Source organism: Hemicordylus capensis, chromosome 1 (assembly GCF_027244095.1).
Source record: "Hemicordylus capensis ecotype Gifberg chromosome 1, rHemCap1.1.pri, whole genome shotgun sequence".
NCBI classification, from domain to species: domain Eukaryota; kingdom Metazoa; phylum Chordata; class Lepidosauria; order Squamata; family Cordylidae; genus Hemicordylus; species Hemicordylus capensis.
The window spans coordinates 293,857,974-294,002,152 of NC_069657.1; the positions used below are offsets into that span (position 1 = coordinate 293,857,974).

Genomic DNA, 144,179 nt, shown 5'->3' on the forward strand with positions numbered 1-144,179 from the left:
GATTAAGCACCATTCATGACTAAGCACCATTCATGACCATTGAAATAAGACATGACTAACAAGTCCCATTAATGTCAATGGGACCTAGTCATGAATAACTTAATCTGGATCCTTCTTTCCCTTGGCCTCGACATCGCAGCTGTTGTACTGTGTGATGAGCCATTTTGTACAAATCTTGCAGATCCACACCTATTTTGTGGGTTGTCCCCATGCCTCTACCACTTCCAACAATGTTTAGTGACAGTGTGGACACAAACTTACATGTTGGAAGTCAAATAATATTGATCTTTAAAAGAATCTTAACAAGATTCAGGTGCCTTTGAAATGTCAGATGGGCTAGGACAGAGCAGTTAGCCTTCTGTGACATCGCAGATCTCACCAAGAACACAGCTGGGGCAGCAGGGGAAATCGCATGCTGAATAAGCCTCTATCTTTTCTCTCCTAAAAGGATTAGGGACCCAGACATCCTGAAGGAAAAGCCAGTCAATATGTAGCCAGCTCACAGCAGAATGCCAAAGGTGAAGGAAGGAAGAGAGGTTCTTGAGTGGGACTGGGCCACAAGGGGGAAAGAAAATTCAGACACACCATCTAGTTGAGCCCTAAAGAAGAGTACCTATGCAGTAATTAATCCTTAGAAGGGAGAATCCCTGCTAACTGAGCAAAGAGACACCTTTTAAACGGGTGATTCTCTGATATTTAGCAGCGGGAGAGCAACTGGCCCTATCCAGCCCCAGCACAGCATCGCTCTCGTGGCTGTTGCTGGTATCTGCCTTCTGTTTCTTCTTAGATTGTGAGCCCTTTGGGGACAAGGGGCCATCTTATTTATGTATTTATTTTTCTGTGTAAACCGCTTTGAGAACTTTGGTTGAAGAGTTCAACCAAATATTCATAGTAGTAATATTCATAGTAGTAGTAGAATCAAATTGCTGCCAGAATGAACCCACAAAGGGGTTAAGAGAAGGAATCCACCAAGGTCCAAGAGCAATGAGGATTAGGGATCATTTGCCAAGGATGAGCCAAGACAGGAGGATTAAACCTGGGGCTTTTTAGTTTAGAAAAAAGATGACTGTGGGGAGGCAGAGGTCTGTAAAAGCATGCATGATGTGGAGAAAGTGGATAGAGAGAAATTCTTCTCCCTCTCACATAACACTAGAACCAGGGGTCTTCCCATGAAATTGATTGCCAGGAAATCTAGGACCAAAAAATGGAAGTACTTTTTCACACAACACATAGTCCACTTGTGGAATTCTCTGCCACAAGATGTGGTGACAGCCAACAACCTGGATGGCTTTAAGAGGGGTTTGGATAACTTCATGGAGGAGAGGTCTATCAATGGCTACTAGTTGGAGGGCTATAGGCCACCTCAGAGGCAGGATGCCTCTGAATACCAATTGCAAGGGAGTAACAGCAGGAGAGAGGGCATGCCCTCAACTCCTGCCTGTAGGCTCCCAGTGGCATATGGTGGACCACTGTGTGAAACAGGATGCTGGACTAGATGGGCCATGGCCTGATCCAGCAGGGCTGTTCTTCAGGAGACCATTCCCTGCCCCATATGGAACAGGTGCCAATCAGAGGCAGTTTCAAGCAGCATTCAAAGACATATCTGTACTACAATCAGTTAGTATGACACGTAAGGCACGTAATCAATGTTGCCCCAGTTTAACTCATGGCTTCCCTCCAAAGAATCCTTGGAACTGTAGATTGGTGAGGGTGTAGGAGCTCTGTGATTATCCCTGCTGCTACATAACAACAGTTCCCAGTATCCCTACTATGAAATCAGTTTTACAGTGTAATCCTATGTATGCTTACCAGGAGTAAGTCCCACCAGTTCCAAGGACACTTCCTCCCTAGAAAGTGTATATAGTCTTGCAGCCTCAGTCTATGATGCAGATATACTGTATGAGAAGTAGCCCTAAGATGTGGTCACATGCATTTTGATGGTTCCTCATTCTGTTGTGCTGTGTTATTGGCTAGATAAGGTTGGCACTTGTGAGCTACATGTTAGAAGGCCACAGATGGATTTTTCCAGGATTTCACAGCTGTGTTCACTTGTAATCTCTCTGCAGTGTGGCAATTCCTGTACACTGTTCAGTGCTGTATAACCTGTGAGAGTTTCCAGCTGTGTTCAGCCAGCAATGAGCAAATTTGATAAAATACCATTTGTTAAGAATTGCTTCCATTCACTCTTGCTGTTCCCTGTGCCAGCTATCTGGACAAGATCTGGACTAAGCTCTCTGAAATCCAAGGAAAGATCTGTTGAATAAAAGGGACATCAGCTGCATGGGATGATGGAGATGCCTATTAGTTTTAATGTAAGTGTTTTGCACTTATACATAACATTTATCAAATATTTAAATTGAGTTTTATCTTCCTTCAAATAATCTCACCAGTGAGTGGATACATTGGCATGCGGAAAGATGGGCTTTCTTTGTCTAGGAAAACCAAGGATCTCTTTTAAAGGCAAAGATCCTCAAAAATTCTAAAAAAGAAGAGAAAGCAACTAACCAAGCACCCCATACCCCTCCAGGCCCACCTGTAACTTGAGATGGGGCAAGGAGAAGCTTCTGCTCCAATGTGGCAAGGTAGGATGGCATGCTGAAAAGACAGGGGCATTCAGCCTTCTCCAGAGGCAGGAAGTCTGCTGAAAATGTGCGGAATACAAATTTAAAAGGACTAAGATTTTAAAATGATCCTTCTTTTGAGACAGGAAATCATAAGCCGGCAAGCATATCAAAGCCTTCATTTGAAGCCTAATCGTCAACATGCTTTAAATGTATGCAGGGAGCAGACTCCCTTTATAATTCTTTCTCTTTTTAATTTTTCTTTCTGGATATGTCTTGTATACCATTGGCTGAGAGCACGTTGTCTACACTGCATGAATCACTATTCTGGTAATACAATACCTGAAAATCCCCGAAGCGATAAATTCACCTGCTTTACAACTGCTTTCCCTTAGTGTGAGGTTGAGAATCTGACCTGTGGCTTTCGGTGAAAAGCAACGTTAATAAAAGTATAGCGTACATTTTATGAAAACATCTACCATCACAGGTTGTAAAGCCATTATCTGCTCCACAATTCAAATGGCAATTTATCCGCAGGGACTATGTTCTTTTGTGAAGCATTGCATAGGTGTCATAGTCTTTATACACCCATTCTTCAAGAGACAGTGGCCTGCAGGGCTATGACAAGGTCCTTCCAAGAATAAATAATCAATAGAGAGTCACCCTACTGAGTGAGAACATTACGCAGGATCAGCACGTTACTGAAAGTGCATCACTATTTCAAACCAAAGTGACAAAAAGACTGCATCTCAGAACAAATTGGTAGGTGGGGGAAATGGCTGTGCTTTCTTGCATACGATGCTTGGTCTAAATGTTCCTTGAGAAAACAGCAATGCATATCACTGTAGATGGAGTGTCATGCATGGAGGAGCCCTAAATGTGGGTCAAAGTAGACATGTCGTGGGGATTCTGTGCAGTGGTGCACCTAGGCAATTTGCGTGCCTGGATGGCCCCCCTATGAGGACCCACCACTACTGCGAGCCCCCACCCCCACTACCGCAAGCCGACCTCCACCACTGCAAGCCCTCCCACCACCACGAGGCCGAACCGCCAGTCTTTCAAAGTATTCTAGCCGCCATGCATGCAGCCGGGGAGTGGGGAGGGGTTTGAGGGCTGAGCTGAGCAGGCCTCCCCCCATGGTGGCAGTGGCGGGCAGAACGGGAGCGGCCACTGAGACTGACTGTCCGGCCCAGCGGCCCTTGAGAACTGTGAGGCTCTCCAGCGGCTATAATACTTTGAAAGATCAGCGGTTTGGCCTCATGGCGGCAAGGGGGGAGGGCTTATGGCAGCTGCAGCAGGAGGCCACTCCAGACCTTTGGAGGCCCCCTGGACCTTGGAGGCCACAATTAAAGCACCTTTGATTCTGTGATTGGAACTTTCAACTTTTGCCTTTTATTTTGCTTTCTTGAAGAGCAGCTTTCTGGTGTGTGTGTGTGTGTGTGTGTGTGTGTGTGTGATTTTAATTGGGAACATGGTGTGTGAAGGGGGGTAGACTAGCACTTCCCCCTGGGTTGTTGTCCTAATGCAAATCCTTCTTGAAGCTTCTAATATTATCATTGTTACATTTATATCCCACTCTTCCTCCAAGGAGCCCAGAGTGGTATTGATGGTTATGTTTATCCTCACAAGAACCCTGTGAGGTAAGTTAGGCTGAGAAATCCATGACTGGCCCAGAATCACCCAGTGAGTTTCATGGCAGAATGTGGATTTGAACTCAAGTCTTTCTGATCCTAATCCAGCACTCTAACCACTACACCACACCACAATAGCCAGGGAGGGAAACACTTAAAAGCACAAAAAATAGGGCATGTTCTACAAGACACACTCGGTTCACTCAAGATTCTGAGCAGACTGTTAGGCTTCACTGTCACCACTGTGAATTGAAATTGAATCCTCAACAATAAGCCTTATCTGCATTTGTGAATTGCAGGGGTCTTTGGAGGAAGTTTCTCTGCCATTGCCAATTTTTCAATAAGTGGTGTAGCATATTGGCTAAGAGAGTGAGCTACAGATCAGGAAGTCCTCTGTTGGAATCTCACCTCTGCCATGGGATCTTAAGCAACTGTGAGATCATGTATAGTATTCTCACAGAACAATTCAAGGCAGACACAGAGCTCATAAAAAAGCATTTTTATTGAGCAACAAACACACTAAGTAAAGATAGAAGATATAACAGCTTAGTAGATTAAACGTATTCCAGTAGAGTGAAATCTAAGTGCAGATTCATTAAACAAACATATCTAACAACTATTCTTCCCCTCAAGAGTGCCTATAGTTATGAACCATCAGGCAGTAGTGGCCGGTGAGGGGGCTGGTGGAGGGGCGGCGAGAGGCACCTTTAAGACTAAAAAAACCAGGTGCTTACCTCTGCTCTCGCCACACCTGAATGCTGCTTGGAGAAGTAGCGTGCCAACCAGCAACCCCAGCGGTGCGGGATCGCCTCCGCCACTCACCTGGCTGTGGGCGAGGGCTTGGCTCTGTGGAAGCCAGGTGAGTGGCAGAGGCGATCCTCAGCCACAGGGGGTGCTGGGCAGCATGCTGCTTCTCCGAGCAGTGTTCAGGTGCAGCGAGAGCGGAGGTAAGCACCCATTCTTTTACTCTTAAAGGTGCCACTAGCTGCCCCTCCACTGGCGTCCTCGCTGGCTGCTACTACCATCAGGAGGGTGTCCAGTCAAAAGTCAAGTCTCTCAGGTGGCTTGTGTCTCTAGTCTGGATAGAGCCGACCCCCTTCAGCACACAAACCTAGAGCCAGCAAGTTCAGTGTAGCTATCTGGCTGCAAGGCTTCAGAAGCAACCATGTGTTCTCCATGTTGATCGATATGGTGGCACCAAGTCATACCTGGAGAGACCTGAACAGTATATGACAAGGGACCTGTTTGGCTATGGATAACCATTGGACACCATTTGTTGGAGCCCTTGTAGCCACACATTCCATCACAGCCTGGCCCATTTGCAACTGATGAGACACACCACACCCTTTTGCAGCTGCTAGACTCAGTTGTTGATTCCTGACATGTGTACAAATCAGGTTTCAACAAGCCCAAATGTGAGTGCAAGTTTCTGCTCATGAACAGCTTTGCCAGGTGACTAGTGGTGGCATGGACAGCACTGTGATATGCCAATTAAAAATGTGTGAGGTTTTGTTGTAAGGTTCCACATTCACTATCTATTGCTTCCAGGACCCGTTTCAAGGTTTGCACAAGCCTTTCCACCAGTCCGTTGGTGGCTGGATGGTATGGTGCTGAGGTGATGTGCCATATGCCATTGTGGTGCATGAAACATGTAAACTCTTCTGAAACAAACTCTGGCCCATTGTCACTAACTACTAGTTCTGGCAGTTCTGCCCATAAAAACAAGCCCCAAAGAACTTCAATTGCCTGAGATGTGGTAGTAGATTTCTTGCAAAAGACCTCTGGCCATTTTGAATTGGCATCCACAACAACCAAGATCATCCTCAAGAATGGTCCTGCAAAGTCAATGTGCACACATTGCCTGGCTAACTGTTCTATTTCCTGAACATGTGCAGGCCATACAGTGTGTTTTGCCAAGGCTTTCCTTTTTACTACTCCAAGATGTCCTATGTGGAACTATTCCAGAACTTCAGATCGCACCTTGGGTGGAATACCAATGCGGATACCCCACATCATATAGCCTTGATGTACAGTAAGCTCTGTCCAGCAGTTGTAAAATGGTGCCAGGAGAGGATCATATGTAAACTTCCAACCATTGAGTGTGGCTTCATTCATGTGGGCCAGAACTGGATGCCCCTTAGTTTCTTGTTCATTCAGATTACTGGTCAGTGGAACACAGTTAATCTGGAAGAGGTTAACATAATGAACAGAGGTCCTCATTATTATTGTTGTTGTTGTTTACACAGTCAGACAAGTGTTATTGACTGGTTTGTTTTATCCAGACATCGAGTCCTTCCCAAGGACCTGGGATGGCTGAATTTTATTATCAGTGTCGTTGCTGTTATTATTATAGATATCGTTGCAGAATATAGGCTGTTCCCAGTAAAGTTGCTTTTTGTAATTGGCTGATGGTGATTTCTGTGGCCCCTATGGTGTTGAGGTGCTCTTCAAGGTCTTTTGGGATTGCACCTAGGGTGCCAATTACCACTGGAATTATTTTGGTCTTCTTCCGCCACAGCCTTTCAATTTCAATTTGTAGATCTTTGTATTTTGTGATTTTTTCTATTTCTTTTTCTTCTATTCTGCTATCCCCTGGTATTGCTATGTCGATTATTTTAACTTGTTTTTCTTTCTTCTCCACTACAGTTATATCTGGTGTATTGTGTGGCAGCTGTTTGTTTATAGTTGGAAGTCCCATAATATTTTTGGATCATCATTTTCTACAACTTTTTCAATTTTATGGTCCCACCAGTTTTTGGCTACAGGTTGCTTATATTTTTTGCAGATGTTCCAGTATATCATCCCTGCTACCATGTCATGCCTTTGTTTGTAGTCAGTCTGTGCGATCTTTTTACAAGAGCTGATTAGGTGGTCCACTGTTTGATTAGAATGGTATTCTAAGCCCTTCTCATAATCCCTGGAGGCTTATGGATCCGCTTGGTTTCCAGACAGCCCTCGGCGAGTTTCCAATGTCCAGAGCTGGTGACTCTGTCGAGGCCCTGGTGAATCTCTGGGATGGAGAGAGAACTCGGGCTGTTGCTCCTAAATGCCCTCTCTGGCTTGGTGGAGCCTGTTCTGCTCCTTGGTTTTTCTTGGAGCTTAGGGCAATGAAACTCGGACGACAGCTGGAACGATGCTGGAGGAAGACGAATGACGAATCCAACTGAACACGGGCTAGAGTCCATTTTAGGGACTACTCTGTGGTGGGGTGGTGGGGTGGCAAAAGAAATGCCTTTTCTCCACCTCCATTGCATCTACTCAGTGCAGACCAGAGGAGCTGTTTCATGTAGCAAAGACATTGCTGCACACATCCCCCCAGGTAATGGGGGAGGAATTATCTACAGCCTGTTGTGATCAATTTGTATGTCACTTTGCAGATAAAGTCACTCACATCCATGCTGATTTGGACTCCAGAGTTTTGGCAGTTCCGGCAGATGTGTCTCAGCTAACATCTGGTCTTATTGTGTTGGATTATTCTCAGTTGGTGAAGCCTGAGGATGTGGACAAGATCTTGGGCAGTGTGTGGGTGACATTGTGTGCTCTTGACCCTTGCCCTTTATGGCTAATAAAAGCTGCCAGGGAGGGTACAGGCAGATGGTTGGAGGTGATGATTAATGCTTCATTAAGGGAGAGCAGGATGCCATCGTACCTCAAGGAGGCGATGGTAAGACCATTATTTTAAAAAAGCCCTCCCTTGATCCCTCCAACCCGGACAACTATAGACCGGTCTCTAAACTTCCCTTTTTGGGCAAGGTGACAGAGCGTGTGGTGGCATCCCAGCTGCAGAGGGATTATACAGATTATCTGGACCCTTTTCGATCTGGCTTCCACCCCAGATATGGGAATGAAACTGCCTTGGTCACTCTAATGGATGACCTATGCCAGGAACTAGACAGGGAGAGTGTGTCTCTGTTGGTTCTGCTGGATCTCTCAGCGGCATTCAATACCATCAACCATGGTATCTTTATGGACCATCTCTCAAATATGAGAATCAGAGGTACTGCTTTGGCGTGGCTCCGGTCCTTTCTTGGGGGAAGGGTCCAGAAGGTGGTAGTGGGAGACTACTGCTCAGCTCCATTGCCATTGGCCTATGGGGTCCCTCAGAGTCTGGGTTTTTCCCCATGCTGTTGAACATCCTCATGAAACCGCTGGGAGAAGTCATCCAGGGACTTGGACTGAGCTGTCAGCAATATGCGGATGACACTCAGCTCTATCTCTCCTTGTCACCTGATCCTCGGGGGGCAGTAGATGTCCTGAATCGGGGGCTGGAGACCGTGATGGGTTGGATGTGGGCTAACAAACTGAGACTAAATCCGGACAAGACAGAGGTAATGTTGGTCAGTAGGAGAGCCAATCGGGATGAGGAGATTCTACTGGTTCTGGATGGGGTTGCACTCCCCTTGAAGGAGCAAGTATGCAGCTTGGGGGTATTGCTGGACCCGGCTCTGCTTTTGGAAGCTCAGGTGGAGGCGGTGGCCAGGGATGCCTTTGCGCGGCTTCAGCTATTGCGCAAGCTGCATCCCTTTTCAAGTAGGCAGATCTGGCCAGTTACCCATGCCTTAGTCACGTCATGGCTAGCTTACTGTAACACACTCTATGTGGGAGCTGCCCTTGAAGAATATTCAGAAACTGCAACTAGTGCAAAATGCGGCAGCTTTTATCTGGAGCTGCCCACTGGGATCACATGACACCCATTTTGAAAGAGCTGCACTGGCTACCAGTTTGTTTCTGGGTCCAATTCAAGGTGCTGGTTTTGACCTTTAAAGCCCTTAACGGTTTGGGCCCTGGATACCTAAGGAACCATCTGCTCCCAAGGGTTGCTTCCCGCATGACAAGGTCTTCTGAGGGGGCTCTGCTCCGGGTGCCAACAATGAGGGAGGCTCGGCTGTCATGCATACATGACAAGGACTTCTCTGTTGCTGCTCCCAGACTTTGGAATGCTCTCCCAGTAGCTATTCACTCCTCTGTCTCCATCACAGTTTTTAATAAGTATTTAAATCTTGGCTTTTTACCCAAGCTTTTATATTATTCATTTATTTAACATATTTTTATACCACCCAAAACTTATGTCTCTGGGCAGTTTACAACAAGATAAAAACATTAAAACATTAGTTAAAAACAAAAACAAGAAATTTAAAACACAACAATTTAAAAAAATTTTAAACAATATTCTAAAACAACATTAAAAACAATCAAAACAGTATCAGTTAAAAGCCTGGGTGAACAGATGTGTTTTAAAGACTTTTTAAAAATTTCAGAGATGGGGAGGCTTTTGTTTCACTATGGAGCACATTCCAAATCCTCGGGGCAGCAACGGAGAAAGCCTATCCCTGAGTAGCCACCAGACAAGCCGGTGGCAAATGCAGACAGACCTCTCCTGACGATCTCAATGGGTGGTTGGGTTCATAATGCCACCACAATTAAATGATTGTCTCTACTGCTGCGTCTTTGTATTTTGTATGGTTATTTTATTCTTGTATTTTAAATCTTTTTAGTCATAGCTATGCTTTTATATTTTAGCTTGATATTTGAATTGTGTATTTTTATAGTCTTGTTTTAATTTTTCTGTGTGAACCACCTTGGGGTTGTTTTAATGAAAGGCAGATAAATAATAGATTTATCAATTATTATTATCTATAATAGTAGATAAATAAATAAAGGAGGGACCAGAACCTGGCCAAACCATCCAATGCTTCTGTTCCTCCATTTACTTTGACCGAGGCAGAGCCACTGGAGTTCAGCAGTTCATGAACAAGTAAAGATCCTGTAGATGCCATGGTTGAGAATTGGAGCAACTTGCTCACTAGGGCAGTGGACACGATTGCTCCCAAGCATCCCCTCTGACCTGCTTCAAAATTGGCCCCTTGGTATACAAAAGATCTATGGGGGCTGAAGCAGCAAGGTAGGCGACTGGAGCACAAGTGGAGAAAGACTTGACTCAACTCTGACAGATTGCGACATAGAGCACATCTCAGGAGCACATCTCAAGATCTATGCTCAAGCAATATGGACAAGCTGCTTGGAGCAGTAAGGCCTACCACTTGTCCTCTTGACCCTTGACTACTTGTCCTCTTGACCCTTGGCTTGTTCGATCCAGCAAAGCGGTTGTGGAAATTTATGATTTCCACCAGCAGCCTGGTGGAAATCATAAATGCTTCTCTGAGGGAGGGCAGGATGCCTCCTTGTCTTAAGGAGGCAATAATCAGACCTCTTCTAAAGAAGCCTGCATTAGATCTCTCATAGTTGAGCAATTATAGGCCTGTTTCCAACCACCCATGGCTGGACAAGGTAATTGAGAGCGTGATGGCCTCTCAGCTCCAGGCAGTCTTGGAGGAAACTGATTATCTAGACCCATTTCAAACTGGTTTTTGGGCGGGCTATGGGGTGGAGACTGCTTTGGTCGGCTTGATGGATGATCAAAAGGAGAGAGTTTGGATTTTTGACAGAAAAATTAAGAGAAGCAAAAATTAGATACTCTGGGGTCACATTTCTATTAAATGTCTTTGTGAAGTCTTAATGGATCAAAGTGAAAACAGTACAGGAAGCTAAACAACTTTACTCACCACTGGTAAATCAAGTAGGCAGCCAGTAATCAAGAGGGGAATACTAGGATAGATAGTACAAAGAGAGATCATTTGATCATAGTAAAAGAAGAAAGGGATTTAAACAGAAAGCTATTTTTTCTTTAATAAATTGACAAAATGCTTTTTAGCGTCTATCTCTTAATGTTAAAGGTTTAAACTTGGTGATAAAGAGAAAGAAAACTGCAAGAGTGTTACAAAGGGGGAAAGTAGATTTCTTAATGCTTCAGGAAAAACATATTAAAAGAGGTGAGGAGAATTACTTGAGTGTGTTAAAGTTGGTCGATACTTATACATCACACAATATGTTTAAAAAGTGGGGAGTAGGCACGATAATACATAATGAAAGGTTTCTTCTCAAAAAAATAAGATGGAAGTTATTTGATTCTAACAGGAACAATAGAAACATAGGAAATAACACTGATAAATATTTATGCTCCAGATGGTGCCCAATCAACATTTTACAAGGAGGTGATGGTTATGAATGAAGAAATGGCAATAGGGCATATCATTTTTGGAGGGGATTTTAGTGATATACAAAGTAAGGATCTAGATAGGTGAAATGGAAATGTTACAACCGGAATTCTACCGAAGACATATTTTAAAGGGATGGAGAAAAAATAGTTTAGTAGATGTTTGGGGATACTTTCATAGTAATGAAAGGGATTAAACATTCGACTCCAACCCAAACAAATCTTATTCTCAAATTGATTTTTTCCTAGTAAGACCAGGTATATTAAAGAATATAGAAGAAGTAAAAATAGGAACAATGGCATATGCAGACAATGCTCCAATATCCTGTATTTGGAAATTATATGATGAAGGTAAGGGATGGCAATGGAGATTAGATACTAAACTATTACAAGATTAGGAGACTGTGGAATAAATCAATATACTAATAGCAGAATTCTTAAGGCTAAACTGCCAAGTGGAGTAAAGTCTGGAAATATAAGGGATGCTTTTAAAGCTTAAGAGGAATTTTATTGAAAAAAATAAAAGATTTAAATAGAAAGATCAAAGGAAGAAGAAATGAATTGAACAAATAAACAAATGTGAAATGAAACATTTAAAAAGCAAAGATCAAAGGAATGGGTTAAATTAAGGGGCTATTCTCACGATCTGCAAAAATTGGGCTAGGGGAGCCAACCCGATTTTTGCAGATCGCAAGAACCACCGGGCTCGGCTGCGAGCCTGGTGGTTCTAGAGCGGGTAACTCGCTCAGGAACCCCTGCCCTAAAACCAGGTGTGCGGAGCGAGTGCTCCGCAAACCTGGTTTTCTAGATCGTAAGTAGCTGCGGTGTGGCTTTGCGCCATGCCTACTCATGAGGGGACCCATGGAGGGGAGGCGAAATGCTGCCTCCCAGGGTCTTGCCAGCATACCCTGCGCGCTCACCCCCCCCCATCCCCCCAGCCCCTGCTGGCTCCGTCATGGAGCTGGCAATCGTGTGGGCGGCCGATCTGGCCGCCCAGGGCTCCCTCCCCACTCACCACCCCAAACCGGGTCTCACCAATCTTGAGACCTGGCTCTAAATGTGTTAAGGGCAGAGTTGGAAGTGCTGCTAACATAAGCATTAAAGAATGCTTATAATTTTGCTCGACATACCTTGTTTTAGCAGGGCAATAAGCTCGGTAAAGTTTTGGCTAGAATGACTGCTACAGAACAACAACAAGAACAAAAACTAATACCTGTAATAAAATATGAAGGCAAATGCATATTGTTTTGTATAATAATGGAGGGGAAATGGCTTCAAACTCTAAAGAGATATTTCATCCAACTAAGGTTTTGGTTAAATCCTTTATTGAGATATTAGGGATATATAAGATCTCACAAGAGGAAGTGAAGAATATAGAAAGCACCATTACAATTCAGAAATGGAAAGAAACACTTTTTAAAAAACCCTGAAAAATAACAAGGCTCCAGGCCCAGAAGGCCCATCGGTAGAATTTTATAAAACATTTGATGAATATTCGCACAACCATAAAGGTAAAGTGTGCCGTCAAGTCGATTTCAACTCCTGGCGGCCACAAAGTCCTGTAGTTTTCTTTTGGTAGGAGGGGGTTGCCATTTCCTCCTCCCATGCAGTATGGGATGATGCCTTTCAGCATGTTCCTATATTGCTGCTGCCCAATATAGTACCAGTGGGGATTCGAATTGGCAACCTTCTGCTTTTAGTCAAGGATCAGAAAAATTTACCAAAAATCTGGAAAATATCAAGATTATATCCAAACCAGGAAAATATTCTAAATTACCTGAGTTATATAGACGTATTACACTTTAAAATCAATATGATAAAATATGTACAGCAATACTAGCAACCAGATTAGTCACAATACTAGTAAAGTATATAGATTGTGCTGAAATGGGGTTTTTTCCAAAGAGAAAAATGTAATTGAATATCAAAAGAATGATGAATATAAGAGATAAAATGCAGAAGAAGAAATTAGAAGGAGCAGTTATCTTCCTAGATGCAGAAAATTCATTTGACAGAATTGAACCAACTTATCTAGAGGAAGTATTAACTATAATAGGACTGGGAGGGCTTTCTTAAGATGGATTCAGGTAATATATCAAAACACCTCTGCACAACTTCTTATTAATGGAATGGTCTCAGATCTGATTATGTTTTACAGAGGCACAAGACAAGAATGCCCATTATCACCTTTACTTTTGGCATTGGCAATAGAACCATTGGCAAGTTAGAAAGGAAAAATGAATTCAAGGCATTCTGATGGAGAAAGAAGATTTTAAGATTGCCATTTATGTAGATGATATCATGTTAACACTTTAAGACCTTAAAATACCTCCACTCCAGCTGTGTTTGAAATCTTAGAGAAAGCTGGTCAAGTCTCTGGGTATAAGGTAAACTGGGAGATGTCAGAATGGTTAAGTATAAACTTAATTCCCCAAACAATAAAGCATACCATTGGCCTTGTTTCCTGCCTCCGCCCTGGAATATAGCAAAGGCCACAGGTGCTTTGGGGTCTTCCGGTCATATCCGGAAGACGAGGGCAATGGGGTGGCAGGGAGATATGCTGCCGCCCTGATGGGCTTTTTAAAAAACTGACACCGGCGGGGGGAAAGCAGCAAGAGGGGTAAATGCACCCTCCCTCCGTTCTTAAAGCGACACCCCCCACCTTTGAACTGCCCCACCACGGTTCCGTGCACATCGCTAGTACTCACCCATCTCCTTAAAGCTTTCTAATGAGAGCATCTTCTTTTAAAAAAGTTAATAGTGTATTTATATTTCAGAATGTAATATCTGAAGATGATCTACATAGATTGGGCATAGATTGGGCAAGTTTGTTGTTGCTATTGTTTTGCCTCACATCTGGTTTATTTTAAATGTTTCATTGTTAGCAGATAAATGGAATAGTTTGAAATAAGAAGCGGACATGCCTGATGTCAGGAATAGGAGGGATATATATGTTTTAATCACGAAAAAGTGGAGGTGCTTGGCTCCTCAGTAAAAGATTTAATTTGATGAGGTCTTCAGTGTGAGTCTGAGGATTTCTTCTTCCAGTGCTTGCTTGCTTGCTTGCTTGCTTGATCTATCTATCTATCTATCTATCTATCTATCTATCTATCTATCTATCTATCTATCTATCTATCGTATTTTTATACTGCCTGATATGTGCATCTCTAGGTGGTGTCCAGAGTTAAAGCACAACAAATTTAAAACAGTAAAAATAGTTACAATTTCAGAAGATAAATAAAAAACAATCTCATAATATATAAAACATTAAATAGTATACAATTAATTTCAGTTAAAAGCCTGAAGTACATTTAGTACACCTGTTTACAAAATGCACTTATTTAACTCATTACTACTTCATCATAACATATCATAAACTTGTTCATAAACTTGATTATAAAATTAAATAGATTCTATAAGCTTATTGTGCAGTGATTTTCTTGCCTTTAGAAAAGGCAAACCACAATCCTAGAAGCCACAGTTGTTTCTATCCTTCTCAATGTTGGCTGGCTATTGTTTTCTTTATTTTCTTCTGAATGAATGAAGATCATGCTGGGGAAAACAATGTCATTTCTGAAAAGCCAGATGCTATATTTAAGGAAAAGACTCTCATGAAAATTTTGGAGAAAATTCAGTAGTTCCATATGTCATCAGAATTCCATCCCACCCACCTCCGCCACCGTTATCCCCCCCTGAGAAAACTATTCTGAAAACTATTTCAGAAAATAGTTGGGGGGACGTATTCTCCCCATGTCTAGTTTGTAATCAGGTGCTAAAAGGCAGTCGCCAGGAGTGTTTTTTATCAGCTTCGGCTGACATGTCAGCCTATTTCTGAAGATGAATGACCTTAAAGCAGTGGTGCATATGCTGGTAACCTTCAGGCTTGACTACTGGAATGCACTCTGTGGGGCTGCCTTACATAGTCTGAAAATTACGATTGGTACAGAATGCAGCAGCCAGACTAGTCTCTGGGACCACCAACAAGGGTCCATATAACACCAATTTTTAGCCTACTTTCCAGCAGATTATGAGATCACCTAGCATTTTGTGTGTCCATCTGTCCGTGTGTACCGTATGTGTTCCGCCACATTAACTTCGCAACTCCTGGACCAATATCAACCAAATCAGGTACCGTTGTAGGGACACATAGTGACACTTCAATGGCATAGTTTGTGATGATGTAATCCACTACAATTCAAGATGGTGAATGCATGAACATTTGAGGCGCAAGTGGGCTAACTTGTCAAACATCTAACTGATTAGAACCAAATTAGATACAGTTGTAGTGAGTCACACACAGGGACACTTCAATGGTGTAGTAGTTTGTGATGATGTCATCCACCCCGATTCAAGATACAAGATACAACAAACAAACAAGATGGCAGACACATGAATGTTTGAGGCACAAGTGAGCTAACTTGTGGAGCGTCTAACCGATTTGAACCAAAATAGGTACAGTTGTAGTGAGTGGCACACAGGGACACCTCAATGACATTGTTTGTGATCATGTAATTCACTTTGATTCAAGATGGCCAATGCATACACTTTTGAGGCACAAGTGGGCTGACTTTTGAACTGCCTAACCGATTTGAACCAAATTTGCTAAAGCTATAGGGATAGGGATGCCCCAGTGGTGTAGTTTGTGATGATGTCATCCACCCAAATTTAAGATGATAGAAGTGTGAACATTTGAGGCGCAAGTGTGCTAACTTGTAAACCACCTAATTGATTTGAACCAAATTTGCTACAGGTGTAGAGACACATATGGATGCCCCAATGGTGTAGTTGGTGATGATGTCATCCACCCCGCTCCAAGATGGTGGATGTGTGAACTATTGAGGTGGAAGTGCACTAACTTGTGGACTGTCTAATTTGAACCAATTTGGTACCATTGTAGTGAGTGGCACACAGAGACACCTCAATGGTGTTGTTTGTAATGATGCCATCCTCCCCGATCCAAGATGGTGGACACGTGAACATTTGAGGTGCAAGAGGTCTGTCTTGTGGACCTTGATTTGAACCAAATTTAGTCCAGTTGCAGGGACAGTGAAAGGAAAGTACGCAGAACAACGTTAAAAAACTGCACTGGCTATTTCTGAGCAAAATACAAAATGCTGGTTATTACCTATAAATCCCTTAATGGCTTGGGTCCAGGGTACTTAAGAGAGTGCCTTGTTTGTCATGAACCCTGTTATCTATTAAGATCATCTGGAGTGCTCCAGTTAAGTTGCTACCTGCTCATTTGGTGGAGACTTGGGACTGAATCTTCTCTGTGGTTGCCCTGGGGCTTTGGAATATGCTCCCTTTCAAAATAAGAGCGTCTCCATCTCTGACAGTGGTGGTACCACAGTACCTGAAAGTTCTTCCCAGCAGTGGTGCACCTCCCATCAGCACCTACTGTGACTCTGCCACTCAGCTGGCCACACATGCATGGAGGCCATTTACTGGCCACACAAATTGCCTACACCAGCTGAGTGGCAGAGCTGATCCTCCACTGCAGTGGGTGTTGGGCGCAGCGCCGCTGCTGGGAAGAGCATTCAGGTACTGTGGTATGGGAAGTAAGCACTTACGAATTTAGAGTTAAAAGTGCCTCCTGCTGCTCCTCCAGTGGCGATTGCACCAGCCACCACTGATCTCTGATTGCTTTTAGGAAGCCCCTCAATACACACCTGTTTTCTCAGGTTTTAAACTGAAATTCATTTTATAATGTTTAGTTGTTTTTATATCATGAAATTGTTTTAACTTTTTTATTCTGTGAAATGGTGTTGTTTTTACTATGTTTTATATTTGTTGTGTACACCGCCTATAGATACACATATCAGATAGTATATAAATATGATAGAAAAAGAAAAGGACAACCAGCAGTAAGGTGAATAGACTCAATTATGACATCAATGAATGCACCACTGAGAGACCTTAAAGGCCAGGTTGAAGACAGATCATCCAGGAGAGAATCTATCTATGTGTTTGCTAAGATTCAACACCGACTTGACGGCCCTTCATCCATCCATCAATCAAGGTTGCTCCCAGATGAAAAAGAAGCAGGAATGTACAATCCCCAAAATGAGAGTATCTCATTCAAAAGGCATTATGTTCATATGCCTAGCTCATTGGGTAAAAAGATATTACCCCAAGGTCTGCTCCTCATCAAACCCTACATGGATAAAGAAATAAAAATCCTCATTAAAGGTAAGGAAAGCCATTAGAAGCTGTAGTTACATGTAGCAATAAAACCATAGATGCCATAAGAAGCAAATGAGTACATTATCATTTCCTCTACCCAGTTATTTGCAATAAGTAACTGGTAAATGTGATTTTGTGTAGCAGCAAGAGTTTATCTTAAATTTTTATTACTATGATTTATCACATTTTGAAATCCATAACTGTCTACACTGGAAAATAACTAAGGAGGCAAGCAACTGATAAATTCAGATATAACCCGATAGCCGATCAGAATGGTGGCTACCTGCCAGTCTCTATCATTTCCCCTGCAAAGTGGAAATTTGAAAGTAATTCAATCAAGTATTCATATCAGAAATTATCCCACATTTTACAAACCATTCAAGCTAGCACCAGAGTCTGTTTTACAAATCTGGATTTCAGATAAGGGACTAAACAATTTCGGCTTTGGTAATGGCTTAGGAACAGATTACTTTTTAGAAGTGGTGATTGAGGCTTGTAGATACCAATGACCTCAGTCCTTCAATGCCATGTACAGAGTAGTCCCCATAATCATCAGTGAGTCATTCTTTAACTCATTCTGGAGGATTGTGATTAATAACAGTATGATCAGTTTTACATAATAAATCATTAAGAGCCATGTTCACTGCAGTTTAACCAAGTATCTATGCCAGACCAATACCACTGATCTATTTAGGAGAGACATAAAAACATTTTTATTTCTCCAGATTTTCAAACCTTAGACTGCTGAGACCTGAACTGCTTTAATATACTGCTCCCTGCTTTTGAAAGTTATGTGTTTTATTAATATTCATGCCGATGTGTGATGATTGCAGTATTTTATGGTTCTTGTAGGTTGTCTTATTCGTTGGTTTTTAAAAATTGTGTTATGATATAGAAAATAAATAAATAAATAATTCCTTAGTAAGCGTTAACCCTTGTACTTGGTTAAACAACCCATCATGCTCTTTTAGAGGAGAATTAAAGTGAAGTGTAAGCATGGGAAAGACCAGTGTAAATGGATAGAAAAGCAGAACATAAGGGTTGGCAAAAAGAATGTGGCTGGAGGCACAGGGATTGAAAATAATAATAATAATAATAATAACAACAACAGCAGCAGCAGCAACAACAATAACATTGATAATAAAATTCAACAACATTGATAATAAAATTTATTATCAGCAACATTGATAATACAATTCAGCCATCCCAGGTCCTTGGGAAGGACTCAGGTGGAAGGTCACTTGACATGCAGTGGTGGCAATGATGGCTCCTAGGTGGCGGCGGGCTGGCGGCGGCTTCTTGGGCACTGTCAGCACTCCCCCCCCATCAGTGCAGGCCAGCAGGGACCTAGTTTGGGTATCCATGCATGAGCAGAGGCATTTGTGTGACGTCTGTGCATGCAGGGAGGCCATTTGCATCACACACAATTAAAACACATAATTTTGTTTTGCATGCATTGCAGTAATCTAAGTAGGAGGTTTACCAGAGCATGGTATCTCAATGTGTAGAACATTTTAAAATTTAAGCTGTGCTGGACCAGGACCTCAGCACACATCAGAAACAAGTTGATATAGTACTAAATGTTTCTTGAAAAGTACATATGATCTAAATTACTCATTAGGTCATTGTGCTTTTTTGTTTCCTTTCCTTTCCTTTCCTTTCCTTTCCTTTCCTTTCAGACCCTGTGACTTCAGCGGTCCTAGAGACCGAAATTCAACTAGTGCTGCATTTCCTAGCAATGTTAAAAGTACATGCAGCAGTTAAAGGCCAAGTTAAAGACCAGGGCACAATCCTGTAACATGCTTATATGTCCATCTTTCTTTACTCTTTTTATCTACTTTCTCTTTCCTGCTACCTTCTCCCCCATTTTTCTCCTTTAAAAATATCTTAAAATAAAAAAGTGTATTGTTGGTATGACCCCCACATAATAAAGGGTACAGTCCACTTGAGGGTTCCAGCCTAGCAGCTGAAGACCTGGTACTTAAACAAATCATTTAAATCAGTTTTTATCCGTTTCAGTTTGTGACTCCTAAGGATGTGGACAAGCTGCTTGGAACAGTGCGGCCTACCACCTGTTCTCTTGACTGTTGTCTGGCATGGCTTGTACTACCTGGCAATGGGGTTGTTGTAGGTGGCCTGGTAGATATTATAACTGCTATATAAAAGATATTAACAGCAGGAGAGAGGGCATGCCTCAACTCCTGCCTGTGGCTTCCAGGGGCATCTGGTGGGCCACTGTGTGAAACAGGATACTGGACTAGATGGGCCTTTGGCCTGATCCAGCAGGGCTGTTCTTATAGTCTTATGCTTCTCTGAAAGAGGGCAGGATGCCTCCTTGTCTTAAGGAGGCAATTGTTAGACCTCTTCTGAAGAAGCCTGAATTGGATCCGTCAGATTTAAGCAACTACAGGCCTGTCTCCAACCTTCCATGCATGGGCAAGGAAATTAAGAGGGTGGTGGCCTCTCAGCTCCAGACAGCCTTGGAGGAAACTAATTATTTAGACCCATTTCAAACTGGTTTTCAGGTTATGGGGTGGAGACCAGTGTTCCCTCCAACAGGGATTCCCAGATGTTGTTGACTATAACTCCCATTATCCCCAAGCAAAAGCCATTGCAGCTGGAGATTCTGGGAGTTCCTGTTAGAGGTAACACTGGTGGAGACTGCCTTGGCCGGCCTGATGGAAGATCTCCAATTAGGAATTGACAGAGCACATGTGATTCGGTTGATCCATTTGGATCTTTCAGCAGCTTTCAATACGATTGACCATAGTATCCTTCTGGACCATCTGAGTTGGTTATGGGTGGGAAGCCCTGCTTTGCAGTAGTCCACTTCTACCTCTCAGGCAGATTTCAGATGGTGTCCCTTGGGGACTGTTGCTCTTCAAAATATGTATGGTGTCTTCCAGGGCTCCATACTACCTCCAATGCTTTTTAACATCTGCATGAAACTGCTGGGAGAGATCATCAGGGTATTTGGTTCAGGGTATTATAAGTATGCTGATGACACCCAAATCTATTTCTCCATGTCAATATTATCAGGAGAAGGAATTATCTCCCTAAATGCCTGCCAGGTTGGGTGAGGGAAAACAAACTGAGACTGAATCCAGATAAGATAGAGGTACTTATTGTGTTGCATCAGAACTCAGGAAATGATTTTGATCTGCCTGTTCCGGATGGGGTCACACTTCCCCAGAAGGAACAGGTACACAGTCTGTGGGTTCTTCTGGATCCAAACCTCTCCCTTATGTCCCAGGTTGAGGCAATGGCCAGAGATGCTGTCTATCAGCTTTGGCTGATACTCCAGCTATGTCCATTTCTTGAGATAAACAACTTCAGAATAGTGGTACATATGCTGGTAACCTCCAGACATGACTACTGCAGTGTGCTCTATGTGGGGTTGCCTTTGTACGGTATAGTCAGGAAACTGCAGTTGGTACAGAAAGAGGCAGCCAGGTTGGTCTCTAGGTCATCTAGGAGAGACCATATTACTCCTATTCTAAAATGCTACACTGGATACCAGTATGTTTCTGGGCAAAATATAAGTTGCTTGTTATAACCTATTATCTGTTTAGAGCCCTAAACAGCTGAGGCCCTGGGTATTTAAGAGAATATTTTATCTGGGTATAGGGAAAATACAGGCATTTATAGTAGTTAAGAGCAGTTACCACAGAACTGTTATGTGTGGTACCTTTTTGATGTTTTATCAAGTCATACTTTCTTATTCTCCTTAAGAGGTTCTGATTTTAATTTGCAGAAAGGAAATCTATACCCAGTTATCTTGAGCCAGTTCCATGCTGATCTCTCAGACCTACAGAGTGAAAGACTGATGTCTCACCTGCCGTTCAGTAATTGTGAGAAGAGATTTCAATTCCAACCTCTGCAGGAGAAGAGGAGTTTGTTTGGTATTTTCCATTGTCATATTCTATATGAAAAGGGCTCTTTAGAAGAAGTTGGATCTGTTCCTCATCATTTTAGGACAGATTATGTTTCTAGAGTGCAGCTGCTTTACAAAGTAACTTCTGCAGACAGAAAACATGCTATTTCCATAAGAAGTACTCTTTAAAATGTACAACTTAGGTGAGGGGCAGTTGCCTTCACCCCCACCCCACTGCTCAAGTTGCCCCTATTACAGAACTGTAGCTACTCTCTCTGCCCTATTACAGTACTGTATGCTACTCTCTGTACCTTCTCAGTCACCTGGGGAATACTAGACACATTCTGGAAGAATAGCTTTCATGTTAATAGGTCCCTAAAAGGTAGTATATCAGATTACACTCTAGGGCACCATTTGGACATAGCATGGAACCTTGGGTAGACAAACCTGTGGTTCAGGCGCGTAACAATGATAGGGCAAGGGGAGACAGTTGTCTGGGGGCCCCACTGCATGGAGGGGCACCCCAGAGGCACCTCATGTGACTCCCCATTGCCCCCTGCCCAACCCCATAGCCTCTCAGCCACTTGCCCTCTTCGCCGTCTCTCCTGCTTGTTCTGCTGGCCCGCAATGGAAGCAGCAGCCCAGCTGCCAAGAGCTCCTTTTCTCCCGCCTCTCAGCTGATTGGCGGGTGGGCGGGGCTTCCACGGAGGCCTCCGTGTAGGCCGCAGTGAAGCCTGAACTCGAGTAGGGCCCAAGCCAGCCAGGAAGGAGGAGGCAGCCGGAGTGTTCTCTGCAGCAGAAGACCCCTTGCTGCCCTGCTTAACCCAGACCAGCATTTGCCAGGTCGAGTGTGAACTCCTTTTTGTGGTTACCTTTCCCGCCCCCCCCCCCATATATAGGCATCTGCTTGCCATAGGGCTTGGATATGGGGGGGAGGGACCGAGAAGTCTCTGAATATTTATTTTGAAACAGCTTGGAAAATTTGCTGACTTAAAAAAACCTATCTAAAAAGTCCTATAAGTGGCTTGTTTCATGGCAGAAAATTGCAAAAACTTCTGGAACAGTATTTTATTAATTTTATTTATTCATTCATTCATTTATAAATGCACTTATGTTCAAGTTGTTTTGCAACCCAGAAGGTCTGAGTGAGAACTGTGAAGCATGTGTGGTGCTTTTATTTTATTTTTCTTGTGTGTGAACTGCTCCCCAATAACTTGCAGGGACTTCAGGGTAAATCTGGCCAACATGTGAATGCAGCACCTCCATTCCAGAGGAGATGTGTCTTAAAGGGCTTTAAAAGCCTCCTGTGAAAAACCTCCTGCAATCAAACTTGACTGAATTTGTTCAGAATTCTGGGAAAACAAACATAGGTTCACCCTGCATGGTTGAAAGTCTCCTTTGCTAATCGGCAGCGAGGGGCCCATTTTAATAATTCGTCTTTCTAGTGTGTTCTAGGCATTAAAAGTAATACAAATGTATAGTACTCAATGTATATCACTATATATTGTGACGTGTGTGTGTGTGTTCAGTGAAATGTATTTGCAGGCAGCATACTTATTTTGGAATATCAGACTTAAATCCTTGGGGGCCTGGGGTGTGCGGAGGCCCTGGACTTGGGGGGGGGGCCCATTTTAAAATCTTGTCTCTGGGCCCACTCCAACCTTGCTACGCCCCTGCTGTGGTTAATCTATAAAGCCGGGAATCATTCCACAGACAATTGTTCAATCACGGTTCCTGGGTAGAGGGACTCTTCCCTCTTCCTGGTATGCCGAGGCTCTATGCCAGCAAGCTCCATCTCGCTAGCATTGCCAGACTGTGGCAATCACATTGCCAGACTGTCACCAAAGTGGCAGCCATTGGCCACGATCTTTGAGGGGTCATTCTCAGTGCGATTGTGCCTTTTCGGCATTGATTGCCCACCCTCATCAGGGAGAAGACATTTTAACCTTTCCCTCACAGCACTTGCACATCTGACTTTGTAATAGCTCTGCAGCTATACAGTCTCACACAAGCACAATTATTGATACTGGGGGATGGTGAGGGGCACTTGCAGATGGCAGTGTCTCAAGGGAGATAACCAGTTTGCATTGTTCGCAATGGAGTTTATATTGTGATGTAGCTTTGATTTTGCGGTGTAAATATACATTGAGGTGGGGGCTAGGGTTAGGGTTAGCACCTAGAAATGTGCTAATGAATCCCAAGGGCAGGACCTCAGATGTCAGAGCAGAGGAAGGTCCCAGATTAGTTATCTGTTACTCCGGGAGCAGATCTTACTGACTTCCTAGAAGGAAATACATATATGAAGGCAGGCAAAGGATCCTGGCAAAGGATTCTGGGTTTTGGTGACAAAGGATATCCATGGATTCTCAGACCTCGGCCGAGCACTCAAGGAAACCTCAACACATTCTTGCCTCCATGCAAGCTTGCTGGCCAGGGATAAGCCCTCTCACGAGAAAGCCAGTCCACCAGGCAAAAACAGAGGCACCATGTGCTTCTCTCCACTGGACTGGACTCATGAGATAGGCCTTCCAACTATAGGGTGCCCCAGTGATGTGGGGCTTCTGGTATCTCTGGTTAATAATAGAACCCATACTCTGTACCTTCCTCTCTTCACTCAGCCCTTCCAGACTTCCAAGGAATCTGGTCTGCCTAATGTGTCTGAGGTCTTTCAGATGAGCAGAGTTAGGAAAAAACAGGATGGATCCTACAACCAGAGCTAAACAAGCTAGGCTGGGACTGGTGCTGCAGTGTATGTAAATTAGCTGCCACAGGGCAACCCGGGGCAGAGCACCTGTAGATTAGAGTGATCCCTAGCTAGCCAGGTGACCGTGTGGGGCAAAAGAAAAGGGGGGGGGATGTGCGTGTGTGTGTATTTAAAAAATGGGGAGACCAGACTGAGCAAGTGCTCATACTCTTATTTCACGGCAGTCGCCGGGACTGGGAAAGGTGTCACTGAGGGCCCTTCCGTGTGGCTTGCATGGAACTAGCAACCAGGCTGGGTGGCAACAGCCCTCCAGCCCACATGTGTGTCTTTATGGCCAGTCAATTTCATTAGAGAGTGGTCCTTGGGAGAAGGGCATAAGCATCTATTGCACATTCTATCATCACACAAAGCTTTTGAGCCCAATCCCTTTGTCCTGTTGGATTGTTCCGCTCATGAGATATGGCCGGGATTGCATACGCTTTCACCCAAGTGGAAGGCTGGGACTCCCTTCCCCTACAAACTGGTACAAATAATAAGACAGAATAACTGAAAAAACCAAGGGCTTTATTTTAACTTAAAGTTAGGGGTATCCAATTCGTGGTCGATTTTCCTTTGCCAGAATGCACAGTACTGCACCAGTCTGGAATACCTCCAAACCAGGGGGACAAGGCTGGAGGGATGGAGATAGATAGATAGATAGATAGATAGATAGATAGATAGATAGATAGATAGATAGATACACACACACCCTCTATACAGTTGGAGGGAGCTGTACTGTTCATGGGAACTTTAAAAACACAGACAATGTTCAGGCATGCAAGGCAAGTAATGTCCTGCTGCCCAACCAGACAACACATGAAACACCTAAAAGGATGCCTTGCTGTGCAGCCATGTTAGATCAGGTATTCTGAGAATGCAAGGGCTCCTTGCGTGTGCGCCTCATCTCCTTCCCCAGATAAAAAGTGTCAAAACGTTTGCTATGGTAATTTTAAGTAAAGATCCTGCATGCCAGGCCATGCATAGAGGTCTGTGATGCAAGTTGCTCAAGAAATCCAATCCTCAATCCCTCTTGGTGCCAAGCACTCAAGAAACCAACTACCCCCTTCCTCAGAATAAGTCAGGCTTCGCACATCCAGACCCTTGGAACCCTTGTCATTCATATTGCAGCACACGAAAAGCACCACAGAAAACCTGACTTTCTAGCCTCCTACCACTGCCTCCCAGCACACAGGTCTCACTATTGATGAGTGGGTACAATGGACACAGATTTGTGGGGCAACATGTTGTCTCTTTAATTATCTGGACCGTAGGAAGGTTGCCACAGCTGGGTTTTCCACAAATATGTTCTTTGATGGTTTGATGAGAACGCCACTGTGCATGAGGTCAGCACACTGTTATTTCTTATAAGCACCATGGTATCACTCCTGCAATGGCCTAGCATATACAGTGTATGCCCTTTGTGGGGAAACAATCCAGTTATTCAATTTCTTGTGTTAATGGAGCTTCATGTGTTTGTTTACAAATCACTTCAGTCCTGAAATGCTGGAGATCTCTCTCACTGTCCCCATCTTGTCATTCCATCCTTTTATTTGGGATAGACAAGTGGGACACATAAGACACTGGGGGAAGTGGGCATTTGTCAGTGTGTTTCTTTCCCTTTAGATGCAGGAACTGTGGGGATGCAGCATCCTTGTTGCCAAGCAGTGTTTGGAGGAGAAAGGAGAAGGTGGGTAGCAAGAAACATGGCCACCTCAGAAGTGACACATTTCTGGGCTGCTCTGAGTCAACCTCTTGATGGTAGTGGGAGGAATTCAATTACACAATGCCACCTTCTAACCCCAAGTTTTAGCAGCGAAACTCACTACTAACTGAAGGTGCAAATTCAGTTTGGGTAGCGAAACACGGTTTCATGAGTTTGGATGACCACAAACTCAAATCTCTGGTGCATTTACCTATGGTTTGGCATTATGTCCGAATGTGGTGTAGATGTGTGTATATACAGCCCTAAGTTTAAGCAGTAGGTCTAGTAAGGGATGAAGCACATGTTAATGGTAGCCATGGGAATGCCCTCTATAACAATCTCCCTGTGGCTGAGCTATTGCTGTTCTGGCCATAATCTACACAACTATTTACATCCCTGTCATAATGTTGTCCATTGCCACAAGCAGTGGCAACCAGTAAAGCACTTTCCTTCAGGAAACCATAGTGCAACCTCTGCTAGTGAAGCAGTTTGCTTGGTGAGACAGTTGTAAGACAATCAAACTGTACAGCAATCAGAGGGAAAGGGAATCTCCCTCTTTACCTTTCAAGCACCAGGTAATGGTGGCAAAGGCAGAGGCCTATGTTATGGATCACAGTTGCTGACTGGCTCAGTGCTTAGTGTGGGTGTTGGGTGCTGATGTCAATTGGGACAGCTACCCAGTCAGCAACTATGCACTTACATGGTACTGGCTGTAGTATCACAACCTCCATCATCACTTCTTGACACTGAAAGGTAAGAGTGGGAATTCCTCTCCCTCTTTTATTACCATACAGTGATCACTGGTGCCTTGCCTAGCAATGCTACCTCACCAGCCACAAGGATCATTTTCAGCATGGTGAGCACAATATGCGGTTTAGCCTTAGTGGCTTAGTGAAACCTTGAATGTGAAATTCATGTGAAGAGTTTACAAGATGAAAGGAAAAGTGAATACAGCTTTTTCCTCTTCTGTGAATGACGGATTAAAGTTTTACTCTTGTGAAGGAAATGTTGCTGCAGAATATTTCTTCATGTTTGGGATTACTCTAAGATTAATTTGAAGAATGCCATTTGAATTTATTTTATCAGTGCATTTTTACGGGATTATTGTTGGGTATTGGTGATAGAAAACTACCACCAATCAGCGATAGTGATAGAAAGTATAAAGATAGAAGATCAGCAGGGGAAGGGGCGCTTCCCAGTGTATTGCACAGAGTGCCACATGTATGACTATTTGCCCAATGGGCAGAAGTCATGGGTGTTTGCTCGGTGCAAGGAGCTCCTGGCTCTCAGAGAACAAATCTGTTCCCTTGAGACCAAGGTGGCGGATCTGGAGAAGCTCAGAGAGACAGAGAGGCATGTGGACGGGACCTTCAGGGATGTGATAGAGTCATCCCACTCTAGGGCTGGTAGCTCCTCTGCTGTCAGGGAGAATGAAGGTCTTGGGCAAGGAGGACATCGGTCTGAGGAAGAGGGAAATGCTCCTTTAGAAGGGAGCCCTTCCGTGGATGATGAGCCCATATCCTCTCGCACAGGGGATACTCCTCTGGGGGGTGGGGGCCTCCTTGTAGTTGGTGATTCGATCATTAGAAGTAGTGATGTGTGAACGTCCCTGATGGCCTTCTCCCTTGAGTGAGCTCTTATCAGAAGATCGTCGAGATAAGGGTGAATGTGCACCCCTTGCAGGCGTAGGTGCGATATCAGGGAGACCATTATCTTGGTGAATACACGCGGGGCAGATGAGAGCCTGAATGGGAGGGCGCGATATTGTAGGTGTATTCCGTTGTAGGCGAAACGAAGATGTTTGCATGAGCTGACCCATATGGGAATATGTAGGTAGGCCTCTGATAGGTCTATTGAGGCCAGGAAATCCCCCGGTTGAACAGTCTCCTTTATGATGCACAGGGACTCCATTATGAACTTTCTCTTCTGGACGTATTGGTTGAACCTCTTTAAATCCAGCACAGCTCGTCATGAGCGGTCCTTTTTGGGAACGAGGAATAGTATGGAGTATGTCCCTTGAGACCGTTGTGAAGTAGGTACTGGTTCTACTGCTTTCATATTGATCAGATGTTGTACTGCCCGAAGCATCCGGAGATGTTTGTGCGGATTGGAAGACCTTGGTGTAGGGATGAAGCGGTCGGTGGGTGAAGAGGAAAGTTCGATGTCGTATCCGTTGGTTACTAAGTCCAGAACCCATGTTTCTGTGGCTGTGGACATCCAGGTGGTGCAGTAGTCCGCCAGCCTGCCCCCCACTGGAGTGGTGTCATTGTTTTTTGTAATTGGGGAAGGAATTGTACGGTTTGTGGGAGAAGCCTCTTGAATTGCCCCTAAACCTCTGTCTCCACTGTGGTCTGGTTGCGCCACAAAAATTGGAGAAATGGGAATCCCTGGATCCATAACCTTGGTTGTAGTTCGAGGAGAATGGTTGGCTATAGGGGTGTCTAAATGTTCGAAAGGGACGTGAGTAACCTTGAAAGGAACCACAAAAACCCCTCCGGGCAGAAGGCATAACCTTCTTCTTATCCCAAGACTCTACTAGCACTGGCTCCAAGGCTGGACCGAATAGTTCAGTACCCGAAAAAGGAGTTGATATCATGGCTAACTTTGACTTAAAATCCACATTCCAAGTCTTAAGCCAGATGGACCTGCGAATGGCTACTCCCGCTGCCATAGCTCTCGAAGAGTGCTGGATACTATCTAAGCTGGAATCTGCCATTAAGGCGGCCGCCCTGGCCATTTTATTAATGCCCTGTCTTAACTTAGGTATCTCCGGAGGAACAAGTTTGACCAGCTCCTTAGCCCAGAGCAAGGATGCTCTGGTGAAAATGGAGTTGGTTGTGGAGATCTTGATAGACGCTGCTGTTGCCTCATGAACCTTTTTAAGGAGCAAATCACGATGTCGGTCTTCCTGAGATTTAAGTTGCTCTTGTCCTTCAGCTTGCACTACAGCCCCCGAGACCAACTGGGCCACAGGAGGATCCACCTTGGGAGTAGCCAGTAATTTAGTAATATCAGTGGATACCATATAGTGCTTCCTGGGTATATTACCAATGGGTTTGGGGGCCATTGGACGTTGCCACTCTGCACACATAACCCTTTTGAACAACGGTGGGAATGATACCACAGGGCTGGCTGGTTCAGAAGCAGGGAATACCTGCTGGTCAAGCTTAGAATTTGGACCCTCTGGTTCAGGGGGTGAGACATCATTGATGATGCATTTCGCTTTAGATAGAAGGACCTCAAAATCCAGTGGGGAGAATAGACTGGCCAAGTTGGAAATCAGTGGGGCTACGTCTTCCTCTGATAGTTCCCCATCCTCTCTATCTGAGTCTATGGGCCCCTCCGGCTCATTAGGGGGAGAATGTGGAGAATCCCCTTCTGAGGAAGAGTGGGTCCGTGTTGGACCTAAAGGATTTTCTGCTCTAATGGGGTTAGGTTGAGAATTGACGAGAGGTAAGGGCGGGGTGGGTATGAGGGGACGGGAAGGAGGCAGGGTATCCAATCGCTTTGGCTGATTATTTTTCCCTGCCCCATTATCAGATGATGGAGAAGATGATGAGATTCTGTGCTTTCCCCCCTGTCTATGGTGTAGTGGTCTGGGCACAAAAAATCCTCGCTTAGACAGAGGAATAGCCCTGCGTCTGGGGCTAGAGTCAGGTGAGGATGATGATAGGCACTTGGAACCTCGCCTGTTGGGGTTCCGCCTGTGGTTAACTCTATGCCCCTGTGTTGGTAATTAGGTTTCCCTTATAGGTGGTAGCCCGGCAGGTGGGGCTGTATCTGGCAGTACTACGGGGGCTACAGTAATTTCTGGGACTACTGTAATTTCTGACACCTCTGCTAGTGAAGGCACTAAAAATTCCCGCCTAAAAAATTCTCTTAGCCACTGGGTGGCTCCTGGGGGGAAACAGATCTTTACTTACGTTCAAAGATCCGGCCCCTTTATCTGTAAACTGCGGTGAATTGGCTGTTGTTGGCCGATGTGGCTCAATCGATAAACCTTCGTTAGGCAGAGAATCCATAACTAGCAGGTCGCCCACCGGGCGCCAGTCGGCTTTTTTAGATTGAGAGCACTTCTTATAACCTTCTTTGCCTTTGGCGCCGTTTCCAAACATTCCGAGCAAGCGTTCGCTTAGGCGCTTGTGTCCCTCCGCCTTTACTAGGGACTCTTTTCGCTTCTTTTTCTTTTAGCAGATTGCTCCCCTAAGTGCTTAGACTGCTTTGGGGCTTTTGCTGGTAACTGCCCCAAAGTCGTGGGTTCCATAGCCTGCACCACCGGTGCGGCCGAATTAGAGCCTAGAGGCAAAACAGAAGAGGCGGGAGCGACTGCCGAAGCGGAGTTTCTCCCACGCGTTGCCCAGGTTCTGCGGCAACTGAGAAGCTTCAGACATTGAACCCTGCAAAAGCTCCTCTGCATGAGAGATGTCCATAAGGACGTAATCGCTCACTCGAATAACTAGAAATAATCTGGAAACTAAGTTTAGACTGGAGCCAATCAAGTTTGCCAATGCAAAGAAAAAAACAATTTAAACGATGTAGATTTGGAGACCAAATAGGGCGTAACTCTCCTCCCCCCCGGCACAAAAGAGAGTAAGGGAGTCGGCAGATTGCCGAAGAGAGAAGCGCAGTCACAAAGGGTACCAATTAGCAAAGAGAAATATGAACAGACCAGAAACTCTATTAGTCGGAACAAACGAAGGAAGAGCTCTCTCCAATAGGTCTAGTCCCGAGCGAGACAGAACTGGAACTGGGGAGGCAGCTACGCCTACAAAGAGTCACATGACCAGTTCTGTCTCGGGCATGTGCAGTAAACCCATTATGAGGATCTCCTACCACCGGGGAAAAACATTTGTTGAAAAGCAGTATATAAATTGTTGTTGTTGTTGATGATGATGATGAAAACAATGCATAAATGTTGTGTAGGGTCCTGCATGAGACTAACACTCTCTAGAAAAGAAGGCAGATTTTGTTTTGTTTTTTTTGAAAAATCATGTGATAAATAGGCTTTAAAATTTCGGAACTCTAAATTAAAATAAATCTATTCTTTTCAAGCAGTACAGTTCAATTAAAAAAGCAGAAATGTCAAACATCCCATAAGCCACTTGAATAACTGATGAGCTGGGGTGAACAGGGGTCTATAAATAAAACAGATAGGCTGCTGTTTACAATACTCTATGCTATAGGGTTTTTCCAGAGCAATCATTACTCAATGAGTGAATTGCGATTTCCATTTTTACTGTCCACCAAAGGGCACTTTGGAGAATATTCACCAAGACTACACTGCCAAAACCACACTTTGGCAGCTCGTAACACAGCAATTGTGATTTTGAAAAAGTACAGTAACTCTCCGAGGGAGTTCATCATACTAGATTAGCAAATGCTTCATCACAGCAATTTTCTGCCCAATAATGCTACCAATTTTTGTCTCTAGTACAGTATGAATAACTATTGAACAATGTACTCCACATTTTCAACTGAATCAAATGAGCAGCAGTTAGTTTATTTTAATAATGTGCCACAGAAATGAGACCATTTTGCTTTAACAAAATGGTACACTTTAACCCCAGATGGAAGTTTATGATCAACAGAGGATGGAGAATGATGAGCAAATAATAACACTCTGCAATTATAAATACAACTTCTATGTGAAGTTCTAAAAGTGAATTAATACAACTGAATTGTAAGTCTAAATAAGGCCCAGTTCATTAGCCGCATTATGTAAAGGAAACACAGCTGTCAGTCCAGAAACACAAATATATTAGAAATACATATATACTGGCTTATACTGAGTCAGTCCTTTGGTCCATCTAGCTCAGTATTGTATGCTCTGACTGGCACTGGCTCTTTACGATCTCAGCTGTGAAACATAACTACTATAAATAACTAGACCAATTCATTCATTCAGGAAAGCTGGTCTTGTGGTAGCAAGCATGACGTGTTAGCTAAGCAGGGTCTCCCGTGGTTGCATATGAATGGGAGACTTGATGTGCAAGCACTGTAAGATCCCTTCCTTAGGGATCCATTCCCTTACGGGGTGGAGCTGCTCTGGAAAAAGCAGAAAGTTCAAAGTTCCCTCCCTGGCATCTCCAAGATAGGGCTGAGATTCCTGCCTGCAACCTTGGAGAAGCCACTGCCTGTCTGTGTAAACAATTCTGAGCTAGATGGACCTATGGTCTGACTAAGTATATATGGCAGCTTCCTATGTTCCTATGTGACAAAATTTGTTGCAATCCAGTGGCTATGAGGGCAAGAGTATCGACAGTGGGTGATAGCTGCTTTTCAGAGGCTACCTCCAGACACTGTTTGGATAAACAGAGGCTCCATTCTGAAACCTCAGATAGATGAAACTGTGATTAATCTGTGCAGCTAGGAATCATGCTGCCGAAAATTGATCAACTGTGGTTTGGCAACTTCTAGTTCCTGGACAGGGGAACTCCTCCTCTTCCTAGTCCACCCAGGCTGGATCCCAGCAAGCTCCGTTCCACTTGTGTCACCAGACTGGGCAAGGCATCGGCACATCAGCAAAGCGGCAACCATTGGCTGCAGTGTTAGAGGGTGCTCAGCGTGTTTTCAGTATTGCTCAGCGTGTTGCTCAGTATTGCTCAGCGAGCACTCAACAGTGCTCAGCGTGTTTTCAGTATTGAACACCAGGCTTCACCAGGCTGGAATTTTAACCGTTTCCTCACACCACTTGCACCTCTGACATTGCAAGAACTCTCAAACTATACAGTCATGCAGAAGCACAATTACTGACACCCCAGGATGGCAAGGGACACTTTCAGATTGCAATGGGATTTGGGGGACTGAGAGATTGGGGTGAGGGGGCCGTGGATTGTTGACCAGGTGGGTGGGAGAAGGGATGGTCTACCAGAAAAAGTGATGTCATATCGTTTCCACACAGCTGCTCATGTAGCCTAGGGGGTTCTCATGCAAATTAATTGTAGTTGGTGTTTCTGGGAACTGTTATCTGCCTGGAAAGGTGGCACCTGGAAAAGCCATGGGACCACCACCTATGGCCAGGAGGAGTGACCTAAGTTTTATGCACCCAAACTCAAATAGAAGGGGGAATTCTGCATGTAGTTTGTGATCACTGCATATAAAAGGGCTGTTATGAGGATGCCCCTCTGTAGCAGTTGCAGTGCTAACCCATACCTTGCCATTGGATGGGAGCCTACAGCCAGCAAGTGTAGGCTCCCATCCAATGGGAAACTTGCTAGGCTTTTCTCCAACCAGAAAAATGGCTTTGCACTTCTGACTGTGTGGGTCCCTGCATTCTCCTTGTGGGAGTCCTCATTTAATCTCCCTGGGGAAAGACAAACTGTCTTCCCCAGTTTGGGAGGAAAATACTTGGGGGCCCTATTCTTCCTCCCCTGAGACAAGAGTATTGGCCCCCTCTCTTCCCACTTTTACTGTTTAAAAATAGACTCCACAAGTGTTCCCTCTACTTTTTCCCATACGTGTGCAGAATGAGTTTTGCTCTGGGCATCAGTAGTATCAGGGTGGTGTGTATGCACGTTCTTTCATAATGGGGCCCTCCTGAGCGGGATCCAAAATTAATCAAGCAGACATAACCTGGTTGTGACACCACCCCCTCCCCTTATCCTCCTAACCCCCACACTGAAGTGTTAAGAAAAAGTCTTGATGGCCAAAAGGCCAGGAAAGGAAAACAATAGCTGTTTGAAGGCTGGTGCTTATAAATAAAAAATATTGCCCCCCTCCCCCATTCCCCTGTCTCCTTTTCAACTATCCCTTGCTAGGTAGACATGCTTTGTGGACAGGTTACAGGGGTTTCTCTTTGGGACCCATCCATGACCCAATATTCAATGTACTTTTTGAAATTGATTTATTTAAATTTTTGAATAGATTTTTCAAATCTATTTCCTCAAGAAAACCTACAAAAGACATACCTGGTCTGATTCCTTGTCTCTCCTCACACATTCAGTGGTGGAGCACTCCCTGGATTTAACAGCCCAAGGGTGCATTGGCACATCAGAGTAATCTCTTGGACTGTGGTTCAATAACACATCAACACCTTGGTGCACTGGCACAATGGCACAGTGGCAAATTGGTGCAGTTCTACTAACCCCAGTCCAACAAATAGCACTTAGCAATAGCAATAGCACTTACATTTATATACCGCTTTATAGCCGGAGCTCTCTAAGCGGTTTACAATGATTTAGCATATTGCCCCCAACATTCTGGGTACTCACAAACCCCAAAGTCCGACAGTATAACACAAGTGGCATAGAATACAGGTGGGACATATGTGTGGACAGAAACCTCCTGCGTGAAAATAAAGCCATGCAGAAGTCCTCATTCTTCTGATGGAAGGATGGGAGATTGAGGGCGATTGAGATGTGTATGGTTTTGAAGTGTGTTCAATTATTTGTGTTACTAGGGCTTAATGTGTTTGTGCACAAAGCACTGCAGTGATGAATTATTGGAGGCCTCCTCCTATCTCCATCTTGTCCTCCCATTCTTTTTATTGCTGATGAACACACAACCTTAGATGGAGTAAGGTAAGGAATTTATATGTTGACCATCCTATAATGCAATGTCCCCACCCTTGCTGTTTTGTCGCTGGATGTAGTAGCAAGGGTGAGGGCATCACATTATAGGGAAAGAACGATGGCAGCTGCCAGAGCCCTACATCAATTGAAGGAGTGTTACCTTGGAAATCGTGGCAACAACTTGGAGAGCTTCTCAGGGTGGACTATAGGACCTTTGCTGGTTCTGGGTACTCTTCTGTGCCCAAGCAGGGGCTGCCCTGACACCAGTCCTATGTGTGACCAATCAGATGTTGCTCAGTTTGTTTGTGCATGTTTATACTGCCCAGGCAGTATACAAATTTAAAATCACAATTACAAAGTTAAACAATTAAAACAGTTACGTTATTTACAGCCAAATGCCTGAGTGAACAAACATATGTTGAGGATTCTCTTAAAGGCAGACAATGAAGTCAAATCCTGCATCTCAGTGGGAATGCATCTCAGTGCCATTCTAAAGTTCAGAGGCAGATATCAGGAAGACCCAATTCTGAGTGGCTGCCAGCCAACCTGATTGCAGCTGTATATGGGCCTCTTAACTTTGTTGTCCACTGTGCCTTTTTTCCTCTTCTTCCCTCCTTTTTCTCAGGGAAAATTTTTTATTCCATTTATTTTTCAGTATTAGTACTGTGATACTGAGTCATGGACCTTTTGTGGATATTTGGACTTTGCTAAGCATACACTGAAACCTTTTCAAACTTTACTTTAAGTGAGCATTTTAAGGATTCTACACTATACTAAAGACAGACCCTAAAAAGAAATGTCAGACTCATACGTGGCATTGCGGAGGACCCTGATGAGATGTTCTCAGCAGGTTGTTCAGATTCTCCACTTGAAAATGTCATTGCAGCAAAAAGCCTTACTAGATTACTGCAATCGCAAACTATAAGTTTATCTCCATTATCAAATCACAAATCACAGTATTATCAATATTTTGTTTACTTTATTCCTGTTTACTACTACTACTACTACTACTACTACTTAATAGTTCTAATGGTATGCTTATTTTGGAGCAGGAAAGTCACTGTCAGAAGCAGATTTTTCTTGCAAAAGAGCCACAGAAGACATAACACTTGGGAGGGGAGGAATTTGACAGGAATTTGACAGTAGAGTCAACTTAAGCCCCCCCCCCCAAAAGCCTTACACAACAACACTAAATATATTGGGGATATGTCTATAGTTTATCTTCCCCACCTTCATTTCTTTAGAGTGCTGCACTGAATTTTCATGAGATTCAACTTTCAACTGTGAGAGCTGCCAATTTTGCAGGCCAATTTGAGGCCATTGTTTTTCTAGTCTTACTACTACTTGGGAATAAAAGGTAACATATCCCCATGGCTGGGGTAACTGGACTGACACTCCTTTGTATGACCAAATACGTATCCCTTTGAAAGCAGTCCAATACAAAATACTGTAATGGGCCCTGGGCCCTCATTAATTTAGGAGATCTAACAAGCAGGGTAAGTTCAACAGAATTTATGGGCAAAGGTAAGAAGCTGATGTAAAGTAAAGCAGCCAAAAAGCTACAACGCAAACAAAACAATGACCGTTCACACAAATGACAGTCCCCACTCTCCCCTGACCTCCAGAAGTGCCCTTCCCACAATCCCACCAAGTTCCCTCACAGCTTCAGATAGGCCTGACATTTTAAATGCTGGTCTAGTTCTCTGCCCCAGATCCTTTACAGAAACGGCCTCATCAGGTAAGTATTTCTTTTTCAAATCTCTGCTTCTTCTCCACAGCCTCTTCTGTAGCCTCCTTTCCACTCTTCTGCCTCATTCCCTCTTCTTTCCCTCACCACCAGCTCCAGCAACAGCTCAACTGCTTCTCCTGGTTACCTTGGTAACCTGCCCCCTGCCCGCTACTGCCTAGACATTGTATGCTAGGCTACAATACATTTGGGATGCACATGCAAATACGGATATCATTCCCCCTGCCCGCTATGCACAGGCATTGTATGCTAGGCTTTGGGGGATGCACATTTGGGATGCACATGCAAATACAGATATCATTCCGCAGCAGTGCATTCCTTCCAATGGGATGCACATTTGGACATGTATCTTAGTACAAGGCAGCATCAGCCCAGTTCCTTTGACATTGGGAATATGTTGTTTACTCTCTCAAAGCATTGCATTCCCATTGCAAACACTTTTACACCTTTTCACAAAGCGTCCTTCCCCCCAAAAAGCCCCCCAAAAGGATCTTGTTTGACAGGAATGAAAATGTTCACACACACACACTTTAGCACAGCACTAGTCCTCGCTCTCTCGTGTGCATTCTCTCTCTCTCACTCACACACACACACGCACAAAACTAGGCAATTCCTTGTGGAAAGCAAAAGCAGTCTTTCAGTCCCTCAAAACATCCTCCATTACACCTCTTAGATTACAACCTGCATTTGCACACGTTCTCCAATCACAGGGTCACTACATTACCTATTTAACTATTCAACTTAATTACTTAAGCAACTCTGGCAATACTGAATTAAACCTGGTTTCTTAATTATTTGGCAGGTGCTAGGTTCCTGTCAGAATGTTCATTTAGACCTTGCAGAGTGTTGGCTAATTCTGAACCAGCCTCATCATCATCGGCTGAACTTGTGCCAAAATGAGACTATGGTGCTATGTGTGAGTTCCAAACATTTCTTTCCAAACTTCAGATTTAACTCTTCAAGCTGTGATTTCTAAAGGCTAGATGGTTAATAAAAGCCCTTCCAGATTAGACCAAAGGTCCATTTAGACTAGCATCCCAAGAGTCACCAGCCAGATGCTCCTGGAAAGCTTACAAACAATACTGAAAGCAACTGGCTTCCATTGTGTTTGCACCTGATGAATTCTTGGTGAAATAAAGAGACTCCAAGTGAAGCCACATGCCATAGCCTCTGTTGAAGACCATACACTAGAAACTTTTGGACAGATGAATGAATATAGTTATTTAGCTCTCTGGAGTTTCTCTTCTTTTTGTTGTCAAATCCAGAATAGCAGAGGGGCAGGTCTAGGACAGAGCCTATGGTTTAGGGAAAGAGCTTGGCAGAACAAGGCAGACCATTGGCAAATGCAGGGTGAAGCCTAAAAGCCAGAGGGGGAGCCAGGACATTTTTGTTTTTTGTTTTTTAGGGGGAAGAGATAAGTCAATAGCAAAAGAATAGAAAAAGAATGATTGTGGGGCCATCTCTGAAGTTGACTGGTTTTAAGAGACCTGCAACAATACAGCCCAAGCTGGTGACTGCATTGTTGGCAAGGAATCATGCAGCAATCAGTTGCATCCAAATGAAGAGGCCAGAGCCTCTTACCTCTCCCCCAGTTTGAAAATTCCACTGTTTATTCTTTCATCCTTATGAATGTCTCTTCTCGTAAACCCTTCTGCCCTATGTGCACTACATATGCCTGCTTGCTTATCTCTACCCAAGCCATGTTTTTCCTAGGGAAAGTTGTCTCCTACTGAGTAAAACTATTGGTCCATCTAATTCAGTATGGTCCACACTGACCAGCAGCAGTTGTCCAGGGTTACAGATACAGTTCTTTCCCTATACAACCCAGAAAAGCCATGGATTGAATCTGGGACTATCTGCATAAGCAGCATGTGCTTTATCATGCTTATTGCCTATAGATAGCCCAATATCTACTCTGACTGGCAGTAAATCTCCAGGATGAGAACCTTTTATTGGGAGCTGATGCCAGGGACTGAACATGGGACTTTCTGTGTGCAAAGTATGTCCTCCACCACTGAAGTACAGTATTATGTGAGGGTCTATCTTGAGCCTTGTCACTATAGATGACATGGACCTCCAATTTTCCTGTCCCAATGCATCTTGCAGAATCTATGGATCCATTTGTGCTCTGTAACACCATTCTTTATTCTATCCCAAACTTTGCAGAGCATTCTGCCTATGTGTATGCAATCATGGAAGATGAAAAACTCAGCTCATAATATAATCTTGCATTTTCACATAGGGCACCTACATAACAAAACAGTGATTTGCTTCTAAAAATATAACACTAATTTATAATTCAGAATGTGCGGCTGTAGAGCAAGCTGGCACAGTCCCTTAAGGGGCACACACCCATTTAGTTTTGCAGTGATATGAGCTAATATTGAAGCTTTAGGCAAGATGTCTGGTGTAGTTACAAAACAAGCAGATTCCCTGAAGATCTACAAACAACCTGCAGACATAGGCTGTCATGTTTTATAGCCCCTGGCACCATAACCTTTTAGGTGCTGTAGAAAGTAAAGAGCATTGTGACAAAGTAGAAAGTTTTTAACAGATGGGATTGTTTTAAGAAGGGGATTTAAAACTGTGTCTGGGAAACCCTGGGGTTTCTTAAATGCCTGTCAGGGGTTCCTTATTGTGATAATGTGTTCTCTGAAAGGCCTTTCTCTGTCTACCACTATAGATCTTCCCCTGTGCTGTGATGCCACATTGAGTTCTGAGCTAGATGTGGATTACATGAATCCACATGAGGTTCAAATTTGACATGAGTCAAATTTCAAGTTACTTCGGCCGCATTCTCACAATCTCAAGGTTAAAATGTTAATCAGGATCAGTGAGCCTCACGGCAATTTCAGGGCAATTCTGGTCAAACTGCTCTGCTTGATTGCTATTTAACCAGGTTAGCTAACTAGTTGTAGAAGCTCTCCTCACGACCAGTAAGGAGAGCTGCCAGGGCTAAATACGGAGAAGGAGGGTTTACCATACCTTCCCCACAGATGAGCAGAGGGGGTTCCTGCGCGAGTGGGTTGGCAGGGCAGATGAATGGTGGCTCTCCCACCGCCCACCCCGCACCTCGCCTGGCAGCTCCAGGGGTCGAGTGAATGGAAGCACCATCGTGCAGCACCTCACCCCCCAGAGCCCCAGTAATGCACAGTGCATTCCTGGGGTCCCCCCTCCCCGAGTGTGTATGCTACGGCTACTCTCGCTCCACTAACCTTGATTACGGGGGAGGGCATTTAGGCGGACTTGCCGTCAGGAGCCACAAGGAACCAAAACTGGGCTTCCTTAGCCCAGTTTCAGCTGGTTGTGAGAATCGCCTCCTAGGGTAATTAGTTAGCTATCCTGGTTAAGTGCTGGTTAACCAAAGCAGTTCTCACAAGGATTGCTCTGAAATCCTGCATTCTTACAATCAGCTCCACCACTGATCCTGATTAACTTTTTGGCCAAGATCCTTGTTAATCCGTAATGAAATTTCTTATGTGAGCTTCCAAGAACCTCGGGGAACAATTGTTGAAAGTTAAATGAACAAACTGCAGATGCTAGGTAAGACATGCTGCTGCTGAATTCCTGACTAAAGCAGGACCCATGTTCACATGAGAAGGGAGAATATTATTGATTGGTTAACAAACCACTAGGCAAGAACCGCACTCATCCCATCATGTTGAGCAAACTATCTTTAAATTACATCATAGTTCAAAAGTTAAGAGAAGCATCTTTCCTAACAGCCTTAATTAATCCTGTAAATCCTGTCTCAGCTTCCCGAACAGTAGATTCACTAAATCCAGTTTCTAGAGTTTTCTAGTTTCCAGACAGGATAATAGCTTTTACAAGAAAAACTAGAATAGTCTCACTTCAGCAGACAGTAAGATCTCGTCTACCAGATGCAACCTTCAACTTAAGTAAACTTTAATTATAACTGACAATAGACCTTGTGTGTTTGGCAGAAATCTCTAACATCCTCTAAGCCTTTTAGCAAGCAAGACAAGAAACGTCTGGCTTTAAGTCAGACTGAAATCAGGAGGTCACAGAACCTCCTGTTATATAGACTACATGACAAAGGGATATGTATAGTCCTATATACCCGGGTCACATAAAGAGCAACTGATAACTTGGGTATAGGTGTGTGTGGGCTGTTGGCAGGATGGGTGCTACAAGGTACCACCAGATAACTTCGTCTCATGACACATCTGTGCAGCTCAGTGGCAGCTGGTGACCAATGGGGTGGGGTGGGGAGAGAAATCAACTCTGTATATGCTTGGGGGGAGGGGGCTTTCCTTGTTGCCAAGATGGAGCCTGGCTTTAAAAACAGGGCCTGGGATCAAACAGACAAATATGAGTTACACATACTGTAACCTTTTAGGGTTGGATTTCTGGTTGGCTGGCAGTGTTTGTGTCTTTGCCAGAGAAGAAGCATGAGTGGGGGATTCATTCGTTCCAGGTGAGGGCCCCAGCTTGTGGGAGGCCCCACATTCCTGAGCGGAGTCAGTTTCACAGCTGGTGTTGAATACAAAGCTCGGACGAGAGGAGCTTTGCTCCCAGGAACTTTCCTAACAGGAGTTTGCAAACAGATAACAAAGGAGTTTTGCAGGAGTTTAGAGGGAGATTGGGGGGGGGGGAATTGTGGGGAGACACACAAGGCAAGAATAAGGTGAGTACTATGCAAACTTAGTAATTTTCTTGGAGGAGAAAACTAAAAAACCAAACCATTAATTAGCTGACAACTGTACCCAGTTGACAAACCCCACATACTCTAAATAGCCAATAAAACTAGTTATGAAGGTAGAATGCCAGCAGGGGAGGGGCTGATTCCCAGTGTATTTCACAGAATATTGCATGTATGACTATCTGCCTGAGGGGCAGAAGTCGTGGGTGTGCACTTGGTACAAAGAGCTCTTGGCCCTCAGGGAACAAGTTTGTTCCCTTGAAGCCAAGGTGGATGACCTGGAGAAGCTCAGGGAGGCGTGTGGATGAGACCTTCAGGAATGTGGTAGAGGCATCCTACTCCCATGCTGATGGTGCTTCTGCTGTCATGGAGAATGAGGGTCTCAGGGAAGGAGGAAAATGGTCTGAGGAAGAGGGAAACACTCCCTTAGCAGGGACTCCTTCCTTGGGTGATGCACCCATATCCTCTTGCACAGACGATACTCCTCCAGGGGGTGGGGGTCTCTTAGTAGTGGGTGATTTGATCATTAGGGGCATAGAGAGATGGGTCTGTGACCCACGTGTAGACCACACGGTTACTTGCCCGCCTGGTGCGAAGGTTGCGGATGTCACACTGCATCTAGGTAGGCTGTTGGACAGTGCTGGGGAGAAGTCAGCTGTTGTGGTGCATGTTGGCATTCTTTGAGAATGTCAACAGGCATGTGGATAAAGGTGATCTGGTTGACATAGTATACTTGGACTTCCAAAGAGCTTTTGATAAAGTTCCCCACCAAAGGCTATTGAGTAAACTTAGCAGTCATGGAATAAGGGGACAGATTCATGTGTGGATCAGTAACTGGTTGAAGGACACAAAACAGAGAGTAGGAATAAATGGACAGTTTTCACAATGGAGGTAGGTAGGAAGTGGGATCCCCCAGGGATTGATACTGGGACCAGTGCTCTTTAACTTGTTCAAAAACAAAGTTGGGGTGACGAGCGAAGTGACCAAATTTGCAGATGACACGAAACTGTTTAGGGTAGTGAAATCCACAACAGATTGTGAGGAACTCCAAAAAGATATCTCCAAACTGGGTGAGAGGGTGAAAAATGGCAAATGTGGTTCAGTGTAAGCAAGTGTAAAGTGATGCACATTTTGGCAAAAAACCATCAGTTTTACATATACGCTGATGGGATCTGAGCTGTCAGTGACTGACCAGGAGAGAGATCTTGGGGTTGTGGTGGACAGCTCATTGAAAGTATCGTCTCAGTGCACTGCAGCTGTGAAAAAAGCTAATTCTATGCTAGGAATCATTAGGAAGGGGACTGAAAATAAAAATGGTAATATTATAATGCCCTTATAATATTATAGCCCCTGGTGGTGCAGTGGTAAAACTGCCGCCCTGTAACCAGAAGGTTACAAGTTCGATCCTGACCAGGGGCTCAAGGTTGACTCAGCCTTCCATCCTTCCGAGGTTGGTAAAATGAGTACCCAGAATATTGGGGGCAATATGCTAAATCATTGTAAACCGCTTAGAGAGCTCCGGCTATAAAGCGGTATATAAATGTAAGTGCTATTGCTATTGCTATTGCTTATACAAATCTATGGTGCGGCCACATCTGGAGGACTGAGTACAGCTTTGGTCACTGTATCTTAAGAAGGATATTGTAGAACTGGAAAAGGTGCAGAAGAGAGCAACCAAAATGATCGGGGTCCTGGAGCACCTTCCTTATGAAGCTAGGCTACAGCATCTGGCGCTCTTTACCTTGGAAAAGAGGCAACTTAGGGGAAACATGGCCGAAGTTTCGTATACAATTATGCATGGAGTGGAGAGGGTAGACAAAGAGAAATTTTTCTCCCTCTCTCCCAACATTAGAACTAGGGGCCACCCCATGAAACTGAAGGTTGGGAAATTTAGGACTGACAAGCAGAAGTACTTTTTCACACAGCACATAATTAATCTATGGAATTCCATGCCATGGGATGTGGTGACAGCCACCAGCTTGGATGGCTTTAAAAGGGGCTTAGACAGATTTATGGAGGACAGGTCTATAAATGGCTACTTGTCTGACGGCTGTGGGCCATCTCCAGACTCAGAGGCATGATGACTCTCAATCCCAGTTGCAGGTGAGCAACAGCAGGAGATACATGCATATACCTCTTTCCTGTGAGCTCCCCAGAGGCATCTGGTGGGCCACTGTGTGAAACAGGATGCTGGACGAGATGGGCCTTGTGCCTGATCCAGCAGGGCTGTTCTTATGTTCTTATGAGCATAGCAGGCAGCAATGTAAAACGATTCCTTCTACACCAGGAGGGACTTATCATTACACTTATGTGTTATGCAAGCCAGTTCCAAAGCAGAGAGCTTAAATTCCCTGCTTTTTGAGATTATTTCGGTAAGGGAAGTCTTTCTCCCCAACTACACTAGGGACTTAAGGGATAGGGAGATGGGAAGAATGACTCCTTTTAACTGTCAAAGGAACTTAGGGCTTGTTCAGAGTTCACTTCAGCAGTAGGAGCTGCTTCTAGAAGTTTTTCCAGGGAAAAAGATTGGGACTGCAAACCCTGGGACTCCAGGCTCCCTCCTTGACCCATTCCCACCAATCAGCCTGACTCAGAAGCCTAGGCTTGTTCTTCCCTTTCTCCAATTAAGCCCAGCCACTCACCTCATTTCAGCAAGCAAGGAGATCAACTCTTCAAGCTGTGCTCTCTCTAAGCATTAAGCCCACCCCAAGGCTCCCACAGCTCCCAGCGAGCTTGCTGGTGATTGGTCGGAATACCTCTCTGTCAGCTATTCTGACTTCTCATTAGTAGAGTTTGTTCTAAGCTAACGCCCCCAATAGGGAAAAATAAGAAAAGGGAAAGGCAGGTCCAGATTGGTGCTGGGGAACTAAACATGCAGTTTGGGAATGGCTAAGGTCAATAATTACTACCTTTTGGGTGCGATGGAACCCACCGAAGACCCTGAGATGGAGAAAATGTATTTTGAGAAGAGACAAGGAGCCAGGGGAGGCTCCTTCTAGTGGTAAGCACAGCAGTAGATGTACAAGAGAAAAAGAAGGCAAGATGTGAGCAAAGAATACTAGATGGTATGTTTAGGAGAATTCAGGGAGGGGGCTGGCAAGGGGAGGCATTGCCACTCTTGCCACTTAAAGACCAGCCTCCCATGGTGTAGCTGATCCTGCAGCTCAGGGTGGATCTCATGAAAATAAATTGCTGATGGTTTCTCTGGGAGATGTTACCTGTCTGGAAGGTGACACCTCACTAAGCCATGTGGCCCCCACCTTTGGTCAGGAGGATTGACCATCATTCTATGCATCCAGACTTTGGAGAATGGGGGGAGCGTCTCCACACCTACTTAGCAATCGCAGCATTGGAATGGAATGTGGTGGGGGAACCACCATCCCCCCTTGGTGATCCGTGTGTTCAAGCATACCCCACCATTTGATGGCAGTCTAAGAGCAGCAAGGGGACTCTCCCTAGGGGTAACCCACTTGCCGGCTTGCTGGCCATAGTTATCAATAAATAGCCAGGAAAAAATATTGTTAATTGAATAATATGAGGGTCCCTGTGTTCCCTTTGTGGGGGTCCTCTTTTAATCTCCCTGGAGAAGGACAAACTGCCTTCCCCAATTGGAGAGGAAGGGACTTGATGCCCCCTTCCTTCCCCACCTCTGGGAAGAGAGGATTGGGCTCCTCTCTTCCCACCTTAACTGTTCAAAGATATACTGAATACATCTGGTGATCTCACCCATGCCTTCTAGGGCCTCCCCCCCACACACACACAATCACCCATTTTGTTTGGGCTTGCTCGAGCAGGGGAATTCTTTCTTAGGAAGGAAAGTAGTTGAAGGGAGGATTGGGCCCCTCTCTTCCCGCTGTTACTGTGTAATGAGAGACTGCAAGAGCTTTTGCCGCACCTGCTGCCACCTGTGTTCCTGATTATTTCTGCTCCAGCCGTCAGCACAAGGACATTTGTTGCCCATGGTTGGCGAGTCATAGGGCATTCCTCCTGTGGGTCTGAAGCCACATCTTACCAACCTTCTTTCCTGATATGCTCCACAAAGCAGCCACTTCTGCCACATACCAATTTGGGTCCCATCCCCCACAAGCCATTGGGGCAACTCTGCAACATGATGCCAGCAAAGGAGAAGCAAATATTTACACCTGGTGCAGACCCTCCCCTCTCCCCCATTTCCTGTGCACATGCCAGGTAATTAAAGAGCTGGTAGTATTGACATAGGCACGCAACACACTTTGGGTGCAAAATGAGAACATTTTAGTTTTCTATCCAATCATTGAATGGTTGCAATATGCGTGGCCATCCCAGGTATGACCTGGATTGATCGTTTGCGGGATCACAGCTGTGCCCAGTGGCAGTGTCCAACCTTCTCCCAAATTAGAGTGCTCTGCCCTCCCTTCCAACAATATGCACCTGCCTGCTTTGCTGTTGGGCTGGTGGAAGATGCTCCCATGCATATCTTTCAAAATGTATGGGTGGTACACTTACCCAGGCCCTGGCCTGAAGCTTTGACATGAGAGGAGAGGTCCAGAAGAATAAGGGGAGAAGAGCTGGTTTTGTGGTAGCAAGCATGATTTGTCGGCTTTGCTAAGCAGGTTCCACTCTGGTTGCATAAGAATGGGAGACTGCATGTGACCACTATAAGATATTCCCCTTAGGGGATGCAACCACTCTGGGAAGAGCAGAAGGTTACAGGTTCCCTCCCTGGCATCTCCAAGATAGAGCTGAGAAAGATTCCTGCTTGCAACCATGGAGAGGCTGCTGTCAGTCTGTGTAGACAATACTGAGCTAGATGGACCAATGGTCTGCCTCAGTATATGGCAGCTTCCTATCATCCTATGCTGGACAGCCTAGAGTAGACATCCATGAACCACCCAGTGGAGTCTACAATACCTTGCAGGGTAATGGTGTAGTAGTGCTTGCAGCTGTAGTATTCATCATGGTAGTAAAAGGTAAAGTGTGCCGTTGAGTCGGTGTTGACTCCTGACAACCACAGAGCTCTGTGGTTGTCTTTAGTAGAATACAGTTGCGGTTTACTATTTAGGGGCACTAAAATCTCCATGGTTGCAAACAGGTTGCTGAGTGTCAGGTAGTTTAAGTTGGAGGCCAGCTTGTACAGCATGATGGCCAGGCACTTAAGCACTGGCATGGCATAGCGCATTAATGTGTCCTGACAGCAGAAGATTAGATCCATTTCACTGGCAAGGAAGTCAACGTTCTCTCTGGACATTGTGAAGTTGCTCATGAACCGCTTGTCATCCCACTCTGAGACATCTTCCATGGACTGCCAGGTGTTGTCGTGCCTTGGCAGTACCCACCTCCTGTCCCTGGACTAGTCCTCCCACACTCTAGAGCAAGGGTGGGGAACCTTGGCCCTCCAGCTGTTTTTGAACTACAACTCCCACCATTCCCAGCCACAGGCTGGGGATGATGGGAGTTGTAGTTCAAAAACAGCTGGAGGGCCAAGGTTCCCCACCCCTGCTGTAGAGCATGCAATGAACCCATTGTATCTTGTTGATACAGTGCAGAACCTTGCAACTTCCTGGTGGGCAGCAACTGCCCCTGTACTCCCCAAGCTTCCAAGATACTGCAATAACTCCCTCCTCTACTGAGATCTATGTCTGGCTTTCTCCTCCATGCTGTGAAGGACCACCTCCATGGTGTGGTACACAGCCATGCTTGGTGCCCAGCCCACCATTGCAAAAATGTTCTTCAATGCTAGGAAAGGAGGTGGGATTTGGCCACACACTCTCCAGAGGCTTTGGCAGTGCACGGATCCTAGGATGAGGGCCTCCCATATCATGGGGGAAGGATGTGTACCCTTCGACCTCCTTTCCTAGTATGTCACAATAGCTGGTGTTCCTGTAGAGGATGGGTTACTTGTATATGCCCCCATACACTGGTGTATAGGGTGGTGATGTATTGCCTGATGCCCATGCCTTGGCATGCTTCAAGGGAAAACGTGCTGGGACATGCTGGCCTTCTGGGCACACCACTCTCACCCTACATCAGGCCCCCAGAGCACCCACCAAGTACAACTTGTGCCCAGGGTCTCTCCTTTAGGCCCATCTACTGTTGCCCTGGGGCAGCTGGGTTTCATTATGCCTGCAGTTTTTGGAAAGAGCCACTGAGACCACAGCATCCTTTTTGCTACAACTGAGAACAACAATCTCACAACATTCTCACCCTTTGGAGTGCAATCCCTCCCAGGAAGCGGGGCACCCACTGGTCCTGTTGCTCACATTTGGATGCTGAAGGGGGCTTGGTTCACCCCAGGGGTGAACCGATGTGTGCGCAGTCGCACTGCCCAGCATGTTGAAAGGAATGCTTGCAACCTGCCACAAGTACAGGCATACAACAAGCTTCTCAACCACCTGAGTGTGCGATTCCCCACTCTAAACACAAAGGTAGCAAGCAGTGCTCTTTTGGATGGTGCAAACATCTCCATGTGTTGCATGAGATCAGGATCCAGACAGCGGGGGCACGGTGACACAGCCAGTGGTCGCTCCAATACCCATGAACCCCCTACCCCAGAAAGGAGTTGGACAGTGCGGCTTTGGCACTGTTGCTGTGCCCTGAATTTGGGTGCAAGCAAACTTATAGAAGCAGCTTGCGTGGATCTTACCACCTCTAATTTATGGGGGCAGCCAACCTGCAATCTGATAAGTAGGTCGAGAATGGGCACAAAGGCTTTCCTCAAGAAATGTTGGAGGCATTTTAACATAGTCAAATTGTCCTTTATTGTCAAGCACAAAGTAATCTGAGAGCTCCGGCTGCCCTTCTTTTTAACTCGCAGCAAGAGTGGTGTTTTGAAAGAAAACATTATGTGCAGACACTAAAACCAAGTGTGGGGTAAATGGAGTTATAACACTGGTGCAGAACAGAAACTCTCAAGGGAAATAAATTGCAATACAGACTCAGAACAATGTATTAGAAAACAGAAACAACTGCTCCTGGATTTGACCCAATCAAGAACTTTTTCAACCTACCATGAGTCTCATTCCTCCCTGGAGGAGGAAGAAGACTTGGAAGGAAGCTCACCACCCCCACCACTGTACTTCTCACTAACACCATCTTTCTGATGCCTGCAACCACCAATGCCCCCCTCTTCCCCTTACCCTTAACACAACCCAGGCAGGAGTATGGATGTTCACCCTTGCCTTTCAGTGCCCCACCCCATGGGGAAGTATGGGTGGTGACAACATGCTTGGATAGGTGCACGTGTACCCCTTTTGCTACAAGATTCTGGGTTTGTGGTAGCTGTCTCGGTCTGTGTCTTCTTGTCAACCTCCCTTGAGTCCATGGAGTAGCGCACACACTGGAGAGGCTGTCCTGCATCATCCACAAAACACATGAATACAGGTGCATCATGCTCTCTACCTTCTCTGGAAGCAGGCACACTTGCATGCAGCAGGCACACTTGCATGCTGCATGATGGGCTGCATAATGGGCCTGCTACCCCAGAGCAGCTTGAAACCTCTGTTGCCCTAGCCAGTAACACAGGCATGATTGAATGGGATGTCATTGTCATTGTTGCCACTGGACCACAAGGATGGACAGAGGAGGAGGTGGCTGCAGGAATGGTGGCGGGGGCCACTCCCTATGCAGTGGGCCTGCTGCTCCTCTGAGTACTTGCCATTGCCACCATTTGGCTTGCCCTTTGCCTCTGATCTTAAATGGGGTACCCAGTCCCAGCACTGACCCCAGGTGTAACACCCCTCCTGTCCAGGAGGACCGATGCCAATTGGTCATAGTGGGGCATGGTCCTCAGCTCCACTCCCAACAACTTTTGGGTGGTCAATTCTTGTACTTCTTTTTTTAGGTGCTAGAGCCAGTTACCACTGGACACCAGTGCCTTAGAATCCCTTCTGGACCATCTGCCAAAAAATCCAGTTGAACGTGGCCTCATTCCTGAACTGGTTGTGCATTAGTGAATATACACTATCAGAGGTCCATGGACACCCCTGTCTCAACATCTTTACACAACTTGGCATGGACCTCCTTGCCTCCATCCCCAGCCTGGCTGCTCTCGGTGGTGGTGGTGGCAGTGCCAGTAGTGGATGGTGAGGCAGTGGAAAGACACTGGGACTCCATGGCTGGTGCCAAACTTCTAGAGCAGTGGGTTTGAAGAGCAGGGAGAGCACTCCACCCTGTCATCTTCACACGAGGAAAAGGTGGATGGGGGCATCTGTCACATGCATGTCTGGCCAACACTGCACGGGAGGGGTGTGGTCAGCAACCTCGTGCACGCATAGTGGTCATGGTGCGGGGATCAGCCTTCAAGGCCTTTTGAAAAGTATCAACTGTGCTCTGCCCACGAAAGTCTTAAGGCATTGTTCGCCCAAGCAGCTGACAGGCAGGAGATCGCACCAAGGACACTAAGTATAGACAGTGGTGAAAGATTCATGGAGAGGCTTGTGGGGGGCGGTCTGGCTATCTAAGCTGCCTATGGAACTCAAGGAAGCATGTGGATGGCAAATATTTTCCCCCTTTCTTTAAAAAAAAACCTGTTTCTTGGCTCGCCCCACCCCCCTCACCACTTTTAGGTGTTAGGCCATAACCTTATGGCCATTTGATGGTTAATATAAAACAATGGTTACACTAATGATGCCGCTGAGCATCCCCTCCTCCCAACTCTACCTGGGTAGATGGACTCCCCTCCTCACAGCATCTGAAGCACTGGTGCTTGCACAGAATGAGCAGGCAGTCCTTTGCATTTCTTCACACCTGCTCACTAAATAAAAACCACAGGATACATCCCTGCTGTGCCCCCTTTCTGTGCTCCCAGTCCCAGAAACATCCACCATTCGGCCACCAAGGAAAATTGTGTTGCCCTGGGTGCACTAGCATATCATGATGAACCCCTGCATCACGGTGACATCACACATTAAGACCTTGGGCCAGTTGCACATTGGCCAGGTGGCACATTTGTGAAATCTAGCAGGTCAGAGTCAGTGCATGATAGAAGCACTATGGAAGGAAGCAGCCCACACTGAAAAATAACATTGCGGCTGCCACTGTTCTAATGATAGGAGCAGAGTAGGGGCCGGGGGGCGATAGAGACGTGAGTGTTGTGGGTCGTGATCCATGATTTATGCTACAAGGGGCTCGGGTCTTTTTCCACAAGGCAATGCATAGATGGATTGCAGGAGAACTTCTCCTGATGTCGCCATCTCCAAATAACATTCCTTTCATTGCAAGGAGCACCCAAGTCCCAAAACACGGAGCAGAAAGCAGTCATCCAGGAATGTGCTTCTTTCCCTTTAAATGGTGTGACTGGAGGGACACGGCATCCCTGTTGTTAAGCTGTGGTGGGAGAGGGAAGAGGATGGCAGTGGGTGGGGCATCAGCTCTGAGAAGCGGCCAGCAAGAGGTATGGCTGCCCTAGAACTGATGCATTTGGGGGCTGCTCTGAGCCAGCCTTTCTATGGTAGCGAGAGATTTGGCACGAAACCCAGGTTGCAGCGGCAACAGAATTCAGATGACATCCTAGTGCCTTGAAACCTGGGGTTTCAACAGTGAAACTCGCTGTTTAAACTGAGGTTCAAATTTCGGTTTGGGGTTGAAAACCTTGAGTCTGCTGGGTGATAAATTTGCAGTTTCACACATTCAGATGAACACAAAACTGAACCTCTAGTTGGTTTGCCTACGGTTTAGCATTATGTTTGAAGGTGGCCATACGCTGTTACTCATTTACAACATTTTGTGTAGATTGCTTATTAAAATATTTGAAGAACTGTGCATATGCATAAGAAAAAGTGCTGTGTTTTGTGTGACATCGGCTTGCTTTCTCTGAGCCACATGGCTTTTACACAGTTTGCAAAGAAATTCCAAATCTTTATGTTAAAAACTCCTGGGGTTTTATTTTGCCTGTGTTAGAAGTTGAGGAAATAATAAGAGAGTGAGCAATGCAAGTTGTTCTGAAGAATGAAGGCAAATAGCTTTTTTTATTAACAGAACATGTTCCATTAATCTCCTCTTAAATCTATTTATACAAGCAACAATGAAAAAGCAAACAAACATCAGTTTCAGAATGAAGCCAGAACGGCATAAAAGGAAAATAATGAAGTGGCCAGTTTATTACACCTTTTAAGTGTCTGTAGTGACTTATAGCCTGCTCTACATCCCACTTAAATTAAAGTACTTGAAGTTAGTTTGCAACATAGCAAAATTAAAAGGGAACATGTAAATTTAGGGAAACACTTTGAATTTGAATGGCTTTTGAAAAAACTGTTGTGATAGGGAAGCCCTTGTCTCTTGTCTTTCTCCCCGCTGAATCAGATGGATCCTCAACAACCACCATGTTTTCCCTCCATTTTGATGACATTCCACTTACTAACATCAACACTGCTTACATTTAAGATCTTAGGCTGCTACAAGCATACCAAGACTGTCTCACAATAAGGTACTCCATTGGGAGAATAAAAGCGAATGCAGCTGGCCTACCATGTCCGAGTGCAGCAGGCATTTTATTAAATGCAGAAAAGATGCATTTGGTCATATTCCCATCTATATAACCTTTTAACATACCAGAGCCCTCCCCTGTATTGTACTTGGTCACTCTAGTCCTACCTTTCCCATCTTGTCATGTTGATATTCATGTCATGTTGATATTCTTGACTAGAAGGCAAGTGCAGGCTGACAGGAACATAGGAAGCTACCATATACTGAGTCAAACCATAAGTCCATCTAGCTCAGTATTGTCTACACAGACTGGCAATGGCTTCTCCAAGGTTGCAGGCAGAAATCTCTCTCAGCCCTTTCTTGGAGATACCAGGGAGGGAACTTGGAACCTAGATGCTCTTTTCAGAGCGGCTCCATCCTCTAAGAGGAATATCTTACAGTGCTGTCTCCCTTTCATATGCAACCAGTGTGGAACCTGCTAAGGGGACAAGTCATGCTTGCTACCACAAGACCAGCTCTCCTCTCCTACAGGATGTACAGTGCATGTGAACCCCAATTTTACTTTCTGGGGGAATGTCAAATATTGTCTCATCAGAAGTGTCTTTAGAATCAGAAAGGATAGATCACAATGGTTATTCTTGGGAATCTAGCCAAGGGTCACCAACCCTTTCACTGCTCCTGATCCTGTGCCTGTGGCAGCTGCCTGACACAGTGAAATTAAACTATGCATCTCCCACCACTTGATCTTTGTATCATGAAGAAATTCACCTACCAAAAAGGCAACAACTCCTCTTCTCAAGCCTCTGGTGGTGAACAATGCTACAGGCAGGAAGTTGCTGCTTGGCTGCCTGTCTTGAACATCTATGCTCTAATCTACTTGTGTAAATGTGGGAAACATACTAGCCAACATTATCATAATGCTGTGGAGGTTCTGTATGCAAAGTGCCTCTGCAGTGTTTCGTAATCCAGTTTCCCACTGAGCTTGTATGCAGGACTGATTTTGCCAGTCTCTCCTTCCCATGGAAGAGCTCTTTAACACACACACAAAATGTCTCTGAAGGCTGCCCGGCCCTCAGGGACATATTTTTACATGTTTAAGAGCGCTTCTGGGGGAAAGGAAGGCCTTGCACATGGCCCTGCCACTAACAGAGATGCAGTTGGCAGGGACTAGAGACAGGGGTGGTTAGCGGGGACTACAGACAGGACCTTTTCAGTTGTGGCCCCTCAGCTTTGGTACACCCTCCCTGAAGAGCTTCACCATGCTGCTTCCCTCAGTATTTAAAAAAACACCAGCTTAAAACAAATCTTTTAAAAGAGGCTTTTAATGCTCCGACTCTGGTCATATCTGGTAGGTTCTTTAATTTTCAGTTTTTTTAATCCTCAAATTTTAGCTTGTAAAATAACTTTTAATTTGAAACTTAATTTTGACTGTGGTTTTAGTCTAGTCTTTTAACTTGTTTACGTAATTTGGTTAACTTTATTAGTTTTATTTTACATTGTATCTTATTTATTGTTGTGAGCTGCCCTGAACAGTAGTGTACTGGAGGGGCGGGGTAGAAATAGTTTAATTAATTAAATAAGGAATGGTTCATAAAAATCACATACTTACATGTGTAATACTTATACTTACTGCAGTGTAAGTCACATGCTTACATTACACTGCTATACTGACATTTTATAGTTATACAGCATTGTATTATACTTAGAACCTTACAGATTTTAAGATTTTAAGATGTCAATATTTTAGGATTTTAGGATTTCTGCCACTTAAAATTTCTATATAGCCTCACCCATTTTACCCTTAATTACTCTAATCTATCCATTTTAACTGCAGTTTTAGCTGACCATAGTTTAACAGTAACTGCAGAACAGTGTAACGCTTTTTGTCTCTATACTCACAGCACTGGTTATAGCCAGTTTCTAATGCATTTTTAATGCTGCTCTAACATAACTGACTTTTTGCTGGTCAGAGACCGGAATAAAGATCGATTTGATTTGATTTGAACTCATCGTGTTTAAAGAACACTTGACGGCAAACATTGCAAACAAGCCATCTCCCCTTTCATAGAAACAAGATGGAAAAGTGTCCTGTGCTTATGTGACCCAATAGGAGAGAAGAAACGATGCTCTAGTTCCACACAAACTAACCCAGCTCAAGAGAAAAGGAGAAGAATTCTGTTTCGCAGACATCCCTTTGAGAAGCAAATTGCCACAGAGGGACAGGATTTTAGACAGAGTCACTGAATCTGCCCGTAGAACTGGCTGGATGCAAAAGAGAAGCATGAGGCATCTTGAAAATACTGAGACAGCAGAGCTCCCCTCAGTGAAAATGACACTGAATGCTGAAGTGGTTATCTGAAGCATAATAATCTCCTTTTCTGCAGCTTCTCCTGGAGCGAAGCAGCTGCACCTCTCCTATTTAGAGCTGAGGCAAAAGGATCTCATCAGCCCTGAGGTAAATTAGTAACTCAAAGAGATTTTGCACGTGCTATGTAAAATAATAATACATCTCACATTTTTAGTTTACTATCTCCCAGACTCACTAAAAAGCCAGCATAAAATTATCATTCTTTTTGCCAGGTATAAAATGTCTATTTTTAGAAAAATGTGTGACACATAGATTGAGAGCATAGTGTGTGGGAGTTGAGAACTGTTTGCTCCTCCTGGGGTCCCTACAGTTGAATATTAGTATGACTTTTTTTAGAGATTTAGGGAGTTGGCCCTCAGCTTCCCAAGTCATTTGTTCAAGGTCATGCTGGATGTCCACACAACAGCAGAGAAATGCTGTTTTCCTCTTTCCAAGGTTATCATATAAAAATAACAGTATCCTAACTACCAGTCCATTTTCCTCCTGTGTTTTGAACATGCCACCAAAATATTAATGATCACAAGGCACTTTGTTTTTATGCTTCACTTGAAAGCATATTTTTCAGGGTGGAGTGAATTAACATGTGGAAGGTGTCACAAATAGAGAACGATGTGTAGCTTTATTCTTACCTGGGCTTCTATCTACGTATTCCCATTCCCCAAAGCACTCACCAGCCATAAAACTAGGAAGCCATATCAGTGCTGGCTAATCATGCCTGTGACAGATTTTAAACCCACTACTGTCGATTCCCAGTTGCATTCTGTATTGGCGCTATGTCATTGCATTCTCTTGGGGAGAGTAGCTGTTCATACCTGTCATTTGTTGGAACAAAGACCAAGATGACAGCTGATACGCTCATGCTAATTTGACAATGTTCACTTGAGGCTGAGGGCCAGGACATTTATCTGTTGTCTAAGCCAAATTTCTGTCATACAGAAGCACAGGTAAGGCATTCATCACTTATGTGCCCCTGGTTCCCACAAGGGCAACAGACACCAAGGACAAAAAGATCAGGAACTGTTTTGTATCTACTTACCTTGCCTCAAGCCAACAGGAGGGTCCAATAGCTTGGAAAAGAGCATTTTGCACTGCCCATAGAGTAGAAAGAGTTTTGTTAAAGTTGCACAAAAAAAGTGCTGAGAGATGTTAACACCAGTTCCAAACAAATACTAGCCTTTGGTACACTTTAAATGTCACTGCAGAGAACAGAATCAGGTGTGCAGCAAATAGATTTGAAGAAAGCAATAACTGGAGAAAAGGCAGGAAAAACAGAAGCTGCAAAGAACCTGCAGAACAAAGGTGGAGGAGAAGTGATGGGAGGCCTACAGATGTGTCCCTGTGGGAATAATAACCATTGTGCTCAAACTCTTGGTTTCAGTTACCTACAAGCTGGGTAACTGAAACCAAGGGAGCAACTGGGTCTCCTTTTCTAAAACTCAAGAGAATCTACAACATCTAGAATCTACAAATGTTCAGCGTTGTTGTTTTTTCCTGTCCCCAAGGAAAGCTGGAAATCTTTTTGGCAGAGTATATAACTAAACAACGAAATGTTTTAACTACCAGCCAGGATGCATATGCTATTGCCTTTAGCTATTCCATACCAATTAACTCTGTCATTGTTCTTCTAATTAAGAAGAGTGATATGGACAATGAAATGCCTTAAATGCCTGATGTTAATTGAATTCTTTTTCAGTAAATATGAAAAGAATTTACATTCATATGTAAATATGAATCTCTGCCTCTCACACACAAGAATGCATAAACAGAAAAGTAGATAGTATATCTAGTTTTATTCTGACATTAGGCCTGTTGACACAACCATCAACATCAGAGTAGGAGGCTTTGTACCTGGGCGTGCACGGTTGTGTGAGCTCAGGAAAATCCCTCCAACTCAGGCTGCTTAAAGCAGGGTATCCCAACTTTTGTACCCTGCTCCTGAACAAGGTAGCAGGAGAGTAGCTCTCCTACCTTGCTTTTTAGTCACATGGATCCACTCACTTTTCCATCAGCAGCAGACCTGGAAACAATAGAGAGTTGTGGCTATGGTGGCTGCCATCCTTGCCATGAATGTACCTTGATGGGGGCTGCCCTGCCCTTGAAGAATATTTGGAAACTGCAGCTAGTGCAAAATGCAGCAGCTAGGATTTTATCCAAAGTTGACTGTTGGGACCATATTACAGCCATTCTGAAAGACTTGCATGGGCTGCCAATTTTAGGCTTGGGCCCGAAAATTTTTGGAGGCCATTGTAGAGGCCTCTGAAATGTTGCGGCAGCCAAGGCCGTTTTGACATTTTGAGCGGTGGAGTATTCCCTTAAGGGCGGGGGAGGGTGAACTCACCCCTCCTGCCGCATTTCGCCCACCGGCGCTCCATTGTTTTAAAGCCCCTCGGGACGGCAGCATTCCTCCCTGCTGCCCCGTTGCCCTCATCGGCTGGAAGTAGCTGGAAGTACCAGGCGCGCATGGATTTGTGCACAAATAATGGAGCCTGGAGGGTGAAATGCAGTGGGAGGGGTGAGTGCACCCTCCCTCGCCCTTAAGGGAATATATCCCCCACCCAAAACATCGAAACAGCCTCATCTGCCAAAACGTTTCAGAGGCCTCTACAATGTCCTCCGAAATGTTTCGGGCCCAAGCCTAAAATTGGCAGCCCATGCAAGTCTTTCAGAATGGATGTAATATGGTTCCAACAGTCAACTTTGGATAAAACCCTAGCTGCTGCATTTTGCACTAGCTGCAGTTTCCAAATATTCTTCAAGGGCAGGGCAGCCCCCATCAAGGTACATTCATGGCAAGGATGGCAGCCACCATAGCCACAGCTCTCTATTGTTTTCACCTCCGCCAAGGGGTTTTTGCCTGTTTCCAGGTAAAGGCGAGGGGCTTTAAAGTAATGGGGTGCTGACGGATGAAATACAGTGGGAGGGGTGAGTGCGCCCTCCCCTGCCCTTAAGGGAAAACCCCCGCCGCCGCTGCCGAAATGTGGCAAAACTGTTTCCGGCCCAAGCCTAGACAATTTGTTTCTGGATCCAACTCAAGATGCACATTTTGACCTTTAAGCCCTTAACAGTTTGGACCCTGAATATCTGAAGGACCACCTGCTTTCACTGATTCCTTCCCACTTGAAAAGGTAATTAGAAGGGGCTCCCTCAGTGATGAGGGAGGCTTGGCTGTCATGCACGTGGTTTAGAGCCTTCTTGGTCATTGCCCCCAGGCTATGGAATGCTCTCTCTACAGACATCCGCTGCTTAGCTTCCATAATCGCTTTTAGAAGGCAATTAAAAAGGTGGGTTTTTTAACCCAGGCTTTTAGTAGTCGCTTCCTCAGGGCTGACCCCGCCTTCTGCCCTTTTGTGGCCAATCAGAGAGCAACCGCTGATGTAAGGAGGCTTTTCAGTCTCGTGGCAGTTCAAAGTATGCTGGGAAGGCTTTCTAGGCTTTTGGAGGACTTTCTATGCTTCCAGCTCCTGATTGCAGCAGCGGAGGTCTTGCTTAGCTTACTTGTGTTTTCTGGGTTTGGTGACCCAAACAGAGGTTCTGATTCTGCTGCTAGTAGGGTAAGGCGGCACCCACAGAGCCCTGTGGTTTTATTTGGTAGAATACAGGAGGAGTTTACCATTGCCTCCTCCCGCACAGTATGAGATGATGCCTTCCTATATCGCTTCTGCCCAATATAGTACCAGCAGGGATTCAAACCAGCAACCTTCTGCTTGTTAATCCAGCATGGAGCCCCCTAACCACCACCCCCACATCCCCCTATGGTCATGTGAACGGCCCTATTATGTCATTTATTTCAGTGAAGTACCTTACATTCATTTTGAAAAATAAATCATAGATATTGTAGACCTGGAACACAAAGGCATTCTACACACTCCAATGATGTACTTGTTTCTAGAACCTGCCTAGTTACAGAATGAAGGCAAACATAATAGGAAAAGAGGTTTCCAGTGCTTTCCCAGCGCTGTAAGCCTGCAGTGCCTTCACAACTAAACAATCAGATCAGCATCCTAGCAAATCAAATGCTGGTTCAGACTGGTCACCCATGCCTTTTCCCAGCCACACATTTATGCCTTCCTTTGTTTACTTCTTCTGCCTGCTCTGGCTGAGGGACATTTTAAAAAATCTTTTACATTATTTTTTGTAATAAATGATCATTGTAAAATGTTTTACAAATAAACAATACATAACAATAAATCAGTCACAGTGACCTAAACACATGTTAGTCATCACATTGGTTCTTACTGTACTAATATCTAAAAAATAGAAATTAGCATTTTTCTAAATACATTTATTTTCTGTTGCCTCTCTTTTGCCCTTGTATAATTAGGAGGATATATAATTACCCTAATTAACTAATATAATTAGTTAATTTGGTCATGGTAGCATACTCAAATAACCAATGTTCCCACTCCTTTATTGTTGCAAATGCATTTGCCCTCCAGTGTTTAGCATATAACCCTGTTGACCTTATAGAATCAAAGCTTCTATTCTTTCCCCCATCAAAGTTGTTAAATATGTAAGCAAAATTAGAGAGGATCTAAAGAGCTTGATAATCCCATTGACAGCATCCTTCTCCCTCCTGCATGTTCTCTAGGACATAGCCACCAGAAATGAAAATATGAATATTCATCGTATTTGTATTCATGAAGTTGCTGTAATTGATCTGCATTCCCAAGAAACAGGATTGTTGTTTTCAGTGGCTGACATCCTGACTAATGGTGTGTGCATGCTTCTTCTAACATTAGCACACATGCAGCACTAGCCCCCATACTAGTCCCTGCACTTCTGAAGATTGGGCCCTCTTGCACAATAGCGCAATTACTTTGGGAGTTCTCCCCATGCTCTGGAAGCACTCTGTTACAGTGAAAACACAGCCCTGACCTTTGTGTTTCCACTGGACTTGACTTATAGCATGTTCACAAAGAAACCATTACGGTCATGGGCAATGGAGCTTATTAATGGGGAAATGTGCAGGCTTAATTAAACATTATACTCAGACATGCTTTTAAATCTGGTGACTACTTTTAACAAGGAGCCAGTTCAAACAATAGTGCTGGCAGCTCACGTGAACAGGAAGGAGATTTTTCCATTCAAAATCACCCTCCTCCCAAGTAGCTGTCACACCTGTGGATAAAAGATATGGGGACTATCTCTCAGGAAGAACATTTCCATGTCTCTCAGAAAGCTGCTTGGGGGTGGGATTGTGAGCAATTAAAGGGTTAGGAAGCGCTGTTTCTCTTCACTTCCCTTACCAGTCCTCTGCTCAGTCTGAACACTTTATCTGATGAAAGAGAGACCTTAGCCCTATTCACACATTATATTCAACACTTTTTAAATGTCTGTACAGTGTACAGATACAGATCTGTACAAGTTATACATGCATTGGGGCCATTCACATGCCTGGGTGGGTGGGTGGGGTGGAAGGCTGGTCCAATTCTCCTCCCCGCCCCCCCGCCCCCGCAAACAATGAGCACCTGACTGTTGCTAGGAGTGCGGACCACGCTCCCAGATGATCCACGCTGCATGGTGCAGCATGGAGCTCTGGAGGCCGGGACTACGCACCCCAGCCTCTGAATATTCCACAATGAACCACACAACATGCACAGTGCATTGGGGTGTTCCCCCAGGAGGCAGGCACTCTAGGTGCCCATCTCTGTGTCCGCTGGGGCTGAACAAGCCCCAGCACACACACACAAAGCCCGGCTAAAAGCCGAGTTTAAAAGCTGGGCTAGAAGGCACTGCCCTGCCAGGCTTGGGCCCAATCCTAGTGGTTCTGACACAGAGCCTAACCCAGGCTGGGCTTCCCTAGCCTGGGTTAGGGTGCTCATGAGAACAGCCTCATTGTGTTGAACACCCTATGGATACAGCAGTACACTTCTTAACTGTATGCTGCATCTGAAGGGGCCTGTACAGGTTTCCTTTTAAAACCAGTGCAGGTACAGTCATTAGCACAAAAGCATGTACGTGTGCACAGTCATCTGACCACAGCGACAACAAAACATCTGAACAGGGCTCTTGAGAAAAAGAATCAGGAACTACATTAAATATGTAATTCTACCCTACGAGTAATAGAAATAAATAAATATTTATAATAAATATTTGCAAAGTTCCTGTTGTTTTTCCTTTAATGTTAAAATGTGTTTTCCTCTTGCAATTAAATGTACCCACGGAATTATTTATGGAAAAATACCACCTAGTGAACTAGCCAAAAGAAATTCTAAGTCTGTAATTCCCAGCCTGAAAATAAAAAGAAATGTTTGAGTCCTGCTGCTGAAGTTCCCAACTGAACAAGGCAGAGGCACTTAGCAAAATAATAAGGTACCTATTTAGTTAAGTTCCTGAATAGGTTTGGTCTTAATCAAATCCTTACAGTTGCCTGAAATAAATATGAAATGATTCTCTGACAACACGACAAAGCAACGGCAGGCAGGCACTGAAAGATTAGTAATGGCCTTGGAAGCAACCCAATCCTATTCATTAAAGAAAGGGGCACAGTTAATTAAAAGTAATCTTGCCAAATTTTAAATGGATAACGAACAAAACATGAAGAGAACTGAAGTGTAGCTACAACATTAGTTCAACTGCAGTCAGAAACACATGGATGGCCCTGATTCTGAGAGAGTCACATATAATGGAAGTTCTGCTTTTGCATTACTGAGAAGATAAGCAACATCACTAGTATGATTACATACGATTTTAAATTAATTAATGTGTTAGATTATATTTCCTACGATGGTGTCAAACATTTATGTTAGACAACAAATGTTTAGTTCTTTAAAGCACCAATGGACAATGTAGCCTTTCCCTTTAGCTACATGATTGCTGTTATTCGAGCAAAGGGCTTGAATTAGGAAGAACATTTGATTCCTTTAAAAGTAGCATTACATCATCACAAAATGATGCCAAGCATACTAAACTGCAAAGACCCCCAAAAAGCTTGAAACAATGCTATGTCAGGACCTTTGGAAGTTCCTTCCTTGAAGGGTGATGATATTTCTGCGTCATGGTGTGAAAATGTCCATCATGATGGGTACTGGGAATGAAGTCTGCTAAATGAAGCACCACCTAGTACATCTCTGCAGGGGACATGGTGGCCAAGGACTCAGTGAGTTGCCAGGACATTTTAGGGAGCTGGCCCTAAGGTGTAGTTTCTCTGCCTGGCATGCAAAATGAAAGACAAAGTAGGTCAAGATCTCTTGTTAGAACTGACTTTGCATATGAAAACATTTCAGCCAGCAAAATGAAAAATTGAGGAATTGCTACCTTATGGTATCTCTCCATATACTTTGATGTCACTTAAGTGTAAAAAAGTTTGCTATGGAATGGAAAGCAGTACCAAGCCAAAAGGATTTCCAGCTTTTCTCTCCATTTGGCAATTATGACACAGAAAGAGAAAAGAGGAACGATATTGATACAAAAAAGTGAAAACCTTCTGTGCAAACAAAATGACATCTCAGATCTCAGAATTATGACATCTGTGCCATAATTGCCAAATGGATGAAAAACCAGTGAAAGTATGATAGTAATTTCTCCTTTCCTTATTGCAGAGAAATCACTGATGATGCAGAAGTCCCTGTCATTGCATGGCTGAGGGGACAATTGCAGAAATCAAATCTTCTGTCCACTTGTATGTGTATGTTTGGGATCAGCTGCAAGTTGAACGGGTCTTTTGTATCGATCGCAGTGAGGGAAATATTGACTTCACTTATCTTACAAGACTTATCTGAGAAAGGAAAATAAAACGGGATCACAAATGTAAAGTGGTTTTGTTTCTACATACCATAAGGTACAATGAGTAGCAAAGCTCTGGTGTTGACTTTTGGGTATTAGACAAATGGGAAGCCATGCAGTCTGTGTGGGGCTAGCAACTTAGCCACAAGCAGCCATTCCTGAGTTTCTTGGTGTTCCTCCTCCCCAACCCAGGCAAACTAGTGACTTAGTCCTAAGAAAGATGTTCCACAAGCACAAAGCGGCACAAGGGGTGGGGCCATGGGGCCCCAGTTCCAAGCAAAATCCCTGGCCAGCGACACATTCGCAGAGTGGCCAGAGTGGCTCTCCCTGCCCTAAAGGCAGGGAGAGTTGCTCTCGGCCATGCTGTGAATGTGACACTGATTTAGCTCACAAATAGGGCCACACAGCCCCATTTGTGAGCAAAGCTACTTCTCCTGCGGGATTCAGATGTGGGGTCATGCCTGGAGAATGAGGCGCAGCCCCAGGGGGGGGGGGCAAGATCTTGGAACACGTTTGCTGAATGATCGCTCAGCCCCTGGGATTCCCGGTTCTGTGTGTGCTCCTGATTTGCACATTCACAGAAGAGGGTAGATGTGGTGGATAGGGAGTGGCTTTCCCCCTTCACTCTTTTCTCCTTCACCAGGGTTCCAAGTGGTATTTGCCAGTCAAGGGAGAAAGCTGCCAGAAAGTATAATTGTATAGAAAAAGTGGTGGGTGGGGAAAGGGCTCAGCACCCTCTCTGCATGCTTCTTTTCTTCAAATGCCCCTTCCATGTTACTGATTCCCATGTTGTCAGTAGCAAGCACAGGACTAGGGATCTTGTGTTCAAGATTAAATGTAAAGTACCACCCAAAGATTTATAGGAAACATGCATATTTGTATATGAAATGTATCCATATTTGAAGGTATGATGAGAGAAGCATCATGCCTACTAAACACAATGGATTCTGGAAGGTAAGTGCATATGATAAGACATGCCATAACACTCATTTTCAAAGTATGGGTTGTGACCAATCCTAGGTTGCAGGATGTTAGTTTTGGGGTCCTTTGCCAACTAAAGTTTTTAACGCTCTCTTAAAACATAATCCACAGTGTTTTAAAAGTAGCATTGCAGTTATTTAGAATCAGGAGTAATCGTTTGTTTCTGGTAAGATTGCTTCATTTAAGCTTGCATACTACATGCACAACAGAGCGGTTTTAAATGGAACCAATCAACTAATGAGAATGTTTTCCCACTCACTGCTGTGGAGACACGAGCTGCAAAACACCATCAATAAACCCTAGCATGTATTGCCCTGCGGTGATTTTGTGAAATCTCTTATGAGAATAAATTCTCCTTTTGGTTTGCAGGGATAAGGGATCGCCTCCAGCTGGCTCACAAGAAACCAAGTTCGAAAACCACTGGTTTAAATCATAAGCTTATGAAGCAAGCGTGTTCTATCCTAAACCCTCGAAACTACTACTGAGAGACAACAAGCAATAAGATGCAGATATTAAACTTTGCCACTAATATGACTTTGGTATCACTAATATGCCCTTGACCAAATAAATCAATGTTATGGCAAGGATATTGGCTGTTTCTTCCTGTGTCTCATCCTCTTCATAAGCAATAGCCTTTTGGAGCCAAGTACTCCAACCTGCTAAGAGGAATGGTAGTGGGGGAATTAAGCAATCTAATCAATGCTAAATGGAAAATTTTGTGGGCTGTTAATCGGGAAGGGTCAAGGACTGTGGAAGAGGAGCAGAACTAGAATTCTTGGCATGGTAATGAACGCACCTCTATGTGCTCAAGAGATACAGTAGTTCCCTTCCCTAGACTTTAAGAAATCAATCCAGTGGCTTTAGCGAGCACTAAATTCACTTTAAAGTGTTATAAAAAAAGAGAGCTTCATTCCTAAACTGCTGTGCGGGACCTTGTACACAAACACTCACTCTCATTCATTACTCACAATAATTTGATTTCGTCTCCTTGCAAAGAGTCAGGCTATGACATATGATTTGAGCCATCAGCTCTGTCCCAAGATGCAGAAAGCACATTAGTAGCAGTACTTGGGGATGGGGGAAAAACAGATAAAATGAATTTTGCCATGACCTTGACTACTTAACAGGGTGTTTTGTTTTGTTTGTTTTCTTTTTACTGCTGTACATGGGTTGCTTAGCAGAGAAAAAATATTCAATTCAATAAGGCAGTATTATCTCATTGCACTAGAAAATAGTGTTGCCTTTCCTGTAACTACAAGATGAGTTAGTTCTGGTTTCTCCCTGAACTAGCAGTAAACCAAAATGGTACACCACCCAGCCTGAACTATTTACCATGTGAAACTGGCTTAGGAAAATCACCTCATAGGCCTTTATCATGCCAAAAAGTACCATGAGGATGGGAGAAAATATTTAAAGATGCCAGGGAAGTTTTGTCAAGTCTACAATTTGAGGCAAAGCCCATAATTTCATATCTTAAGAGCTACTCAGAAAATTGGTTGAGAGCTATTCACTTTCTGTTGCTCTTTTTGCTTATCTTTTCTCAAGCTTCTGCGGAAGGTGATTTCCCTCCCTTCACAGCCCCTCTTTGCCAAGGAAGTGATGTTTTTCTTTCAGTTCAGCCAACAGCAGCTGAGGCATACTGGATACCTAGATACCTGCTGATGCCTTTGTCTGCATTCATATCCACTTAAGTGCTTTGTCCAATTTCCTTCAGCCTCACGGTAGCACCCAGCTGCTCTACCTTGTTGGTTGTCCTACATTGTTGGGCTTTTTGAGATCGAGAAGCACTTCCTGTGGGGCTTGTTTTTCTCTGCTCTTCTCACAGATTCCTTGAACCTAAAAAGAGAATGGGGCCACATCTGCACATAACATGAAAACAGAGGTTGCCGAACCTGCAGTTAATTTTTCAAACTGTGAATCGTGTCACAGATGTTTGTCTGCAGCAGGTCCTGCTATCCCATCCCTTTTCTCTCCCAGGAAGGGGGAGCAAGGGACAGAGTGGGAAGATGGCATGCCCCCATGTGACATTGCTTTTTGACAGGATTTGAAGCTTGGGATGGGATGTGGTGGCATCCCTGTTGGCAATGGCTTTGCTGGATCAGAGACAGGGGGATGGGTGGAGTGCTCTGAGAGGTGTCCAGCGAGAAGCACCACAGGCGTGGAATGGGCGCGATCCCGAGTGGGTCTGCACGGTATTATTACGGTTCCAGAAAGTGAACAAAACCATGGTTATGGGGCTGTCCACATTCTGACGTAACGCTGCCACCGAAAAACCTCAGGTTATGGCAGCAAAACTCACTTCAAAACAAAGGTTCAAATTGGAGTTTGGCGAGGCAAACCACAGGTTGCTTTTGCTGTGAAACTGAAGTTGTATGCATTTAGAAGTAATGTATGCATTTAGAAGTAAAGTTCTAGCTTCTGCCCCATTTAACTCTGTTTTTGCATTACATGTGAATGCAACCTGGATGAGATTCCTAGTAGGCCTTTGGGAGACGTGTCCCCCTGGATTCCCCATGAATATTGCAAGGAGCTCGACATCACCATGGAAGAAATGGTCTACAGAGTTGTGCGCGCGCGTCACATCACTGACGTGCGCGCGCATGCGCGTGCAAAGCATTATTGGGAGCTTTGCCGAGCTTTGCAGAGCCGCAGTGGGGAAGGGGCGGCAGGGAGGGATCCTGCTGCCCCAATTACACTACTACTTACGGTGCCAAGCGGGAAAGCGGCGGGAGCGGTAAGTAAACCCTCCCACCGCTCTTAAAGCAACCCCCCACCCCCACCGGTCCGGGCCCATCCCTACTCTAAACCGCAGGCTGTATTTGAATACAGCCGTAAGGCTGTAAGCATGATGGAGGATGCTTCTGTGATCAGGAGTGCCCTCCATCACGCTTATCATGCTCTTCAGACAAGGGCTGTAGGCTTGAGTGGTGCATCAGGAGAAAGCAGATGTTGACATACCAAGCAGGACTTTCAGGACTTTTCCGGAGGCTGTACTTGAGTACAGCCTCCAGTTTATAATGTCTGAATGAGACTCATGCCTCCTAATAGATTTACAACTTCCATATGCACGTAACATCTATCTGCAATATGCCACTGCTAGCAGAAAGTAAGATATGTTTGCACAAAGCTCCAAACTATTGTCTTTTGATGATGAGAAGACTTTATATACACAGTAATAGTACAGAAGTCCTACGAAGTTTAAAGAGGAACCAACATTTCTGTCTGTCATTGTGCTGGGGAGATACTTGGGCCTATAAAGATTGACATGGAAAACCTCATGTCATTAGTCCTGAGCTGAGATCAAAAGCAAAATATTATGGAGTACACCCTCCTTTTCCCCCTATGTGTCTTAAGCAAGATTCTAAGCACCACTAGGCATGTGGACAAATAGCAAATGATGAAATAAAGATGAAGCATCCTATGTCCTCTAGATATATGTGTAGCTTCATTCTTCCTTCAGACCAATACATAAAACAATTGAATACTACAGGAAATCAGGACAAGATTTACATAATGTGCTTATGAAATGAGAACCCAAGGCTTGACCATCTTATGCAATGGAAAGAAAGAATCTAATCTGAGCAGAATATAATTTTCCTGAATCAAGACAAAAATCATTCATTTCCACTAGAATATGTGAAGCATGTAAGAATAACTAATTTTACTTGGTAATTAAGATGATTTATAGTGTGCCTTAAGTGCTATATGGCTCTTGAGGCATATACATTCTAGCTCTGTGGAGTGCTACAATCAAATGATAATCTTCAATAATTACAAAAATTTGGCCAAAAGAGTAGCAAAAATATTCATCATCCTTTCATAAGAGTTCATGAGAATGGGCCAATTCATATTATATATCTGACCCAGCTCTGCCCACACATGACTAGGACCCCACCAACACATGCTTTTGCCCTTCTCCTAAGCATTTGTGGGGAAGGGGTCATCTATGTCCCCCAAACATTATTAGAAGGAGAACAACATACTGAGCGGGGAAGTAGTTTGCTTCACATATGAGTGGGGCCATTCAAATGTATCATCCAAATTGGCCATAATGCCTCAACCTGCCCAACAACTAATTTTGGCTGTGATGCACTTTACTTGATAGGAGGTGGAGAGCTAAATATATTCACCTCCCCTTTTCCATTGCTCTCTAGCCTCACTCCTTCTCTCCCGAAAGACAGCAGAAGGAGAGGTGGTTAGGTGGGTTTAAGATATACAACATTACACTGTGTCCTAGAATTCTGTACTAAGGATGTGCACAAAATGGATTTTACATTTTGTTTCAAGCTCAAAATGAAATGCAAACAGCCAAAACGTTCTATTGAAATAGCAGTCATTTTGGTTGTTTCAGCAGAACAAAATGTGAAATGTTTTTAGTGTTTGGGCCTTACGAAACAATGGAGAAATTCAAAACAGTACACTGTTCCTCATGGATAGTTCCAAGATACACCAAAGTGACTTGGGTGGTAGGGCATCATGGGTGCTACCTACTATCTAACCCACAAAAGAAATGGGCAAGCAGGCAATTTTAAAACATTTTTAACCTCTCCCCCAACCCACATAGGATCCTATTATTCCACACTCACAGAGTGCACAGGAGTTTTGCTTTGCAATTTGCAAAGCATTGTGCAACCCTGCCTTGAAAAACATCTCAGAAGCACACAGTAAAAAGGAAGTTGTCCCTTCCAACCAGAGGCGCATCTAGACAAAATAGCGCCTAGGGCAAGCAGTGGAATTGCACCCCCTGTCCAAACATCCGGCACCCATCTTTCAGATAACTTTACCATAATATCAGCTGAAAAATACAAGTCAAGCTCGTTAATCTTTTAATATTTCAAAAACTAGCAGTGGACGTAGCCAGACCAAAAAATGCTGGAAAACTGCAAATTTCAGTATGCTGGGGCTCATGAAATACCCAAATACTATGTGTAGGTGTACTTGGAAAACTAAACAGAAGTGCCTGTCTAATTCTCTACTATGCATTGTAGCATCACTATTACATAAGTTTTAAAAATCAATGGAGAATTTGACTTTTCCCAGATACTCTGAAAATAATTAAAGGATATGCAGAGTAAACTGTGTCACTGCTTGGAATATATTCTAGTATTTCAGAAAGACAGTTAAAATGAGAGAAAGAGAGCAAGAAACTCCCAGTGGGCCTTAATACTATGGATTTCATACTGATTCAAAGACAAACTCACCATTAATACCATATTCTTAAGACATCACATTTAACTCACTTATCACAAGACGCAAAGTAAGAGCAAATGAATACAATCCTAGCTCATAAGCTTCAGTTCAGTATTCACAAGCCCTGATTCTCTGTACATAGTGCCACACATAAATATGTGTACAGTGACTTATATTATATACTTATTATTATTATTTTTACCTGTAGCCCCTTTGGGGGGCTTCCTAAAGGCCATGGGGGAGTCTGCAAAGGTTCCCCCTCCCCCCCCCCACTGGCCTCTAGGACCTCGCAGGGACAATTTGAGCATGTGCAATGGCCATTTATTTATTTTTTTAATTGTTTTTTTAAAATGGCCACTGAAAACAAAATGGCCACTGTGCATGCTCAAATGGCCTCTCTGAGGCCTGGCATGGCCTAGGGCCTCACAGAGGCCATTTGAACATGCGCAGTGGCCATTTTATTTTTGGCGGCCATTTAAATTTTTTTTTAATTTTAACAAAATGGCGCCCCCTTCAAGTGGCGCCCAGGGCATGTGCCCTGCCTGCCCTACCCTAGTTATGCCCCTGCTTCCAACACAGAACACACATTTCAAACACAGTCAAAAAATGGTCAAAAAAGAGTGTCTGTCTCAAAATCCACTGCCAGACACAGTGCCTGTGCTGCAGTGATATCACTGACACAAGTTGCTCTCTCACACACAGTTATGACTCCTTACTTCGTGATTGCATTAGCTGCCACAGCAGCACCGTGAGCAACAAGTGTATTCATAAGCTCAAATAGAGCAATTTCAGCCACATTTTAAGTGAGTACACCATGCAACGCAGATTGCAGAGAAGACGAGAGCAGTGAGTGAAGCACAAGTTAGTCTCAAGGCCAGACATAGATATCATCACAGCAATGACTAAGAAATATTACACACACACACACACCTGCCACAGTCCATTCCTCAATACAACACTATCTCAGAAACAAAACAAACCACAACTCAAGGAAGGAAGGCACACAAGTTCTGCCTTTGTCATTTTCAGATCCAGCAAAACCAGATAGTTTTAGCAATAGCACAGCATATTATATTCAATTCTAAAACTACAAAATCAAACCTGCCTTCCTTCCATCCTGCCTGCCACAGAGAGACAGGAGGACAGAGCAGTCATGGCCTCTGCAGCAAAGCTCTGAGCCCAGTTGTCTGAAAACTCTGAACAGGATGAAAGGAGCAGGAAGAAATGTGAGCAGCACTCTAAGATATTCCCCGTGGCGGATGAGGCCACTCTGAGAAGAGCATCTGTATGCTTGTGTACATGCAGAAGTTCCAGGTTATCACCCTGGCATCTCCAGATATAGGGCTGAGGGAAAGACTCTTGCCTATAACCTGGGAGAAGTCTGACTCTGTGTACTGTAGACAATACTGAGCTAGATGGACAAATGGTCTGACAAGAAACAAAGCTTCTAGACTCTTACCATGAGAAGAACTATAATGGTGCTCTCTGCCTTGCAGTCTCTTTGAACACATTTTGAAACCCCCTCCATTTTGATTCCCCCCTCCCTCCTCCACCCCCCCCCCAGCCAATGGATGCACAGTTGCCCATGAAAACATTGATAACAAGCCAACAAATAAGAAAGGAAGTCAGAAGCCAATCGGAAGCCAGTGCAAAGAAACCAATCCGCAAGGGGGAAACAGGCCTCCAAAATAGCACTTGAAGCATTGAAACATTTCAACCCAACATGAGGTTCTTTTGTTTCAAGGTCAAAATGGCCCATTTAGACTTCAAGATGTTTTGCACATCCCTATTCTCTACCCCATTATAAAGGACTCCAGGCAGAGGCGCTCTTAACCCTGGACCTTAGGGTGCCATCCATGGACTCCTCTCTCCAGGGGGGGTTCCAAATATCCTGGGGGCCTCCTGCCATGACGCCGCACCTGCCATGCCAATCTTTGACACTGTAGTCGCCATATGTACAACTAGGGGTGGGAGAGAGAGGGCAGGAAAACAAGGGGCAGCTATAGCAGGAGGCAGTCATTTGCTATCGTGGGGAACGGGTGGGTCACCAAGGGGTGATGCCCGGGGCTCAGTAAGTTTTTACCTGCTGCTGTTGGTGCAATGGCACTGAAGAAGGTGGATCCGCATCCTTCCTCCATGCCAACCTCCCTCCCTCACTCAGAAAGTCCACTGGCCCACAAAGGGAAGCTGGGTTGTGGAAAGAGAAAGCGGGGCTGCTTCTCGCCCCTCCCCACACCTCTCGGAGTCGTAACGCTGCTGGTTGCTCAGTTCAGCTGCCGTCCCCTTGCTTCTCACATGCAGGTACCCGGGCTGAAAGGGAGAGTGGAGGCCGCTCACATGCACTGCAGTGGCGGCGGCAGCAACGGCACACTTGCTCCACTGAGTCACAGCTCTGAAGAGCGGCTCGGGCTGGAATGCTCATTCTGCTGCTGCCCCGAATGAGGGGAATGAAGATAAGAAGAGGAGGGAAAGGGCCTGCAAAGGAAAGAAGGGGAAATAATGGAAATAAAGCTTTCTTGGGGGGAGGCAAGCATGGTTAAATGGGGAGGCTGGATGGGGATGCGGGCTTGCTTTCATGTGGGAAATGGGGGTGTCAGGGAATCTCAGGGCGGGGGAGGTTCTGTTGCTTTCTCAAAATTGCCACTTACATGCGAAGGCTAAACTTGGCGGCCTGGAGTGCTCCAGTTTGCAGACCGGTAATATTACAAATGAATCAAGGAAGGAAAAGGCAGGCAGGAGCTGCTAAGAGCAGACTGAGGAGATGGGTGTGTTCTTAAATTAGAAGTTCATCTCTGTTGTGTTCCTTGGGACGCCCTATAATTCGGGAAAGAAATCCCTCAGAGCATTCAAAAAGCAGCCTGGAGCAGCAGGACGGGGAGTGCAGACCTGCCTGCTTTTACACATGAGTCCCATCTGAATACAGCAAGATATTGGGGGGGGGGGCTTTCGGCGGGGGTGGGTTCTGAAGCCTTCAGGTCCGGGCGCCAAAATCACCTAGGTGTGCCACTGACTTCAGGGCACATTTTAACTCAACACAGGGCTGCCAGCAAATAGTACATGGTTCTTTATCAAACTGCTTTTGTCTTGACTGGTGCTCCTCTACAAAGCTAGACTCATGCTACTGATTTGTGGAGTGCAGTGAAACCAGCTAGGATGATGCAAACTAACACACTGTTTCCAGTCCACACAAGTGCCCTGTGCCCAGGAATAATGTATACCAGAGTCCTTGGTGATAATCCAATTTCACATACCCCACCACATCCTATGCCCTTTCAGGAAGGAGGGAGAAACTAATGATGGGCCCTGGAGACAGCTGGGAGTAGTCAGGTGAGAGATTCAGCCCTGGACCACAAGTCACTAAACCTTGCTGCATGGTATTGCTAAATGTAATTTCGGATGGTTTCAGTTAGAGGACACAAGATACATCCTGAAGCATAAGACAGGATGTTTTTAAAATGAATTGAGAATTGGAGTGAGTCTTTAGCAAACTAGGATGATTATCTGAAAGTCCTTTTCACTGTACTCTTGCAAATGGTTTGAACATAACTGGAAGAAAATAGAAAGCTGCTATTTGGCCTGCAAGGTTTACAGAACTGCAAGCAAGCTCTGCATGCAAGGTTTACAGAGCTCTAGGCAAGGGCCTAGAGCACCTTTCTTATGAGGCAAGGCTACAAAACCTGGGGCTATTTAGTTTAGAAAAAAGACGACTGTGGGGAGACATGATAGAGGTCTATAAAATCATGCATGGTGTGGAGAAAGTGGATAGAGAGAAATTCTTCTCCCTCTGACATAACACTAGAACCAGGGGTAATCCCATGAAATTGATTGCCAGGAAATTTAGGACCAGCAATTGGAGGTACTTTTTCACACAACACATAATCAGCTTGTAGAATTCTCTGCCATGAGATGTTGTGACAGCCAACAACCTGGATGGCTTTAAGAGGGGTTTGGATTACTTCATGGAGGAGAGGTCTATCAATGACTACTAGTCAGAGGGCTATAGGCCACCTCCAGACTCAAAGGCAGGATGCCTATGAGTACCAGTTGCAGGGGAGTAACAGCAGGAGGGAGGGCATGCCCTCAACTCCTGCCTGTAGGCTTCCAGCAGCATCTGGTGGCTCACTGTGTGAAAGAGGATGCTGGACTAGATGGGCCTTGGGCAGTGGAGGATCTTCACTTAGGGCAGGGTAGGCAATGCCCACACCCCCAAAAGGCCAAAATGTCCAAAAAAACTAATAAAAATGGTCCAAAAACAATAATAACCAGCTGACCCCGCACAGAGCACCTGTGCAGTTGTGCACTGAGCCTGTGGAATCCCCCCACAGCGCTGTCACTTGCTCATTCTCCCCCCCCCCGCAGCGCTCTCGCTCACTCACTCTCCCCCACAGCACTCTTGCTCGCTCGCTCTCCCCCTGCAGTGCTCTCGCTCGCTCCCCCCCCAGAGCTCTTGCTCGCCCTCCCCCGTAGCGCTCTTGCTCGCTCTCCCCCCCAGCGCTCTCGCTCACTCACTCTCCCCCGCAGCACTCTCCCTCCCGCAGCTCACTCGCTATCCCCCGCCGGGCCGTTCCTCTCTGCTGCCACCACCTTGGCCACTCGTTCCCCTCAGGCCGCTGACAGGCCCAGGCCCCTCCCTTGCCTGTCTGCCTCCCTCTGACAATGGCCTCAGTAGCCCCATACAGCAGCAGTGGTTGACTGGGCTCTTCCTTGCTGCTAGTGCTGCTATGGCCGCTCATTCCCCTCAGGCTGCTGACAGGCTCAGGCCGGTCCCTTGCCCTTCCTTCTGTCTCTCTTCCCTCTCCCTTCTTTTTTTTTTCTCTCTCTCCTCCACTCGCTCTTCCCCACTCTTTCTTCCCCCTCCCTTCATGTTTTCTTTCTCTCTCCCTCCCTGAGTTAACAGATCTTGTTCATCTTTTTTCTTCATTTAATTCACACAACGGCAGCCTCCTTCTCCTGAAAGGGCTCTTTCCTCCCTCTTTTTCTCCCTTTTTGCAGACCCCTGCCTGCTATCCTTTTCTATCCAGAACATCTTCCCACTAGTAATAGCTGCATTCCAACTGACCTTAACCATCACAGGCCCCTCCTCCTTATCTGCATAGGGAATCCCCACTGCCCAATCACCATGGTGCTTCTGCTCTCACAGGCTCCTTCTCCCTATTTGCATATGGAATCCCCACTGCCCAGTCAGGTGCTTCTGCTTGCAAACTCATCCAATCGCCTCCTTCCTACCACGTCGCCACGCATGGCCCGTCTACAAGAAATAAGTATATAGATAGATTGTCAGCCATTCTGTCCTCTGCCAGCATTTCAGGTCTGACTGACTCAGTCACTGCAGCCCTGCACTTCCCTGCCTGTAGCTTGCAAGCCTGCAGTGTTGACATATAGTGGGCGCTGGTAGTAAAATTCCTTAAACACCTATAAGAGCCCATGAAACAGTTTGACATAACAGTGTTCATAAGGCAGGAGCCAATCCCAAGGCTTGCCTTTGTTGTCAAAACATGGGCTGAATTCAAATAGCCCTATCAGGAAAGACATCATACTGATTGACAGCTCCCTCTGCCTCTGACTAGCAATCAGTGTGGCTGGGGGCTGTCCTTGTTCTAGTCTTTTGAAGGAAGAGACGGGCAATCACCACTCACTCGTGGACAGTGTGCTGAGAGAAGAGCTTGCTGAGAGACCATTTATTTTGCTTATTGAGCCTCAGGTTATGTGAGTTAAGTTTATGTAATTGTCAGATTGTGTGCATTTGGGCACCTTTGAGGAACTAAGCGACACAAAACATGTAGGTAGCCCCCTGCCCCTCTCCTCAGGTCTGTACCTGAAGCGATCACTTTGCCCGACCACATGAAAGGGCCACCCCTGCTAAATGCATGCTTTGTTTGCACTTGTATTATCATGAAGTTGCAATAATTACTAATTTCCTGGCAAGTCTGCCATGATTTAAAAACCATCATTTCACAAATTGGGAATCTAATCTTCCCATAGTTGCAGTCTGCAGAGATTTCCTATCATCATTTGGACAGTTTTATTTATATAACAGAAGGGGTAGCTTAGAAGCTTTTTACACCCGCCCCCCTAGTTACACACTCTGGGGCCCTGCCAAGCCACATCCCCCCCACCCACCCCCCAGCACCCACCAATTTCTTTGTGCGGGACAGCGGAATAGGCATGGCCCCCCCGCCCCTGGAAAGAGCAAGCTGCAAATGTGAGAAATAATTATAAGCCCCTCATGCCAGTACTATGTGGAAATAACAACTTGGTTTGTGAAGGGTTCGGGTGGGTTTTTTGTTTGTTTTTAGCATTTTTAAATACAGCAAAGCTGCAGAGCTAGACAGATGGTTTTCTAGGCATTCAGGGTTACAAGTAAAAAGAGAGAGGGAAATGATCGATATATATTTTACAACTCTCTGTTAGACATTTCTGAAATAGTAAGAAGTGACAGGTGGGCCTGGCTTCCAGAGAGGCCTATGCATAGGCCTGGCTGAAGCCTGAAGCTCTCCAAGGCAGGCCTTGGAGATCAGCAGGAGCAGACAGTCAAGAAAGGGTAAACTCTCCTCCCAGCCCTATTGCTTCTCCTGGAGTCTTGTGCTCCTCCCACGCTTGGAATTCGTATGGAACTGCAGAGGCCAAGTAGCTGGCTCTGTTGGACTGAGGGTCTCCCTCCCACCAAGAAGGGAAGTAAAACATTTGCTGTTTGGTGTGTGTGTGTGATTTGTTCCCCTTGGTCAAGCTATCATGTTGCTCTCTCCCCACGAACCATGTGTGTGTTGCACATGGGAGAGAAGTCCCATCTTCTGTGTGTGTGTGGTGTGTGTTGTGTGAGAGAGAATTCTTAACCTTTAAAAAAACAACCAACAAAACATTTTCAAAGTATGCCAAAACATGTACTCATGGCATGTTTTTATAACTGTCTGAAAATGGGTGTCTTTGAGTGCAGAGGCTTTTACAGGTATGTTTCTTGGAATGACATAGCCACCTAATGGCGCAGTGGAGAAGTAACTTGCCTAGGGAGCAAGAGGTGGCTGGTTAGAATCCCCACTGCTATGTTTCCCAGACTCCTATATCAGGCAGCAGTGATATAGGAAGATGCTGAAAGGCATCATCTCATACTGCATGGGAGGAGGCAATGGTAATCCCCTCCTGTATTCTATCAAAGAAAACCACATGGCTCTGTGCTCGCCAGGAGTCGACCCGATGGCACAACTTTACCTTTTACTTCCTATATGCCCACAGGAGTTAGTGTTGTTTTGTTTTGTTTTTTTGCTCCACCCCTGCACCACCCACTTTGGCTCTGCCCACCTGCCTGGTGCCCACCCAGTCCCAGGAGTCACCAGCCACCACTGGTCTTGGGCCTGATCCAGCAGGGCTGTTCTTAGGTTCTTAAACAGGATGTAGTTTCACACATCATGTAAGTGTCTAGCCCATCGTTAGACCTGCTTAGCCCAGCAATCTGGGTCTGCACAACTTGTGACCCTCAACTCAAAATGAAACCCACGAACCATATAAGGTGGCCCAGCCAAGGATTTGCCCTGTTTTTGCTGCCTGCCTGGGACTGCAAAAAACAAAGGGGATGTTAAAGCACCTTTCAGACCATAATACACAGCTTATGACCTGCTGGCCATCAGGAGAACCTGGAGATACAAAAGAGCTCTGTCAGCCAGTGTACTGCCAGGTAGCAGAGGGAGCATGGAGCCAATGACCCTGCATGCTTTTGCTGGCTTGCAACTGGAGGCTGTGGGGAGCTTGTTTGGTGTGCTCCCCCTATAAGTTACTCCAAAATCCATGCCTGAAGCAAGGCACTTCACCTTGCTTCACTAGTGGTCACAACTGCCCATGCTGAGCCAAACTTGGACCACCTGTGAAATATAAAGAAAACAATGAATGTGTGGACCCAATTCTTTTGTGAAGCTGAAAGGAAACTGGGCAAGAGGGGTTGTAAAGGCAAACATATCCACCTGCTACAATGCAATCACCAGTGTGGTCATCCATAAAGCAAGAAACATTCACATCCTCTGTGGGAGGAAAAACTTCTTCCAAACAAGGACTGGTTAGCATCCTGAATGTCTTTATAAAAATTGATCTTTGAAGTGTCAGCTTCCTGCAGTACAAAAGACAAGTACTCTTCTGAGGAATGGCTTGTGGAAAATAAAAATAGATTAAAAGTGGTGTTTGTGTTTTTAAAATCAAGTCTAGAGCCAGGGATGCATAAGTTTCAAAAGAGATTTTATGTATGCAGTATGGTTGCTAGCAGGACAAAAGGAGAGGGATCTTAAAAGCCTCAGGAAACAACTAAGGGGGGAGCTATACTTCTCTCTTCTGAACCACTGGAGATACTTTTAATAAGTTGAAATACAATAGTACACATGATTCCTCTTTCAGGTATTCAATATGGAATAAATATTTTTTATGTTTTAGTATTCTATAAGTAACATTCTGTATGAGGGCTAAAATCATTCTAGAATGTGACTGAATTTTTAAGCCTAAATGTCTCTTCCTGTCCTGTCCTTCCACAGGACAGGAAGCCACAGTCCAGGTGGAAAATGGTGAAACAGACTGGTTTCAGATCAGCAAAGGAATAAGACAAGGCTGTATACTTTCTCCTTATTTATTCAACTTATATGCTGAACATACACTGAGAGAAGCTGGACTGGAAAAAGATGAGTGTGGTTTTAAAGTTGGAGAAAGAAACATCAATAACCTGCGCTACGCTGATGACACCACTCTGATAGCTGAAAATGTGGATGATATGTACGCTCCAGTAATGAAAGTCAAGGAGCACAGTGAAAAAATGGGATTACGACTAAATGTAAAGAAGATTAAACTAATGACAACAGGTACAGCAACCAGCCTCAGAACCGACAATGAAGACATTGAAGTAGTGGATAGCTTCTGCCTTTTAGGATTGACCGTCAACAGTAAAGGATCCAGCAGTCAAGAAATACACCACAGACTTGTACTTGGTAGGGTTGCGATGCAGGCCTTGGAAAGGATATTTAAATTCCATGATGTATCTATACCTACAAAGATTAGAATCGTTCAGACAATGGTTTTTCCTGTGACACTCTATAGATGAGAAAGCTGGACTTTGAAGAAGCAAGATAGTATTGACTCTTTTGAACTTTGGTGTTGGAGAAGACTTTTGAGGATACCATGGACAGCCAGGAAAACAAACAAATGGATCATAGGACAAATCAATCCAGAATGTTCACTCGAGGCACAAATGACCAGGCTCAAACCTAGGTGGCCAGATTTGGCTTTTAAAAAGCCAAATTCTGGCTTACGGCCCATTTGACTCACGAGTATACCCCTTAGTTTGAGCCAGGGTTGCCATAACCTATCGTACTATGGACACATTATATGATAACCCAGCTCCCTTTAGAAGTCAATAATGCTGGGAAAAGTTGAAGGAAAGAGAAGAACCAGGGGCATAGCAAGGTTGTAGTGGGCCCAGAGACAAGATTTAAAATGTGCCCCCTCACTGATTTGTAAATTGTGGACGATGCAAGTCATTTAATGGTACTAGAGAAAGACATGCTGTTCAGGTAGCTCCAGGTCTTAACATTCACATCAATTTTGGAGGATGACTACAACTGAAGGAAGCCCAGGCAGGTGCACAGCTGAGGGAGTCAGTCATGTGACTTGCCTCGGGGGGGGCCAAGGCAGTGGGCCCCCAGACAACTGTCTCCCCTTGCCCTATTATAGTTACGCCCCTGAAGACAACCAGCAGCAAGGTGGATGGACTCAATTATGACAAAAATGAATATACCCCTGAAAGACCTTAAAGGCCAAGTTGAGGACAGATAATCTTGGAGAGAATCTAACTATGTAGTCACTAAGAGTCAACACCGACTTGACAGCACTTAATCAGTCAATCAAACAAACATACAAACAAACAAATGTCTCTAAGCTCCTATATAAGTGCCAATAATGGAACAGCATGGCATATGTAGCTGTGAACTTTGGTTTAGGAGAGACTGGTGGATTTAGGAGATAGTCCTACCCAGAAACCAGTTCTAGAAAATGTGACTATACAATTGGACTCATGGGCAGTGCATCTGAATGCAGCTTTCAAATAAATTCTACAAAATATATTCTAACATGTTCAGGTTATGTCATTTCTTGTTTTCTCTTTCTAAAAAATATATTTTTAAAATCTATCTGTGTAAAAAATTTCCAGGGTGGGGGGAGATAATGTTGTCCCTTAAGGTCAATGTACCACAGAGTTAGTCCTTACAAGGCAGCCAGAGCCACTCACTTCCTATTGCAAGCCTGCTGGGATCTATCAGCCAGTGTAAAGGAATTGGCTCAAAGCAAGTTTGTCTGAGTGAAGGACTCCAAGCTTTGTACTGTACTATAGTTTAAGAATACTGTACTAATCTGACAGGCTTAATTTCCAACCTAGATAGTGCAGTTCCACTTGTGAAGACCCCTATCCCTTATTTGTGTTTTTATTTTATTTCCTTTGCATCAGGAAAAGAAAGATTATCAGCCTTTGACTGGGCAAACTCTTATGAAAGCTGGTAGAAGGAAAAATTGTGATGACTGGATATACAGACTCTTGGGAATAATAATAATATTAACAACAACAATAATAACAACAATATGCATCACCTCATATGAAAATTGTTAGAAAGACAGCCTATTGAAAACAATGATACAGCTAGATAGCACCTGCCTTTAGATGTCTATTCTGATGCACATCTAATTTATGTCCATGCTTTCCATAAGAAAGACATGTGATATACTCCATGAAGAAGAAAGGTATTAAACATCATGCAAAAGTAGGAAACATTGTGGAAATAAAACAAAGCGTCTTTGCACATCTCTGTGGTAGTTTAGTTCAAAGTACTTACAATTTACTTCCTCCTTTAGAAGGCAATTCAGGTCTAGTTCTCACAAACAATTTCTGAGGTAATCAACTCTACTGCACCACTTTAGACTGCAAGTGACAAGTCAAGCAGAATTCACCCATGAAAAATGGGCTAAGCTTAAAAACCTCCCTGACATCTACTTTTCTGTATGCAGGACATGGTTTAGTATGGAAGAGGGTACATTTATGTGAGCCCACACATGCTGTATAAAGTATTTCAGTCCCAATGTGGCTTTTCCATTGCATCTGCTGGTTGTAAGAGCTAGGCCACCATCAGCTGTACAGGGCTCACAGGGAAAGTACTTCCTCTGGCTTCTGGAGGAAGGAATCTGAAGAAGGGAAGGAACCCAAAGAAGGGAAACTCTTGTCCTCAATCTCAAAAGCAGAGTTAAGCAAAAAAATAAGAACCATTTTTGGATATGTGACAATGTGATAGTCAATAGGATTCAAAAAGCCTAACTGTGCAGGAATACCATCTTGGAAAGCTCTTTTTTCTTTTTTTTTCTTTTTTGGTAACCAACTCATTCTAATGAGAATTTCATAATAAATATGTGTCCAGGGGGGAAAGGAATCCAAATAGATAAATTATGCAGCATTAAATCTTATACATGTTTAGCAAGCATAATTAATTCTGATAATTATTAAGGGAGTTCAGAATTTGCAGTTTTGCAAGCTTGCTTAGTAGAGCAAATAGCATGTATCATCCACTGGGGTGATAGAGGTTTCAAGGCAGCAGAATCTGGATCTTCTTGGAAAAGAGCATTTCCTCAGCTCCTGTTTTGGAAAGGAATATAGCTAGCAACAGAAGCACTCACAACAAAACACACGTTTTTGTAGACAGAAATACAGTTGTCCTTTCCCCCGACTTGGAGTAAGTGGAAAACCCACTTTTATGTGTTCATATAAATGTTTCACCATCTTCTAGTTTTTTAGACCAAGGACTAAAACCTGCTAGGGAGATGGTTGGAGCCTTAGTTGATGAGGACGTGAAAAGGGGATTATTAAGGAAGAGAAAGAGAAAGCAGAGAAGCTGAATGAGTTCTTTGCATCTTTCTTCACAGAGAAAGATATTGACCATACACTTGCTCAGGAAATGAGCTTCTCAGACTTGAAGGCTGAAGAACTGGGCCAATTTGAGGTGATAAGAGAGGATGTTCTAAAAAGTCTTGAAAAACTAAATCTTAACAAATTGCCAGGGCCCGATGGCATCCACCCAAGAGTTCTGATGGAACTCAAATGTGAAATTGCTGATCTCCCAGCAAAAATATGTAACTTGTCCCTACAATCAGGCTCTGTACCAGAGGACTGGAAAGTAATTAATTTAACTTCCATTTTCAAAAAGGGGTCCAGGGGATCTGAGAAACTACAGGTTGGTTAGCTTAACCTCTGTGCCATTTAAATTGATGGAAAGCATTCTTAAGGCCAAAATTATTAAACATATAGAAGAGTGGGCCTTGATCAAGGAGAACTAGCATGCTTCTGCAATGGCAAGTCTTGCCTCATTAACCTTTTGGAGTTCTTTGAGAATGTCAATGGGCATGTGGATAAAGGGGATTCAGTTGACAATAGTATACTTGGACTTCCAAAAAGCTTTTGACAAAGTTCCCCACCAAAGGCTCCTGAGCAAACTTAGCAGTTATGGGGAAAGGGGACAGGTTTATGTGTGGTTTGGTAACTGGTTAAAGGACGGGAAACAGAAGTAGGAATAAATGGACAGTTTTCGCAATGGAGAGAAATAAGAAGTGGGGTCCCCCAGGGATCCGTACTGGGACCAGTGCTCTTTAACTTTTTCGTAAATGATCTAGAAGTTTGGGTAAGCAGAGAAGTGGCCAAATTTGCAGATAACACTAAACTATTTAAGATAGTGAAATCCAAAACAGATTGTGAGGAGCTCCAAAAGATGTCCCCAAACTCAGGGAGTGGGCACAAACTGGGGGAGTGTTACATTGAACAATGTGGTTCAGTGTAAGGAAGTGTACAGTAATGCATATTGGGGCCAAAACCCCCAGCTTCATGTATACACTGATGGGGGCTGAGCTGTCAGTGACTGGCCAGCAGAGAGTTTCTTAGGGTTCTGGTGGACAGCTCATTGAAAGTAGTGTGTGGCAGCAGTGAGAAAAGGAAAATTATTTATTTGTCATTATTTATTAAATTTTAATTCCATCTTTCATTAAATCTCAAGGTGGTTTACAAAACATTTAAAACAATATAAAACTATAGAAGTTACACAATAAAAATATTAAAATGGAATATAAAAGTACAAATCTAATTAAAAGTTTAAAAAACATACACAACATGACTATAAAATACAGAGCAGCAGCAATACAACACTCGTATAAAGGCCTGGGTAAAAAGCCAAGATTGCACTTGCTTTCCAAAAACTGTGATAAGAGAATGAAGAGCGGGTGCCCAACAGGAGAGGATTCCAAAGTCTGGGGGCAATAAATGAGAAGGCTCTGTCCACGTGAATGACAGCTAAGCCTCCCTCATTGCCATGATACGGAACAGAACCCCCTTCAATGACCTTGTCAAGTGGGCAGAAACCCCTAGGAGCAGGCATCAGGTAGCCAGGTCCCAAACTGTTCAGGGCTTTAAAGGTCAAAACCAGCACCTTGAATTGGACCCAGAAACAAATTGGCAGCCAATGTAGCTCTTCCAAAATGGGTGTAATATGATCCCAGTGGGCAGCTCCAGATAAAATCCCAGCTGCTACGTTTTGCATTACCTGCAGTTTCCAAATATTCTTCAAGGGCATTCCCACATAGAGCGTGTTACAGTATTCCAGCCATAATGTGACTAAAGCGTGGCTAACTGTAGCCAGATCTGCCTTCTTGAGAAAGGGATGCAGCTGGCACACTAGCCGAAGCTGTGCAAAGTCACCCCTGGCAACCACCACCACCAGAACCGAGGCCAGCAATACTCCCAAGCTGCACACCTGCTCAATCAAGGGGAATGCAACCCCATCTAAAACCGGTAGAATCTCCTGATCCCAATTGGCTCTCCTACTGACCAACAGTACCTCCATCTTGACTGGATTCGATTTCAAATCGTTAGTCCACATTCAACCCATCACTGCTTTTTTCTGATCAGTGAGAAGAGCTTTAGGCAGGTCTGCAGGGAGAGCAGGTTAACTTACCCTTCCCCACAGATGATCACCAAGCCATCCCTGGGTGGCCAGATCAGCTGCCCACATGATTACTGGCTCTGTCATGCAGCTGGTAAGGGTGGTAGGGATCGGGGGGGCCCCAGCCCCCAGAAGCCCCAGAATGCCCCACGTGAGTATGCAGGGCATTCTGCGACCTCCGCAACAATTCATGATCAAAGAAATAACCTCATTTAAGGGGAGGGCTACTTTGGTGGGCTAGCCGCCGTTGAAACACCGGGTTCACCTTGTTTAAGGGGAAGGCTACTTTGGTGGGCTAGCCACCATTGAACCCCCTCACCCAAAGACTCAACCAATGGCCAAGCAGCTGAGCAGTAGTCCTCCAGCACCACTTTCTAGACCCTCCCCTTGAGAAAGGACCAAAGCCACTCCAAAGCAGTACCTACAATCCCTATACCCGAGAGGCAATCCAGAAGGATACTGTGGTCAATGGTATCGAACGCTGCTGAGAGGTCCAGTAGAACCAGTACCCAACCCCCCTCCTGTCAATTTCTGGGAGTAGGTCATCCACTAGAGAGATCAAGGCAGGTTCAGTCCCATATCTAGTATGATAGACAGATTGTAAGGGGTCTAGATAATCTGTATCATCCAATACTCTCTAGAGCCGGGATGCCACCACACACTCTATCACCTTGCCCAAAAAGGGAAGGTTAGAAACAGGTCTATAGTTGTCCAGCTTGGAGGGATCAAGGGATGGCTTTTTAAATAATGGTTTTACCATTGTCTCCTTGAGACTTGGTAGTATCTTGCCCTCTTTGAATGAAGCATTCAGATGGTTGCCCTCCAACCATCTGCCTGCACCCTCCCTGGCAGATTTTATTAACCCTCAATGGTAAGGGTCAAGAATGTACAATATTGCCTGCACACTGCCCAGGATCCCTAGATTCCATGCTAGGGATCATTCGGAAGGGAATTGAAAATAAAAATGCTAATATTATATTGCCCTTATACAAATCTATGGTGCAGCCGCATTTGGAGTATTGTGTGCACTTCCAGTCACCATATTTGGAGTACTGTGTGCACTTCTAGTCACCTTAAGAAGGACATTGTAGAACTGGAAAAGGTGAGGAAGAGGGCAACCAAGATAATCAGGGGCTTGGAGCACCTTTCTTAGGAGGCAAGACTACAACACTTGGGGCTTTTTAGTTTAGAAAAGAGGCAACTCCAGAGAGACATGATAGAGATGTCTAAGAGTATGCACAGAGTAGAGAGAATGGGCAGAAAGGAATTTTTCTCCCTCTCTGTCAACACTAGAACCAGGAGTTAGGGATGTGTGAACCAGCTCACTTCGCGCCAGGCTCGACAGCAAGCTGCCCCAGTTTTGGAGATCCAAGTTTGAACCAGACTGGCCCCCAAAGGCGGGTTCCAGTCCAAATTCGAACTGGACTAACTTCCGGTTCTTTGAAACAGCTTGGCTTGGGTCAGCTCAGGGGCTATACATGTAAAGGGTAATCTGGCAAGGATTTCCCTTAACAAGTAAAGATCCTGTTGATGCCCTGGTTGAGAATTGGAGCAACTTGCTCACCAGGGCAGTAGACACGATTGCTCCCAAGCATCCCCTCTGACCTGCTTCAAAATTGGCCCCTTGGTATACGAAAGATCTACGGGGGCTGAAGCAGCAAGGTAGGTGACTGGAGCGCAAGTGGAGAAAGACTCAACTCAAATCTGACAGATTGCGACATAGAGCGTATTTAAAGATCTATGCTCAGGCAATACGTGCAGCAAAGAGGTGGTTCTTTTCTGCCCGTATTTCCTCTGCGAGTTCACGTCCAGCAGAACTCTGGAATTGAGTTCAGAATTGAGAGGGGACTAGTATCTGTTTCCCCCCCCCCCCGAACCAGATTTTGGAGTCATCAGTTACCCGCTGTGATGTGTTTAAAGAGTTTTCACAGATAAAATCTCTCGGATTCGAGCCAGCCTAGATGGAGACTCCACAATTAATTTGATATCTGAACTGGAGGCGCCCAACAACTCCTCTTATGTGATTCAACTGGGTTGGTTTCAGTTTGTGACTCCTGAGGATGTGGACAAGCTGCTTGGAGCGGTGAGGCCTACCACTTGTTCTCTTGACCCTTGTCCAACATGGCTTGTTCTGTCTAGCAGGGAGGCTGTTGGAAAGCCTGGTGGAAATCATAAATGCTTCTCTGAGGGAGGGCAGGATGCCTCCTTGTCTTAAGGAGGCAATCATTAGACCTCTTCTAAAGAAGCCTGCATTAGATCACTCGGAGTTGAGCAATTATAGGCCTGTTTCCAACCTTCAGATACTGGAAGCAGGAGCAAATTTAGGGGGTCAGCGGGGGGGGGGGAATTTAGCCTGTTTTCTGACAACAAGCAAAGAAAAGCTGAAAGGTAGCTGTAAATTCACATGAATACATCAGCAGGAAAAGTTCCTAGGACTGTTATTTCCAATATGTTTCAATATAAACACTTCTATCAAGGGGATATTTTAAATCCTTTTTGAACCTCTCAATAACATTGCATTACAGTGACCAATAACAAACTGAAGCAGATAACGGAAACACTTTTTCTGAATTGAGGGAGGTAAAGGACATATTTTTCCACTTCCAGACCTATGGAAGCTGTTAATGGAATTGCTCCAGGGTTATCGGTGAACACCCATAAATGCATTCGGGCTTTGTGTCGGGAATTAGCGAGCTGGGGTGGAGCACTCCCAGATCAGAATAATTTTTATGCAAAGGTCTGATCCCAGGGAAATCAACTGACAGAGAAGCTGTGACTATTATACAGTCTTGTCCTACCGTTAGTGGCAATTGGATCTCCATGGCTCAGGTGCAACCGAAGGAACTCTTTCCTTAGAGATGGAACCAGGCAGCAGCAGAGAACCAAAAGCAGTTCAGGGGTTAGGCAGGAAGGAAAAATTCAAAAGGTATCTGTTTTTGTGCAGCTTCTTGTAGCAGTGAGGCGAGCTGGGTAGATCAGGCCAGCACGGAAGGCCAATCTGGAGGCTGAAAGTGTGAATGGCACGAAGAGCAAGGCGTGAATGGCACATGCCATTCATGTGCCATCCATGCTAAAGTGTGAATGGCATGAAGAGCACGAACATACAGATACACTGTATGTATCACCCATTCAGTGGCTGACTCCACGATGTAGAGAACAAATGAAGCACACTGGTTCATCAAACCAGGGCCATTTTATAGTCCAAAAGCGCACCTCCTGAGTTCCTACTGTCCATTTACCTCTTTTGTGATGGGGAAGGAAGCAGGATTCTCAGTGCCTTATCTGGCTTTCCTGCTGTAGTGTTAGCTTGTTTGAGGCAACTGTAGAGGTCGTGGTGGAGGATCGGTCTTCAGACAGAAAGGCCTTGAAAGTGAAGTTAACCTGCAAGCTAACTTGGGTCTGCTTAGACATTCCCTAATATAGGAAAAGGCATGAGGCTAATCGCCTTTCAATTAGCTTGGCAGCTGTTGAATATGGGGTCAATCATCCCACTGCCTACTAAGTGACCTGTTCCCAATATGCCAATAAATGGGGAGCCCACGATCCCATGAGACTCCTGAGCATGTTAAAAGTGGGAGCTAGAAGCCAGACATAATCACCCCAGACATTATGTAACCCCAGACATAAGCAGAGAGGCTTATGGGAGCCTGCAGAACAACAGTGCTGGCAACAACGCCATGTTTGCTTTAGGGAGATTGGTGTTGTGGCCAGGTTTAGAAAAGCCTGCCTAGTGGTCCCCTTTTCTTAGCTGGCAGCAATGGCCTCATGAATGAAATGGTGGGGCGCAAGGGGCAAAAAGAAGGGGATGGCAGTTGAGGAAATAATTTTCTACTCCTTTCCCATGGCTATCAAAAGTGGCCTTTAACTAGCAGATAATGATAATGAAAATGATAGGAAAGTTATCTGAACCAATTTAGGATAAGTGCCTTAAGCAAAGTGCTGAGAAACAGGCTGATGATGACTATCTAACCAGCCACCCAACCGCTTCAGGAGGAGCAGGTGTGTCCACATCTACCCTCTGCAACCAGATTCAGAGCATCTACATAGCCAACATGGGAACAGATCAACTTAACTGCCTCTAATCATGCAGTAAAAATGCTGTCTGTCATACAATGCAAGGTAATGCAGCTGCTGGAGTACCACCCACACTGCTGCGTCTGTGTAAACACCATAACTGTGTTGTGGAACAGGGCAGTTCTAGTCCGTTGCAAAGTTGTAGTGTTGTCTCTCTCATAATATTAGAACCAGAGGTCATCCCATGAAACTGATTGCCAAGAAATTTAGGACTGACAAAAGGAAGTATTTTTTCAATCGATGCATAATTAATTTATGGAATTCTCTTCCACAAGATGTGGTGACAGCCAACAGCCTGGATGGCTTTAAGAGGGATTTAGATAAATTCATGCAGGACAGGTCTATCAATGGCTACTAGTTTGAGGGCTATAGACCACCTACAAGGCAAGGTGCTTCTAAATATCAGTTGCAGGGGAGCAACAACAGGGTTAGAGTGTTGCCCTCAACTCCTGCCTATGGGCTTCCCAGTGGCATCTGGTGGGTCACTGTGTGAAACAGGATGCTGGACTAGATGGGCCTTGGGCCTGATCCAGCAGGGCTGTTCTTACGTTGCTCAAGCATGACGCCTATTGCAACGAATAACTGTATTCTTTTTGCAACTTGATGACAGAGCGGAACTGCCCTGTTACGCAACATGGATTGTGGTGTTTACACAGACTCAACAGTGTGGGCCCAACCACCGACATTTCCTTGGTGGTATGTCAGCCACTATTTTAAAGTAGTATTTTAGCTGAGCAATTAGTGATGGTTCAAAATTATTTCCCCTAGGTGATGAAGGGGAGGATGCACAGGGCTAAGGAACATCAGTAGAGGAGGAAATGTATATACAGTCCTTACATGGTGATCAATATCATCCAAACTAGTCCTTTACAAAGCTTGCAAATGAATGAATGAATGAATGAATGAATGAAATATTGGTTTAGCGGAGTAGATACAGGTCCAATCAAGGCATTTACTTTATTGGCAAGTGACCATGGTATTATTATGTCATCATAAGAACATACGAACAGCTCTGCTGGATCAGGCCCAAGGCCCATCTAGTCCAGCATCCTGTTTCGCACAGTGGCCCACCAGATGCCACTGGGAAGCCCATAGGCAGGAGTTGAGGGCATGCCCTCTCTCCTGCTGTTACTCCCCTGCAACTAGTACTCAGAGGCATCCTGCCTTTGAGGCTGGAGGTGGCCTATAGCCCTCCAACAGGGGCGTAACTACTATTAGGCAAGGGGAGGCGGCTGCCTGGGGGCCCCAATGCCTCGAGGGGGCCCCCAGAAGCAAGTCACATGACTGTATATTGTGAAGTGTGTGTGTGTGTGTGTGTGTGTGTGTATCAGCGAGGGGCCCATTTCAAAATTTTGTCTCTGGGCCCACTCCAGCCTTGTTACGCCCCTGCCGTCCAACTAGTAGCTGATGATAGACCTCTCCTCCATGAAGTTATCCAAACCCCTCTTAAAGCCATCCATCTGCTGCTATTGAGGAGGCAACACTCTCTCCCAACAGCTGAGTAAGATGCTTTAAAAAAAAAGTGCTAAAAGAGCTTTCTATTTCTAGCCTCTGCTGCCACAGAGTGGACATTGAGTCCCTACAAGTGAGGAAGGGGACAAAACCAGCTCATCATTCCTTTGGTTTATTATGACTGTCACCACTGTGTAAGATTTTTGAGTTGCACTGCATGTATTGCATTGACATTAGTTTTAAAATGTTGCCTATTGCTAGTTCCTGTTATTTTTATGTGAAATGAATGCCTGACTGCTACCTCTTAAATTATAGGTAATAGAAGGCAGATAACAGCCTCAAAGGTTTATGGAAACAGGCACATCATTTTGCTGTCTATGCCAACACAAGTATTTGTCATACTTCTTGCTTATTACTGAAGTAAAGTGCCACCAATGAGGAAAGCGCCAGAGATATTTAGAAACTGGCAACGTGATCCAACTCGAATACCTCTGGGCTGTCTGCAGCGATACTTGGAAACTTCCAGCAAATGATCAAAGGGACAGCCTATTGGCTTAGCGTGAGTGCTGCAACTGATAAACACCTAAAACTGTGGACTCGGCAAGCTGCACAAATCAGGGAATGACTTGCTTCACAGCAGATGCAGGGAAAATGTCCCTTGCTCAATATGCTTATGCTGGATAATATATTTTAATGCTTGTTTCCTCTTGCTTAGTTCTCTCTGGGGCATGGTTTGTTATTGGCTTGATGAGTGACACTTCATGAACAAAATTGGATGGGACAAGGAGAATAGGTCACATGAAAAAGAAAACAAAAAGAGTGAAATCCTTTTCAAGTGATTTCAAATAAAGAATGGTATCATGTCCAGGCTAAGTAGAAGCATGAGAGATCTGCATCCTTTTCTTTAATGATTTTAAAATTATATCATTACCCTTTATCATCTGTATTTGAAATGATGCTCCAAAATGTACTGGAAGAATGGGGCAATGCAACAAGAAAAGTTGTTCCATGTTATTCTCCGTGATCATTTAGAGAAATGCCCTGCAGGTGTCATACACTGCCAAAAGTAGGCTTCGAAAAACATATCCCTAATTGGATGGGAAATTACACAGCCCTACAGGTGCTTATGTGCAGTTTTCAGCTGACTGCATGTAATTCTCTGTGGGCAGGATGGTTGTTTGGTGGCTATAGGCCACCTCCAGCCTCAAAGGCAGGATGCCTCTGAATACCAATTGCAGGGGAGCAACAGCAGGAGAGAGGGCATGCCCTCAACTCCTGCCTGTAGGCTTCCAGCAGCATCTGGTGGGTCACTGTGTGAAAGAGGATGCTGGACTAGATAGGGCTTGTGCAAGCAGCACTGTTCTTATGTGAAGGTAGTTCCAGAGTAGCAAAGGAAGATCTAGTCTGAAGGACATGTGAGGCAGCCACCTTGCTGAAGCTAAGCTGGTCTGAGTCTGGCTCATGCCTGGATGAGACTGCCTGAGTCTGACTGATGGCTGGATGAGAGTTTGACTGTGAGTGAAGAAACATCCCCAGAGAGCACTTTTCTCACCACCTGCTGAGTACTCCTTTGACTCCCAGTGAGAGAAAGGCATGAGAGACCAGAGACCAACACTGAGCTGAATCTACTCCTGCATCTGGGTCCTAAAGATAAGGCTTGCCCCACCCTGGTTTGACATAAGAAGACCCTTGGCCCAGCTGGAAAAAGCTAGAAGAACAACCCGGGTGCCTGTTGTAGAGGGAGGTGGCCCACCTAATGCAGAGTTGTAGGAGAACCTTGGTGCCCAGAGCTAGGGATAGGTGGAGGTCTCTGGTCCTTGACAGCTAAGAGACTGGGACCTTGAAGTAATGCATACAGGGTTTGCCGTGCCAAAGATGGAATGAATCCAATTGCTGTCCTTTTGTGCTACACAATGATAAACTACAAGAACCAAATATTCTGGTGTTTTGGAATTAATGAATATCCAGGAGCTACTTGATGTGGAATTATCTCCTTCTGGGGATGAGAGTGCAACACCTCGTGTATGCCACCTTGAGTTCCAGCATGGAAGAAAGGAGAAGTAAATGTACTGAATAAATAACATAGCTAGCTGTAATTTAACCATGTAGTCAGCTTCAGTAGATTTCAAGTATCTACTTCTTTCTAATGTTACTATAGTGGCATGGAAGCAACTATGCTGGCAATGCATGGATTGAGCCATACCTTGGCTGTAACTATTTATTAGTACCTGCCAGTGAATAATTCTTTACAATTGGATTTGTTCATCCTTAATATTGCATTGATTTATTATTAATAATTATCATCATCATCATCATCTTCATCATCATCATCATTGAATATGGAATAATGCTTCTACTAAGATCAAGTACAATCCTTAATTTGGGAAAACAGTGACTATGAATATAAATAGAAGTGATTCAGAGGCAAGATGGAAAGTCTGGTACAATTTTATTGCTAAAATTTGGAAAGGGAGGTTTAGGCACAGAAGGAAGGAGATGAAATAAGGATCAAGACTATACTTATGCCCTCTGAACAACAGTGAACGGTGATTGTCAGTAATTCAAGACAAATGAACATAGATTGATCAGAGGTAGAGGTGTGCAGAACCAGTTCGAATTGAGACAAATCAGCCTCAAAAAAAGGTGGCTGGTTTGAGTTTGAACTTAACTGGGCTTGGTCCATTATGGACCAGTTCGATCTGATTTGAGGGGCAATGCTTGTAAAGGGGAATCTGGTGAGGAGGCAGTGAGAGGGCATCTTATTGTGCACCAGCTCTTCTGAACCCCGGCGCTGCCCACAGCAGCGCATCCCATGCAGTGGCAGCACAGTTCTGGCCTCCATGGATGCCGGAACCATGCCGCAGCCACTTGGGTCGCACTGGCGCTGAGGGGAGCACCAGGATTTAGAGGAGTCCATGCCAGCGCCAACAAGGTGCCCTCTCACCACCCTCCCTGGCCGCTCTTAGAAACCTTTTAAAGGCAGGATTCCCCTTTGCTTGTAAAGGGGAATCTTTTCTTGTAAAGATTCTCCTTTACAAGCATCGCCCCTCGACTCAGGTCAAACCAGTTTAAACTGTTTTGACCCCGTTCAATTGAATGGACTATACTACTGGCTAGTTGCAGAATGGTGGTTCAGTTCAAATTTGGTTTGAAATCAAACCGAACCGCCAAAAAGAGTTCTGTGCACACCCCTAACCAGAGGAATTGCACAGTGACAAACTCTCTTTGTTAGTGGCCCAGCACTTGTCATCATTAAAGTGAGATCATATTGTGGCTAGAGACTGCAAAACACATCTAGGCCAATGACACCTGCAAATCAGAGAAGTCTCTTCTTGGATCAGACCCAACACATTAGACTCCTGGATTCAACTACTTGTTCTTAAGTAAATGTTTGCATGCTATAATTGGGTTGTTTTCTAAGATAGATGCATTCAAGGTGTAATTATCAACATTAGCTGAGTGAAGAGTTCATACTGATGGTAAGCCAAGGACTGTCTGACGCAGATTTCAAAGGAAGGATCTTCTGATAGGAAGCAATCATCACTATTGTACTTTGAATAGAGTCAGATACATGTTTCAGTTCTAACAAGAGCTTATTAATTACATATTGTTGTATTTGGTGTAACTGCTCTTTGAACAAAGTATACTTTTTTTGGTTTAAAAAATCCATGCTCTTAAAAGCAATCCTTATTCATACCCTGCCTGCCTGTTTGCCAACTCTATGATGAACTACATGGCCAATGTTGTTATCAGAAGAATCCTTCCTAAACACCCTTGACTACCAGGAAGGGGCAAGTAAACGAATAAATATTTAATATCCATAAGTACCCAAAGTACCATACGTACATCATCTCGGTGATCCTTACAACCTCTCTACAGATCAGGGCTGCTCAACTTTGGCCCTCCAGCTGTTTTTGGACTACAACTCCCATAATCCCCAATAACAGTGGCACATAGCCAGGGATTATGGGAGCTGTAGGCCAAGATCTGCAGGAGGGCCAAAGTTGAGCAGCCCTGCTATAGATTAAGCAAGAATTTTTATGTACATCTTATAGAACTGCAGCTGAAAGACTGAAGCCAGTAAAGAGGCTTGCCTAATATCAATCCATAGATGAACTAAGATTTGGCTCAGTTGTTTTTAGGCTCATAGGCCATACTGTTAGCTACTATGTTACAACAATACTATACCAACTAGCTGACCGGGCACAGAGCATCTTCGCCCCTGGTTCTCCCTTCCCACCAGCCGGCCTGCCAGCCGGCCTCCCACCAGCCGCCTCCTCAGGCTGGCGCAGCTTTGCCCGCCGGCCGGCCACCTCCTCAGGTGCAGCTTCACTGGCCAAACCACCCCCTTTGTGTGGTCAGCAGCCCCCAGCTGCCCAACTCCTTGCCGCTTCCCGAAGCGGCCAAACTCCTCTCCACCTGTTGATCCCCAGTGATTTGCTAGTGCCAAAATGCACTTTATTTGGTTGCTTTGAAGATGACGTTTTGGTCTGAAGCACGGCTCTTCTGTTTTCTGCCTGGCGACATGTCAGTGCATGTTCTTATTGACTCCAGGCTGTGGGGCTCTATATTTGGACTGCTTCTTCAGCTTCAGAGCCACCATTCTGTTATCAGCTTCATTAGTATAAATTACAGGACCATCTCTTTTCCCCCCGAGTCTTGCTAAAGGTAGCTATGCAAGGAAATTAGATCAAAGTTAAAGCTTATGTACAATAAAACACTAATAAACTTCCCTGAGAAGCATTAAAAAATATATACAGGCATTGTATGTGAAATATAATTTTAATGAAGCTCATAAATAATAAGCTAACCTCATTTTCTTTGTTCTAAGCCTCCTCATTTTTACTGGGAGCCGATTTACAGGAGGTGAGTTCTGTAATTAAGGCAAATATGTGTTTCAGGTGAGGGTAAATCCCCTTTGTTTATGCCCACAAGCTACATACTGACTGTCTTCATTTGTATTAGCACAAAGATACTGGATTTTAATTAAATAAATAGAGTTTCTCATTAGGCTAACACTTTGCAAATTTAGCTTGGGCATATTACATTGCAGAATGTTCTTTATTATTCAGCTTTATTTTGCATATATGTCTTATGTAATTAACTAGCTCCACTAACAACTTCAAAGTCTATCAGATTCAGAACACCTCTTCTGGACTACATTGCTGACAAAAGATAAAGGACTCTAAACTTTGTGGTAATTACATCCTAAGCATATTAATAGGTTGCTATTTGGCCGGGGTGGGGGCGTTATACAGGTGTTCATGGAACCATTCTTGGTGATTTGTTTAGAATTCAAATCGAATTAGAACTGAACCCCTGGTCCGTGAACGTGTTCAGTCGAAACAGCCAGCGGTCCAGTACATTCAATCAAACCAGGTCGAACCAGTTTGAAGTGGTTTGACCCAGTTAGCGGGGCTATGCTTATAAAGCAGGGTCTGGTTAGGATACCCCTCTACAAGCAAAGGGGAACCCTGCCTTTAAAACAGGGATCCTCAGCGTTGGGCCCCCAGATGTTCTTGGACTTCAGCTCCCAGCATCCTCAGCTGCAGTGACCTTTGGCTGGGGATTCTGGGAGTTGAAGTCCAAGAACATCTGGGGGCCCAACATTGAGGATCTCTGCTTTAAAAGGTTTCTAAGGACAGCTGGGGGGAGGGGTGGCGGCGAGAGGGCACCTTACCACCAGTAGCAGCACCTCCTCTAAACCCCAGCACTACCCCCAGTAGCATTGTTGTAATTTGTGATTGTTTAGCAAAGCACCATGAGGAAGCTGCTCACTCCGGTTACAAAGTAGTACAGAGAGCCTTATTGTTGCAGTTTGTCAAGAACAAGCATGGAGATTGTAGTGCAGTATAAAGAAAATAGGCTTTATTAAGTTAAGTACATTTGAGATAGGAAAGACCTAACTATGAGCTACATAGCAAATAGGAAGGGGGAGAGAGATATGCTCCCATCTGCTCTCCAAGGAGAAAGGAAGTAGAACTGACTTGCTACAGGAAATACCTGAGGAGTCAAGGCAGGGAACATAGAGTAGAGGTAAAGCAGGGACAGGTAAGGGGACCCTCACTAACTACCTCTACTCCCAATGCCCCTAGTGGTCATTAGGATAGTTGGTGTGAAAGGTTAATGCACTGGGACTCCATCTCCAACAACCATGGCCCGCGCAGCGGCAGCACAGTTCCCATCTCCATGCATCCGCACATCCCACCGCACTTCCGTGGAGGCCAGAACCATGCTGCCGCCCCATGGGCCATGCTGCTGGGGGGAAAGCTGGGGTTTAGAGTAACCACCACTGCCAGCAGTAAGGTGCCTTCTCGCCCCATCCTTAGAAGCCTTTTAAAGGCAGAATTCCCCTTTTCTTGTAAATGGGAATCCTCCCCAGGTTCCCCTTTACAAGCATCGCCCTCGAACCATCAAACCGAGTCGAAACAGTCCATAATGGACTGAGACCAATTTGGTTCAAACTTGGATTGGTCACCCTTTTTTTGAGGCTGGTTTGGTTTGAGTTTGAACCGGTGGACTGTTGACTGTCTGAACCCACAGTAAGGCAGGAACTGGACATGCACTTGGGGTGCCAAACAGAAGTGTGTAACCAAGATTTGAAGCTGAGTTGGTAAACTAAGAGCTGTTCACCCTGAGATGTGCACTATTTCTGAAGGCACACTCTTCATGATCCTCTGGTTCTTTCCAAGTGAGCCAGCCTCCTTTGCAGTTGAGACCAGTGACTGCAAGGTAGCTGACATAAGGAAGGCTTGCCGATCAAAAGGCAGGCTGGAATAGCATCTAGGCCTCACTGAGAGGCACAGACAGAGGGTGTATCTCTCGCTCAACTTGGCTATTTCCAATTAACCAAGATATGTGACTGTCTGGTGTGCCAGCCTCAAGTTTCCTTCATATCTGGGGCTGGAGGGACCTCAGACAAGCATCCCCCTCCAAGGAATGTGCCAGGAGGACCTCAGGATGTTTGCAAAAGACATCACAATGGGCATGCTCTCTGCATGTTCTCCTTTTTAATCACATTGGCCGGAAACATATTGTCCAAAATGGTCCAAGATATTTCACTCTAACATCGCAAGAAATGCTCCTAAAAAGAAAGTGATACAGCACTGAACATTAAAACCTGAGGATCCGCTAACTATGGCATGAAATTATGTCTGACTTTTGGGCAAAACCTATCTAGGCGCGTAACAATGATAGGGCAAGGGGAGACAGTTGTCTGGGGGCCCCACTGCCTGGAGGGGCACCCCAGAGGCACCTCATGTGACTCCCCATTGCCCCCTGCCCAGCCCCATAGCCTCTCAGCCACTTGCCCTCTTCGCCGTCTCTCCTGCTTGTTCTGCTGGCCCGCAATCCAAGCAGCAGGCCAGCTGCAAAGAGCTCCTTTTCTCCCGCCTCTCAGCTGATCGGCGGGTGGGCGGGGCTTCCACGGAGGCCTCCGTGTAGGCCACAGTGAAGCCTGAACTCGAGTAGGGCCCAAGCCAGCCAGGAAGGAGGAGGCAGCCAGAGTGTTCTCTGCAGCAGAAGACCCCTTGCTGCCCTGCTTAACCCAGACCAGCATTTGCCAGGTAGAGTGTGAACTCCTTTTTGTGGTTACCTTTCCCGCCCCCCCCCCCCATATATAGGGATCTGCTTGCCATAGGGCTTGGATATGGGGGGGAGGGACCGAGAAGTCTCTGAATATTTATTTTGAAACAGCTTGGAAAATTTGCTGACTTAAAAAAAACTATCTAAAAAGTCCTATAAGTGGCTTGTTTCATGGCAGAAAATTGCAAAAACTTCTGGAACAGTATTTTATTAATTTTATTTATTCATTCATTCATTTATAAATGCACTTATGTTCAAGTTGTTTTGCAACCCAGAAGGTCTGAGTGAGAACTGTGAAGCATGTCTTGTGCTTTTATTTTATTTTTCTTGTGTGTGAACTGCTCCCCAATAACTTGCAGGGACTTCAGGGTAAATCTGGCCAACATGTGAATGCAGCACCTCCATTCCAGAGGAGATGTGTCTTAAAGGGCTTTAAAAGCCTCCTGTGAAAAACCTCCTGCAATCAAACTTGACTGAATTTGTTCAGAATTCTGGGAAAACAAACATAGGTTCACCCTGCATGGTTGAAAGTCTCCTTTGCTAATCTGCAGCGAGGGGCCCATTTTAATAATTCATCTTTCTAGTGTGTTTTAGGCATTAAAAGTAAAACAAATGTATAGTACTCAATGTATATCACTATATATTGTGACGTGTGTGTGTGTGTGTGTATTCAGTGAAATGTATTTGCAGGCAGCATACTTATTTTGGAATATCAGACTTAAATCCTTGGGGGCCTGGGGTGTGCGGAGGCCCTGGACTTTGGGGGGGGGGCATTTTAAAATCTTGTCTCTGGGCCCACTCCAACCTTGCTACGCCCCTAAACCTATCCCTTATCAAATGTCTGCTGAATTAGACATTTATACCTTTCTTCATCCTGGCCTCAAATTCTCTGGCTATCCATACAACAGTTTGCATCTTGGTGCAGATTCAAATCAGCATTGTGCATGTGTGTGTCTGTGTCTGTGTCTGTGTGTAAAATATGTGTATTATGAAAGAACCACAATCATTCAAGCCCTGTTCACTTTTTGACTGGATTGGTGTAATGCACTCTACATGGGACTGCTTTTGAAGACAGTTCAGAAGCTTCACTTGGTCCAGAATGTGGCTGCCAAAATATTTTTTGGTGCAAGCAGGTTGGAGAAATATAATTATAATATTTTATCTTCTGCACTGGATATCAATTCATTTGTGAGCTCAGTTCAAAGTGCTGGTCTTGATCTTGAAAGCCTTAAGTGTCTGGGACCAGAGTATCTCAAGAATCACCTATTCCTGTATCAATTTGTCCAACCTCTGAGACAGTACTAAGGCTCTGCTCCATGTCCCCTGAAGTTTGTGGATAGGGATGCTGTCAAGAGAGTGGAACATCCTGCCCAAAAGAACTGCACCTGACCCCTTCATTGCTTGCTTTTTGGAAAACAGCAAAGTCTTTTCTTTCCCAGCAGGCCCTGCTGCCAGGTATGGATTTCAGACCTCATATGCCATCTGCTGCCGTTCATAGGTTTTTATAACACTGATGTATTGTTTATGTTTTTAGCTTATTGTTTTAGTAAATTCAATATGTTAGCTGACTTAAATATTTTTTAAAGATAGATATAAATGTTGGGGGAAATACATAAAATATATACAATAAATGAATACATAAAAGAAATGTAGAAAAGTAGAGAGACACAGGAACTTGCAAAAGTATTCACTCACTCACTCATTAAGGCTATTTGCAGGAGGGGAGGCTTTGCCAGCTTACCTTCCCCCAGACAATCAACAGACTGCTGCTGGGATTGTCCACACGATCCATGCTGCTGCACTCAGCAGAGGTCTCTGGAGAGTGGAATGATGCATCCCAGCCTCCACATATCCCCCATGTGACAGGCACTCTAGGCACCCATCTCTGTGTCCACCTGGGTAACACGATCCCGGAACCGGGATTAAGGACATGCTTACACCCTTAATCTCGGGGAAAGGCTGGCGTATAAAGCTGGGTGAAGCAGGTGGGCTTGAAGATCCATGCTGATCCCAGAGCTGCACATGAGCAGCCTAACCCAGTCTGAGCTGCCCTAGCTGGAGTTAGGCTGCTTGTGAGAACAGCCTTCATTCATTCATTATAGTCATATTCAATTTCCCATTGGGAAGTACGGTAGTAAGCAATAGGGATGTGCAAATTGATGCGGGTACAAAACAATCTGTGCCCAAATTGTACAGTTTGGGGTGATTTGCGGACAAAACAAATCACCCCTGAGCTAGCTGGTCAGATTCGGGTCCAAAACAAATTGCCCAGATTTCAGACCTGGAAATTTTGTAGATTCAGACCTCCATTTTGTGGAGAGATCTCTTGCTGTCTCCATTTTGTGTCAGGAAAATATTTTGAAAATCCCACCCTCCCAAGCTTCAGATTGGTGACTTGCAGCGTGCAACGATTAGCTGGCGATTCCCCCCTGGTTCCTGATTGGCTCATTTCTATTCAAATCTTGTGTTGTCAGGGGGTGACTGACCCCGGGAAGGGATGGGGGGGGGAGTTCAAAGGAGGGATTTTCAAAAGTACTTAGAGGCAGCCAGCCACCATTCTGCCCTTCTGCCTCATGGGAGGAGAGAGCGAGAGCCAGAGGAGCTTTGCTTTGCCTTGCGTGCCTGCTGCCTGGAGTGGATTCTCTGCTTTTTGTTCCTGATTTTCTGACTGAGGAAAAGAGAAGAGAATTCTTTTCACCCCCTTCCTACTGCTGAGAGAATCACTGCCTGCGCCTGCTGTCTGTGTGAATCAATTTGGGTACAAAATGATTTGTACTCGAATCTACCAGTTTGGGGAGATTTGTGAACAAATCGCCCTGTGATAGCTGGCCAGATTCGGACCCAAAACAAATTGGGGGTGATTCAATTTGGGTACAAATCAAATTTAAAAAATTGATTCGTGCACATCCCTAGTAAGCTATACAAACCCTGGTTAGGAGATCAGGAAACCTATTTGACTTAAAGTTCCCTCTTAGGAAGTATGCATTCATTCATTAGGAAATATTCATTCATTTATTCATGATCTGAAATCTAGAGCTGGGTGGTTTGATAGAATGGGCCCTTGTTCAGCCCAAAAATTCATTCACGTTTCATATCATATCAATCCAGTTTTGGCCTGTCCTGTGTATTTTGCGTCACACTACCCTGTTGTGAATCAGGTAACAGGAAAAGACTCAGAGTATGGTTAAGTACCAGAACATTAGGCAGATGATTGCTCCTATTGTTTGAAAACCTGTTACTATCAAGGGGAGACAGTAAGCTTTGAAATAAGTGTAGCGCAATCAGATGCTAGGATGTTTGCCGATCTCCAAGAGGAAAATTGTAATTACTACCTGGATGTGTCTCTTTCCATGCTAGACCCTAAAGTTGCAAACCTCTTCTCGATATAGAAAACAGGCAGCTTTGATGTGAAGATAGTTAAGTTGAGGTGGGGTTTCCAAAACCTGTGAGTTTGCTGATTCCAAAGAGTAACTTTTTTTGTTTGTTTAGTTTTGTTAGCTGAGAGCATGCTGCATGGCTCCTTGGAGCGCGCAGACTTCACCATGATGCAAGCTTTTATTTTCTGAACTACAACTTAAGACTGAAGATGTACTGAGCCTCCTAACGCCAGACAGGAAGAAAGGTACCTCGCTTGTGCATTTTAATTTTGCCTTGTTTGCTTGCAAACTGTCCTGCTTTTTATATCTACTTAAATAAACAAGATTTTGATTGCTTTGATCCTTTTCAAAGGATCTCCTCATGCACCACACTCCCCCTCCTCCCTCATACAGCGAAGTCCCCTCCCATTCCCCAGCCACGCAAATGGTGGTAAAAGATGCAAATATCTCTGCTCCCTCCTATTATTATGGCGCCTTCTCTGGCATTGGAGATACACAGACAGACATATGATCACCTTCATGATCACTTTCGCAAGGGTGCAATTATGCAAACAAAACTGAGTTTTTTTGTTTTGGAATGGCACTTCCCCCTGCTGGCGCAAGGCAGCCAAGATTTGTGCAAGGCAGCCAAGAACTGGGTATTGGGGTGCACAGAGTAGCAGAAAGCTCCTCCTTGGCTGGGTTGCCGAGCCAACCCTGGTGTCCACCCAGCAGCAAGTGGGGAAAGGGCCGAAGAGGATGGCCGAGAGCAGATGCAGACGCAGCCACTGATCGCGCCTTCCATCCCTCCCTCACTCCCGCTCCCCATCACTTGCTTCTCTGCCATGCGGAGCGCCTCCCCTTCCCAAATGATCACCTCGCAGGGGGCTGGCACAGATTGGGGGTGTCCTTGCAAACTTCACTGCTGCTGCTGCCCCCAGCCACATTTGCCCTTTTTTGCTGAGTAGAGAGAGAAAAACAGGGAGACGGAGGGGGAGGGGGAGGGAGGAGATCGGAGCATTTTATTATTATTTTTCCACCGGGGTTCGTTTGTGCAGTCCCCTTTTAATTTGCTACTTTGGCCAGAGACTCATACTAGTGCAGCTGAGCAGATTTCTGAATCCAACCCTTTCTCATGCACTTTTACTGAAGAGGAAGCCTATTGAACTAAAGCATTTACGTCTGTGCAATTTCACTTGCTTACTACAAGGCAAAGGGCAGGGAGAGGGAACAGTCACTTACTTAAAAGGAAGCCCATTGAATTGAATCATTTACTTCTGTGCAATCCCACAGCCGTCCCTGGAGGAGCGCTCGCCTCCCCTCTGCCTCCTCCCTCCTATTTATTTATTTATTTCTATGGAGGTGCACCAATTCCTGTCTTTCCCCCTTCATGGCTTGCCACAGGATTCCCTTTCACTCCCCCACCAATAAGCAGTTCCCTTGTTTTGTCACTCCAAATGATTTCCTTTTTCCCTGGGTATCGATTGCGTAAAGCTGGAATGATGCAAGACAAAGTTAGGTTTTTGTTTTGGAATTATGCTTCCCCCTGCTGGCAGATTTGCACAAGACAGCCGAGAAGTTACAAAAAAAAATTCACTTCACACACACCCTGCAACTCCATTGGCCCAAATGGAGCGCGGGGGGGGGGGGGGAACGATGACAGATAAATGCATTTCAAGGAGAATATGGACATTCCTGCCTTGAAAACATGTTGCAATGGACAGACAATATGAATGGCCACCAGCCTACAATGAAGCACTGAATAACACTTTACTCTCAGTTTAAAACTGTTGCACTATTTTGTCACACTTTGCAGTGCTTTGCTTGTTGCAAATCTCATAGTCTGGAATATTATTTATTTATTTATTTATTTATTTATTTAATTTCTATACCGCCCTTCCAAAAATGGCTCAGGGCGGTTTACACAGAGAAATAATAAATAAGATGGCTCCTGGGACAATTTTTAAATGAACCTGTGTTGGTCCAGGGCAAGAAACCCTATCTCGTTTTGCCACAGGTGGACTCAAGGAAGAGTTTGTTCTATCATTTTTTACTGTTGCACATGAGTTTGCATACCCAATTACCATTTTCCCCACCCAAAATATGGATAATGAGAGGCATGAGCAGGAGGAAGCTCACACTCAGATTACCCACACCCTCCTTCCCCCCAGCAACCCATTCCCTAAGGAACAGCCTCTCCTGTGGGGAGACCTGATGGGAGACCCTAGGAAGAGGATGCCATGTGGTGTGAAGGAGCAGGAAGGGAAAGGTACAGGCACTGTTTGTGATTGGGATCTGCTCACAGAAGGTGCCCCTGCTCATTTTTTAACAAAATTCTCCCCTCCATCTACAGCCTCCCCACACTACATGTCATCCTGTTGTGACCCTTGGGAATGTCTATAGCAGAAGAGGGCAAGGGAAACTGTTGTGAAGAGAAAGGGCAAGGAAACTGGCCTTGCATGAACTCCTTTCTGCTCACAAAAGTCTGGATACAACCCAGTATTCATGAATCACATGCATGGACATCCCCCCCACCGCAAAAGCATATTCCTATTAGAAACTTTTTTTTAAAAAAGCAGATATTGATGGTTTAAAATGCTTAAATGTGAGAATATGCTTACACGTGAGATCACTGCTGCTGTATAAGAATGTATATTGAAAGTAAGCATATGTTGTTGATTTTGCGGGCGGTGTTTTTAAAAGGATAACTGTTCCACCTGTTGTATGGCACACATAAGGGAACCAGAATTTCTTAGCTGAGAGCCTTGCAATGTAAGACTTTGTCATTTAAAAGTCTCAAAGAGGGTGGTAGATTTATCACCATATTTCAAATGTAATGTTTTCTGTCTGCCTTTATTAGGCATAGGAGCTACAAACAGTCTCAGATATTCACAACATCCCTGTGCCTTTTATCTACAGTAAGTTGTAAAGAATGGTGAAGAAAGGCAAAATTATTCAGTACAATAGTCTGTGATCACCCTCTCAATATATTCTGTAGGACAGTAAATGAAAGAGAATGTGTAAAATATTCACCCATTATATTTGCATGTAAAACCAAGAGCAGGAATACGATAAATCAAGGCTTTTGGTTTGTTTTACATTTTCCTTCTCTAAGATGATGAATGATCAGAAAAGAGAATCAAATACATTGTTAGAACAGTTCAATTGAACTAGCCTTTTCAAAAACAAATATCTATCCATGGCAGATCCAGGCTGGTAAAAGTACCATTCAAATGCCATGACACTACAGGAGAACTCCATTCTTCACAGGGGTTCCATTCTGGGGGGAGGGGGGGGCGGCCCTAGGAAACCAGCTACTAAGTGAATGGAAATTGGGGGGGTTAGGTTCCTGCACCACCTAAAATCGACCCAAAATCACCCCCAAAATGACAAAATGACTGCCCTTAAGGAGTCCTCACTGAAGCAGGAAGCATAAGAGACTTCTTGGCTGAGGCAGACCTTGTGAGAGTATCAAGGTCCCTTGATCTGGTGTGCATCTCCTGGCTGTTTCTCCTGGCTCCACAGTGTGATCTCTTGCCTGTTTGTGACTCCTGCTTATGTGCTTGACTCTCTTGGCTTCTGGCTGCTGCTCTGGCTTGATTTTTGGTATGGATTTGGCTCCTGGCTTCTGTTTTGAACTGATGGATAAATGGCTTTGACCTCCCACACATTCTTGGGTCTCGACTCCTGTCTTGCCTTTCTGGCTCCCTATGGATTTACTTGGCTGAACTCCTGGTGTGTCTTTAGCTCCCGATTTCTGCCTCAACTTGCCAGCCCTGGTTCATCTACTTGGTTGGCTCCAATGTTCCTGACTCTTCCAATCCTGGCTTTTGGACTCATGATCTCCAATACCACTACCCATGGCTCAGTTCTTTTGACACATGGTGATAGTGCCACTCTGGATCAGCAGACTGGGGTGTGCAAGCCAACTTGTTTTGAGCAGGGCTTGACAGCAAGGCAGCTTGGTTCAACAGGTTCGAGGTCTCAGCCTCGGCCAGTCCGAGTTCAAGACGAACCAGGTCCAGTTTGAACTGAGCCAGCTCAGAGCTATACTGCTAAAGGAGAATCTGGTGATGATTCCCCTTTACCAGTACAGGGGAGGGGAGTACATCTGTACTTATGGGTATGAGCCGCAGTGGTGGGATGGGTGACGAGGGCAGCAGCGGCTCCCACCCCACCCCTGCCGGCCTCCCCCTGGCTCGGACCTTCTCTGGCCTGGTTCGGACCTCTCTCTGCACATGCACGGGGGCCATTTGCATGAACATGCAGAGGCCATTTGCGTGATTGCTGCCCCTGCCACCCCCCATTGCTACCGCTGCAGCCACAGCTCATACCTGTAAGTACCAATTTACTACCCTCCCATCCCCCTATACTTAGGAAAGCCCTTCAGTACTTGGGAAAGTACTGGTAAAGGGGAATCCTCATTGTATTCCCCTTTACCAGCATAGCTTTGAGCGAACGAGCTGGCTCAGTTCGAACTCGAACTGAGTCCAGCTCAACCAGTCCAAAAATTAGCTGAGCCAGGTTGTCTCAAATCTGGTTCGGATTCAAGTTGAACTGGCAAATCAGGTTTGGTGTATACCCCATAGCAGACTACTAGGGCTTTTGACCTGACCTTTGGTTCCTGGGCTGCACTTACCTCCACCATCCAACATTTGTCACCCAACTTCAAATGTTGTTTACAAATGTAGGTTTTGTGAAGTTACAAAGTGGCTATTGGGACAGAAAACATTTCATTTCATCATTTCATTTATTTTTGCAAAGTCAACTGCTTGGGAACTTTTTAAAGAACAATAATAAATGATCCCCATTCAGAAAAAACATAAGAAGAGCCTTCTGGATCAGGCCAAAGGTCCATGTAGTTGAGTATTCTGCTTGCAACAGTGGCCAGCCAGGTGTGGGATTCCAGGAATCACACCACAGGGCAATTCTCCTCTCTCTCTCTTCCACATTCAATGTTAGAAAAAGAGAATTCTGAATACTAAGAAAAATACAACCAGATTACAGCATGTTCTTAATTCTGATCAGAAACCTGATCACAGAAGCCTGGATCCTTGGATGCACAAGCAGAAATCAAGTTATGCAACAAGATTCCCTGCTGTAGCTTTTCAGCTCCCCACAAAAGCCATTCTTAAGGAGGTTTTGGAGGGAGGTTGCTCTTATGGGAATCCTCTGGAATGACATGGAATGTGGTATGGCAGAGGGCTTCAGCCTGTAGGAGGGAGAAAATCAGAAATCGGGCAGCCATCTAGAAAAGCAGAAACCCCTTGCTGTCTACCCCATGCAACATGGCATAGCATTGTAGAAGCTGGGGGGACTTTCAAAGGCAGTTTGGAACGGAGAGCTGCAGTTGAAGAGGAAATGGTCAAATAGGCCATTGGTATGCCCAAGTCTTTGAATATGGCTAACATCGCACTGATGATCTCAAACAAGAATTTTAGATCCCTTGATTATTTTTATTCTAAATCTTTAAAATGAGATTTGATTGATTGACATAAAGTGCTAGACCTTTATTTGTGGCTATTTGAATACTACAAGTCTGATATAAATACATATTCATGGAAAGAGGCAACCAAATTATCCCCCCATCATGCAGAACAGATGTCCCTGTGTAGGGCTGCACACAGTCATTCCCTTTCTCTTATACAAATACAATGCTTCTGTTATTCTGGAAGCTATTCAAAACTGCAACAATTTGCTTATGTGTAAAATATGAATTGATTGATCCAATCTGGGTTGTATATTTGATTTTGTTGCTGAAGATCCAGCAATAAGTTATTAAGCACCTCTCACAAATATTCATGAGAAATATATTACAAACACAATAACACCTACAATAACTTTAGATAAGAATTAGTATGACTTCTACATTGATAAAGTAGCTTTCTATCCTTTCTGCTGAATGTTTTTCATAGTAAGCAGATACACTGACATGTTTAATCTTTCTCACTATCTCTTTCGACTGTACCTAAAGTATACAGATAGTATTTTTAATGAAATTCTACAGTTGTATAGAGAGAATTTATAGCTTCCTCATACTCGAGGTGGCCCCTTATAAATTGGACAATTCATTTCAAAAGACATTCCTTTTTATAACAACAATCTCAAATAAATTAATGTTCAAACTCTCTAGATATTTTAATTTCTAAAATAAATCTCCTATGGGCAATAAAATAACCTTTTTTTTAACCTCTCTTTTGAAACAAATTCTTCACTCTTGATTTTTATGCAGGTGAATGGTGTATAATAGAATTTGTGTAAAATTATAGACGTGACATGTTTATGGTGCCATCATTGCAAAGTATGTCCCCCAAAGTATGTTTTACCAGCCAGCATGATCCCTAGTGAAACATGTTTGATTTCTAAATAAACAACCTGCAATTTTAAATTCATTTTTATGTGGTAGTATTTACTAGCTATTTCAATGGGTCTTATTCTCAAGTAATTGCTCAGATAACTGCAGATATAAATGTACAGAATCAGACAACCAGCCTAAGTACTGTATGCATATTTACAAAGTACTAAGACCAGACAGAAGAAGAAACCCATCTCCACATGCTACTCTGCTATAGCATGTGGAGATGGGTTTCTTCAGAGTTGCATGATTATCCTATAGATGTAATATGTATTGTTTAATAATTTATTAAGTGACTGATGTAAATGGACCCAACATTCCTTGTTGTGGCATGCTGCACTGCAATGGCTTCATTACCTGTTCTTGTGGCATAGTGTGGCAAGACAGGGAATTCATTGCCAGAGCAACTGGGTTGATATTTTGCCATATTGCCCTGTGAGGATGGCTAATAAGATCATTATAGTACAGCATGCAAAGATAGGAACTATCTTTGGTCTTATCATAGCTGGTCTTGTGGTAGCAAGCATGACTTGTCCCCTTAGCTGAGCAGGGTCTGCCCTGGTTGCATATAAATGGGAAACTAGAAGTGTGTGCACTGGAAGATATTCCCCTCAGGGGATGGAGCCACTCTGGGAAGAGCATCTAGGTTCAAAGTTCCCTCCCTGGCTTCTCCAAGATAGGGCTGAGAGAGATTCCTGCCTGCAATCTTGGAAAAGCCGCCGCTAATCTGTGAAGACAATACTGAGCTAGATAGACCAATGGTCTGACTCAGTATATGGCAGTTTCCTATGTTCCTATGAACCCCTGAACCAGGCCTGAGCCAATCCAGGGGGTTTGGCTGAACCTCAAGCCAAACTGGGCCCAGTTTGAGGTTGAGCCCTCGAACTGAGCCGGTTCGAGCTCAAGCTCAGGGTCGAACAGGCTCACACATCCCTATTGAGAGCTTTGTTTGATTACATTATACTATCATATTGAGTACATGATTCCTGATTGGTCAGAATCATGTAGTGATTAATAAAGAAACCCTAAAAGGGCAGCAAATGGCATCAGAACAGGAGTAGATCAGACTGTGAGCAAGCACAGAACAAAGAAGAAGAGAAGAGAAACATAAAAACCAAGAAAATAAAAGGATAACAGATAACAAAACCACAATAAAATAATGTACAATTAAAAATAAATGACAGCCCATTGTAGAAATGGGTGGACTACTTTGTAACAAGTGGATTTGCCCCTATTTTCAATGAACCTCCTCTTTAGAAACAACATAGTATTTGGGATCTGCATTGATGCTGTATAGGCATCCAGTGCAAATGGAACTCTCACACCTTTTGTAGCCATTAAAACAGAAGGGGAATGATGGGTTTAGAAAGAAGGAGACAAAAATGCATTTCACCAAATCCATCAATTGTAATTAATAATAATATGAATAATATTTTTTCCAAAAAAAGCTTCTTAAATAAGCGTAAATAGCAAAAGAAGCAAGCATTGCATCTTTTTAATATAGGAAGGTGCCGTACTGAATCAGACCATTGGTCCATGTAGCTCAATATTGACTAGCAGCTGCTAAGGTTTCACTCAGGGGCATAGCAGAGAGAAAGTGCTCACACAGCAAGCAAGGGTAGCCTCTCCTCTTGTGGTGGTGCTCCCGTGGCAACATGCATGTTCATGCAAGTGCGCCCCAAACACCTCTCCCTCCAGCTTGACGTCGCCACCCAGCTGGTACTCCCACCCTCACTGTTGCCACTAGCCACCTGCTGTTGCTTGACTCCTAGGCAGCCTGGCTTCCCAGACCGCCCTCCTTCCACCAGCCCATGGGGAGCCCTAGCACACTCTCCTTCCAACGAGGAGGATGGGCCTGGGAGCCGCGTGAGTGGCCAGCGGTCCTGGCCTTGGTCAGGGGTAGGGGAGAACTCAGCCTTGGCAGCTCCTCAATGCAGAACGGCCCAGGTTATTTGAACCCATCCGCCCTATTTTCACTCCACCCCTGGTTAGGGGTGTTCACAAACCATTCAAAGTTGAACTGGTTCACCTCAAACTGAGTCAGTTTGTATCCCTCATCCATCCATCCTTCATCTATCAGATCAAAGTGGCTTCCAACATTTAACCAGTTAAACTCACAAATCTAAAAACATGCACCATAATACCAAATACCTATAGGAGGAATAGGCAACCTTGACTCTCCAGCTGTTGTTGATTTATTGTGGCTGGGGATGGTGGGAACCATAGTTCATCAACAGTTGGAGAGCCAAGGATGTCTATCTTAATTCATTCAAAACAACTCATTCAGTCAGCAGATTTTCACTAGGGTGATGGACATGCTAATCAGTCTCCACAACAGATATGGATAGTTGGGCCAGCTCAAATGTAAACATGAAAACACATCTATGTTCCATTCCTAAGCTTAATTTGATTAACCTTGGCTGCTGGAATATTTGAACAAGTGTTCAAACAAATACCACTGAATCTTTTGAGATTCACAAGCACTTTAGTCATTTTTGATATATGTACAGCATATGTGCATCACTGTTGTAATCCTCGGCTGCCTCTGCATGACTCTGAATGCCAGTTGCTGGTGGAGTGGAGAAGGTGGTGGAAAAAAGCTGGGGAAGGTTAGTGGCTTCATACCATTTGTGGCTTCCCAAAAACATTGGCTGGTCACTGTTGGAAACAGGATGCAGGACTAGATGGCCTTGATGGTCCGATCCAGCAGGTCTATTCTTATGTTCTTATGCTCTACATGGGGCAGCCCTTGAAGAATATTCAGACACTTCATTTGATGCAGAATGCAGCAGCTAGGATGTTATCCAGAGCTGCCCACTGGGACCATATTACCCCCATTTTGAAAGAGTTACATTTATTTATTTATTTATTTATTTATTTATTTATTTATTTATTTATTTATTTGAAACATTTGATATACCGCCCACTCCGAAGACTCTGGGCGGTGTACAAAAACATGCAAAACAAGACAGCATTAAAATTACATTCTAAATAAAACTAAAGTAACTAACAGCGGGGGGGGGGGATAGATAAACTACAGGGTAGCAATAGCAATAGCAATAGCACTTACATTTATATACCGCTCTATAGCTGGAAGCTCTCTAAGCGGTTTATAATGATTTAGCATATTGCCCCCAACATTCTGGGTACTCATTTTACCGACCTCGGAAGGATGGAAGGCTGAGTCAAACCTGAGCCCCTGGTCAGGATCGAACTTGTAACCTTCTGGTTACAGGGTGGCAGTTTTTTACCACTGCGCCACCAGGTAAAAGCCTGACGAAAAAGAAAAGTTCAATAAAGATTTAAAAATCGACAAAGAAGGAGCTAAACGAATCTGCAGGGGAAGGGAATTCCAGAGAAGTGGGGCAGCAACCGAGAAAGCCCTTTCATGGGTTCTAGCTCCCCGAACCTCTCAGAAATCGGGGACCGACAAAAGGGCCACCTGACCAGCCATCTGACACTGGCTGCCAATCTGTTTTCGGGTCCAATTCCAGGTGCTGATTTTGACTTTTAAAGTCTTAAACAGTTTGGGCCCTGGATACCTGAGAGACTGCCTGCTTCCAAGGGTTTCTGCCTGCTCGACAAGGTCATCAGGGGGCTGCTCCATGTGCCGACAAAGAGGGAGGCTCACTTGTCATGCACGCAGGACAGGGCCTTCTCAGTCATTGCCCCCAGATTTTGGAATGCTCTCCTGGTGGGCATCCGCTCCCCAGTCTCCATCATAGTTTTTAGAAAGCAAATCTTAGCCTTTTACCCTGGCTGTTAGATTAGTGTTTTGTTGGCTGCTGCTTTCTATCTTATGGTTATATTGTACATTAAAAACAAAAACAAAAAACTTTAATTAGATTTGTATTTCCATATTCCATTTTAATTCTTACTGTATAGTTTTTATGGTTTTATATTATTTTAAATGTTTTGTAAACTTCCTTGAGATTATTATAATGCAAGGCAGTATAAAAATTTAACCAAAAAAATACATTAAATAAATAAATAAACATTCTCGACAGTATCTTTTATTTCTTTCTGGCCTGTGAAAGGAAGTGAAGAACTGGGAATGGTATTTAGAATGGTCTGTAAAATGTTGATGTGTAAACATTATTTTTCCCCTGGTAGAAATCATGAATTGGTTGTGCTGTATTTTTTTTAATTAACACCCTGCTTGTTCATACCTAGCATTCATCAAGGCCAATATCCAGTAACCAATTGTCTTATGCCTTATAAAAAGCAGGGCTGGAGGAAATATTCAACATATGGCATCTGGGTAACCTAATCAATTTTTTTAGGTAATAGTCACACAGATGCTATTTTGCAAAATATGATTATCTTGTCTTAGAAGCCATATCCGCAAATAAAAATTTCAGGCATTAATCCAAAACCTTTTAATATCCAACTGTGACATTTTATTCTAGAGCTTCCTGCAGCTGCAAATTCTGCACAAGGAGACAACTCATATAAAGCATCATAACAATTTCTATCAAATATTTATTTGGGAGCTTTTCAAAACTGCCTGGCATTCTGTGTGACATGTCTACTCCCATCGTCAGCCATCAGGCACAAGAACAGGCCCTAGATAAGTATACCCCACTTTGTGGCTGATCTCATGTGCACAGAGACCCATTGAAGGAGAATCCTCAAATTCAGCCCCTAGTGTCCTCTGAAAACCGAGCTAAATATGCAGGAGAATGAAGGGGTAGAATCTTGCAATGGACTGTAACACTTCACACTGCAGATGGACAATGCTATTTTTTTAATGTCCCCCGCCATGTAAATGCTCCCTTCAAATTAAAGAATAGCCTCGAGGAGAAAGGTTCTTGCCCAGTCTTTGCCTCTTGGGCTAGTTTTTTACTTCGAGGGAGATTTTTCCATCAGGGAACATTTAAAAATGTGATTCTCCAACTGCAGTCTGAGGTAGTATAGCTCATTTTGCCACCTCAGGTTTATGCCACCTCATTGTGTGTAGGCCAGAGGGATATTCACACATTTGTGGTACACATGTGCAGATTGTTGATTTGTATGTGTGTACAGTTATTCACAAATTTTCCACTTACACGTAATTTAAACTTAATTTAATTCCCATTTAATTAAAATTTTAATGTTTTTATTTACTCAGATTGTTTTTATTTGATTTATTAATTTTAACTTTTATATTGTTTTTTACATTTGTTATGTTTTGTTTTGTTTATTTATGTATTTATTGATTGATTGTTGAATTTAATGTTTTAGTTTTGTACACCTAGAGATGTCTCTATCAGGTGGTACAGAAATATGACTGATTGACAGATAGATAGATAGATAGAGCAATACACACAATCTGTATTCTACATTGGAGGGGTCTAGTCCCTAGGTTCACTTTTAAAATGAATACAAGTACAGTTGTTCACACAAAAAAGGTGTGTACACATAACATACACATGCATGGAATGGAGCCTCGGCATTGATATTTACGTAAAAGAAAAGCACATTCTGAGAGGTGGCTTGTGTGTGGAGAAGTGACACAGGGAGAGGTTTTGAACCCTATGGCAGAAAAAGCGGCACAGCAGGCAAATGAAATGAAGAAAAGAGTTTAGTGTCTTCTCTTCAGCACCAGCAGCAGGACAGCATTTCATTCCTCACATTTGTGCCTGTAGTTCACTTAGTGCCTCCTGACAGCCTCTTTTCTCCCCCTGCCAATTCCTATCATGTGTTCATTGCTGTCAGGACGTACACCACTGATTGTCTGCTCAGGAGCAGGAGGGGAGGGAAAGGCAGCTGCCTCCTAACCTGCTGCTGTGTGCTATTTAAGTCTCACAACATGGGGGTCTTATGTTTATAGATTTGGAGTCTAGGGCTATAGAGCAAATAAAGTAGACTAAGGCCATTTTCGTCCACCACCTATTTGGAGAACTAGACAAGTCTTGGGCGGTTGGCCTCACTGTGTTTTTTAGGATGTTGTGGGAATGCTAAAGTATTGTACTGCTTTGGTGCATTTTAAGAAATGATTTTGTATTGTTATTCATCTTGGGTGCTCCTTGGGCTGAATGTCGGGCTATACATGAAGTAAATAAATAAAACAGATTTTAAACTAAAAACTAAAAACCACCATAACCAAAATATATGCAGTCTGCTTCTCCAGATATATGAGGCGTTCAACTGCAATCAGATGTGGCTATTAAATGAATTTTACCAAAGTTGTTGGAGTGGCAGCACATTGTATCAAATTGTTATATTGTTAATATGGATATTTGCACACAATTAAAAGATTGCCATAAAAGGAATTTAGTGAACATATGAAGTTAATTAGCTTTCAAATACTAATAACCTAGGCATAATAAAATGTGTATAAAATGCTGATAAAAGCAACATGAAGTGAAAAGAATTTTATAAGAATGAAAGCAGATGCTTGGAAGAAGATTAATCATTTACAGCTCATCTAACATAGATCTAAATAATATATATGAAGGATGAGATTATAAAGAATTGGAAGAAACAAATCCCATACAGGAAGGAAACCCCTTCATGTAACTTTAAAGATGTACATTGGGGGAAGTATGGCAAGTACATCAATATGCAATACATTATATTATACTTTATCATTCAAGCTTAAAAGTGCATTGAGAAATAAATATGCAAATGCAAAAATATCTAATCCAGCAAAACATTTCAGTTCCATAAAAAAGGAAAACTCTGTAGCAGGAGATAATACCGTACATTTTAAAGATGATATACACTTACGTATTGCATGTTTTTAAAAACCTGAAACACAATTCTGATACATTTTAGATAGTAGAGAGCAGATTGTTCCTTATCTGCCATCATGTCCTTGTAGGAATTTGGCCTTCAGATGAGAAATGCATTTTCTATTAGGCCTGAAGAATAGATGTGAGTTGAACATAAGGTTCACAAGGTCTGTCATCACAGATGGGTGGCAAAGTCTTGAGTGTGTGCAGCAGTTCATATAAGGACATAGCCTATAAAAGCTGCGTTACATTGTATTGCTATACTTTCTCTACCTCAGTGTTATTCCCCTTAGTTGTGTTTGGTATTTTCATCTTTGAAATATCTCTTTGAAATATGCTGTGTCATACAGCCAAGTTTAAGATTGTTAACCCTCTAGGATTGTCCTGGGGTCTCCAGGAAATGCCATCAATCTCCAGGTAACTGTTGGAAGCAATCCTAGATATCTGAATAACTTAATATTGTGCATAAATTATGGGGCAAAAAAGTACTGGAAAAACATTTCAAGAATAACTTCAGTCAGAGCTGGCAATCCTAGCTAGTTCTCATAGAGGACTTTTGTCTGCTTTGGAAAAATTATACAGAATACTTTTTAGAACACATAGATACCGCTAACCACTGCTAACTGAGCAAAGAGGCACCTCTTAAAGTGATGATTCTCTTATATTTAGCAAGGGTAGAGCAACTGGCCCGATCCAACCGCAGCACAGCATCCCTCCCGTGACTATTGCTGGTATCTGCCTTAAGTTTCTTTTTAGACTGTGAGCCCTTTGGCGACAGGGAACCATCTGGACTATTTATTCATTTTTCTATGTAAACCAGTTTGGACAATTTTGTCTGTCTATCTATCTATCTATCTATCTATCTATCTATCTATCTATCTATCTATCTAATATATACACCACCCCAAACCTTTGTCTCTGGGTGGTTTACAGAGACATAAAAGAAGTTAAAACACAGGAAATAAACTTTAAAACAATTTAAAACCGGAGTCAGATTACAAAGCATGGGTGAAGAGGTAAGTCTTCAAGTGCTTTTTAAAAGTTGTCAGAGATGGGGAGGCTCGTATTTCAGTATGGAGTGCATTCCACAGTCTTGGGGCAGCAACAGAGAAGGCCTGTCCCTGTGTGGCCACCAGACAAGTCAGTGGCAACTGAAGATGATCCTCTCTGGATGATCTCAATGGGCAACGGGGCTCATAAAATGAAGAAGACATTCTCTTAGATACCCTGGGCCTAAGCCGTTTAGGTCTTTTCAAATTTTGTTGAAAAGCGGTATAAAGGTAGCAGCAGCAGCAGCAGCAGTAGTAGTGAAAAACAAAGTAGTAAGTGGCGCAGCTGGGGAATGCTTGACTAACAAGCAGAAGCTTGCCAGTTTGAATCCCCACTGGTACAATATTTTATACCACCTGATATGTACATCTCTAGATAGTGTACCACCCACTTTAAATGGCGCAGTGGGGAAATGTTTGCCTAAGAAGCAGGAGGTTGCCAGTTCAAATCTCCGCTGGTACTATATCGGGCAGCAGAGATATAGGAAGATGCTGAAAGGCATCATCTCATACTACGCGGGAGGAGGCAATGGTAAACCCCTCCTGTATTCTACCAAAGACAACCACAGGGCTCTATGGGCGCCAGGAGTCGAAATTGACTTGATGGCACACCTTACCTTTAGTACTGAAAAACAAATCATACCCATAGTTTTCAGTAGCCGATAGTTTTCCATTGTTTCCATTCCCAATAGGGATGTACACAAACCAAGGTTCATGCATAGGTTCAGCACTGAACTGATTAAGGCGAAGGCCGAACTGGTTCGGGGCTCCAAGACACTGCCGGGGGGAGGGAGTGGTGAGCGGCACAGTACAGCAGGTCCTTACCTGCTCTCTACCACTCCATGCAGCTTCCTGCTGCAATGGCGCTCCCCCAGCAGCCAGAATGCAATGGTGATGCACACATGGCATTCTTGCATGCACGGATGCCATTTGCATGGTCAGCAAGACCATGCTGCATGGAGTAGCAGAGAGCAGGTAAGAACCCACTGGACTCCCTTTTAAAGGTGCCATTTGCCGCTCTCCCCCACCAGCAGTACCTCGGAGCGCTGAACCAGTTCAGCCCTTGCCCAAACTGGTTTCGATGCCGAATCTGTGCACAAACCTTGGTGCACAGGTTTGTGCACATCCTTGGTTCATGCACATCCCGAATTGCCTAAACTGCAAATGGTTCAATATGCAACTTATTAAAGACAGCGTTCAGGTATGAGGAAATTTGCTTGGGAATTTGCATGGACATAAAAGCAGGAGTGGAATCTGAGCTTCATTAAAACACTTTTCTTCAAGTCAGCAAAGAATTAACTTCAAAAACAGCAACTCAAAAAAGCTCTAAAAGTCATCTACAAATGGATTTGTGACAGTTCTCTAGCTATAGAAGCAGTCATCACCATAATACAACCTGATCCAAAGAAAGTACAGTATATTAAGAAGCAAGTGCCACTGATTTCAGCTGGACTTACTCCAGTTAAGTGTGAATCGAAACACAGCCTAAATTCATGAGTATGACTCAAGTAAGAACTTCTAGAATTCACTTTGATCCTATAAAGCATAATTTTACCTTATAGATGGGCCTGATTCACATGTTTTAGATTTTTCTAAGCTTAGTGGTTGCAGCATAACATTAAACTTTAAAAAGACTGTTGCATATGGAAACATATACATGCCCTCAGAACGATGCTGGAAGTAGATATTTAAAATGCATGGATGCTTCTACTATCAGGGTCTGTTTTATTCATTGGCAGTGAGAATACTTATGGGCTTCGGGGCAGAAAACAAAGACACAAGACTTCACTAAATACAGAATTCTGTCCTTCTTGCAGAATTGTGAAAACAACACTCTAACTAAAGATTCATTAACTTAACTCATGCATTTATTAACACAATAACAATTGACTTCTCTATCTCTGCAGGACAATTACAAAGAGATCAGGCCTTAGAAAGCCTACTCCTTACACACAGGAGTAGAGCCAAGGTCTCTTTAGCAACTTACTCCCAACTGCAATGAGCTTGGAACACTTCCCTAAAAGAAAAGCCAGTTGCAAAGACTTGTGGGAAACTCTCTCAAAAACACAGAGCCCTTTCTCACGATCCATGAGAAGGGCTTGAAAGGGCAACGAGAGGAAGCTTCAGAAAGCTTACCTCCCCCGCAGATGATCCTCTTCTTGTTGCTGGGTGGCCAGATCGGCCGCCCAGACAATTGCCGGCTTCTGCTGGTAGCTCAGAGGGTCGGGGTGCCAGTATGTATCACCCCGCCCACCTGGAACTCCCATAAGGCACCGTGCGAGTGTGCAGTCTATTATGGGGATCCCCCTTCCCCTCCCCAAAGCCAGCCGGAAGCACCGCAGGGGCTGGCAGACGATCAGCAAAATGGGGTTAGGAGAGCGCTCACTCTCCTAAACTCATTTGAGAGGGTGGCTCTGGAAGCAGGTTTGCGGCCAAAGCACCCCTGGAATTGGGCACAATTCCGGGAGTACACAGGTGCAGGGAAAACCGGGCTGGGCTTCCTTAGCCCAGTTTTGCCTGTGCGTGTGAATAGCTTCACAATACGTAACACTTAGAATAAGCACTTCATGATATAGCAGTGTTGCCACTATTCATAGAACGGTCTGAGGGGAAATGATGCTGTGAGAGATGTGGTTAAAGATAAATAGTTTGGTCCAGGCCTGGATTAAAGGGTGACTGCAATGGCAAATAAGTTAAAACAAGCCAACCCCGCACAGAGCATCTGTTCGCTCTTTGGGGCCGGCTACCTCTCCCCTACCCCCTCCTGCCCCAGTCTCCGGCCAGGCCAAGTGGATGGCCGGGCCCGCCATCACCGCCTTGTATCCGCGGCTGGGCCAGGCCAGGCCCGCCGCCGCCACAACCGCGCTGCCGGGCCGGGCTGCCCCCGCCCCCACCACCTCACATCTGCGGCCGGGCTGCTCTGCCTGGGTCCGCCGCCGGCCGAGGCCTGCCGCTCCGCCTGGGCCCACCACCGGCCGGGGCCCGCTGCTCCGCCCGGGCCCGCCGCCGCTGCCTCGGCTCCGCGGACAGGCCTGCGGCCACCATGGCCACCCGCCTCCTGGCCCGCCGCTGGTTGAGTTCTCCTGGGTGCACCTTAGCCAATCAGGCGCCCCCGCAGCCCAGCCAATCAGCTGGGCTGCTGGGACGCACATTCGAAAGGCACACCCAGGAGAATTATATATATAGATACTAAATAAACTGTGCACATTTACCAGGAACAGATACCAGGAAATAGGTGCTGTCCTTGATAAATGATAGTAATAGTGTATGCAACTTTGTACAGGGGTGCTGAAGTATTTTCACAGGCAAGTGCAACATAACCTTAGATGTTATAGTTCCTCCCACTTTAGCTGCTGTAGCACAAACCATTGGGCTTCAAGAATGGAAGTAGCACCACAGGACTGGCCTGTACATCTACTCTTTTGCAGTGGGAGTTTGGTGTGCTTTTTCTGGATTGCACTGTGTATCACACACATGCACCTTGGACTTCTGGAATCTGGTCTCTCTCCATGGTGCAGAAAAATTAAATGCTTTAGTTATGACCACTACAGAACAGAAGAGGACATCTCAGAACAAATATCTACATTCTGCACTCTGTTGGAGCCACAGGTGCAGGGGCACAGGACTTTCTTTGGCATACATCTAGTCCTTTCTGATAGGAATGGAAGCTGGTTATAGAGAAGGCCAGTTTTGCAGTAACAATTGTGCAGCAAATATTATGCATTAATCAGGCTGAAGTTTCCTTATAAGGAAAGTGGGTGAGATTTTTTAAAAAAATTAAAGATTGAACAAGGCAACAAACCCATAAGTCATTTTAAGTCTGCAAGCATTTTGGAGATAGAATGTGGCTTGGAAGAAAAACCAGCTTCAGGCATCCTTTAGTCAATGGGAATTTTGTCACTAATGCTAAGAGAACTAGAGATGGCCACAACCTGCATGATGTGCAATTTATGAATATTCAGTTACAGAATCAAATGTAACATTGTTGTATAATGTCTCAAAATATTGTTATATTTTCTACATTAAAGCACTGAAGTAGAGAGAGGGAATTAAAAGCAACATTAATTTAAACTCAGTCTTTAAGTTTGCTGCATATTAGTAAATTGTCACATCCCAAGGGCTGCAATCTATCCCAAATGCAGAAAAATAATCAGGTTTCATTTAGTTATTTCAATTCATTTGCATATATGAAAATTAAAATTGTCCACTAAGCAGCATTAAGGCTGAGTCCGCTGACCAGCATTAAGGCACAAAGTGTCTTGGAGGCAAGAAATACATAAACATAACAATTACACCACTTTGAAAAATATTGTGCTGACAAACACTTGACTTTCATGAAGATTATAGATATACAGGTCTGTTCAGTTAGAATCCATAGTTGCAGTGGTGCACTCAATTGCTCCAGATTAAGACCAGGAAGACGCATCTGCATTGTGGAGTTTCCCCACTAATGCTGCGTCTCCATGCACAGCAGAGTGGGCAAATATTGAGGATCTGCTCTGCCTCTGTCACCCAAAAATATGTCCTTCAGGGCTGCATAACCCTCAGGGACATATTTTGAGGTGGCACAAGAGGCAGAGCAGATAATCAACATTTGCTCCTCCCCACTGCATGTCCGATACTGCACAGCTAGGGAAGCTCTTCACAACCTAGACACATCTTCCTGTGTTAATCAGGATGTTGGCCACTACAAACAATACTGAGCTACATAAGCCAAGGTCTGTCTCAGTATAAGACAGCTTCATATGTTCATGTAAGCCCCTGGGAAGATGGTTATCAGGCCAGTAATGGTCTCGTCACGACCTGATAGCATGATCTCTCTGGCCTGGGCTTCTTCTGAAACATTTTTATGATGATTTGATTTGATTTGATTTGATTTGTATACTGCCCTTCCAAAATGGCTCATGGCGGCTTACAATTAAAACACACCACTAAAACAGTAAAGAGCTAAAACAAATTAAAAAGCAATATAACGATTAACAATTTAAAAACATTTTAAACCAACAATTAAACAATTACAGTGATTAAAAACCCCAAAATCGGGTTTTGAATTTTAAAATAAACCAGAAATTAAAACCCCTACAATTTAGGAAGCTGAGAAAGCTTGGGTGAAAAGAAGGTTTTCAGGTGTTTTCTGAAAATTGCCAGAGATGGGGAGGATCGTATCTCAGCAGGGAGCACATGCCACAATCTCAGGGCAGCGACCGAGAAGGCCTGTCTCTGTGTAGCCACCAAACGAGTTGGCAGTAACTGGAGACAGACCTCCTCAGATGACCTCAATGGGCGGTGGGACTCATAACGAAGAAGAGGCTCTCTTAGGTACCCAAGGCCTAAGCCATTTAGGGCTTTGTAAGTTATGACTAGCACTTTGTATTTTGCCCGGAAACCTATTGGCAGCCAGTGTAACTCCATCAGTAAAGGAGTAACATGGTCTCTCCGAGAGGACCCAGAAACCAACCTGGCTGCCGCGTTCTGAACCAACTGAAGTTTCCGGACTACATACAAAGGCAGCCCCACGTAGAACACATTACAAAATTCAAGTCTGGAGGTTACCAGCAGATGTACCACAGTTTTGAGGTCATTGATCTCGAGAAACGGGCACAGCTGGCGTATCAGCCGGAGCTGATAGAAAGCACCCCTGGCAACCACCTCAACCTGAGAAACCAGGGAGAGGTGTGAATCCAGAAGTACTCCCAGACTGCAAACCTGTTCCTTTTGGGGAAGTGTGACCCCATCTAGAACAGGCAGATCAAAATTGTCTCTAGAGTTCTGACCCTGCACAATAAGTACCTCCATCTTATCTGGATTCAGCTTCAGTTTATTCTCCCTCATCCAGCCCATTACTGCTTCCAGAAAGGCATTTAGGAAGGATAGGCCAGCTCCTGAAGAAGTTGACATGGAGAAGTAGATCTGGGTGTCTTCAGCATACTGGTAACACCCAGCTCCAAATCCCTTGATGATCTCTCCCAGCGGTTTCATGTAGATGTTAAAAAGCATTGGAGAAAGTACGGAGCCTTGAGGGACACCATACTTAAGCTCAGATTTTGAAGAGCAACAGTCTCCAATCGACACCATCTGGAATCTATCCGAGAGGTAGGAGCGGAACCACTGTAAAACAGTGCCTCTCACCCCCAACACCCTCAGACATTCTAGAAGGATACTATGGTCAATAGTATCGAAAGCTGCCGAGAGATCCAAAAGGACCAACAGAGTCACACTTCCTCTGTCAATTCCCAATTGGAGATCATCCATCAGGCCGACCAAAGCAGTCTCCACTCCATAGCCTGCCTGAAAACCAGTTTGAAATGGGTCTAGATAATCAGTTTCCTCCAAGACCGCCTGGAGCTGAGAGGCCATCACTCTCTCAATTACCTTGCCCAGCCACGGGAGGTTGGAAACAGGCCTATAATTGCTCAACTCCGAGAGATCTAATGCAGGCTTCTTAAGAATTGGTCTAAGGATTGCCTCCTTAAGACAAGGAGGCATCCTGCCCTCCTTCAGAGAAGCATTTATGATTTCCACCAGGCTGTTTACAACAACCTCCCTGCTAGATCAAACAAGCTATGTTGGACAAGGATCAAGAGAACAAGTGGTAGGCCTCACCGATCCAAGCAGCTTGTCCACATCCTCAGGAGTCACAAACTGAAACTGATCCAGTCGAATCACATAAGAGGAGTCGCTGGGCACCTCCAGCTCAGACATCAAATTAATTGTGGAATCTCCATCTAGGTCAGCCCAAATTCAAGAGATTTTATCTGCGAAAAACTCTTTAAACACTTCACAGCAGGTAACTGATGACTCCAAATTCTGGTTCAAGGGAGGGGGGCAGATACTAATCCCCTCACAACCCTGAACAACTCTGCTGGACGTGAATTCGCAAGAGGCAATACGGGTAGAAAAGAACCGCCTCTTTGCCGCACGTATTGCCTGAGCATAGATCTTTAGATGTGCTCTATGTTGCAATCTGTCAGCTTTGAGTTGAGTCTTCCTCCACTCGCCCTCCAGTCGCCTACCTTGCCGTTTCAGCCCCCATAGATTTCCGTATAGCAAGGGGCCAATTTTGAAGCGGGTCGGAGGGGACGCTTGGGAGCAATCGTGTCTACTGCCCTGGTGAGCAAGTTGTTCCAATTCTCAACCAGGGCATCAACAGGATCACCACCAAAGCCAACACTGAATCCCTCCAAGGCTTCTTGGAATCTTCCTGGATCCAATAACCTCTTCGGGCGGACCATTCTAATGGGCCCCTTGCCCCTGCGGAGGTGGGAAGTGGTTATAAGTCCATCCTTAACCAGATGATGGTCCGTCCATGACAATGGGGAAATCACAGGAGTCCCCACCCACAGAACACCACCCTGATCAGAGTAAAATACCAAATCAAGCGTGTGACCTGCAATATGTGTCAGTCCAGAGACCACTTGTGATAGGCCCATAGTTGTCATGGCCGCTATGAACTCCTGAGCTGCCCCGTACAGATTGGTCCTGAAATGAACATTGAAGTCCCCCAGCACCAAGAGTCTGGGAGACTCCAACGCGAGTTCTGCAACCAAGTCCGTGAGCTCAGTAAGGGATTCCACTGGGCAGCGGGGCGATCGGTACACCAACAGAAGTCCCAATCTATCCCAGGTCCCCAAACTCAAGTACACACATTCAATATGGTCCGATACCCTGACATCGATACCCTGGTAAGAGAGATGTTATCCTTATAGATCACAGCCACCCCACCTCCCCAGCCACCCCACCCCATGTATCTTAAGCAGCCCTGTGATGGCATGGTGGTGGTATCTTCATGAGCCATTGGCATCAGCTCCCTGGCTTGGGTTTCTCCTCTTCTGTCTACTTTCAGGGTACACAGTTCTTCTCACCTGTGAGGACGATTTGGATGCAACATCTGTCACCCTGTTGATTGCCTGGGTTGATTCGGTTGATCTGGCTGGCTAAGCGGGTGTCTCCTTCTTCCCTCACCGCTCCATGTGTGTCCCACTCGAAGCTGCACGCTCGGTGGAAGAGGATGACCATCCCAGATAGGAGTGAACCATTCTTCAGTCAAGGGTATACGATAACTGCACTCCCTTGCTAGAACCTCCAAACAAGCTCAAAGTCCATTTGTAGAGAACAAAGGAGACTCCATTTGTAGACAAGCTTCCAAGACTCCAGGCACATCCAAGTGAGACGCTGCATGTGGCTGTCTGCCATTCTTTATGGAAAGAGAGCTGGTCTTGTGGTAGCAAGCATGACTTGTCCCCTTAGCTAAGCAGGGTCCACCCTGGTTGCATATGAATGGGAGACTAGAAATGTGAGCAATGTAAGATATTCCCCTCAGGGGATGGAGCCACTCTGGGAAGAGCAGAAGGTTTCCATTTCCCTGCCTGGCATCTCCAAGAAAGGGCTGGGAGAGATTCCTGCCTGCAACCTTGGATAAGCCGCTGCCAGTCTGTGAAGACAATAGTGAGCTAGATGGACCTATGGTCTGACTCAGTAGAAGGCAGCTTCCAATGTTCACTGTTAAGTCCCAGGAGCCAGTGGCTGCTCCCATCAACCCCCAGCACGGCTCCATGACTAATGGTTTATTGGGCCTGTACAGAACTTCATCCAAAGCTGAATATTCTGCACAACCCCCCTAGCCCTATGTGGAGGAAACTGTTCCCACCATGCAGTGCTGTGCTTTGCCCTGTGCCTGGGAAGGGACTCCTTTAAAGGAGACAGAGCCCTCTTGAGCCCCTGCACCATCTTAGAAGACATGCACAAAGTGCTGGGAAGTGTAGCTCTTCCCAGTGCTTTCCTCCTAGAGTTCTTAGGGGGGGGGCTCTGTGTCTCTTAGAGCCCACCCCACCTGCCCAGCACTGAGAAAGGCACAGTACTGTGTGAAGGTCAGCACAGTGGGGAATGGCTCTAAGGGTTTTGGGGTTGTTGTTTTTTGCCAATGTGTCTACCACCTGGAAAACAGTGAAGAGCACTGTCTAAGTCGTTCCCCCAAGAGGTGGGGAGGACCTGCCCTAAGACTATTCAGTAGTCTCAAAGAAGTAGCACCTTTGCTTTCTGGCTTGGGTTTCCGCTTATATATAGGAGATATATTAATATAATGATTATATTAATAACTATTCCTCTAATACAGTCAAACGAAAATGTAAACTGGAAAACAGTGAGAGAAATATGACTTTAAAAGAAATACATAAAATAAATAAATATAACATCAAGCAGACTTTAAACTTCTTGTCTAGAATCCTGATAAAAAGAACCTCTGGATGAAATGCAAAATATTTCTGAAAACAGTTCCTTGCTTATGTTGGAATTCTGCAGGCATGTTGCACTGATAACAAAGGATTCAAAAGAACCGATTTATGAGAAGGAAGGATTGCATTACGACAACAATTTTGCTGACTTTATACAGGAGCAGCATGAAGCATGCTTTATGTTTTATAAATTATTGGGGGGAGGGGTTCCCAGATTTATCTGGACTATTTTAAATATTTATCTGGACTGTTAAAAGGTATCTTGAAAGGAAAAAGCTGAACTGAAGAAAATGCCGGCACATATTACAGTGGGGGGAAAGGCAGCAGAAAATATATATGAATGAAATATACTATTTAGAAAGGCCATATTGTATTATATTTTACACTAAATGTCCTAGTGATCAGTCTTCAGTAATGTGCGACTTTTGGTCAGAGATTCAGACTATTATGCATCAGATCATCTGTGAGGTTGTATTTTTCTCTCAGTGAGGTGTTTCTGCTGTCCGTTTTGCTTTTTATTATTATGTATATCTGAGAATCCAGGAATGGTACAGCTTACCTATCAGCCCAATCCTATGCATTTTCACTGGGAAAAGTCCCACTAAGAAAGTGGGAGGTGCTATTGGAGAAGCACTGGTCCTTCGGAATAGTTCAACTAACTTAGTTCAATAGTTCAACTAATGCTTCAAAATAGTTCAACTAACTGGAACTCTTCAGAAGAATTGTACGACAACAGTGCTTCTCCTACAGCACTGCTGCTTCGGCAGTCTGAATGTCAACCTCCAATTGGCCTTTAAGGAACATAAGGCTCATGTATATACATCTAGAGGAATCATAGGTGCATAGGAGAATTACTTGGGCAGGAAAGAAAGGCGCTTTCCCCACATGTAAGGAAATGACTTGGGTATGTATTGCTGTACATAATACCATTTGCCAAACCATTTGCCCAGTTAAAATCACCCTCTAATTTGCCCCAGTGTCACACAAATATCCTGTATGTTTCGCTCTGTGAGACAAACAGCAGCTTTGGGAGACGATTAAATTTGGAAAACAATTGGAGAGAAATGGTTAACACACATATACCCTGAGCACTACAGCTCCACCAATTTCTCCTTAAAAAAAAAAATTAAAGACCTAACGGCTCTCCCATCATCACAGCTAGCTGGCTCTCAGAATCAAGGCTGATTAAATTCAAAATCATATTGTGTTTCATATTAACTCTCCCCTGTTCCTATAGACTATTTCTGCAAAAGCTTCATATAAGATGTCTTGAGAATAATCAAACAACTAAAGCTGTAAAAGCACAGAAAAGACTGGATAAAAGCAGCAGTCCATCTGCCACACACTGCTTTGTAAGCTGTGCACATTATATATTTCAGCACAGCCAGATACAGTCATGTACAACTAAGAGAAAGTAGGCCATGCCTGCATAATGCAGGACAGTATCTTGGAGAACAGGAGCTCTGCACAGGAAACAAGGTCAGCTATGTTAGATAAGCAACTGAATAGAAGTATTAATCTTTACATGATGCTTCCTCTTGGGTGGAGGAATAGATCAGCAAGTCAAAAGTTGTTTTTTTTTAAATACTTTGACCAAGTGTTAAAATGAATTTCGGAAGAGATTCCTTGATCAATCAGTTCTCTTGTGCAACTTGTATTTAGTGGGGTTTCTTTGGTAGACATTCTAAGTGACATGTACCTTAAACTGATTATTGCAACCAGAGGTCAGAGTTTCCTGTTTCTGATACTTGGCTTAGATATTGTTGAAGTGTATGTCCACAGAGTAACCTCTTTCTCCCTTGGCTTGTCCCATAGGTCCTATATGAGCTGTGGTCTTGAGTGGCTTTGGGGGCCCTACTCTCAGCACCACCTTTGAGTGAGACCTTCTGGGTAGGTGGAGGCCAGGGAACCAGGCCTTCTCACAAGCAGCACTGTAGCTCTAAAATTTCCTTCACAGAAGTGTATGTCTGGTGCCCTCTTTGTTTTTAAATGAAGACTGAAATGTATTTATTCCCCGTTGAAATGTCTGAGGATTTTATCATCTAAATTGTGATTTGTTTTATCTGTTTTTAGTCCCTATTTTAGCATTGCTTTGTATTCTGCATTATTGTATTGCATTGTTATTTATTGGTAGCTGCCTAGGGCTGAATTGTAGGCAGAGGCAGGATATAAATCAGTATATAAATAACAAACAAACAACGGCCTACATCCTTACTAATGCTGCACATGTGCAGTTAAAAGTGCCCCCCCCCTTCTGAAGCATGTATGCTTATGCACAGAGACGAGGCAATTTTTGCTGATCCCCTACGTCCCCAAGAAGTGCTCTGTGTGGCCCGGAAATGGGTCCCTCAGGACCACACATAAGAACAGCCCTTCTGGATCAGGTCCAAGGTCCATCTAGTCCAGCATCCTGTTTCACACAGTGGCCCACCAGATGCCACAGGAAGCCTACAGGCAGGAGCTGAGTGCAAGCCCTCTCTCTTGCTGTTACTCCCCTGCAACTGGTACTCAGAGGCATCCTGCCTTTGAGGCTAGAGGTGGCCTATAGCCTTCCGACTAGTAGCCATTGATAGACCTCTCCTCCATGAAGTTATCCAAACCCTTCTTAAAGCCATCCAGGTTGTTGGCTGTCACCACATCTTGTGGCAGAAAATTCCACAAGTTGATTATGTGTTGTGTGAAAAAGTACTTGTGTTTGTTGGACCTAAATTTCTTGGCAGTCAATTTCATGGGATGACCCCTGGTTCTAGTGTTATGTGAGAGGAAGAACTTCTCTCTATCCACTTTCTCCACACCATGCATGGTTTTATAGACCTCTACCGTGTCTGGGACATACGAAAAATTTCCTGGGGAAGGAGGTTGTGATAATCAACATACACAAACACACACACACCGGTGCTTCAGCAGCAGGGGCACTGGCCTTGCCCATGTACCTTTTTTAGTTGCCTGCATACAGCATTAGTCAAATGTCAGGCAGTATTTACCAAATAAACTCAGAAAACAAGAGTAATGCTTAGAATGAGATTAAAAGCTTGTAACCCTACTGGCCTCAAGGCCACAATCTCAAATAAGAGTATTAGGTGTGTCACCTCAGTTTAGAGCCCAGTGTGACCTACAAGGCACACACAGAATGTCTGTTCATGAGTGTCTCACATTCACATTCATGCCAAGAAATGGATTTGCATCTGTTGTACCCATTGAAGTAAATGGTGCATAGTTTGTAGACTGAGCAGTTTCACATGATGTTGAGGCTCCCAGATCTGCATCTCAACACTGAACTGTGAGTGTTGTAATTTTACCAGAAAATGTATTAGAAGAAAGAAAATACATTTCATAATTAAGCTCCAGTGAAAATTAATTGCTCTTAAATTATGGATAATGACTATAACTAGTGAATAATGAAGTACAGAGTAACAACAACAACAACAATGGCAAGAGAGGTTATATTTCAAAGACAATGCCTAGGCATATTGTAATTATGACAAATATTTTATGATCAACAACATTTCATACAAATTTGTAGCATTCTACTTTATCAGTCAAACGTTTTTGGAGTAAGAGAATGCCCAGAATATTGCACATGATTAAGAAACCTGTTTTGGATGAAGGAAAGATGTATTTTTATGATGAGAAACATATGAAAGTAGGCTGGTTTTGATGATCAAAAACTGGATAGAACAAGTGTTGTATCCAGCTTCAGGAGCTGGGTGCACTCCTGATTTTTGATTGTGTGCTAGCAAACAACTTGAAAGGAGGAGGAAGTGGTGATCATGTGTGAGAGAGAAACTGAGTAGGACAGCTCCATCCTACCAGCTCTGATATTTCCTACAAACTGGTGGAATAGCAAGAGCAGCAGATTTCATGTAAAAAGAGACCCTGGAGGGGGCAAAATACCAGGACTGTGTCCCTGCCCATCCCTGTAGCACTACACTACTGGCTCTATCACATATGTCTGGTTGGCATCCAATCACATTCTTACTTTATCTGCTCATTTCGTGTGTGTGTGTGTGTGTGTGTGTGTGTGTGTGTTTGCTGTGGCCCATCATAGAGATTTTCATTCATTTCTTACAGGGTTGTAACCTTTCTACACCTACCACAACTTTGCAGTTGGTACCAGAGATTGCTTTATAACTGGCAGTTTGCAGAGCATACATGGGGTGTCCTATATTATTATCTTTTAGCTCAGCTGAGACAAACCTCCCTTTAAAGTAAGTAAAGTATTAGCATAAGGTCAGGTATGCTATTAAGCCTCAAGTATTGTACACTGCCCAGAGCCTTTGGATGGGGCGGTCCATAAATGTAATAAATAATAAATAAATAATAAGTGCTTGTTGAGTGTAGAAGCAGCTAGCTCCTAATATAGGATACAGCTGCATTCATCTTCTTATACTTCTAAGGCCAAGGTTTGACCAAGATGTAGCCACTTGTGTGAACTTTAATTTTGTACATTAAAGGTATTCAGAGCAGATTCAGAGCTATGTGTTTACTATTCAGCTTATTTACGTATTTAAAATATTTACACCCCACCCCTCCAGTACACTACTGCTTGGGGCGGCTCACATTAATAAAATAAATACTATGTGAAATAAAAGACTAATAAAGTTGAACGAGTTAAAAGACCAGGCTAAAACCACATTTAAAATTACATTTTTAAAAAAGAGTTTCCAAATGAAAAGTTATTAATAAAAAACTAAGAACTGAGAACTTACTGGGGTTAACAAGGTTGCAGAGGAATTTAAAAATACACAGCAGATTTGTCATAGCTCCTACCAGAGGGGGAGTTCACTGGATGAATCCTTGACTGAAAGGGATTCACAGCAGGCTGCCACCATCCACTTTAATGTGACAAACCACTCTTTCCATATCAGATTCCTAGAGAGTTAGTGGCAAAACCCTCCCTAGAAGGTGCTGACCTTTGCTAGGCCTCCAGAAGTGTGTGACTAAGGCAGACCCTAAATGAAGAATAGTACACTTCACCAACAAGGGTTTATTATTAGATTAAAAGAAAAGCAAGAGTGTGTAATAAGAACAATTGTCTCTTCATAAAGCAGATTGTAAGAGAGAGTGTTTTCATTAACCAGGCAACTCAGATTCAAGCAGAATACAATAAAGGAAATTAACTTCCCTCATGTGTCTAACTGAATTGGTCCTTATCTTAGAACATAAGAACAGCCCTGCTGGATCAGGCCCAAGGCCCATCTAGTTCAGCATCCTGTTTCACACAGTGGCCCATCTTCTTACAAGCAGGCATCTTGCTGCTGCTTCCAGCCTCCAGACTGTGGCTTTCCTGTTTCCCCAGAGGTTTCTCAACCAGCTGCTTCCTCAGGGCACTTCTGGGACAGACCAAACACACAGTACAGAGCTTTCTCTTCTTCTGTAGGTTGATGTGAGTGTAGTTCCCACCCAGTCCTCTGGATTGGTCCTTCTGTTTTGATTTTCCCTGGCTTTTCCTCCTTATTAGGAAAGGCCCACTCTCCCAACAATTGCTCTAAGTAAAGCCTAGTCCTCTTTCAAATCCTTCCCATCATACAGGAGTTGAGGATAAAACGACGAAGCTTGTATTTATTTGCAGAAAGAAAAGGGACAATAGAACAATCTCCTGTCCAGGAGGAAAACAGAGCTACTTCTTTACAGCTCAAAGACTTAAACAGTTGTGGGATGCAGAGCAGATACAGGACTAAATTCAGAAGTCAAATCAAAAGTCAATCAAAAGTCAGCCCACGAACTAGAGACTCCTCCCCTAGGTCAAACCACACAAATACACATAGACATAAATACTGTCTAGAGAACAGCATAGACAATGTACACAATAGAGGACTTTTCCCCCCAACGAACACAGATACTATGACGTTTGGTTTTCTTTTAAAGATTTAATCAAATATAGGTCCTCCAGATATATGTGCTAGAAATGTCTCTTCCACCCAGAGAAATGCAATGGAAATAATTGTTCACATATGGAAGTGCCAGTAGGATACCTTGTAGTATAGTTTCTTATTTGGAAGAAGCCAATGGATCTGTTTTTTCCATTGTGACATTAATCCAAAATATAGCATAGTATCTGGTATCAAGGAGCCTTTTTAAATATGCATTCGTTTTCACATGTAGATGGAAAATAAATCTTTGGATGAAATTTCATCCAAGTAAGCCACAAAGAGAAGCAATAGCCCTCTTCAGGGGGGATACTATGCACACATACAAGGTCCCAAAGGTGCTTCCAAAAGTCCTGCCCTGGTGCTTACACACTGAAAAGCATCACCCTCCTTGTGCTCTCTACGCTTACTGCATTTTCTGAAGAGGGGTGTCCCAGCCTTCTGATCACACAAGCAGCCACCATCATGCTTGCGGTGATTGCCTCTTCAGACAAATGTCATAAGCAGGGGCGTTGCAAGGTTGGAGTGGGCCCAGAGACAAGATTTTAAAATGCCACCCTCCCACGAAGCTCATAATGGTACTAGAGAAAGACATGCTGTTCTGGTAGCTCCAGGTCTTAACACTCACATCAGTTTGGGAGGATGAATACAACTAAAGGAAGCCCAGGCGGCTGCGCGGCTGGGGGAGTCAGTCATGTGACGTGCCTCGGGGGGGGGCAAGGCAGTGGGCCCCCGACAACTGTCTCCCTTTCCCTATTATAGTTACGCCCCGGTCATAAGCATGGAGAGTGTGGTGGTGTGAGGCTTCTCAGCTCATCAGCACCAGGGTGGAGCTGGTTAGGTCTTTGGATGCTGTACATGAATACAGGATCCATTTTTTCCATGTTGAAGAGGGCTCTTGTATCAACACAATGTTTCAAAACCATCTCTCCCTATAACTATTATGTTTATGGAGTAAAGCTGTTAATCATCATGTTTTGGATGTATGTAGCATTTTTTGATTGCTCGAGGTGCTTCATATAAATTTTCTCTGTAACAACAGTAGCTCTGTAAGGCAAGTCAGTATTATTATTTCTGTATTGCAGGTCATGTTCATTAGAATACTGTGTAAATACTAAAAACAAAAATGGCAGTGGAATGAATGTCCTCTGTTAGGAAATGATACCTCCACCATGCTGCCATCAGTTCGTTGAATAATTGTTGTACTCAGCCTGCTTTTCTGTGTCTGGCAGTATCTGTCTAGAACAGGGGTGGCCATGTTCCCCAACTTTTGTTGGACTACAACTCCCATCATCCTCAGCCGCACTTGCCACCTCAGGTCTATACTGTTCACTTCACTATACTGTTTATACTGTTACTTCTCTCATTGGACAAATTTTCTTAAATTTCTTATTTAACATTGTGCAACATTTCAAACTCTTCATGAATCCACTCAAGTACTATTTGTGTGACATTTTAAAAATTGAATCTTTGTCTTGTAAGTATTCAAAGCACAAAACAGTGTCTCTTCATACATTACTAGCTTTGTAAAATATGTATCTGCATTCAAATACAGATTTTATTTTTGTCCATATTCTAAGGCTTTTAATACCATTTGCTAATTAATTCCTCAGCACAAAATTAAATTATGGATTTGGTACTTCTATATCCAAACAAATAATCCCTTTAAATGTAAGAAGAAAACTTTTTCTGCCTTTTTCCCTCTAAGACATTCACTCCACAATCTTAAGGTTGTCTAAGCTTCCTCGTGCACAATATCAACTCTTTTATATAGGAATTCCAAATATATAGGAATCCCAGAAATAGAGATGATTTCACAGGTGCCAAATTTTCATAGGAAGAAGTGAATGATGCCTTTTTGAGTGACTGTCTTGTGTATTTTATTACTGAGTATTATTATTACTGAGCATGATAGAGTATTATATTCTCTATCGTTGGGTGACATATGTCCATGTGGAGTACAGAGCAAACACCAGTGCAAAGTTTTCAAGACAACTTGACTTTGGAGAAAAAGGCACTAAGAAGTCAGTGCAGAACTTACTGACTCTGGGGGGTCGGGGAAAGAAAGGGAGGAGTCGGAGTCGTGTGGTCCGTGGAGGACGAGGAGGATCGGATGACGAGTGTACAAAATGCACGTGGCAGGCAGCAGCATGTGCAAAGCGGGGGGGGCGGACGGAGCCTGAGCCTGCCATGGGGGAAGATGGAAGTTAACATAACAAACACTTAAGGCCTGCCCCGCACGGCTGGCTGGTGGTGGGCCGCGCTCAGCCTCAGTCAGATCAGAAATTGATGATGAATGATGATGATGATGTGTTTTGTGTTGTCGATTGTCGATGACGCAGATGCACGCGACGCTGCACCCGCACTTCTGGTCTGGCTTTTTGGCTTTTTTCATCGGCTGCTGAAAAAAGCCAAGAATAAGCCAAGCAGCCAAACCGTTTTTACTAAGCCAAGTGCCTTGAAAAAAAGCCAGTTTGGCTAAAATAAAGCCAATCAAAGAGCAGGAACAGGAAGGAACATAGAAACTCTTAGCCAGTCCAATCAATACAGAGGAAACTATAGTGCCCCCTCTGGCTTTATAGTAGATGGCATGCAAACTATACAGCAAGCTAAGCTGCAGCTAGCTATTGCATATTCCAACAGCATCAACAGATCCCTTTCCTCTAGACTAGGAATCTTCCATCAGAGTAAGAATTCTTTGTTCAAAAGGAAGAATCCTTATTTCAAAAGAATGAAAACTGTAGATACCACCAAGTGTATTATCGTTTTTTCCACCTGTAGAAGTATGTTTGACTTCACACATTCATTTTCTAATAATCTATTAGCCCTATTCACATGTTAAGTTCAATGCACATACAATCTGTATACAGTGTATACACATACAGATCTGTATGCACATACAGTGATTCAAACGTAATTCAAAGTTACATTCAGCTTTTGTACACTTCTTAGCTGTACTCTGCATTTGAGGGTGCCTGTACCCAGGAACACTTTTTAAATGAGCACCTGTACAGTCATTCCCACAAAAACATGCACATGTGTACAGATACTTGTATGCATGCACAATGTAATCTCTGAATAGGGCTACTGTAGGAGCAGAATGAAAAAGTGGCTTCAGGATAGAAATTTATTTAAGTGGTGAGAAGAAAGAAGAAAGAAAAAGTATCCACTCCCTCAGTGCAGAAACCTGGACTCATACACACATAAGAAGTAATCCTGCTGGATCACACTAAAGGTCTATCTCATCAATATTCTGTATGCATTAGTAGACAAACAAGTATTCCAAGCAAGCTGTATATGATAGTCCTTCCCTGCTGTTTGTTGACAGCATCTGGTAACAAAAGGTACACTGCCTCTGGACACAGAGCATACTTTCTTTAGCTTTCATAGCTAATGACTATTGGTAAATGTAACTTCCTTGAATTGCTCTGATATATTCAAATATCAAATATACTAGTGGTCCTCACAGTACCCTGTAGCAACAGCCTGCATAGGTTAATGATGTGTGAAGAAATACTTCCTTTTGCTTACCTTGAATCTACTGCCAAATAGGGATGTGCAAATTGATTCAAGTGTTTAAGCTTTGGTGTCTAATAACCTTTCCTCATAATGATTCCCTATGAGGATTCACTACACACCAAAGGGTCTAAACACCTCAAAAGTTCCTAAAATATAAACTTAGTACCAAGTGGCTTGTGGGATGGAACATGGGATACCACTAATTCCCCACCCCCACCTACAAAGCAGTGGGGTCAAAATGAACAGAAGAAATGAGGGGGTGTAATGAAGACACCAAAGAATTTAAACACTTCAAAATACATTAAAAATAAATAGAGTACCCCAGTGTGTGTGTGTGTGGGGGGGTGTAGTTGACACATGGCAGTTGATAGTTGGCAGTGTCCAATGGTAGTCAAAACGAACAGAAGAAATGAAGGCGTATAATGAATCCTCATAGGGATTCATTATGAGGAAAAGTTATTAGATACCAAAGAATCTAAACATTTCAGTATTCCTAAAAAAAAATGAGTACCCCACAGCCTTGCAGGTGGGGGTGGGGGGTGTAGTTGGCACATGGCAGCTGACAGTTGGCACTGTCCAGTGACAGTCAAAATGAACAGAAGATCTGAAGGTGTGTAATGAATCCTCATAGGGATTCATTACGAAGAAAAGTTATTATACAGCACCAAAGAATCGAAACTCTTGAAAAATAATGACTGCAGATTTTGCTCCATAACTCCACTTCTACAAGGGCTAGAGCTTAGCTTTTTTTAAAAAAAATGAAATCTGGGGATCTGTGTTAGGGTTAGAATATGGCAACTTCGAATCCCCATTGTTTCTTATGGCAGAAATGTTCAAAATCAGTAAAAACTAAATAAATTCATTAAAAATCAACCAATTGTCCCACTGTCTTGAAATCTTGTTGGTAGGTGGCTACCCACCACCCAGATTTGGTACCCCTAGGACCTTGTTAAGTGGTCCAAATCGGTCCAAATCAGAATCAAAGCAAAGCAAAAACAAATCGAATCTGGGGTGATGGGGGGTCAATTTGGACAAAAAACAAATCAGGGGTGATTTGTTTGGGGCACAAATCAAATCTAAGAAATTGATTTGTGCACATCCCTACTGCCAAACAAGTTTCAAACTAAACAGACAAGGAGAAAGCTGGAGGGGAAAGCGGGGAATAGACCTTTATATACGAGGTGTAATTACCTTCTGGAAATAGTTGCCATTGGATATTAGGCTGCCCAAAGCACAAGCATATACATCTTTTGAAATCTATCCAAGAAACGGAAGGAGGTTAGGCTATGGGAGATTATTAACAATGAAAGACATAAATATAGCCTCTATATTCAGAGATCCTGAAACTGCCAGAAGATGGAGGCAGAAGAAGCGATAGATCTCATCATCTTGCTCTGTTAGCAGGCATTCCTTGACATATAATGAACCACAGCCACTGACAGAACAGCAAGTTAGAAGGACCACTGGTCTCACCTAACATAGCAACTCAAGAGTTTTTGTAGCATTTCCAGAGCCCAGTGTGTAATATTCCAGTCTGCACCTTTTTTTTCTTCAAAAGAGGTGTGTTTGAAATACAAACTAAGACCACTAATATTCCTGTTTCTCCAATGCAAACAGTGATTAGCATGTAATGATTTGCCCTTGTCCATCCCATGCACATAAATTAGCAATAGCAAGGACTTGCGTTATTATATCTCTGTACATAAAAACTCTGTTCATTGTGCTACAACAACACAAAGCCAAAACATCACAAAGTGTAGTGTAGTGTTGGACTAGGACTGGAGAGACCCAGGTTCAAATGTCTGTTTAGCTATGAAACTCACTGGGTGACTCTGGGCCAATCACTTATCTATCAGCCTACCTTACAGGATTGTCGTGGGGATAAACATAACTATGTACACTGCTCTGGACTTCTTGGAGCTTTCTCCAAGAAGTGTAACAAAAATAAAAAATTGTATTTTAAAACCTAGGTCTTTCCCAAACTGGACTCAGAACACTCATAGGATCCAGTTGGATCCAAGCAGAGATGACTGAGGAAAGGTGCTGGGGTCTGCAGAACCGTCATGGAATATCCAGCACATTTCTAAAGCTGCTCGTTTCATTGCTTTCTATTCTAATGTCTCTGAGCAATATTAACAGGTTTAGGTATATGCCGTACCATCGGCTAAAGTAGAAGACCTCTAGTTCACCCAAGGAACCAGAGGTAAGGAATGAAATACAAGAAACCAGATAACTCCGACAAAGGAGATGAGGAAGGAGAGAGTGCCAACAGCACAAGTATGAGGAGACCTTTTCTGAGCAGGGACTGCTTGAATGCTTTAAGCATATGACTGCTCACATGAGGGAATAGGGCATACTTTATATGCATTTAGATATATGCAACAAAAGCATATCTTCTTAATGTATACTTTTTCCCTATCCAGGAAAAGCTAAGCAAAGAAGAGAAAAACCTAGACAAAGGCAGGCAAATGAACGTTTTAAAAAGTGAAAGCAAGAAATAAAGAGATTGTTAAGAAAGGAGCAAAGAAAAAAAATGAGTTATCCCCCCCCCCTTATTTTCTGACTAGTATGAAAAAGCAAGTTTACATTCAAAGGACCAGTTGTCTTCATTTTTAGGGTCTCCCCCATGCATTTAATATCTAGGGTGATAGCTGCTTGCCTCAAGCATCATAACGCATAAGGGCAGTCCAGATGCACTTATTCTGAGGAGCAGATTGTCAATGTGTGAGTAGAGCCAGCCCTTTTGACTGCCAATAAGAGTGCTTCTCCTAACTCAAGTATTCCTCTTTGCTGCCAGAGTCAACAATGAGAATGCACGGAATGCCGATTGTTGGTTCATTTGCCAAGCTTCTGCTCAACTTGTTAAAGTCAAGGAATTCTTAAAGTCAAGGAATGTTTATTGGCCACGTGGGGGTGTAGAGCGGGGTAAATCTGAAGTGAAGAAGGGGACAAGGTCCTGGTCATGCTTTAGTATTTGCTTGCTGCCTCTTCAGATAAGGAAATCAACAGCACAATATGTGTGCTGGCCAGTGTCCAGGACACACTAGGAAGCTTTGGAATATGTCCCAGATTTCAAACCTCGGAAGGAGATGGCCTTCTAAGAAGGAAAAATAAAGTGGAGGGAGCTATTCATACCAAGAGGAACTGTTTCAATGGTGCATCAAAATGACTGTTTAATCAGCTTGTGACAATAAAATATCACTTGGACAAAAAACAGGGCGTGGAATAGCTATTAGCACATACATGTTATGAGTGTCAAATAATAGTCTACTGACCTTACAGAAATCCATTTCTGGCATGCCGTCATAGAAAAGATGGCTAATCTTCACTGCATTTGGCATTGTTTTCAAAGAAAGGCCTTTGTGCCAATATGCTAGTAGCCATGATTTAAAAAATGTTGCTGGTTGTTTACAACCACCTGGGGTGGATTCAACTTCAGTGTACACAAATCTAGGAGGAGGTGGTTGGGCTTTCCAGAAATTATGGGTGGAACACCTCACCCCCAAAGTTGGCAAAATTATGTTTTTGTACAGATTTTCAATATCATTTGTCATTTGATAAAGGGCTCAAGACTCCTGAATACAAAATACAAGATAATTTTTGGAAGTACTTCCCTCAAATAGCCCACACACATTAGAGAACATAATTCTCTGAAAGAAGAAAGCAAGTTTCCTAGTATAATGTACAGCAACAGCATGAGAATCTAATTAATTTTTTTTTTAACTTAAGTTTAAGATGGAAGTTAGGATGCTTACTGTTTTCACTTGTGGTCCAAAAAGTGTGGGAATTGCAAGTTAAGGAGGTTAACTTCCATGCCATGTAAGCAGTAAAGACTTTGATCAGTCTCACATACTATGCTGGATTTATAAATTAGGCTTAGTTATCCTATAAATTAGAATAGTTACCATCAAACTGATCTGGAAGGGGAATGAACTAATGTGAGGGTTAAATGGATGGCTGACGTGAGCAAAGTAGTTGCCCAGCTAATTCATTCAGATAGGTTACAGCAAATCAAGACAAATATAATGAGTGACAATGATAATTTAGAAAACTTTAAGAGTTTTCTTAACTAACTGCAGGGACTCTTTATAAATAAAGAAGTGAGGACTAGGGAATCAGGGGGTCCGAGGTCAAAATCATGGTTTGACTAGGACTGTATACGGGCCAAAAAAGACCTCATCAGCTTCTAAAGGTAAAGTTGTGCCATCGAGTCGGTGTCCTGGTGACCACAGAGCCATGTGGTTTTCTTTTGGTAGAATACAAGATGGGTTTACCATTGCCAGCAACCACACAGTATGAGATGATGCCTTTCAGCATCTTCGTATATCGCTGCTGCCCAATATAGGTATTTCCCATAATCTGAGGAACATACCAGCAGGGATTCAAACCAGCAACCTCTTGCTCCCTAAGCAAGTTACTTCTCTGCTGCACTATTAGATGGCTCATCAGCTTTTACAGGCACTATAAAGAAACTGCAGAAGGCACAAATGCACAAGCCCTGTTGTTAAAAAAACTGCCAATACAAACAATTACTTTTAGATTTAAAAAGGAAAGCAACTAAAGAAAGCTGGCAGCAACTGATAGAGGCTGTAAAATCTAGAGATTCGCGCACATTCTGGTATAATGTGATAAAAAGATCAGGCAGCAAATTGGAATGCCATATATCTGCGGATGTATATGGGAAGCTCACTTCCATTCAATATACGCACAATAAAGTTACTCAGTGGACTATATGTCCCTAGAGGCAGAGCCATCCATGCAGACACTATCAAACTGGCCACCTGTATCTATTGCGGAGATGAAACAATTAATTGGACAACTGAAAAGGAACCCTGAGCCATTTCAGAAGGGTGGTATAAAAATTGAATAAACAAACAAACAAGGCCACTGGTCATGATTTTATTCCTGCTGAGGTATTCCAATCCAATATTGATTGGCAGCACTTTTCACATATATTGATAAATCCACAACAGATCAAGCAATGATTTTGCAACATCTAGTGGAAAAATATGCACACATTGTTTAAGATCCCACTTCATGCGGCTTTTATAGATCTAAAGTCCTCATTTGATTCCATCCCTAGAGAGAGGTTATGGAAGAAACTATTGCTAACTAATATTGATAAACGACGTTATTTTGGAACCAACCAGAGAGAAGGCGACCTTGGACTTAATCCTGAGTGGCACCCAGGACCTGGTGCATGATGTCAGTCTCATCGACCCTTTAGGGAACAGTGACCACAGCGCAATCAAATTCAGCATACATGTGGGGAGAGAATCAGCAAGGAAGTCTAACACAGACACTTTGAATTTCAGAAGAGGAAACTTCTCCAAAGTGAATGGTGAAAAGAAGGCTGAAAGGGAAAATCAGGAGAGTCACTTCGCTCCACAATGCATGGAGTTTACTCAAAACCACAATACTAGAAGCCCAGTTAGATTGTATACCCAAAAGGAGGAAAGGTACCAATAAGTCCAGGAGTGCCAGAATGGCTAACAGGTAAAGTCAAGGAAACCCATAAAAGGGAAGAAGACTTCCTTCTGAAATTGGAAGGCCTGTCCAAATGAAGAGAACAGAAAGGAACACAAACTCTGGCAAAAGAAATGCAAGATGACAATAAGGTAGACTAAAAGAGAGTTTGAGGAACATTTAGCTAAAAGCATCATGGGTAATAACTAAAACTTCTTTAAATACATCAGAATCAAGGAACCTGCCAGGTAGGCAGTTGGACCATTAGACCAGGGATTCTCAACATTGGGTCCCCAGATGGTATTGGACTTCAACTCACATAATCCCCAACCAAAGGCCACTGGGGCTGGGGATTATGGGAGTTGAAGTCCAGTAACATCTGGGGACACAATGTTGAGAATCCCTGCATTAGACAAAGAGGGAGTAAAAGGGATTATTAAGGAGGATATAGAGGCTGCAGAGAAACTAAATGAGTTATTTGCGTCCATCTTCACGGCAGAGGACACTGAGCATATACCTGTTCCTAAAACAGGCTTTTCGGGGATGGAAGCTAAAGAACTGAGTCAGATAGAAGTGATAAGAGATGATGTTCTAAGCTGTCTGGAAAAACTGAAAACTAGCAAATCACCAGGGCCAGATGGCATCCATCCATGAGTCCTCAAAGAACTCAAATGTGAAATTGCTAACCTCCTTGCTAAAATATATAACTTATCCCTGCAATCAGGCTCTGTACCAGAGAACTGGAAATTAGCAAATGTAACACCGATTTTCAAAAAGGGATCCAGAGGCGATCCAGGAAATTACAGGCCAGTGAGCTTTATGTCCATTCCAGGCAAATTGATGGAAAGCATCCTCAATTATAAAATTGTAAAGCACATAGAACAGGCCCTGATGGGAGAGAACCAACATGTCTTCTGCAAAGTTAAATCTTGCCTCACAAACCTTTTGGAGTTCTTTGCGAGTATCAACTAGTGTGTGGATCAAGGTGATCCAGTTGACATAGTATACCTGGACTTCCAAAAAGCTTTTGACAAAGTTCCTCATCAAAGACTCCTGAGGAAACATAGAAGTCATGGGACAAGGGGACAAGTACAGGTGTGGATTGCTAACTGGTTGAAAGACAGGAAACAGAGGGTAGGTATAAATGGAGAGTTTTCACAATGGAGCGAAGTAAGAAGTGGGGTCCTCCAGGGATCTGTACTGGGACCAGTGTTTTTTTAATTTATTCATAAATGTTCTAGAAGTAGGGGTAAACAGCGAGGTGGCCAAATTTGCAGATGATACCAAACTCTTTCGGCTAGTGAAATCCAAAACAGATTGTGAGGAGCTCCAAAAGGATCTATCCAAACTGGGTGAGTGGGTGACAAAATGGCAAATGCAGTTCAATGTTGGCAAGTGTAAAGTGATGCACATTGGAATGAAAAACCTCAACTTCAAGTATACGCTGATGGGATCTGAGCTGTCGTTGACTGACCAGGAGAGGGATCTAGGGTCATGGTGGACAGCTCAATGAAAGTGTCGATTCAATGTGCGGCAGCTGTGAAAAAGCCAATTCCATGCTAGGGATCCTTAGGAAGGGGACTGAAAATAAAACTGCTATTATTATAATGCCCTTACACAAAACTATGGTGCGGCCACACCTGGAGTACTGTGTACAGTTCTGGTCACCACATCTAAAGGAGGACATTGTTGAACTGGAAAAGGTGCAGAAGAAGGCAACCAAGATGATCAGGGGCCTAGAGCACCTTCCTTATGAGGCAAGGCTACAACACCTGGGGCTGTTTCATTTAGAAAATAGACGACTGCGGGCAGACATGATAAAGGTCTATAAAATCATGCATGGTGTGGAGAAAGTGGATAGAGAGAAATTCTCCTCCCTCTCACATAACTCTAGAACCAGGGGTCATCCCATGAAATTGATTGCCAGGATATTTAGGACCAGCAAATGTAGGTACTTTTTCACACAACACATAATCAACTTGTGGAATTCTCTGCCACAAGATGTGGTGACAGCCAACAACCTGGATGGCTTTAAGAGGGGTTTGGATAACTTCATGGAGGAGAGGTCTATCAATGGCTACTAGTTGGAGGGCTATAGGTCACCTCTAGCCTCAAAGGCAGGATGCTTCTGAGTACCAGTTGCAGGGGAGTAGCAGCAGGAGAGAGGGCTTGTCCTCAACTCCTGCCTGTAGTCTTCCAGTGGTGTCTGGTGGGCCACTGTGTGAAACAGGATGCTGGACTAGATGGACCTTGGACCTGATCCAGAAGGGCTGTTCTGTCCTGATCCAGAAGGGCATCACCATTACATAAGTTTTAAAAATAAATGGAGAATTTGACTTTTCCCAGATACTCTGTAAATAATTAAAGGATATGCAGAGTAAACTGTGTCACTGCTTGGAATATATTCTAGTATTTCAGAAAGACAGTTAAAATGAGAGAAAGAGAGCAAGAAACTCCCAGTGGGCCTTAATATTAAGGATTTCACACTGATTCAAAGACAAATTCACCATTAATAGCCATATTAGCAAGACATCACATTTAACTCACTTATCACAAGAAGCAAAGTAAGAGCAAATGAATACAATCCTAGCTCATAAGCATCAGCTCAGTATTCACAAGCCCTGATTCTCTGTACATAGTGCCAATCTGAATATGTGTACAGTGACTTATATGATATATTATTATTTTTTTACCTGTAGCCCCTTTGGGGGGCTTCCTAAAGGCTGGGGGGTTTGCAAAGGTTCCTCCTCCCCCCACTGGCCTCTAGGGCCTCGCAGGGACCATTTGAGCATGTGCAGTGGCCATTTTTAAAAATCTTTTTTTAAAATGGCCACTGAAAGCAAAATGGCCACTGTGCATGCTCAAATGGCCTCTGCAAGGCCTGGCATGACCTAGGGCCTCACAGAGGCCATTTGAGCATGCACGGTGGCCATTTTGTTTTTGGCAGCCTTTTTTTTAAAAAAAAATTAATTTTACAAAATGGTGCCCCCCTTCAAGTGGCACCCAGGGCACGTGCCCTGCCTGCCCTACCCCTAGATACGCCCCTGCCCTAGATGTGTCTAGGTGTTAAGATTGGAATTGGGAGTCATGAGAGTGGAAACTTGAGTGTGGATTATCATCCTTAACTATTGACTATTGGTGTTATTAACTATTGGTGTTATTCTCACCAATGGGACTGGCCCCACTGATGCTTGAAGATAGTTTCCAATCACAGTGGAAGTCAGTTGTTAAAGAAAAGCTCGATTTTTGTGGCTTTTCCCCTGATGCGCTGCAATCCATGGGTTATGAACAAGCAAAAAAAGCCTGTTAAGCAAAGAATATTAGACATGGAAGGCCCCCAAGCGACTTAAATTGAGATCATCGGAAAGGTTCATCTGCAGTTGCCACTGGCTCTCTTGGTGGCTACTCAGGGACAGGCCTTCTACATTGCTGTCCCGAAGCTTTGGAACACACTTCCGGCTGAAATAAGAGCCTCCCCATCTCTTACAACTTTTAAAAAGGCAGTCAAGACACATTTGTTCACCCAGGCTTTTAATTACATACTGATTTGTGTTTTTAATAGTTCTAACATTTTAAATTTTTTATTGTAATGTTTTAACCTTTTTATTTGTTGTTTTTATTGTTTTGTTGTAAACCATCCAGAGACTTGCATTTTGGGCAGTATACAAATGTGTTAAATAAATAAAATAAATAAATCATGGAGACTCGCTTTTAGCACCAAGCCACCTGATTATTGTCAAGCCCTAATAACTTCCAAATATCGTAGCACATTTGCGCTGGCCCACTTTGACGTGTTGCCCTCAGCAGTGATATGGTAGATATGGTGGGATTCCTTATTCTGAACATTACTGTCCATGTAGTACACATAGAGGATGTGGGTCATGTTTACTGCAATTTTGATAGGGACTCACGCGAGTCATTAATTTTACCCCTGATTAAGGACCTAACAGGCAGAGGAGATGAAGCATATATTTTATTTCTCCTGTCAGACCATCAAGCCAACGTTACTCATAACATGACTAGGTTTTGTGTGATAGCAATGAATATACGACAGCATCTAATGAGTAATCTACTGGAGTAATTTACTATGCTACTGTATACTCGTAAAGTTATATTGTTGCTATATTGTTGTAAGCCACCTAATGGTGCAGCGGGGAAGTAACCTGCCTACAGAGCAAGAGGCTGTTGGTTCAAATCCCCACTGGTGGGTTTCCCAGAATATGGGGAACTCCTATATCTGGCAACAGTGATACGGGAAGGTGCTGAAAGGCATCATCTCATACTGCACGGGAGCTGGCAGTGGTAAACCCCTCCTGTATTCTACCAGGAAAACCACATGTCTCTGTGGCTGTCAGGAATTGACATTGACTTGGTGGCACAACATTATATGGTTGTATGGGCCTTTTTCTTGCTTCTGTACTGGTCAAAGACTGTGATAAAGTTTATCTGTCTATCTGTCTGTCTATCTATCTATCTATCTAGGCTTATGCACCCACCCTTTGCCTTGGTTTTTCAGCTTAACACTGAGCTGAGGAAGGATGTGTCCAAGCAGAAATTTTATAAGTGCAGCTTATAAAAGCACCCCACTGCTTTTCCACTGCCACTGGGGCTGCAGCACTGTTCCCTGCAGCCTCCACATGGCATCAGCACGCACATGGCCAGCATACGTGTGTGCCAGTCATGTATGTGCTGATGCCACACAGAGGCTGTAGGGAACAGCGCTGCAACCACACGTGGCTGTTTGGAGAGCAGCCACCACTGGCGGAAAGGCAGAGGGGCAGGGATGAGCAGGTAAAGAGCTCCTTACCTGTTTTTTAAAGGGGACTGTTCCCTGCCATGTCAAGCCAGTTTGAACACTGGCCCAAGCCAGTTCAGTGCTTCCCAGAGGAGGCCCCGAACCGGCTCAAGCACATCCCTACCTTCTTAAATGCTTAGGATGAATCAAATATTTGATCCGACTTTCTGCAACTCCCTGCAGATCCTCCAGTTGCTAATACCATTTGGCTGATGCAAGCAATTGGTGATAACTTGGATTACTTTCAGGGGTTGAAATTGCCTCTAGAAAACAGTACAGGTTATCAGAGGACCACAGCTGGATGCTGTGAAATGCAGAACTACACTGGGGATTGGTGGCAAATTCTCTTAGCAGCCCATTCATGTCACAGTGTATCAGACAGAAATCCATCAGGTGCATCTGTAGAAATGTTTGTAGATGCAAGCAGCCACCATTTGTTTGAGGGAACCCATTCTATTATACAAACATCCATTCCTGCTTCTGCCATGCTCTGCAATCTCGGCCTTTCAATGATTAGTAAAATAGAGACCTGGAAGGATAAGAATGTGAAAAATACTGAATGGAGTTCCGAACAGAAGATGATTCTCCCACAATGGATATGAGTTTTTGGACACTTTTAAAGGGACAAGTGGAGCAGAGGAGTTTATCCTTGGCCAAATATAAGTCACAAACAAAAGAATCAGCTTCTCAGAGGTCAGTTTTTAACTGCAGTATTTCATATGATGGTGTGTCATGTTCAGTCCAACACACATATCAGAGCCAACATGCCCTCTGTTGGCTATTGTCAGAGGCAGTTCCGCAATGTAAGCAAGGAGCTTCTGACATTTGGAAGTCGGGAGGCTCCCTGCTGTCACTGCAAAACACCACCAGAGTTGTGACAAGTCTGTTGGAACATCACCTTCCTCACTGCCTCTTAGGGATGTGCATAAAACCGGTTCTCCCGGTTCGGTTCGGATCCGAACCGGGTCCGAACCGGACCAGGGTGGTTCGGTTTTGGTTTTGCCGAACCACCCCCCCGGTTCGGTTCGGATCCGAACCGGTTCGGATCCGAACCGAACCGGTTCGGATCTCAAAAAATAGCTGGTTTGAAAGGGGACCTTGTGTTCTACCTGCCACCCAAAATTCAAGTCGATTGGACCTTCCTCTGATTTTTGGCAATTTTTTAAAGTTTTAGTGACTTTGGGGCAGTTCGGGGGCATAGCATGGGATCTGGGCAAAAGGAGTGGGGTGGGGTGGTAGTGCCTAATGGGTGCAGGCTACCACCCCAATTTCAGGGGGATTGGGCAAAGGGCTGATTTTTGGTAAATTTCTGAAAATTTCATGTCTTTGGGGCAGATTGGGGCAGATTGGGGCAGAAAGTGGGGGCTGGGGTAGAATAGTGGGGTGTGGTGGTAGTGCCTAATGGGTGGAGGCTACCACCCCAATTTCAGGGGGTTTGGACAAAGGGGTGATTTTTTGAGAATTTTTGAAGTTTTAGTGACTTTGGGGCAGTTTGGGTGCAGAAAGTGGATCTGCCCCAAAATAGTGGGGTGGGGTGGTAGTGCCTAATGGTTGGAGGCTACCACCCCAATTTCAGGGGGATTGGGCAGAGGGCTGATTTTTTGAGAATTTTTGAAGTTTGGGTGTCTTTGGGGCAGATTGGGGGCAGAAAGTGGATCTGCCCCAAAGGAGTGGGGTGGGCTGGTAGATAGTGCCTAATGGGTGGAGGCTACCACCCATCCCCAATTTAAGAGTGATTGGGCAGAGGGGTGAATTATGGTGAATAGAAAAGGTGTGAATTCTCATTCTATCATAGCAAATGAGATATTTTTCAATTAAACAACTCTCATGACCCCACTTTCACTTTTTCACACTTTCCTTTACTATGAATAATATGAGGAAGTAATCAATTTAGCACACTTCACCTTATGAAGACAAACCTCATACAAATAAATTCACCATAATTCACCCCTCTGCCCAATCACTCTTAAATTGGGGATGGGTGGTAGCCTCCACCCATTAGGCGCTATCTACCAGCCCACCCCACTCCTTTGGGGCAGATCCACTTTCTGCCCCCAATCTGCCCCAAAGACACCCAAACTTCAAAAATTCTCAAAAAATCAGCCCTCTGCCCAATCCCCCTGAAATTGGGGTGGTAGCCTCCACCCATTAGGCACTACCACCCCACCCCACTATTTTGGGGCAGATCCACTTTCTGCCCCCAAACTGCCCCAAAGTCACTAAAACTTCAAAAATTCTCAAAAAATCACCCCTTTGTCCAAACCCCCTGGAATTGGGGTGGTAGCCTCCACCCATTAGGCACTACCATCACACCCCACTATTCTGCCCCAGGCCCCACTTTCTGCCCCAATATGCCCCAATATGCCCCAAAGATATGAAATTTTCAGAAATTTACCAAAAATCAGCCCTTTGCCCAATCCCCCTGAAATTGGGGTGGTAGCCTGCACCCATTAGGCACTACCACCCACCCCACTCCTTTTGCCCAGATCCCATGCTATGCCCCCGAACTGCCCCAAAGTCACTAAAACTTTAAAAATTCACCAAAAATCAGCCCTTTGCCCAATCCCCCTGAAATTGGGGTGGTAGACTCTACCCATTGGGCACTACCACCCCACCCCAAAATTTTGCCCCTGGGCCCCTTTTTACCCCCCCGAATCGATTCAGATTCGGATTCGGATTAAATCCGAATCCGAACCAAATCAAGGGTGATTCGGGTGACCCAGATTCGGGCACAAAACAGAACAGGGGTGATTCGGTTCGGGTCCGAGCCAAATCACCCGAAATCCCAAATTGCACACCCCTACTAAGCACACACACAGAGAAGAAGCAGGAGGCGGAGTGTGGATTCTATGATAGCATATTAGAGTGGATTGATGGTGTCTCATTGAAAATCTCATTTGCTATCATAGAATCCACACTCAATACCTCAGAAACAAGAGAACCCTGTACCCATGGGGGTGCCCCTACCAGAGATCCCTGTACCCCATGGGTTAGAAACCCATGGGGGTGGTTGGCACCCTATGTGCACTACACCACCACTTGCTCTGGGCCACCCCAGCACCCCCATGTGCACTTATAGGGCTGCTGAAAGCTCCATTATAACTTATTATGAGGAAAAACCTTAAAGACGCGTAAACTTCAAAAATCACTTAAAAATCACCTCTTTGCCCAATTCCTTTCAAATAATTCTGATAGCTTCCTTGCCCACCCTAGGAACTACCACCCACCACACTGCACTCTACGACACCCCTTTCCCCCCGACGTGAAGCTATACATTTGCTGCAATCCTAATTATTCTCTATGAGGAATTCAAAAACACTTAACAATTCACCAATAATCAGAGGAGTGTCCAATTGCCTTGAGATTTTTTGGGTGGTAGGCACCCATGC

The 144,179-nt window shown here is 44.1% G+C and overlaps 4 long non-coding RNA genes across 5 annotated transcripts; all 4 read left to right on the top strand.

The window, feature by feature from the left end:
* The first annotated feature begins 22,058 nt into the window (after positions 1 to 22,058).
* On the top strand, positions 22,059 to 62,751 carry LOC128340757 (uncharacterized). Its single transcript, XR_008313933.1, has 4 exons — positions 22,059 to 22,146; positions 53,180 to 53,524; positions 60,979 to 61,217; positions 62,513 to 62,751. It is a non-coding gene; the product is annotated as an uncharacterized LOC128340757 (long non-coding RNA).
* Positions 62,752 to 72,943: 10,192 nt separating this feature from the next.
* LOC128343999 (uncharacterized) lies at positions 72,944 to 87,552 on the top strand. The gene is made up of 2 exons (XR_008315652.1): positions 72,944 to 73,039; positions 87,166 to 87,552. It is a non-coding gene; the product is annotated as an uncharacterized LOC128343999 (long non-coding RNA).
* Positions 87,553 to 94,235: 6,683 nt separating this feature from the next.
* LOC128345867 (uncharacterized) lies at positions 94,236 to 101,043 on the top strand. Of its 2 annotated transcripts, XR_008318846.1 has the most exons (4): positions 94,236 to 94,415; positions 95,764 to 95,889; positions 97,924 to 98,056; positions 100,651 to 101,043. It is a non-coding gene; the product is annotated as an uncharacterized LOC128345867 (long non-coding RNA). The 2 variants fall into 2 exon arrangements; XR_008317590.1 differs by lacking the exon at positions 100,651 to 101,043 and having other exon boundaries at positions 97,924 to 98,151.
* Positions 101,044 to 122,517: 21,474 nt separating this feature from the next.
* LOC128351045 (uncharacterized) lies at positions 122,518 to 128,583 on the top strand. The gene is made up of 2 exons (XR_008305415.1): positions 122,518 to 122,619; positions 122,956 to 128,583. It is a non-coding gene; the product is annotated as an uncharacterized LOC128351045 (long non-coding RNA).
* Positions 128,584 to 144,179: the final 15,596 nt, after the last annotated feature.